At 36.1% G+C, this 144,179-nt stretch overlaps 9 protein-coding genes and 2 non-coding genes across 15 annotated transcripts; 5 read left to right on the forward strand and 6 right to left on the reverse strand.

The window, feature by feature from the left end:
- The first annotated feature begins 6,926 nt into the window (after positions 1–6,926).
- LOC113065590 (interleukin-1 receptor-associated kinase 1-binding protein 1 homolog) lies at positions 6,927–8,416 on the forward strand. Its single transcript, XM_026236960.1, has 4 exons — positions 6,927–7,276; positions 7,354–7,419; positions 7,510–7,640; positions 7,775–8,416. The coding sequence occupies exons 1-4, from the start codon at positions 6,983–6,985 to the stop codon at positions 8,031–8,033; spliced, it is 750 nt and encodes a 249-aa protein (XP_026092745.1). The 5' UTR covers positions 6,927–6,982; the 3' UTR covers positions 8,034–8,416.
- Positions 8,417–9,401: 985 nt separating this feature from the next.
- On the reverse strand, positions 9,402–12,260 carry LOC113065346 (uncharacterized). The gene is made up of 7 exons (XM_026236570.1): positions 12,132–12,260; positions 11,772–11,902; positions 10,933–11,022; positions 10,759–10,853; positions 10,494–10,648; positions 9,773–9,889; positions 9,402–9,655 (listed from the first exon to the last, which is right to left on the reverse strand). Exons 2-7 carry the CDS (start codon positions 11,894–11,896, stop codon positions 9,560–9,562), a joined length of 678 nt encoding a protein of 225 aa, XP_026092355.1. The 5' UTR covers positions 11,897–11,902; positions 12,132–12,260; the 3' UTR covers positions 9,402–9,559.
- A 990-nt stretch (positions 12,261–13,250) lies between these two features.
- Positions 13,251–49,975, reverse strand: LOC113065591 (PH-interacting protein-like). Of its 2 annotated transcripts, none has more exons than XM_026236963.1 (39): positions 49,723–49,975; positions 49,553–49,611; positions 49,439–49,468; positions 49,228–49,287; positions 46,782–46,932; positions 46,107–46,205; positions 45,630–45,790; positions 39,572–39,793; positions 38,390–38,490; positions 38,009–38,079; positions 36,820–36,920; positions 35,764–35,804; positions 34,162–34,260; positions 33,297–33,453; positions 33,077–33,211; positions 32,829–32,957; positions 31,784–32,009; positions 31,514–31,633; positions 30,426–30,609; positions 27,928–28,033; positions 27,559–27,690; positions 26,565–26,656; positions 26,243–26,456; positions 24,738–24,851; positions 24,515–24,622; positions 24,310–24,434; positions 24,147–24,229; positions 23,525–23,636; positions 22,950–23,011; positions 21,046–21,198; positions 20,825–20,945; positions 20,567–20,692; positions 20,006–20,078; positions 19,764–19,820; positions 19,491–19,646; positions 18,533–18,685; positions 18,227–18,414; positions 17,731–18,125; positions 13,251–17,112 (listed from the first exon to the last, which is right to left on the reverse strand). In XM_026236963.1, the coding sequence occupies exons 1-39, from the start codon at positions 49,760–49,762 to the stop codon at positions 16,436–16,438; spliced, it is 5,433 nt and encodes a 1,810-aa protein (XP_026092748.1). In that variant the 5' UTR covers positions 49,763–49,975; the 3' UTR covers positions 13,251–16,435. The 2 variants fall into 2 exon arrangements, with proteins under 2 accessions (XP_026092748.1, XP_026092746.1); XM_026236961.1 differs by having other exon boundaries at positions 21,046–21,201; positions 49,723–49,974.
- A 3,949-nt stretch (positions 49,976–53,924) lies between these two features.
- Positions 53,925–60,930, reverse strand: LOC113065592 (high mobility group nucleosome-binding domain-containing protein 3). Its single transcript, XM_026236964.1, has 7 exons — positions 60,770–60,930; positions 58,767–58,817; positions 58,568–58,597; positions 58,192–58,242; positions 57,833–57,940; positions 56,355–56,454; positions 53,925–54,653 (listed from the first exon to the last, which is right to left on the reverse strand). The coding sequence occupies exons 1-7, from the start codon at positions 60,782–60,784 to the stop codon at positions 54,631–54,633; spliced, it is 378 nt and encodes a 125-aa protein (XP_026092749.1). The 5' UTR covers positions 60,785–60,930; the 3' UTR covers positions 53,925–54,630.
- Positions 60,931–61,257: 327 nt separating this feature from the next.
- Positions 61,258–74,020, reverse strand: LOC113065593 (lebercilin-like). 3 transcript variants are annotated; one of them, XM_026236967.1, is made up of 8 exons: positions 73,664–74,020; positions 70,715–71,062; positions 68,805–69,346; positions 67,775–67,912; positions 67,580–67,676; positions 67,111–67,244; positions 65,157–65,397; positions 61,258–65,059 (listed from the first exon to the last, which is right to left on the reverse strand). In XM_026236967.1, exons 2-8 carry the CDS (start codon positions 71,052–71,054, stop codon positions 64,272–64,274), a joined length of 2,280 nt encoding a protein of 759 aa, XP_026092752.1. In that variant the 5' UTR covers positions 71,055–71,062; positions 73,664–74,020; the 3' UTR covers positions 61,258–64,271. The 3 variants fall into 3 exon arrangements, with proteins under 3 accessions (XP_026092752.1, XP_026092750.1, XP_026092751.1); XM_026236965.1 differs by having other exon boundaries at positions 65,157–65,400; XM_026236966.1 differs by lacking the exon at positions 73,664–74,020 and adding an exon at positions 71,984–72,749 and having other exon boundaries at positions 65,157–65,400.
- An 832-nt stretch (positions 74,021–74,852) lies between these two features.
- On the forward strand, positions 74,853–82,949 carry LOC113065595 (SH3 domain-binding glutamic acid-rich-like protein 2). Of its 2 annotated transcripts, XM_026236969.1 has the most exons (5): positions 74,853–75,133; positions 79,280–79,465; positions 80,551–80,622; positions 80,700–80,743; positions 81,023–82,949. In XM_026236969.1, the coding sequence occupies exons 1-4, from the start codon at positions 75,089–75,091 to the stop codon at positions 80,715–80,717; spliced, it is 321 nt and encodes a 106-aa protein (XP_026092754.1). In that variant the 5' UTR covers positions 74,853–75,088; the 3' UTR covers positions 80,718–80,743; positions 81,023–82,949. The 2 variants fall into 2 exon arrangements, with proteins under 2 accessions (XP_026092754.1, XP_026092755.1); XM_026236970.1 differs by lacking the exon at positions 80,700–80,743 and having other exon boundaries at positions 74,857–75,133.
- Positions 82,950–85,822: 2,873 nt separating this feature from the next.
- On the forward strand, positions 85,823–88,776 carry LOC113065594 (40S ribosomal protein S12). Its single transcript, XM_026236968.1, has 6 exons — positions 85,823–85,970; positions 86,098–86,143; positions 86,797–86,913; positions 87,104–87,206; positions 88,016–88,117; positions 88,684–88,776. The coding sequence occupies exons 2-6, from the start codon at positions 86,130–86,132 to the stop codon at positions 88,744–88,746; spliced, it is 399 nt and encodes a 132-aa protein (XP_026092753.1). The 5' UTR covers positions 85,823–85,970; positions 86,098–86,129; the 3' UTR covers positions 88,747–88,776.
- LOC113065885 (small nucleolar RNA SNORD101) lies at positions 86,649–86,723 on the forward strand. The gene has a single exon (XR_003279088.1). It is a non-coding gene; the product is annotated as a small nucleolar RNA SNORD101 (small nucleolar RNA).
- LOC113065886 (small nucleolar RNA SNORD100) lies at positions 86,954–87,038 on the forward strand. Its single transcript, XR_003279089.1, has one exon. It is a non-coding gene; the product is annotated as a small nucleolar RNA SNORD100 (small nucleolar RNA).
- Positions 88,777–91,369: 2,593 nt separating the features above from the next.
- On the reverse strand, positions 91,370–119,685 carry LOC113065596 (eyes absent homolog 4-like). The gene is given in 21 exon segments (XM_026236974.1): positions 91,370–92,056; positions 93,743–93,843; positions 94,348–94,469; positions 94,565–94,679; positions 95,114–95,274; positions 95,461–95,519; positions 95,648–95,664; positions 95,667–95,736; positions 97,861–97,944; positions 98,084–98,220; positions 99,166–99,346; positions 100,470–100,543; positions 101,521–101,664; positions 101,829–101,971; positions 102,127–102,193; positions 103,278–103,355; positions 103,538–103,606; positions 105,632–105,750; positions 106,925–106,974; positions 115,678–115,749; positions 119,251–119,685. Coding segments are annotated over 20 exon segments (1,905 nt in total). The 5' UTR covers positions 115,711–115,749; positions 119,251–119,685; the 3' UTR covers positions 91,370–91,975.
- A 17,829-nt stretch (positions 119,686–137,514) lies between these two features.
- LOC113065597 (transcription factor 21) lies at positions 137,515–139,190 on the reverse strand. Its single transcript, XM_026236975.1, has 2 exons — positions 138,552–139,190; positions 137,515–137,975 (listed from the first exon to the last, which is right to left on the reverse strand). Exons 1-2 carry the CDS (start codon positions 138,990–138,992, stop codon positions 137,886–137,888), a joined length of 531 nt encoding a protein of 176 aa, XP_026092760.1. The 5' UTR covers positions 138,993–139,190; the 3' UTR covers positions 137,515–137,885.
- Positions 139,191–144,179: the final 4,989 nt, after the last annotated feature.

Genomic DNA, 144,179 nt, shown 5'->3' on the forward strand with positions numbered 1-144,179 from the left:
GCACCAAATGGTGTGGAGAGCTGAGGTCATAGGTCATCCAGGAGAACCTAAAGGGCACAAAGAAACAAATGGCAGCACTATTGGCAGAGTAAGAACTTGCTTAATGAAACCTGCTTTCTCAGATGCTGGATGCGTGTTAAATCAGATGTCTTAAGTTGTTCAGCATAGTTTCTTTTGAAGTATCTGAAGCAGATAACTCTAATGCTCGATAAATGTTAAAACATAATGCAACAAACTTACAGTGACACATAAGATTCAATCGTCTACCTCCCAGAACAACAGACTACATTAGAAAAAAGTCTTATGTAGTCTGCGAGTCAGCCAAGGAAAAATTGACACCCGCTTGACGCATGGGCAGTAGATTTGCACCTCGACCATTTAAAACTCCTGCTTAGCAAAGTTGGCCATGCTCCACGTGCTCGCACACGGTGTGCTTTGGTGAAAACATCCACACTGAGTTCAGGACATTTGAAGACCTGAGAGAACGGCATCAAATAAAAAGGGAATTGGTATAGATGTTGTTCCTTTGGGAAACAGCAGGTTAAAGGATTGTTCTTGGTTCAAAATGGATGCTTTGATAGCAACACAAAGCCACAATGTTTAAAATGTATAGTAAACTCACGCTACAAATGGCTTGCTAAGAGTTGTCTTTCCATATTAAGAATTTTTTTTATTTTAATCCCAAAAATATATTGTACACACTTCATCTTTAAATGACTGTTACAGTAACCATCATATATCATATTTAAGATATTGTTTTTCAACTTCTGTGGCCCCAATTGTTTTTAATTCAGCCCCAGCATCTAACTGTCAATCATTCTGTTGAGGGGATGCTTCCAGGGGTCAGCGGACACTTAATGGTTCAAAGACCAGATGAAGGAGAACTCATGGTTTGGATGGGTACACTACTAGATGTGTATTGGGGGAGAAGGCATTTCTGTCAACAACTGACTAGTCTACTCACAGGAGAATATTCTTACCACACACGTGCTTCACTCTTTTATTCGGAACCAGTTAAATTTTTTTGAATAACATGATGTTTGGTTTCATTAACAGTTTTCGCACTTGCATTCTTCTGCTGCTGCAGACAGTAACCTACACTAAAATACAACAAAAAATCCAGTATTTATTCAATAGAACCACAACACTGCTACTCAATCTACAATGTGAAACAGAGGGCGCAAATGTGAGCCATTCCTTATTAGTGAATCCAAAACACACTGTGAAACCCGTGTAGTCCGACTCCTGAATCCCAAACACGCATATTTAACAAATCAGTCTGATTGTTCATAGGGCTTAGTTTTGTTTGATAGTGATGCTTACTGTATTAACACAAAATACTGCACTAAATAACTGGAAATGTTCCACACCAAAAAATAAGTTTTTCACTTTACCAGAAGACTGAGAAAACAGTCTTTTTCTATGAAAAAGAAAATTTGATTAAGAATTACTAGGTCAAAAAAAGAAACACAGATTAATTGTTCACAAGAAGACAAATATGCATTTAAAAACTATACCATGAATTTTCATTTAATGGCAACTTTCAGTAATAAAAGAACCATTAAACTGAAGCATTAAAATTCTGGAATTGTTAAGAGGAACCTGAATCATTAAATTTTCTGCAATTCCCATTATTAAACACCCAATATAATATTACCACTAACTCTCTCTTTCACATTTACAAACACACATGTAAACAGATACATTTATTCAGCTTTCTTAGGTATATTTTTACCATCCAGAAACAATCTAAAATATGCCACTTATTCCCTGCAACCTCCCCAGTCACAAAGTACAAACACACACAGGCCATTTTTCTGTCTAGTTGGTCTCCAGTGTGTCCTGGATGTGAATAGGTACTTCATTAATTTCATCTGTTCGAAAGCTGAAACCCAGAGAGCCGACTCAATCATTACACCAATAACTCTACACATGAATCTCCCTCCTAGACTCTGTTATTATACACACATTCCCATTCCTCTCCCTTCAATCTGTGGGCAGAAATATCACGGCTCATCCTCTATGTTTCGCCCAGATCCATAACAAAACACTGGACCTGTTTAAATGAGACCCCAGTAGAGGCTCAGTTCTACTGCAGGGGCGCAATCTTGACTCAGGGAGTCTGGGTTAAAGCCTCACCATGTCCCAGAGCAGCACTGTGTTGGCTCGACTCAGCTGTGGAAGTTTCCTGTTGCTCACGCAGGTCTGGGTTTAAGAACAGGCATTTGCTGCCCTGTAGAGCCAGCTCAGTTAGGCTAAACCCAAAGTGTTTAAATGTGAGCGAGATAGGAGGAACTAAATGTTTTTGACTGTGCCAAGGCAAGGGGAGGAAATGCAGTGAAACTTACATTAGCTTGTGAATGAGCACAGAGGGCATCACTTTGGAGGGTTTGGCAATGAATGATCTTTAAAATGTACATTTATAGAGTTTGGAAACACTACCAGTGTTACTCTTTGAAGACACCACATAAAACTCTTACAATAACTTTTATATTATATTATATTATAATTGTAGATGGTTTAGTTTGGATGGCAAGTTACATGGCTGAAAAAAGAATCCTGCAATCTGCCAAAAATGCTGGGGGGAGGGGGTTAAATATTATAAATTAATATTTACAAACAAGACTCTTATTTCTGAATTAAATACTACTACTACTACAAATAAAACATTTAAAGAGTAACAAAAAAGAAATGCAAGTAATAATGCAAAATGTCAAATAATGCAAAAAAACTTTTTAATTACCACAGATAGGAGATATGTATATATATATATAAACAAACAAATTAGTAGGAAAAACATTTATCTATAATAACAATTGATGTAAAAATAATGATACAAATTGTGGGGGAAAAAAACACTTTCAAAAAAAGGGGAAAAAAACTGTAATGACCGAACCAAATCAACAAAGAATAGAGTGATCAAGACCTTGTATCATCCTAAAAGCGTTATTCTGCCGTAACGACCGGCTGATTGCTTATTGTCCTTTATATCACCTGACTGACTTCCAAAAAATAACAAAACATTAAACGAAATATTAAATATTGATTTTAATTTAAATTATTTTCATTGTTCATTCATATCATTCAGATATTGTTTGTCAGGGACAGCAGTCACTATACAAAAACATCTGCACATAGTGCAATGAATCACCAATCCAAGATCAAGTATTTGAGAGACCAGAATGATGTGTGTGCAGTAAATCAATATAACTCCTACTGAATAGCGAAAGTGCAAATGTACCTCTCTCCTTAGTTGGTAAAATAGATTTTGACATTAAAATGGCACAGTCCATAAGAGAAGTCTGGAAGACCATTCCTCTGAGCCCAGATGACCTCACATGTGTATTTTCCCCTCTAACATGTTATTTTTATATTTAATAATAACATAAAAAAGCTTTACAGGGCCGGAGAATCTCAAAAACATCTTCTTTAATTCCATTCCTCACTGAATTGTGGCCAGCCAGATCATATGCTTCTCATCTTATCATCCTCCAGGACCATTGCCAAATAATCACAAGGACCCTTTAAAAGTGTTAACTTGTTTGTTTGTATCATTCTGGAGTTCAGAAGAGCAATAATTCAATCTTGTTATAGATAGGTCCTGGAATAATATACTGTTAAACTATTGGTGAAACTCCTACCACAACACACACAGGATTCTGAACAGCTTCAGATTAGGGACTATAGGGGAAGAGAGAGAAGTCCTGCAAAGATTTTCCATTATCAAAAAGAACTTCAGTCTATCAGTAGGTCAGAAGAGAGACAGAGTCAGATGGAGGACATGGTGAAAGATCTATTTAAAGATTGACGGAAATAAAAAAATTATTAAGATCTATAAAACGGTTCCTTAATCCGCACAATAATGCACATTCAAATATAAGAGCCACAGGCCACAGGGTGGGAGGTGGGGGGTGCAGCTGGCTCTCTCTCATTAGCCGAGTGTTTGGATCAGAGTAACTCTTGTTACAGCAGTAAACTGCAGCTTTGAACTTTTAATAGAGCTCTGAAATCCAAGCAGCCTTTAAAATACACATTTCTGCATAACAGAGCGAGACTGTAAGAATGAGTGAAAGATCGAGGCTGAGAGAGACAGTGAACGCACAACTAAATGTACAAGAGACAGAAAGCTGAGAGCTTACCAAAAGTGATTTCATAGATCTTAAACCACTTTAATTCTCAATATTCAGACATCCTAACAACTCTTAGATTCACATCAGTGGTCTGTGTCAGCAGTGGCCCTCGATAGCAAGCCCTGTGGGTCAGAACCAAAGGTGACGCATTAATAAACCAGTTCTAATGATTGACAGTTTGATTGATTGACGTGATACTGCAAAGATGTGTCTTTCATGTTGCATAATGGCTGGCAAAACAAGTGGGGAAAAAAAATATAATAAAGAAATAATATTTAAGATATTATAAAAAAAAAAAAAGATAATTTCCAAGCTTTACTATGAATTATGTCACTCAAGTTGCTTCACTGTATATTCTACAAGGTGAAAACCTATAAATGAAACTTTTTTTTTTTAATGGGGGGACTCCTTTTTATAATGTGGTGTACAAACTGACAATGTTTTAATAAATTCATGTACCCTTTATGGACCTTTTGCTACAAAATGAACAAATGTTAAAAAGAATCAAATAATTTAGGTCTTTGATCTGAATTTGATATCCTTAAGTTATAAGTCTATCACAAAGTTTTAATGTAAAGTGTCATTCACCATACTGAAGATGTAAACAAGAAATGGAGTAACTGAGTGAAAACTGAGATAAAACTCAGCTAAATGACAGGCTGCACTGAACAGTGCATGAGTTTGTTTATTTGAGCTAATATGTATTCACAGGAAGAAAAAAAACATGAGCTCCAAATGTTGCAAACTGCAGTATTTTTATTAAATTACATTTTTTTAACTTACACGCTGTAAAAAATAAAAAATAATTATCAAAGTGTATGAGTATGACTTACTAGAAAATTTCCAATTCATGAAACTTGCATTTTAAATGCAATTAATAATTAATTTTACTAGCAAATTTCTGATATAACACCAGAAATCTTGAAAATTATTGCACCAAATATTATTCACTGTAAAGTCTAAATTAAAATATCAATTTTGTTTGTTTTTTATTGGTTGAAACTTATCTGCCTAACAAAATGTGCAGAACCTACACAAAATGAGCATCTTACAGCTAACTTTAGTTTAATTTGAAACGGTCCAAACAAGTAGAATTCTAGAGCCTCCCAATGTCACTGACATATCCGATTTAAACTGGAGCACCACAGGGCACACATATGGGAAAAGACATAAATACATATACATTCATGCCCTCAGGCAGACTCAGCACCCCCTCTCCCCTGCTGAAGTCTCTAATCATGTCCAGGAACACGAAAGACAAGTCAAAGAACATTTTCCCAGGGTTAACAGCAAGCAGGCACTTTTGAGACCAACCACTGAAAGCCAACGGGAGAGGTCAGGTGGATAGAGGTGTCACATGACATCACAGACAGGTGGACTACACAGGTGATCTCTGATGTAAATTAAATTATTGAAACTATTTGTTGGTGAATTTATGTAGCTTTGTAGTATTATAAATGAGTATGGTAAATTAATTTAATTTATCAAAATATTAAAGCCCTTGAATAGAACAGATTCACTGCGACTGACAGAGTTAATTTCTTTCTGGGCCACAGAGACAGAGGGATAAAGAGTTAATGTTATTTTTCATTTCCTGGGAATGGGGCTTGTTTCTTTGTTTCCACAGCTCGACTGCTGCGCTTCCGTACGCAACTTATCGGATCACTTATCAACCCGTTTGAAGTGCTCAGTGTCTCCAAACCCCACTCCTGCACTCACAATCCCAGCTTGAACATTAAATATTCCTTCCTTCAACAGAATGGCAGTGGTCCAGAGTCAGGGCCCACACGGCTAAACAAATAAAAGAAGCCATTGCATGGATCTTGGCAAACACACATCATCAGATAAACAGTTTCAAAAAGCTAACACAGAACTATGCACAACCCGAGACAATATCAACAAATACGTCCTGTGCTTTTTCAGAGCTATATTAGACAGAGGGCTTTACGGTTTAATACAAACAGACTGCTTTCAGTGGCCATGCATGAACCTTGTTCTGCCTTTAATTATTTCTAATACATACAATAATAATCAGAGGAGCATAACAATAATAATATTCTATTCTTTTTGATGTAACATCTTTTTGTGCTCAATAATACAAACATTTATTAAATATCGTAAGTTATCAATTGACAAACTATTAAAGGTCTGATTTGGAAATCAGTAAATAAGTTTGGTTATAAAACAAACAAGATTTATAAGCAATTACAATGTTTTAAAATAATATGACACACATGTGTGTATATATATATATATATATATATATATATATATATATATATATATATATACTTGATCCTTAAAGAAAAGGATAATGAAATAAATATGCATTAAGAGATACACTGCCATTTCTGCTATTAATCACTGTTGTTTTTAATACTTATATTATTCATACAATTACTACAATTGTATAGCTTTTTTATAGCGGAATAATAATAGTAATAATGTTTCTGATTTAGGAATTTAGTACTATGTAAGTTTTTTTATGTTTTTTTGTTTTGTTTTTGTTTTTGTTTTGTTTTCCTGGCTTTCGGTCTTCAGCTCTTTCAATCACTTTGTAGATCTCTGCTGCCCTCTCCTGGTCAGTTCTCAAAAATAATTTGCCTTCAAAGTCTATGAGAATAAAATAAAGCACATCTTTGAACGATTCTAAGTATTTGAAGCGTACAGGCTTTAACACGTTCGACTACACAAGAGCTCGTCGCATTTCAGATCACTGATCTGAGATCTCTGTTATAGATCAGTGTTTCAGATACTGCTATTGTGACGTAACGTACAACAACAAAGGAGACGACATTTCCCGCCATGCGCTGGACACGTTGCCATAGCGCCACGTTGGTTTACCAACAAGCATGGCGCACAGTCCGTCTCGTGTCTTTGCTGCAGTTTCACCGAGTGCTGGAGATGTTTACCAAGACGAAAACGAAACGGTGTTTAACCGGGGTCGCAAGCAAACACCTTTACACACTCTAAACAACACACGAGTGGTTCAGATGACTGGCTGTGCGGAGTTATCGTATCCTCCGGACCGAGCCACCGTCACCATCAGCGTCAAAAACAGTAAAGAACATGTAAACGACGTGACCAATAGCGTTACCCGAAGACTGGAATACATACTACAGACCGCGAGACAGCATGACGTCAAGGTGCTAAATAATTAAAATCTGTGTAACGTTATTTATAAAGAAAGTACAAAAAGTTATAATAGTTTATTTCCAAACAGGAAGAAAGTATCACTGTGACAAAGCACTTACAAAGAGAGGAAGAGCTCTTCCACATGCGAGCTGAGGTAAAATGGAAAACATTAGTTGTTGCATGTGTCCTATTTGACCTATTTTATAATATATTTGCTCTTTAATTATCCCTTTTGTCTGTGCAGGTGCTTGTGGTGTTTTCAGACTTTGAGAAGATGCAACAAGCACGCTCAGTTTTGATTGAAAAACTTGACAAAAGCGTGTGCGTGGGTGACCCCTACTACAGTCACAGCGCTGAAAGTCTCAGTTTGTTGAGGTAAACAAAGCTTGAACAATCTCAGTCCTCATATAAACCGCCACTGTTTGCCTGAACACAGCTTTGTAACATGAAATTAATTTAATAAGCCTGTTTGAAAGCATGTCAAAACATTTTTATGGTCTTCTCTGCAGACGCAGAGTATGTTTGGAAGCTGTGGACAATGCCCGGCTAAAAGCCAGTGAGGCATGTTGCATTCTGGGACAAGCTCTGGGACGGCCGCTGCTTGTACGTGAGGAAGAATCACGAGAGTGGACCAGCGGCCAGCATGAAGTGACTGACTCTCCTCTAACACTACATCAGAAGACTGGGGTTACATTAGTCACTGCCTCTTCGCGTGTATTTGTGGCCTTTGAATTGCGACCAAAGGACAGCAACAGGAGGAAATTTTGAAGTTTCTGTTTAGCAATAATAATAGTACATGTTATTTCATTTATTTGCTGTTATAACCTGTAAACACATAGTCTTGTGAAGTGAGCACCATAGATGACCTCAGATACTCACAAAAGGAGCTAGAAATAAAGATACCACTTGTTTCTACTGGTGTCACTTAATTAAGTCTCCAAATTCCAGAATATATTGAATAGCACTGTGTGCAACTCAAAATATACTTGTAAAATATGTTCTAAACATTGACAGAAAACAATGTTAAAGTTTAACAAATGAGTTAGATGTGACTGTGTTTGAATAGGGATTACATGTACTATATATTGTTGCATGACTGTGTCTTGACTTGCACACATAAAGAAACTCTGCAAGCTTGTTATACGTACTGACACCCAAAAATCCAATCAAATTCCCCAATCTTGTAAAACCACTGGCAGTGTTTACAGGTGTTTTACTGTGTTTACTTCTTGTTGACAATGTGTGTTTTGGTAAGGTTTCGAAATTTGCTTGCACAGTTGCACTTGCTATGAACATTTTAATAAGAGTTTGATAACAAAACATGACCATAACGACTACCATACAATTTTCATGATGGATGTGGTCCATCACTCCAAAAAACCTCATGCTTGAAGGAAAAAAAACGCCACATACCTGCATCTGCCGAACACATGATGATGGTGTGCAACAGATCTCATCTTCCTGCGACATGTTCATTCACTTTATAGTTCCCATACTAATTTAATGTGACTAAACATGTCAGGTTTTTTTTTTTTTTATTAAGATGTGTTTTTGGAGGACCAACGTGTACTCACCGGCCCCCAATGCATTATGGGAATGGCACATAGACTGATGGCTTTTAAGAAGTAAAGACACAACTTTTCTAGTAGGCCTATTTTAAATAAATTAAACTTTAATAAGAAATCATGTTTGTATCAATGGCTTACTTTGAACACTGTTTACCACATTCTCAATATTGTTTTAAACAACAAATCCTTCCATTTTTCTCATGTGAATAAATATACTATATGGTATTAACAGAAAGTAATTAATTTTCTGGAACCCATCTGAGTCCAATTAACGTGTATATTGACTTAAGGGCATTTAAAAAACATTTCATTTCATCTTTAATTGACCTTTATCACAGTAGTTTCCTTCATAACTTTACCTATACTATGCAAAGTCTGCAAGTAATTAATCATTTTAAGAATATAAAAAAGCAATACTAAAAATTGCTTTTTGTGGAATATATATATATATATATATATATATATATATATATATATATATATTGCCCTGAGAAAGCCACTTAACATATATTTATATATATTCCACAAGTATAAGTTTAATAACTGAAATTACTCAGTCTATGGGGTAACTAAACAAGATATATCTCGCACATTTTCTTACTTCATTTTGTCTTTGTTTTTCAATTGCTTTAAAAGAATCAATACTGTCAATGAAGGGTAGCAGACATAATGTCTGTGTTCTCAACATTTCAAAGTGTTTTTAAAACCTCACAGGTTTTCACTCCTTCAGTCGTGAGGGTAGATTTCTTGCAACCATTCCTCCAAAACAAACTTTTCCCCATCAAAGTGTGAAAAATAGTGCTGTAGAGTAGGAATGTCTGGCTGTAGCACAAGACAGACACAAACACTGATTAATACGGAATCTAAACAACCTTAAGAAACTACCAAGAAAACACAAACGTTTTAAGAAGTAAATAAAGGTAAAAGATTTCTCTGCACCTGAAAGCCTTGAAATAGCTTGATGTTATTCTGGGGAATGTATCCAATCAGTATTGATGAGGAATCGGGTCCACTGAACATTATTCTGTAATGAGGAGTATCCTTGACTCTCTCCAGCTATACACAAATACATCTTTTAATGGACTACTGTTATATTTCTGTGGTTTCAGGTTCATTGTCAGGTCATCATTTACACTCTTAAAATTAAAGGTTCTTTACTGGCATTGATGGTTCTGTGAAAAACCTTTTAAATCCACCTTTTGAATGCACAAAATAGTGTTGGGGTATAGCCTACTTGGACTTTGGACTTGGACTCAGACTACAGTTATGAATGAACTCGGATGGACTATGACTGACTTGTACTTGGGCATTTTGGACAAAGAATTTATTCAGAGTACAGATGATTCCGAGTCATGTATAATGTGAAAGATTAAAAAAATTAAATTAAAGATTAAATTAAAATTAAGATAACGACATTAATAAATGTGTTTCATTCAAACTCAATTGGTTAAAGACAAGGACTCAGACCAAAGGTGGACTCAAATCACACACTGGCACAAAAGGTTCTTTATAGTGGTTACTGAAAGGTTTTTTGGGGAACCCAAAACTGGTTCTTCTATGGCTTCCTATTACTTTGAAAATCCACGTTTGGAACCTTTATTTGTAAGAGTGTGTGATTTATTTAATTTCAATGAAAATAGTGTTTATGTATCTAACAAACCTCTGAGTATTTCTTTCTCTTGATCCACTCTGGTGGGGCTCGGAGTCCTGCGTCCCATCCTATGATCACCCCCACCATATTATTCTGTGTCATCACAACTTGACCTACACGGTGCAGCACGTATGCCGGCCTGGGGCTTCGCACCTCCTTTGACACTGAACAACAATAATCTGTCATGTTCTGTTGCTTTTAAGGTAATTAAATACAGTAAATATATCCAGTATCTAAATGACCACTTTCATTTGAGATCATTCAGACGAATTACCTGCAAAGTACCCGTGCTCATTATCATGCATCATCAGCTCGATTGCAAGCGCTTCTTCCAGAGTTTGATACTCGTCCTCTTCCTCAGCGAAGGTCCTGTAACATGACATGACATCCCACTTCAGCATCTGAGTGAATTTAAATGAATTAAAAAAGATAATTAGCATAGACTTACGGTAGTTTGGGAATCCAGGTATTTAGCCAGTCAACCCAAGCAGCTGTGTTCAAGTAGGATGTTCTTATGGAGTCCCATGTGTCAAGGATTCTGAATATGAAAGATGTAATGGAATATTTCAAGCAGTGACAAGTTTTATATATATATATATATATATATATATATATATATATATATATATATATATATATATATATATATATTTCAACTTCCTAATTGAGAAGCACAGTACCAGAATGCTAAAGAAGCTGATTAAAAATGCCTAATCACCAAACCTGAAATTGGTGGGGTCAGAAGATTTTTTGGAATGTTTTTGACAGAAGTCTTTATGCTCACCAATGCTGCATTTAAAATACTGTTAAATAGTAATACTGTGAATTAAAATTTAAAATGCTTGGTTTCCATTTGAAAACATTTGAAAATGTAAGTAATTACAGTGGTGCCAAAGCTAAATTTTCAGCAGTCTTTTTCTCCATTTTAGTGTCACAAGATCATTCAGAAATCATTGACGATTTGATACTCAAGAAACATTATCTAACTATTATTTTCAAAGTTTAAACAGTTATGTTTATTAATATTTTGTGTAAACTAGGAAACATTTTTACAGGATTCTTTGATGAACAGAAAGTTTAAAATAAATTAAATTATTGTATACTTTCGACTGACTCATTGCAACCTTGCTGAATAAAAGTATAAATAAATAAATAAACACCGACCCAAATTCTCAGTTGTAGTGATGCAATGCAGTTTTTTTAAAACACCTTCTTACTTTTAAAGTCCCATAGTGTGACACACACACACACACACACACACACACACACACACACACAGGTGTTTACCTCTGAGTGGCGATGTGTCGTTGTGTCGCGGTGCCGCTTGTCCATTTGGAGATGAGATACTGCGCAGGTAGAGCTGACAGCAGGAGCGTCAACTGTATAATCACACCTAACGTGATTTGAGGCATCACTGCCTGTGCATTCAGTATGACAAAAATTTCACATCAGCACTCAGATTCTTAGCCTACTGTTGTATTTTTCAATTTGAAATATAAAATATTTGTACACTAGCCTAAATGTATTCTGCACTGTTTATTGAACAAATTGCATGTATCTTACCTTATGCAAGAACTTAAATGTATAAACACAGAATTCACTATCGTCAGAAAGACTATTTTTAACTTGATAACAGGAAGAACTCACCGACACACTTAGTTTGTAATGCGTTGTGTATGCATTGCCTTGAAAACAATAAAATATTTACATGCGGGTAGTTTCGGTTTGACACCTGCGCGTCTAAGTTCAGCTTTATTAGACAGCGCGCGTCCAATGGCTGCGGCCCACGAGAGGAGGTGTGTACGCGTCTCGCGCCGCCACGTAAGGAACGGATGCCGCGTGCGCATGATTAATTTAGTTCTGTTAGTTTTCTTCCTTAAGTGCTAGACACTTTAACAGTTTTTTAAGCCAAATATCCTGAATCATAACCCAACACCCCGCCAAAAATACTTCTTCTTTTTCACAACAACACACACGGTTTGTAGTTTTACACCATGCGCTCATGCACACATCTTGCAGACTCACGTTCATACTTGTGGTTTGTACAGTTGATTCAGTAATTATTATTCTGTGGTGATAGTTTTGAGAAATGTAACTGAGATAACGTCTTTAATACAATATACATTAATGTATTTAATATAAAACACCAGGAATAGTCATATAAATGTCAAGCATATTATAAAAAATATTTTTGAAATGAAAACAGCTAGTGGGATTAAGCGAGACAAGTGTTATTTTCATGTACTTTATATGCATTCAAATTTGATACCTTATATTTATATTGTTGTATTATACTATTCGTATATATATAAATCGGACTTGTGGTACATTTTCCTACCAATAAAAACAAGTGGATTATTGCATGTGCAATTCCAACTAATGCACAAAAGAGGGCACTGTTCTCCATGAAATGGCTTATTATTAACTGTTTAATGGTTTTAAATCTCATTTTGAATCTCATAAAGTTACATTTAGTGTATTATTATTATGTGTAATAATAAAAAAGATATAAAATAATATCAGTCTGATACATGTTAGGTACCAGTCCTTTAAATTGTAAGAGCAAAATTTACAAAAATTCTTTAGCTATAAAAACAGTGACGAGTTTAGTTAAGTTTTAAATTCACAACAGAAATGCCCTTAACTTTAAAGATTTTATTTCTGTGACTATTTTCATGGCCCAGAAATCACAGTTTTAGTTTTCCCTATTAGTAAAGCAGGTTTCCCATGACTGAAATAAAATAACAAATATGGAAGAACAAGACAGTATGTGGAAACACAAATGTTTTATTTCCTTAAAATATCAGTATGAACTAATGTGACAGCAGTACACCCTACACATACATTCTATTTAACGTCTTTATTTACACTTTTTCCTTTATATAAAAGTATACAAACTAACATAGAAAGGCCTCTCAGTCTGAGGATATAAGACCAGAGAGGGGGAAAAAAAGACCCTGACCCCACAAACATGACTGTACCTTCAGATTTAAAAGCCCGGAGAATATACTAACATGCATCCATCTTTGATCTTCACTCTAAAACCTGTCAATCAGTTCGTGAGATGTCACTTCCTGTGCAGTATGGTGGCAATAGAGGGGTCGTGAGTCAGATATAATACAGTTTTCATGTAGCAACAGATTATAAACACCAGCTCAATAAAACACGGGGCTTGTACATAAACACACACACAGAAATGGCCATCACATACACTCGAGAGTCTCAGACATGCATCATCTGCATATAAAACAGCCACATACATTCCCATCCAACAGTCTCATACATACACTTACACAACCACACACTCATTCAAAGGCTTTGGTTCATCAAACCAGTTTTAAAGCTATGGGCTGGATTAGCTCTGTTGTAATGGGTGACCCAGACCACAACTGCTGAAAAGTAAGCAAGAACCGACAAAATCACGTCCAGCTCTTATAAAAGAGACTATGCTGCATATGTGAGTCCAGACTTCAAGGTGGGATACAATACCTTAATTCTTCAGTTTTACAACACAGACACGTACTTACAAACAAAAAGTCAAGGCACATTCAAAACACAGAACACAACATGCACACTGCCTCTTGTGTGATTCGCTGCCCTGCAGTTTCTACTCAAGCCGAGTCGATGCATCAGAACGGGAAATATCAAACACAGTGTTTCAATGTGATTGGGCAAAAACAAAGTCCTCTCTGCTAATGAAATGAGCAGTTCCACAGAAACTGAACGAGTTTAGCTAATACAGAGAAAGAGTCCTGCTCACCGAGCTACATGAATCAACAGGTACAGTGCTGAGACAGTGAGGCAGTGAACTTGACTACACAAACACACAATCACTGTCGAAAGTGGTTTGAAGGAGCATCAAACAGTGGCATCAAAAGTAATTGAATACATGAGAAAAATGCCTTAAAATATGAATGTCATTGCATTAAATATCAAAATATCAAACTAAGAGGCACTTTAGAAGAAAGCAACCGTAAAAGCAAAATACTTCACAGAAATTGGTTGGATACATTATTTGCGAGGTGTTTAATGCGATTAATTACTGTGGTTGCTCTGTTAGGACACCTGCATAAACTTATGGAGAATATCCCCCAAAAAATTAAAATAACTTAAAGAATAATCACCTTTTGACCACTTGATTAAAAGTTAAACAAAATGTTTTTAATAAATTAATCAAAGTAGTTACAATCAATTGTATACTATCTTTCAAATGTTATATTTAAAATAATATATTTTTCAAGACACTAATACTTCTGTTCAGTAAATGGATCAGAAGTGAAAGCAAAGAAATTTAGTTACATTAGATTTCTATTTCAAGTAAATGCTGTTTATTTTAAATTTCTATTCATCAAACAATCCCGAAATTTTAAAACTGTATCACAGCTTCCACAAAAATAGTAAGCAGCACAACAGTTATCAATGATTAATAATAATAAGAAGAAATGTTTCTTGAACACAAATCACCCAATTTAAGGATAACTGAATTAATAGTTGCTGTAATTCACCTTTGCCATCACAGGAATAAATGTGTTTTTAAATATATATTCAAATCGAAAACAGTTATTAATTTTTTTTTTTTTTTACATTTCAAAATATTTCTGTTTTTACTGTATTTTTAATCATAAAAACAGCCTTGGTAAGAAGAAAAAGACCCAAATGAAAATGCTGCTTGTTTGACGACAGTCATGTTAAAATCAGTTCAAATGTTTTGCATTCACTTGCATACATTTTTAGATTAAAAAAAAAAAAAAACATGAATAATAATTTGAAATGACTAATTATTCATCATTAATATAATGTCACATAATTTCCAAATGTATATATATATTTTCAGCCATATATATAAAAAAAAGCTATTTCTGAGAAAATCTCTACCATCATTTGTTTGCAAAAATAAAAAACATTTGTTATTCTCTAGTCTAATGCAATGACATTCACACATTTTAACTGGTTTAAGCGTCCAAACACTTTTTTTGTGGCCACTGTTTATAAGTCATGGTTCTAGTTGGGGATCACAGTGCATTGGGATCATAGGGAGCCAGATAAAACAGGCATGGAGTGATGATGTCACTATCACACCTCAACAACTGCATGAACTCAACACACACGCGAGTGCACACACACACACACACACGCACACACACACACAAACACACAGTGGTCATGGCTAGATATGCTGCTCACTAACCTCTATCCCAGCAACAGATCAATAACACACATTTGTACTGGATAAATCAATGCAATAAAGCATCGAACACACTCTCTCTCATAACTTGGGGAGTACAAAGGAACCAGAATGTACTGAATGTATGAAAAGGCACAAGGTATTGCTAATTATATAAAAACATACGTGAATTACCACTGCCACTGATGTTGACTTGCAGAGAAAGACGTTAAAAAGACAACACGTGATTTATGAGGTCCTTTTCTGCACTCCACTACTGCTTTACTGCCACTTCCACAATGATCTGTTAAAAATAGATTTTCTTTTCTGAACAAGTGTTTGATTTGTTGCCCTTAGCAACAGCCGTGTAAAAACAATGCATAAAATTAACACTTTAAAGAAACAAGACAGAGTAAAAGCTTAAGTTATTTCACACTCGCACACACTCAAACAAGTGCTTTCTTGAGAGATGAAATCAGGTATTTGGATTCATAAGACTGTATAAGTACCTTTTTTCACTGGCATTGAAATAGTGCATATGAAAATCAGTATTTAACTGCATCTGTGATTTTTCAGTGGAAGAAAATGTATCAGGGGATTTTATCAAGGGGCTGTGACTCTTGAAGTCACCAAAAGAGTCAAAGATTCAAACCGTAAGAATCTATTTAGAGAGTCCGAAAGAAAGATTCAGATAATCATGAATCTGATAGCAGCAGGAATGGTTTCCCCTCTCCAGTGGGGCGAGGATAAGGGGTTGTGTCGCATAGGACATGCAAAGTTGGCATTGTTACCAGCCAATAAGGTTGGCTTTGGCCTTCTCTGTGAGCTTGCGGACTCTCCCTTTGCTGGACGTGCCGAATGTAATCGAGGCATCCTCAAACAAAAGCTGTCTTTGCTCTTCCTCAGAGTCTTCTTCGTTATAGAAAGCTGTCCTTCGACCCTGGTTACGCGTTCTCATCTGTCCTTTTGAGCTCTTATCCTCTCCCATATAAATGTCAGGCTCCTCCCTTAGGGCGGGGCCTGGTGTCGGGGGTGTGGTTTCTTCGTTGCCACGCCGACTGCTCCTTCTGAGTGCTTTGGGGCTTGAAGGAGCTGGGGTATCTGGCGTCCTGATGACTCGTGGTCTACCTCGTGGTTTCGAACACTCTGGAGTCACTATGCCAGAATCTGAAAGACTACTGTCCTGGGCTGTAGAAGAAGCCCCACCCTCATCACCGGTAGACAGAAGAATCTCCTCCTCGTGGGAGGAGCTTCTTCGTAGGGACTCCAGCTCTTTCTTGCTTTTCCTCCCTCTCTTTTTTCCAGAGGCCTGGGACAGTGGGGGCGGCGGTACCACTACTGGCGTTTGTATTTGTGCATCTAATCTGGGTCTGCCCCGACCTCTTCGTACCACTCCCAGAGTCACTTGACTATGGCCATTCAAATGCAAACTATTTTGAGGAGAAGAGTTGGGATTGACTGGACCTAAGAGAGATTAAGAATATAGGTAGACATCAAACATTCGTACATTCAGGCAACAGATGACTATTTTTCAACATGGCTAACAATACATTGCATTTTCATTCATTTCATGTACATTTCCTGGTAATTAAACACATGACACATGGAAAGATTCATGGATTTCCACTTCACACGGCTGTCATTCACAACATTCTACACATCACATCATGTTTATTAAATATATATATTTTATATTTTTTTTTATATATAATATATTTTTATATAATATATATTTTTATATAACTTTAAATATAAAAATACACACAAAGAAAATAGAAAAAAAGAAGGAAGAAAAAAGTTACAATCATTAAAAACATTTAAATCTGCAGAGGTAAATTTCAGTGGAAAAAAAGTTCAAAATCACTGCAGAAAATTAAAAAGAAAAAGTTTCAGGAAAAAAAATGACATTTGCAGAAGTATTCTAAGCATTTCAACAATATTTACTGCTGAAATCAGCAGTATTACACAGTTTTCCTACAAAATCAGTGCAAAAGAAAGTTTTAAATCCAATAAGGATAACATTTTAATGAGCAGAAAAAAGGTGATTGATATCAACTAATGCTTAAATCATCTGTTACCGACCTAGTGTGAGTTTTACAGGTGTCCGAAGTTTCCTGCGAGACTCTCTGGCCCCGCCCTCGTTTGTGTGGGGAACTGCAGAGCTCTTGGTTTCTCTGGAGACACCGATGGAGTGAGAGTTTTGGGTGCGTAGGACTCTAGAGGAGGGCTCTGCTGTCTTACTGTGGCTGGGTGGAGTGGGAGGAGCTGACTGTGTAGAAGCTGCATCTGCAGGCTGGGTTCCAAAGCGGGCCGAGCTACGTGTCCGACCTGGGACAACAGGAGGCTCAGCCTTGCCATTGATTTGTGGATGTGTTTGCCTTAAAGAAGGAGCCCGGGAAGGTCCAGCAGGAGTGGGCGGAGCTGCACTGTTAGATCGAGGAGGAGCGCGAGACGAAACCCGTCGCTTCCTCTCTGGACTGCAAATCAGGAAAGTAGATAATGTGTATGCAACATTTAGAAACAGTGATCAATTCTAGAACATAATATTCAGCAATGACCAATCAGATGCTGTGTGTACCTAGAGGCGGAGCTTGAAGGTGAAGAGCTCTTCCTCCTCTTCACAGACTGTCTGGTCAAACGCTCAGTGTGCAGCCGCTGACGGGTGAATCGCTCACTGTGCAGACTTTGAGCAGCTTTAAATTCGGTCAGAATCGAACTGATATGCTCTTCAAACAGAGCGGACAATCGCAGGCTCATGCTATAGATCTGCATACACAAAAACACTCATGTGTTAAAATAAACTAGATGAACTGGTTTGGCTATAACATTGCAACATGTCAGTTTTGAAAATCAAAGATTAATAATTTGCTTGTTGATCTCATACCCTGGACTTTTTGCTGGGTGTATAGGCTTTGGAGTTACTGAAGATGAGACGTACATCTTTACAAAGATCCATGGGAGTGTCATACTCTCCTTCTAGCAGGCGGTTCAAGACAGTCCCAAAGTCCATAGGAGTGTCCACAATGTCCAAGTAGTCCTGAGAGAGGTATTTTTGATGAACAGGGCATACAAGTAGACAGTGCACTGCAAAAAATTATTTTCTTTATCAGTATTTTGGTTTTGTTTTCCAGTACAAATTACCTAAACATCCTTCAAACAAGATGTATTCATTTTACACTACTGGTAGAAAATGTTGGGGTCTCTTTTGCTCACCAAGGTTGCATTTATTTGGCAAAAATAAGTGATATTGTGTAAAAGTATTACAATTTAAAATAACTGCTTTCCATTTTTGAAATATTTTAAATTTAATTTCTTCCTGTGATGACAAAGCTACATTTTCAGCATCATTACTCCAGTCTTCAGTGTCACATGATCCTTCAGAAATCATTCTAATATGCTGATTTGGTGCTCAAGAAACATCACAGCAAGAAGAACAGACAGCAAGAGCAGCTTTTATTTGAAATAGAAATCTTTTGAAACACTATAAATGTCTTTCCTGTCACTTTTGATCAATTTAATATATCCTTTTATAATATATAATTTGCCAATCATCTTTTTTATTCATTTACCTTGCTTCAAGCAAGTTTAGGTATTTTTACTGGAAAACAAGCAAAGGTACTATTTTAAAATATTTCTGCAGTGTGTTTGTAAATACGCTGTGTATATGTGTAGATGGAAAAGAGTTTTTGAATTTTTGCTTGTCCAAATATTATAAAAATTTATAATATTAACAAACAGCAAGTGGTCTGAGGCTGAGACTATGGCACCCCTCATAATTCCCACAAGTAGCTATAGGTATGAACTAGAGTTTTGTGTGTTTTCTACATGTGTCAGTGTGTTACCGGATACTCCTCCAGATCCACAGGCTGTCTAAAAGGCTCTGAATCTTCACACTGAAAGATAAGCTCCAGCAGCTCTCTGCAGCGCCCCTTCCAGCTCTGAGGGTCTGATGATGGTTTACTGCGCAGACTCCTCAGGATTGGCTGCTGCTGCCGCCTCTGAAACAGAAACACAATCTCAATTAGTCAGGATTACCAGGTGTAAACAATCTCCATGTATAATCAACTCTTATCTCTCTGGTCCTGTTAAGATTGTATAATATCAGTTAAAGTTACCTTCTTATTGCGGCTAGATGTACAAGGTGCTTCTTGTTCTTCATCCTCATCTTCATCCTAAATTGGAAAAAAGGTATAAATCAAGTCATGTTAGGCACTGACATAAAATACGCACATTTACATTTCATGAATTCCAAGTGCTTGTAAGGCAGCAAAAGAACAGTGTTAAAGGCACAGTAGTAATGTATTAAATCTCTTTCACATATGAGTGGTTTACGCGTGTGTGTTTTAATGGCACTTACATCGCTTGAATCTGAGAAAGTGTTTTTCTTCATACTGTTATACAGTGGAATAATATCTGTACAGCTTTGGTCCCTAAAGAACACAGACGTAGAGACAGCAGTCAAAAAGCAGCCCCATGCATGGGTAAAAGCACTGGCAATAATCAATTTCATGTTTTTCCATTAACTAATATATGGATGATATTAAAATGTATACTATTTTGTCTAAATTAATTAAAAACAAAACACTATAATAAAAAAAAAACTAACATCTGAATCTTTTTTTTTCTTCAACTATTTAATTTAATTTAAATGGTAAAAGTGAATTTATGCATCACAGCATTATAACAATGTATGTAAATAATGGAAATTAATTTTGAGATTTGCTAAATATTAATTTAAGAGTGTTAAATCATTAGTGTTTTTTAAATATTAACTTTAAGTGTGTAGTAGATGATTGCAAAAGCAATATAAAAGTAAAAGTACAGAGAATTAGCATGCGTAACTGAATATACAACGTTGGACAATACGAATAAAATAAAACTTTTAGTTGTCATTTTTTTATATTTGTGACTGACTTACTTGATAAATTGTAGCATGAGGTCAGATACGAATTTGGCAGTTTTAACAATGAATGCGCCTGGTTCATTGAAGGTTTGAGCGTTGTGTTCGATGTAGCGAACCTCCCACATCAACGATGACATTCGCCTGACGAAGGCAAGCAAATAACAGATGCGAATATAATTTGATATAATCTACTTTAGAAGTACACACTAATTTTTGGCATATATCATATACGTAGGTATTTGATTGTCATGTCCATTCAGAGATTGTGCTGACCTATAGAAACGGTTCTGTAGTCTTTGTCGGATGGTGCTCAGATCTGTGACGTAAGCAACTACGGTGCAATATGTTGGATATGCCTGCAAGTCCACTGGCAGTTCAAATGGTACGGCCACATCTGGAGGAGAGAAAGAACTACTGTTATATTCCATCCGTTTTGGACATAATCATAGTAATAAAAATGAGCTATTGTATAATGCTAAATGAAAACGTCATACCCAAAGTGCAAAGCTGGTCGATGCCCCTGATGATGCGTTCACACTCTTGGTCACGTGTGCGTGAGCCCCACTCTCCTTCTAGGGGCTTGTACAATAAGGCCTTCTGCTCCTCCTCAGTCAGAGGCACACTCAGACCTAACTCGTCAGGAAAAGCTGCTGCAGACAGACAGAGAAAATGAGATGGAGGAAAACAAGAGACAGACAATCACAACTCAGTTCGGATTGGATATATACCTAAAGTCACCACAAGGACAGTGACATCATGAAATCAGTAACATTTTGAGCGCCTGGCAACAGTTCCCAATAGGAAAAGTTTGCTCAATAAACATGCTCAAACATGTTTTAATGGAAATTTAAAACATAAAATACCAAAAAATAAAGGTCACAAAGCTTGTCACCTAAGGAACGGCACTCAAGGTCTTTTATCAGAGCTGGAAATATTTTATTTTATGGGAGTGTGGTACCCTCTATGAAATCAGAGCAGTGTTATATTTCTCAACATGTGCTTATGTGCTGTGAAAATGAATGTGCTATGAGATTAATTAAATAAGTTTAGCAGCATTCAATTAACCACAGTTAATGCATTTATCTAATGTGATCTTACAACAGTTTAATTGTGTTTTGAGAGATTACTGCAGACTAGTTGTATCAGCACAGGTGGTTCAATACACAACCAAAACAATCTTAGATGTGACCCAGGACCACAAAACCAGTCTTAAGTCACTGGGGTATATTTTCAGCAATACAGGAAAAAATGATCCATTTTTCTTTTATGCCAAAAAACATTAGGATATTAAGTAACGATCATGTTCCATGAAGATATTTTGTAAATATCCTTCCTGTAAACGTAATTTTTGATGAGTAATATGCATTCCTAAAAATTCATTTGGACAACTTTAAAGGTGATTTTCTCAGAATTTCAGGTTTTTTTGCACCCTCAGATTCCAAATCTTCAAATAGCTGTATCTCAGCCAAATATTGTCCGATCCTAATAAACCATACATCAGTGGAAAGCATAATTATACAGCTTTCAGATGATGTATCAATTAATATTGAAGAATTAACACTTAAGGCTGTTTTTGTGGTACAGGGGCACATATCTAAAAAATAATGGGGGGGGGGGGCTTTTAATTAAATTTTTTAATTTAATGCATTCTTGTATTAAAAGTAAAATATTACATTATTTAGAAAACATTTAATTTTTTTTATATTAAATGTAATATTTTTTTGTTATTTAAAGAGTGCTACATAAATATAAAAATGTAATGATGGATAGTCATTGCATGAATTAAAATTAAGCTACCTATCTGCAATTCAGCCTATTACTACTTATAATGATGAATGAAATTGGCGAATTAATTGAACAACCGTGCCAATACACACACATATATATTAACTGACTCGACGCGCGGAGCTTTGGTGGATTCCTGCTTGTCCCGTAGATGATTTGCTCAAGCACAAACAGATCGGTTTCTTCGCTTGAGAAGCGTTTAGCTTTTCCAACTACAAATTCCACCATGTAAATAGCGATCCGCTCTGGCACGAGTGCATCTCGCTCTTAAAGGGAATAGGAGATGACACTCTGATTGGTTTATTGAACGTTATGCCCATTAAGAGAATAGGGACAACCCATTCCAAAAATGTGTAATTTTTCTATCTTTAAAATAGCAAAAGTGGATTTGGACACGCCTTGAGTGCACCTGCGCTGTGCGCTTTACACTTTGCATTTAGATCGTCAAATAGGGCCCATAATCTCTAGAGGTTTATTTCTAGTCAAATTAATCCAAGTTTAAATTAACTGTGCTCAAAGCAAAAAATATTATAATTAGATATTAATTAATTGGTCAAATCAAAGTTATTTTATTCTAATGAAAGCTTTAGTGATTGCGAAGGACACGTCATACCTTCATTGGGAATCTCCTCCATGTCCCATGGGCTCATCTTTTCTGTATCTCCATTATCCCAGCTGCATCACACAATAACACAAAGCTGTCAATATTGTCATTTACTATTACACACACACACACACACAAAAAAGTGTGCAACACCACACTTAGCTCACTATAGATTCATTTCTAAGCCTCCACATAAACCATGTCTAGTCATAAATTTAAGAGTCAAATAGGGGGTGAAGTTATGAAACAATTAGCCGTATCTTAATTCTTGTCTTTCCATCCCCAAATTCAAGACCTTTTGAAATCATAATTAAGACTTTCTTGTTCCATTTAAGACTTTTATGGCCTTAAATTTGCTAAATTTAAGACTTTATATATATAAAAGGAAGCAAACAATATTACCAACAGGGCACAACAATATGTATCAATATACTGTATATATGGCAATATATATGTTGACCATTATTAGGCCACAATGATTATGGTGGCCTCATGGATTCACGCCTGGTTAGGAAACAATGTAACAACAATTGAACTACTATATAACACATGTAAAGATGTGTAGATGGACACAGAGAACTGACCAGACATTGTAGCACTGGAACAGAGAGTCTGGATATTCGGCCTGGTAAGGCTCCTGACTCTCAATCGTACCAAACCACCAGGCATCGTCTATCACTGCCCGGAAACGATCACCTGACAAAATAAACCCATCTCAAATAAGACACAATTACACATGCACATCAACTCTGTATCAGGAACAAGCAATCATTAACTGAAAGCAACAAAGTAAAAAAAAAAAAGTGTTACAAATACAATACTACAGTGCCCGGGAGGTGACATGTTCAGTTCACTTAGTTAGTGCCCATGACATAATAACTTATGGGGACGTGATAATATGACATGGCCACGAGATCATTTTGTCGAGGTAACGACATCCTTATGTCTTGGCCTCAAGATGCTCTGTTGAGGGAACGACATTAATTTCTCGTCGCCGCGACATCTTATGTTGAAGGAACTACATATGTTTCTGGTGGCCACAAGTTTTTTGTGTAAACAAACCTGTGTGACCATAGCATTTTGAACTAGACTGGATTTTTGTTTTATCTTTTTCACCATCTCGAACATCCCTGTGTCTCACTGACCCATTTAATCCTGTAAAAATTAACATCTGTAAAAAAAACGTACTCATTTTCCCACACTAACCTATCATCCAGTTCCTCTGTCTTGCATTATCAAACTGCTGCCGAAGTACCAGGAAGTCGATGACATCAGGCATGTCGTGGTATCTAAGACAACAATAGAAATGCAAGTCACAGGTTAAAGGTCACTCACTGAAGATCACTGTGAATAAGTCACTGTGACTCACTTCATGGAGAACGAGCCGCCTGTCAGTTTGCCAGTGTCTGGGTCCAGGAAGGCCAGCTTCAGACAGCACAGAGTCGGCAAACCCACCTCGTACTTAATGCCCACGATCTTCAACAGCTCCTGCTCCTGTAGGCACACAGTCACAAACCATTTTCATTCCTATAAAAATACTGTCAGGTTAAAAGGTCGTTTTATTGAAGACTTACCCTGAGCTCTAACTTCTGCCAGGGCTGTTTTTTAGGATTTATACTGAAGATCTTGTTTTTTTTGGCCATCTCCACATAAGCTTCATGGCCTTGGCGAAAATAATATACCTGTTTTACATACGTAACAAGCAGCTTAATGTTACAAGCATGTCTCCACATACCATATAAATAATGGTATTTCACATTTGAATTGTTATGTTGTACTGAGGAATGTGGTTTTTACCTCATCACCCATCTGTGGGGTGAAGGGGCATCTCCGTGGCATGGTGTCAGTGATCCAGGCAGAAGGCAGCCATTCCTCTAATGTCAAACCCTTGTTCTGCAGTTCAGGCATTCTCTGAACATATAAATACACACACACACACACACACACACACACACACACATATATATGATAAGTTCTGATTACACAGAGCATGACTTTCATGCAAATCTGAAAGTTCACTGAAACAGTGTCAATGGAATTTAAACAGAGCTATCTTAATGTCCCAGGAGTTATTCTGTTGTAATTAAATTACAAAACCGATTTCAACATCAATTAATTAATTGTCTGTGGATTTTCTCGTCTCAGATGTAGATTTTTAGAACCATGATGACCTCATCAAGAAGTAAAATAAACAAAATATTTGAACTTTTATTACATAAAACTTTTTACTCAAATAAATGCTGATGACTCCGCTATGGTGTCATTTTTAACACAACCAAATATTTCCCATTAATAAAGTTATTTAAAAAGTTTGGTTACCAATGGGACAAGTGTTACTGTAGAACTTGAGATGAAACATGAGACTTGATACGTGAATAATTCAAACAGAGAGAGAGAAAAGAAAAATCTTTTAAAAAGTTTAAAAACTAATATTATTCATATATATTATTGAACTATTATCCATTTGTGTGTATTTAGGATACTTAAAATGCTAGCTATGAAATTAGCCTTATTAAGAGAAAAGAATCTGTTATTTTATTCCAATGTCATTTTCATCTTAAAAATTAATGGTGATATGGTGGAAATGACATCTGTTCATAACGATTTATGGAAAATAAAAATAAAAACATAAAAACAGAAGTCTCCTTAATACCCATAATTACAGTACTGAACATTGTCAAATGGACAAATTAAATAAAAAGTGAGCTTGATCAGCATGGTTTAAAGGGGGGTGAAATGCTCGTTTTCACTCAATATCATGTTAATCTTGAGTACCTATATAGTAGTACTGAATCCTTCATAACTCCAAAAAGTCTTTAGTTTTATTATATACATAAGAGAAAGATAGCCTGTACCGATTTTTCCCGGAAAAACACGACCGGCTGGAGGCGTGACATGTGGGCGGAGCTAAAGAATCACGAGCGCCAGTAGGCTTTTGCGTTGAGAGCGTTTGGAAGCTGTGACATTACCCAGAGCCTTTGAAAAACATATTTAACGGCTCTGACATTACCTTGAGGAAAAAACCATCATCCAAAATAAACCATGGCTCACAGTCAGATTCAGCCGTTTATTTATGATCCAGAATCAGATCCCGAGGCTGAAACTGAACGAGAGCAGCAGCAGCAGCAACGAACAGAAATACTCCTTCAAACGTACAACTTAATTTTTGAAACTTTGTCCATGTTTAGCATGGGAATCCAACTCTTTAACAGTGTAAAAAACTTAGTATGCATGAAATAGCATTTCACCCCCCCTTTAAGGAAGGTGTCCATTGCTGAATTAACACACAAAGGACCACTGACCTTCCGTTTCTCCTTTGGCTTCTTCTTCTTTGGTAGTGCTCCATCTTTGTCTTGCTTTTCTTTTCTCCTCTCCTTCTTGGAGTCTTTTTTCTTCTCTCCATCTTCTTCTGAGCTGCTGGCATTCTTCTTCTTTTTCTTCATGCTGGTCTTCTTGGGCGGTTCGAGGTTTATTCCAGCATCTGCTGTCCAGTCTGAGTAATCGCTGGAGTAATCGCTGTAATTATAAACAGACCCAGCATATATGTGTAGCTCTGGCTGAAGTATGTGTATGTCAGATATATGGCAGTGTGGCTTATGAAGTCTGAGGGTAATTAATATTCACCTGGAGCTGCTGTTATCATCAGGCCAGGGTTCTTTTTCCTCTCTCTCCTCATCTGATGATTCTCTGCTCGGAGGTCTTGCTTCGGTTTCACCCTAAAAACAACAACAACAGATACATAGAGAATGCAGATTATCACTCTTTTTATGCCATTTTCAAAACACACCATTGGTTTCAACATAAGATTTCAATATATTTCAAATTGGATATTTGGTTTTCAAGTCAATACATCAAGTCTGATATCACTACTCCAGAAAATTAATTTTATAATTCTGCATTTTTGTCTTGATATATTTATTGGTTAAGAAAAAAAGCCTGTTAAAAAAAGTGAATTGGTTATTATTGGTTTTATAAATTGAGAAACTTGCTAAGGATGCAACACTGACACAATGAATGGACCACTCACACTTCTAAACAGAGATTTTAACACTACAGATGGAAAAACACCACAACAAATCAAACCATTTCAGTTTTCCAAGCCAACATGAATTGAAATCTGACCCTATGTGCTTCCGTAATACACATTCCTATATAGTTAATGATTAATCTATGACAGTCTTTTAACAAAAGCTAATAACATGCCACGCCACTGAAATGAAACTTGTCTTTTTGATTGGTGCCACCAGGAACCTTTTACATTTCAACCATCTGTCATAAAGAAACATTTTTTCCAGATTCAATCAATTCCTGATGAAAGTTCCATATTTCCTCTTAAATCATCCTCATGTGCACTACCTGTAAAAGTCTGCAAGGATGCATTAAATATATAAAAAATGACAGTGAAGCCTTTCATATTGTTACAAAAGATTTATATTTCAAATAAATGCTTCATATTCGTCAGCTTTGCCCAAACAGGAATCAACTACATTTGAAAATATATTCAAATAGAAAAGAGTTATTGTAAACTGTATTGTAAAGTGGTAGTGTAAGACCATTACATGAGCAGTTACATTGACTTTACTATTCCACAAAGGGACACTGCGTCTTTTGACAGTACCTCAGAGGCACTGTGCTCTTCCTCGTTGGGTTCACTCTGACGACTCGTTTCCTCCACGGCCAATCGTGTATGGTAGTTATGCTGGTTACCCTGGTAACGACGCCCCTCCTCTACAGAATTTTCTATAGCATGCTGATATGAGAAATACACACTTCAGTAAATATACTGCATTTAATTTGCATGTTGATCAGCAACAATTCCTTTAGCAATATGTTATTAAGATACATTCAGTTAGATATAAAAGTTTGGTTGCGTACAAAGCTGATGACGCAAACAGTACATTTCCTCCAATCAAATAGTGAGGCAGACTTGTTTATCTAGATTTTTTTGTATATATTTTCAAATTGATGATCAGATGTGATAATTCACCCGGTTTTCTCTGTGGTACTGGCTGTGTATGCTGCGTCTCCTCCTTTCTGATCTGTAGATGCTGATTTCCTCCTCTCCTTTAGCTGTACGCCAGATCTCCTGCTTACTGCATTCACAAACAGACACACAACAGCATCAGCAACGCTGTCTAACTGGAGCAAACTGCATTACACTGTAAAAAAACAAGAGAACATTAAGACAAGGGAAGGTCTTGTTTGAGTAGCAAGTGCCTGTGAAAATATTATGTATAATATTTTTTAACATTTGCTATGTAATGCTGGTACGGCAGTATTAGTGTGAAGGCGAAGACTGCATTGGGGAAAACATTTAACACAAGCAGTAAGATTTTATGAGTTCAGCAGAGCTACCCTACTGTACTTTATACGGTAATCACCAGGTAGTAAAAAAAAAAACCCAATCTATATTAATGGTTACTTCCCATCCTCTCTATTCTGAGTTTCAGTTTTTACCCTCAGGATCTAGGTTTAGATTTCCTTCTGTTAGGAGTAACAGGTACAAACATTAATTTATTCCTAAATTCTAAATTCAGGCATGTGGGGACAGGTAGTTGTTTGGTCTTTTGATGTCATGTTTTTTATGTAATTTTTTATCTATAGACGGTTTCATCGGGCGCACGCGCCTGGATCTAAGTTAACTTCCGGTCTGTGTTGTGTACATCGGTCTGGCTGCAGTGCCTTCTACAAACGCAGTTAAAGTCAAGGTGCTGAGTAGACTGAAGTTGGGCTCAGGTGGTTGTGCTGCGGGATGTGTTTCCCATACATTTATTTATTTTTGGAGACTCGCCACAATTTTACAACTGATCGATTTTCAAAAAGGCTTCGTTAAATAAACATGAGTAACGTAATGTTACGTACTGCACGTTTACTAATAATAATTCCTTACATTTATGTTTAAATATCAAAGCGAGGCACAGGTGTTTTTATATCGCTGTATTTCTGAAGTAGGACTTGCATGTTATATGCCTGATAGCAGCGTATGAGCGTACCAGCTCTGCTTTGTTTACAGCTGTTACTGGGGAAACCGCTATTTCTCGCGCTTTATTTCTATGCTTTAAAACATCTCCTGTTGGCAAATAATGAATTTGCATTTTCATTAAGTCCGCCTGATCCACGCAGCAAAAATATTTAGTTTGTTATCAAAAAATATCTACTCTAGAAGGACTTGGCTGTTGTTATTGATTCTATTTAGAGTCTACCGGAAGTTAAGTTAGGTCCACAAAAGCGTGCACGCGCAGTAACGTTTGTTTATGTTGATGCCGTTGAAACAGTCTATAGTAAATGGTCTTTTTTGTATGCTGGCCTTGCTGTAAAACCAATTGCCCTAGGGGACATAAATAAACGAAGAAAGAAAATAGAAAGAAAAGAACATTTTTTCAACTTCATTCCACATCTAAGGTTTGTTTGTTTTGCATTTTTCAAATCATTTCTATGCTAGGTTTAACATAGCATTTGAAAGCCTAAATTTCATTTTGGAAAATGGGTGGGGGGATTCCCCCTTTAGGTGGCTCTTTTGGGAGGGGGGTTTAATTTAAGGGGGAGTTAGAGTATTTTTTACAATCATCCAACCTAAATGTTTTGTCAGCCAGTGTATTTGTTTAATTTAATTTATAATGTTGTTGATTCATATTTATATTGTGAGGAGGATTCTTAAAAAGAACTTTAATTTCAAACTTTGAATTGAATTCATTTTAACTCAAAAAAAAAAAAAAAAAGTAAACAGTCAGTAATAAAATAAGAATATATAAATGACAAGCAATGGCACAAACAAATAGAATAACAAGAAACACCTAAAATTAACTGTTAATTACTTTTTCAAGGAGGTATAACAATAATATTCATGTACAGAAACACCACAGAAACTGAATAATCTATTTAACTTTAAAATAACACTGGTTTGTCTTCAATGTATAAATAAACAGACAGCAGCAGGTTAATTTAGGTTGCTATCGCTTTAAGACCTCATGCACGGATCTAATTTTACACATAAGTTTTGTTTCTCAACTACTAACATTTATTTAATAGACTATATACCAACCATTTTTATTATAAATCGACTGTTCAGATGAATACTCATCAAGATGGCCATTTTGACATAATTTTGTATGTATTTTGCCGTTTACGTACAATGAGATGCAGTTCTATGTGTGCAGGCTTTGGGTGTGAGCTCACAGAAAGTGGTCTCACAGAGAGTGAGCAAGTTCTGAATCGAGTATTAAATTAATTGTAAGACTCAAAAGCACGTGCAAATGATACATTCTGTACCGAGCTTCTTTTACACTGAAATATTTGCATTACAAGCACGAAAACTGCAAGAATCAGTAGAATTATGTATAATACCAATTCCGAGCATGGGTTACCATACTTGGCAAATGTCAGGACGTTCATTTTTACTTTCAATCTTGAGCGATATTTGAGCCCTGAGATTAGCAGTGCAGTCTCACACTTTTGGTGTCAACTCTATTTCTGTGTGTGTTTTACCATGCTTCAGCTGGTGATAGTTCAGGAACAAGAACCCGTCGACTCCAGGCTACCAGGTCTCTCTCAGTGGCGATCTCACTGCGTGGAGCATTACTGTGCATCTGGCGAACACCTTCGATCTGTCCACTGCGTCTCAGACCCACATTGGGTGGAGAAGTGACTTCTGTGGGAGAACTGACAGATCCTACACACACAAACCAGACATGCAATCAGCATAAACACTACTGTCAACAGTATTACAATCACCCCTCACTGGTTAATAGAGGTCATCTGATGACATTTTTATACATAAAGTCGCTTTGAATTTTTTTTTAAAATGCATTCTTTTTTTAAATGAGATGTTTGTTGTTTTATTGTGTTTGTTTTGTTTTTATAATATTCTGCAACAGTTTTTTGTTTACATTTGATTACTCTTGGTATTTTTTAATTTACTTGAATAATTGATATGGCTGAAAAACATCAAGTGCTGTTTGCTATTTTAATTAGTCTTATTCAGTGTTATTGTTGACTTATACTAAAATATATTACAAAAGAGAAATTGACATAAAACTTTAAATGAAATATTAATATCAGATGAAAAACAAAAATAGCATATATAAATAATCCTATTATCATTTAAAAAATTATTGTTTTATTATAAATATATATATATTGTATAAAATACTTTTAACTATGTAAGTTATTTAATAAATGTGGAAAATAAATTGGCATCAAGAAACATGAAATTTCACCGTTATTGATTTGATATCCAACATTTTAGGATTGTATCACTACACTACTTTACAAAAATATTTTGCAAGATATTTTGCACATTTAAAACATAATTTGCAAAAATAATTTAATAACTAAATCTATTAAATAAACATAAAATTAATAATGCTTCAAGAGTCAGTGATTCCCAACTCAATTAATTCCCAATATATAATGTTTAATAGTAATAGCATTTTCTTTTAATTACCTGTAGTCAAAAAAAAAAAAAAAAAAAATATATATATATATATATATATATATATATATATATATATATATATATATATATATATATATATATATATATATATATACACACACACACACAAATATTTTACCTCTGTTTGCTCTGCTGTCAGAACCCAGCCTCTGGTCCTGCTCTTGCTGTAGTCTCTGGATCATACTATCAAGAGGACTAGAGCCTTCTGGAGCCTGCTGACTAACCACCTGATTCAGCCCTGGGTGAGGATATAAGACATTTGAACACTTTATTAGTGTTCAGTGACAGAATGCAGGTGTATATTTGTATACACAAATAGCCAATAATTACTCAAGTAAAAAAAACACAGAAAGGGAACAAAGAGACACTGTCTGTTTGTGTTTCTTACCTGATGATGTGAGCCCCATCTGGGGTATGAGCTGTTCCTCTCTACAGTTCTCTCTGCCTGGAACCAGTCTCTGGTAGCGTGGAGGGTGAGGATTCCCATCCACATCCACCAGGAAAGGCGGTGGCATTAGGTGAGGTGCCTGCTGGGTCTGTTCGTCCAGCACGAAGTTATGGGCGTCACGAATAAGCGGCCGATAATCAGTGTGGAAGAACATCTGATCTGCTATCTAAAGAACAGAACAATGGATGCATTCACATCAAATACACATATACTAACTGAATAAGACAAACAGAGAGAGGCAGTACTGAACACAGAACCATGTTATTCTTATAACTTCTTCTACAGATGCACTACATATTAGTTATATTAACAGTTATTGACTGGTTTTTAAAAATACTGTTTCCCATTTCTGTCACTTACCACTCAATAATTTATTAACACTGTTAAATACAATCTTTAGCAAATATCACACTGAACATCCATTTTCATAATGTACATTATAACATTGTGATGCCTAAACTTACATGCAACATTTAAAAAAAATAATTTGAGCTTTTAGTTGTTTTTTTTTTTTTTATGTATTCCGATACAGGATACCAACACTGTCAAGTAATCAGGACCATTTTGGGGAGTTATTGGCTTATTTGTTGTTATTGTTAACTAAAATGAAAACTATTAAATGTCCTTTTTAGTATTTGAAATAAAGTTAAAAAAATAAAACATATTCTATGAAAAAACGGTTGCCTTGAAAACTAATTCAAATATAAACGGTTAAGTTGAAGTATTACAATTTCTACAATTAAAACTGAATTAAAGCTAAACAGAAATATTAAATAGTACATAAAAAAAAACATGACAAAATTGCTAAAACTTAAACTAGATTTAAAATGAAACCACGGACTGAATTAAACATGCAATGTGATTAGGTCATGTGACAACAACGTGACAATATATTATTCAAATCAGAGTGAGCAAAATGCAGCAAATAGTATGCTAATATTTCATTCTGAAAATAGGATCTGAGACAGATATAAACATTCATTACTTTGTCGTATCTGCTGCTAGAGCCGAAACCAAAGATGAGCAGGTGACCGTGGGAGTCTGTGCAAGCGAAATGCTGCCCATCTGGGGAGCACTTACAGTCAAAGACCGCACCGTGGCCCTGACCCTCGATCTATACACAAACACACATGTAGAGAACGAATGTTGGGAGACACAGTAATCACCAATAAATCAAAAGATTTGCATAGATTTGTGATGCAAACTGAAATGAAGTGTTGCCAGTTAGTTTACCATGTTAAAGTATGAGCGTATTTTGACTCCTCTTGCCAGATCCCAGACGATTGCGTTCCCATCATGCCCAGCAGAGAAAAGCACTCTAGAGTCAAACGGATGTGGCTCCAACACAAACACCTCATCCTCATGGCCCTGTGGGTGAAGGGCCATAACGACAACATCATTCATCACATATTGCCTCCTTTCAGTCATTCTGGAGAGATCTTTACACTCTTACCATCAACACATGAATAAGGTTCCCTGTGTAAGAGTTCCACACTTTCAATGTCAAGTTGTTCGCAGCGGTAATGACTGTGCTGTCACTGCAGTCCCAGGCCACCATAGTCACCTTCAGTTTGGTAACTTTGTCCTCTAAAGGTGGAGGGTTGTACTTGCTAAAAAGACAGAAAATAAAAAAAATTGCTTTTTTTTCAAAATAGTGTGCCATTTCTAACGTTGCTCTACAGTTGGTCTACTTTTGAAAAGAAAGAGCAATGAGAGACAAACCAGCATAGAGAAAGACACATAAACAATGCATTAAATGCAATTATATTAGCAGATTAACAATTTTGAATAAAAATTTTACATGAATTACTAGAATGTCTAAAAATCTTTACAGTAATAATTTTTCTTTTTTATGTCATAAGGTTTATTTGTTTAAAAGCTTATATTTTACTACTTATTTTTTTTGAATTCCAGACTTTCACATTTCAGTGTGACTCCCCCACGGTGGAGGTTAACATGTGAACATGCAGATAACTGAATGTTTATGTTTCTACAGACTGATGGGAACTGTATCAGTAAATGAGAAAAGTGTACCTGAAGATTAATTTATCACAAAAAAACAAAAACTAATAATAATAAATCAAACCCAAATGGGATTTGTTTGCTTATAGTTTTACATTGTTTTATTTGGTTAAGATGATCCATTGTTGGAGTTGCATGGCGAATCTGTTCTGATCTGTGCGGTCAGAATCAATTGCCCTCAGGAGACTTCAAAGTAATTATGTTGCTAATGGTCATTTGTTTAGCAAACAAAATGTCACTTTAATGCACAATTAATTGAGCCATACTTTAGAAACAGTGATTAACATTTTTCATACCCAGGTAGTTTAGTGGCCATGTCCAGGAGAATGCTTCGCCAGTCCTGTTGCTGCAGCTGCCATACCCGCGCTGTGCCGTCTCTACTGCCACTCACAAACCTACACACGCGGAGGTTTATACTCAAAAATGTCATCTATACCAATATTCATGAAAAGGAATGAGGCACACTGATAAACATTTAATCCACTAAAATGTAAAACTTCATTGCTGCCCTAAAATGTTTAGTAAAATGTGGTATAACAATAATAAATTCCACTTCTAATATTTTGAATTAACTTGCAGAAGAAGGGAAATTAGCTGAAACTAATTTTATCAGCTTCCTTGAGATAAAATACAATTACTCAGTGTTTGATTTTGCACTAAAACCATTCATAATTTAGTTATTACAATATTTTCTTCTTTCTGACCCTTAAAATTGTATGGTCGGTTTTTGCTACTGTACCTTTAAGACCTCCGCTGGCATAGTATTAATGTGCTTACATTTGCTTAAATTGTGTATGTGCACCACTCTATAAAACAGTGATGAACGCAGTATGTGAACAGCAAAAACAGTAATGGATTGTCTTCCAGTAACAATATCTAAACAATGGGAAGTAAAATTACATAATTTCATTTTCAGAGAATGCATACTGAATTTACCCCCCCCCCCCCCCAAAAAAAAACCAAACAAACAAACAAATAAATGAATGTCTTAGTCTGTTTGATTTATTAATTTTTTGTTTGTTTTTAACCGTTTTATCTTCACAAAATTCGGTTAAGACATTTTTTTTTTAATCTTAACATCTTAACCAATCGTCCTTCTCAAGTAAATTTACTTGGGGCTGTTTAGATATTTGTACAAAAAAAAGTCAAAAACACTGATTAAGAAAATCATTTTGCAGTCTATAAAGCGGTGACATACAATTTTACTCTATACACTGCAAGGTAGTGACGTTGTGACTCAATGTAATTTTCCAAGAGCTGATAAGTTTGTAAGAACGTAGGAGTGTATTACTCTGAGGTAGCGTGGATCTATAAATGAGTCAGACCGTATTACTCCGCTAAATAAGATGTGCATTGTCTGTTACTGTGTGCAATCTACTCATCTTCTTTTTGACAGTGCACTCTGCAGTTCTATTGATTGGTGAGATTTCTTCCCTTACATATGTAACACTGGATGCTGTGTCCTTGGGTGCAAAAAATCTGTTCATGTGAACATCCATCTTTTTAATTCCTTTGGGACCTGTTACTCTCCTTCTCTCTCTTACTCTCCCTCTTCTCCTCTGTCACACTCTCTATTTCCACCCTCCCCAATGCAAAAACACTTGCTCATTAAAGTAGTGCGAGTGAGGAACATAAAAGAGGGGCAACTCACATGCCTGTTGTTTAAGTAGAAAGACCTTTCATGCACCTAAATTCTTGTATGATGTGTATCTAAAATGCATGTTTGTGTGTTAGGAACAAGGCTGTTTTTTTTCTGCTGACAACATCAGCTTGTAATAATAAGAAGAACCTCCAGGTTCCATTAATCCAACAAACCTGACATATAAACACACACACACACACACACATTCTCTCACAATCGCTCATGTACACAGTTAAATGGAGCCAGTGTTGCTCACCGATCACCACCATGGGAGAACTGGATGCTGTCGACTTTATCCTGAGGAAAAAAGATGAAGTCATTAAAAAACATGAGGGGAACCTCAAAATAATAATGAATTCCTGCAACATTGAATCCAGTAAAGAATGAAATTAGGTGCTTTAAAACAATACGTTGATACACAATTTTAAAATAACTTTTTTTTTTTAGATTGAAGCTATTATATACCTTAGTGCTTTCGATCAATCAAAGACAATAATTTATGTTACAATTAACTAACTGCACATTGTTCTATAATTAAACATCATTTCAAACTTTGTAATCACAAATATATCTTCACACTAAATTGCCAAATGAGAGTTGAAACAACATAAAAAAGGTATAAATTAAATATTTGTTTAATGGTATCTTTTTTTTTACTAAGTACTGTGAATGAAGGCAAGCATCACATATACCACAACTAATACTGATACTGATGCCTCTGTTAAATGCATTTATTTTCATTTATTTATGGGAATAAAATGACTAAATATAGGCAATGAACAAGAAAAATCTGTTCCATAATTTTTTTACTAATATTACAGCTTTTATTTGAAGTGAACTATAAACGATCTTCACATGAAACCCTAATAATTAATTTTATTTGTGCATTGATTTTACAATAAATAAGAAAATTACCAGGTAAAACATTTGGCATCAATATTTTTATGTGAGTACGGATCCTCGCAATGCCACAAATAATTACACTAATTTCCAAAATTATACCTGCATGCTTTTATCATTGATGACAGGAACAAACACAGGCAGCAAGAAAATACTGAATATACAAAATATACATAAACATGCTGAATGTGGGAAAAATATTAATTAGCATAGCTACTTCAGGAAAGGAAAAAATGAATGTTATATTAATTATTTTTAATGTGATATTAAAAATATTAATTGAAGAAATATGCAATTTTTTTTATATTACTGTTATATATGTAACATTTTTATAGTATTACTAACTAATATTATTGAAGTGTAAACAGCCTCAAACACACACACACACACACACACAAAAAGCATTACGTACAGTGTGTGACTCCAGCTCAGATATCTTCTCTGGTTGTCCATCTCCAAAGTAATAAACTCTAATGATGTGATCAGTGCTGCCTGTCGCCAGGAACATGCCACCTGAAATATCATCAAATATCACTTAACATTACATTAATTACATCATCATCATTAAATAACACAACACTAATGAGCATATAAACCAGAAAAATCTTTCATTAACAAACATATTGTCAATTTTCAAGTATCGGCAATAAACAATATATTGCATTCATGAACAAGAAACTCAAATAGCTCAAATGAATTCAGAACGTGTATATCCAAAGACATACACATAGAAACTAGAATCTGTTTCTATCTTTGTGTAATCTGGGTAAAAGCCAGTTGAGTGTTTCCTTTCTTCAGTAATGTGTATTTGAAGAGCTCCTGCAGTGCTGAACACTCTCTTTTGAAAAAGTCTGTCATATCTGTCTGACAACAGGATATTTATAGCCTCACTTGCAGAAAAATGTAAGCCAAAACGATCCGCAGCCACTCTATAATCTGCTATCAGCTTTCAGAACAATCAAAACATGGGAATGAATAATCACTTAATATCATGTTTCTATGGGACCACATGCATTTATATAATCATGGGCATGAGTCTTAAATATCACGGCTGATAGCCGATTACAATTTGAAGCTGAATTACAAAATTTGTAATATAAATATTAGATTAGAACAGCCCCAAAATTAAGGTAATGTGGCAAACTAAATCATTGACAAAGTGAGATAGAGTCTATATTGTTTGTTTTATTTCCATACAATTTAATTTTATCCTATCACTGATCTACAGTCCACAGCAATCCATTTAATTAAATTTGTCAATCTGTTCACACAGAACTGTGCATTACGTTGACAGCTCTAATAAATATAGATTCCTCACACGTTTTATTCCATTTGCTATCTCATATGATTTATAAGATCACAACTGAATCATGTGTTATATTTTAAGCAGTTATACAAACTGGCAGATACCACTGATCAGTGTCTCAAAACTACAAAAAGACTCTGTCCCATTTCTGAACACACCAGGCTTTACTACAAGCTCAGTGTTACAGCAGCATTTTATCACATGGGTTCCTGTGACAGGGTGTGAATGATTAAATATTACTGATAAAATGAGAACAGGTAGAGGTTAGAAAAGAGCTTTGACACTTCTGGCCTACCGGCACTAAAAGAGGAACAGATCATCTGCACGCCTGGTCTGGGCCGCTCGATGAATTTGCTGGGTCGCTGCCTGCACACACATGTACAACACACAGAAACATGATGAGTGCCAAAATATAGTCTCTTAGTAGTCTTTTTATGACTATTATTAAAGCTGAAAGGTTTAATATCTGCACTAAAATGGAACTGCAAAAATAATAAATGAAAAATGAAAACACTGAAACATATATTTTAGTTTGGTTCAAAAAAACTGCATGCTATAATTCATCGTTTCTCCTTTGCATTAATTCAACTGATCAAAAAGAGCTTTAAATACTTGCTCTGAATGGCAAAGAAAACTAAAAAACCCGCAGATGTGTGTAAAAATAAAGGAAACTCACCCGAATTTGAGCGTGCGTGCGTCCCACTGCCAGAAACAGATGGTGCCATCAGCTCCAGTGGAGGACAGGAACCTCCTATTACCACTGCACAGAGGAGAAAACTACACACACACACACACACACCGTTCGTCAAATAATCCTGACGAAACATTGTTTCCACAAATATATTAAGCAGCACAGCAGCTTTATTTAGCATATTAGAATGATTTCTATCATTTCATAATATTACTGTTTTTACTGTTAAAATAAAGGCTGTCTCGGTGAGCATAAGAGACTCAGAAAAAAAAAAAACATTAAAATATCTTGCAGACCCAAAAACCTTTGGAACAGTAGTGTATATTGGTGAATGTATTGGTGTAGATCACAACTATATATAGATATTAGTGTATATCTGGCTACTGAAGTTTACGGTCATTTTAACAGTAGTTCTGCAGTTTATTATAATTAACTCTCTATTTTGACTTCACAGTCAATAGAATCAGGAAGTGACTAATGTAGCAGCGTTGTGCTGAACACACAATAATTAGATGTGTCTGCATTACAATAATCTCTGTATACTGTGCCATGCTGGCACTTAGGTTCCTAGCATGCACTGCAAATTGCATTAAGTTATGCTGTTGACTTGTTTTAGTACTACTTTTTATTTTATTACTAATTGCAACGACTGAAACAAGCATTTTCTGTAATGCTGCTTTGAAGCAACAAGTATTATGATAAGCACAAATAAAATAAACTTGAATTGCTAGCCTGGTTTACAATGCATAATAAAAGTTAGCCTTCTTACAGCAGCACTATTTCAACCAGGGTACAATTAAGGTTAATTGTTTATAAAAAGAGTATATTTTTGTATTATAACATAAAACAATCAATCACAACGCTTAGTATATATTTTTTTCATGCACAAACAATTGAGTTCTGTAACACTGGCTGGCAGAAAATCCATTAAAAGGTCCAAGTTCCCAGCCAAATGGAACATTAATCACCATTAATCACTACAATATTATCTTACAATGATGTGCAATGTGGCCATCTTTTGCAGTAATTTATTTTACTTATTTATTTCACTAAAAAAAAAAAAACCTAAAAAACACTTTTATTGTAAGAAAGAATTTCTAATGCATGTCTCACAACATTGTGTCTGTTAGAAGTGATAAAATGTGACTGTAAACGTGTGTCGCACACCTGTAATGATGTGATGGATGCCGCGTGGCCCTCCAGTACTGCCAGCGGGGCGCAGGTCTGCAGGCACCACACTCTGATCATTTTATCACAGCTGCCGGCTGCCAGCAGGGTGTTCTCATAATTCACAGCCATGTCCGAAATCTCTGCCGCATGACCTCTCAGTGTCGCCAGCAAACGCCCATTATCCGTCGCCCAGATCTTCACCAAACAGTCGTCCGAACCCTGAGGATACACACCACACACGGTAACCCCTCAGATCCTGCCAGTGTGTACGTCAGAATGATTTTCAGACCCCTTCCTTCAGAAGTTCTCTTTAGAAAGTTTGGTCTCCGTGCAGCCAAATAAAATCCACTAGAATTTAGTCAAGTGTTTTGCAAATTAATTAACTCAAGCAGAGATATAAGCCAAACATCTAAAGTTGAAATTATCCTCCCAGGTCCTCTAAAGATGAGCATATTAAGTCATTTAAATTTACTTAATACAATTACATAGCTTCAGATAAAAAGTTTGGTCTGTGCCAAGAGAAACACATTACATAAGTGAGTGGCAATAACCAAAAACGAAAATAATTTCACCCTAAAACAACCTTATTGTTTTATGTATCCAAAACCACTTTGGAACTTTAACTTGCTCATAAAGTCAGCATGAAATCTAAATGCACTCAAGTTACTTAATTGCTTTACTTCAAATTGCTTTACTCCTGGTCTTATTGTAACAACTTATCCATGCATGTTAAACCAAAGGAAAAAAAAAACTTCCCTTTTCCTCTGAAATAACTTTCCTTTTTTACTTTAGATCTTTTAGAATTCTACTAGTGCCCAACCGATATGTTATTTTTTTTTTTTTTGCTACTGATACCGATATATTGGGTGTTATTCTTTGTGTAGGGTATGTTTAAAAAAAAAAAGTCCAGTACAGTATATTCAAAAGTTTGGACACACTTCCCATTCATTTGTCCAAACTTTTGACTGGTACTGTGTATAGAATACAGTATATAGCCTACATAAACAGTATATATAAATAAATATAAATATAAATATCACTGACAGCACGTGCTATTTGTTTAGACACGTGATGGTGCACGCTGAAGTGGTTGCAAGTTCTGTTGAATGGAACTTACAACCATAGTAAGCTAACAGTGCTTTTGGGAAATGCACCCCAAAGCAGGAAACTACAGATGCAGATTTAAATTCAGCCGACCGAAAATCCTGCCACACTATTCACATAGTTTTCCATTAAATTACATTATATTTGTCGTTGTTAATCGTTGATGATGAAATGTTAATCGTTGTTAATGTACATAATGAATTGTGTATTGTGCATTTTCAGCTAAATTTTGTCTTTCTGTGGCTCTAATAAAGTCTGTATGCTTCATGTATAGAGCTATAATATAGATTGCGCTTTCTCTTTCTGTTTGCTCCATTTTTTAAACACCGAACTTCAAACTCTTCTATGCCTCATTGTTCATTCTTAAAGTAATCCTTTGTCCGTTTGGTGATTGCTCGAGTTGGTGATTGCTTCCAGAGTGTAATATTTCATGTTCATTTCTTGTTTATTTTTCTTTTGTTTATTGTTTATACAGATTTGACAGTAAGGCACTAAGCTTGAGTTAAGATGCATACAAAATTAACTTTTATTAACAACAGAAACAGGTGCAAAATCTACTTTTTATATAGAGAAAATGTATATCTTCCACTGTTATTAAATGTAACATTATTTTTTAGCATATGGAACTGACCAATTTCAGTGATTATGTGTGATTTACTGGCAAATTGAAGAAAAGTTTGTGACTTTTATTACTTCAAACACACAAAAAAAACAACTGTAAAGTTCTGAAAAAATCAGATTTCTTGATGACTTGATATTTTATAATAGAGATTTTATAATTTGGGGCGGGTAAAGAAATTTTACTTTATTTGCTGTGTGGGCTGGGGTGGGCCAAGTAATTTCATAAAAACGGGACCAGCTGGTTGGAAAAAAATCTGACCCGTGCATCACTAATCTGCATTAAATGTTCATATGGGCGGCATATCTGGCTCATATCGGCCGTTAATATCAGCTATACGATATATAGGTTGGCTTCTAATTTCTAATTACAAAGGGCAATTGGATGATACTTATCAATATACAAATAGCTATTCAGGAACTGTTTTCATTTGTTAAGTCTTACTTAAAATCTATCTTACATGCAATTTTACTAATAAATATCTAACACTATTTATGTTTTTTGTTAAGTTTAAAATGAAAAATATATTGATTATTATTTCAAAATGAATGTTTTTATGCATCATCCTAAACAGTAATTGCAGTAATTGCAAAATATGTCGCGGGACAAATGTAACAGTATCATTCTGATCTCAGTAAGATCTGTTTTTTTTTTTTTAGCATTTTTTTTTTTCAACAAGTCTACATTAAATATATAAAAATTACAGTAAAAACATTTACAATGTAGCAAATAAAATTTAAATAAATTCAGCTTTTCAAAATTCCTGTTTATCCAAGAATCCTCAAAAAATTAACAAAATTATGATTAGTAGAACTGTTTCTTGATGTCACCAAATCAGCAGTAATGACTGCTGAAAATTCAGGTTTGCAGGAATAAATGGCATTACCATATAAATTATATATATATTATTTCTGACCCAAACTTGTATATAATCTCTTTGTTTTCTGCATAAACTTTATGTCTTCCAACACAAATGTTACTATTTGTTACTAATACTACATTTAGGGAGTCTAATGTGAATTTACTGCAAGGAGAATCAAAAATGCTTTTCTTAAAAATTCAGCACTGTGGCATTGCATTTCCATGACAACAGGCAGAGAACCATAAAAAAGCAAGCTCTACCTACAACTTGAACCCCATATATCATTCACAGCTTTATTGAAAGATGCTTTTTTTCCCTTAGATAATCAGCTTGCCATTGCCTCATTTCATTAACATGATTTTAACAACATGAAAATATCACTGTTCTTTCCAGACACACTGGAATTAACTGTGATAATAACATTGATTTTAGCAGGCCATGCATGCACATCGAATTGAGCAAAGAAAAATGATCCCCAAGCCACACACTGAGATGAACATTCCCGAAGATCTGTTAAACACAGACGGAATGCCAATGACACACTGGCTAATGGCTCAGGAATATGAAAGAGATGATTTTATTCGTGGCTCGCAGCCAATTCCATAAAAGAAACACTTTTTTCAACATGCGTGAACAGACACTCCCCCTACGCTGGGAGAAGAGGAAAAAAGAGGAGGAGAGCGAAGGAGAAAACAGAGGGACCAAGATCGAAAGAGGAAAAGACAAAGAGAACAAGAGTAGGAGAGAGAAATAGAGGGAAAAGGGAGGGAGAGCCAGAAAGAGGGGGAGTAATCCTTGCTGTTCAGCCATTTTTGAAGCATTAAAAACTTGCAGAGTAAAATGGAACCCAAGATTGCCCACTCAAAAACACACATCAGCAAAACACAAGCACAATCCTACAGAGCTCTGACAAATGTTAACTACAGCTCACGCCAAAGGCTGACGGTCAGATAATGTCAGAAAAATGCCTGAATCAAAACACTTGCACATGTGCACACACACACACACACAATCTTTGAGAAGTTTGTGGACAAGATGATGTCACTGAGCAACAGTATGCTTACCCAGACGGAACATATAAATGACCTTTGACCTCTATACTTATCCCAGAGTCAAAGCATTATCTGTCCCTGTGAGATCAGAAGGCTCATTGTCTAAAAATACCCTTTTAGTCACTAGGAAATTAAGACAGAGTTTCCAGTGTAGCACAACATTGAATGAAGGAAAATAACTACTCAGTGAAAATCCAACAAAAGCCCATAGACTCTGATTTACTAAGGACACGCACTACGGTTCAAATTCGGGGTCAGTAAGATTTTATTTATTTTTGAAAGAAGTGTCTTATGCTCAAAGTAAAAATAAAATACTGTGAAATACTATTAGAATTTAAACTTTTAAACTTTGTTAAACCTTTCTATTTTTAATATTAAAATTGTATTCTTGTGATGGCAATGCTTATTTTTTTAGCAGCTATTACTCCAGTCCTCAGAAATCATTCTAATATGCTGATTTGGTGCTAAAGAAACATTTATTATTATCAATGCTTAAAAAAAAAACGTATAATTTATAACAGTCCGATATTTATAGCAGCAATATTTTTGCGGAAACATTATACATTTTATCAGCATTCTTTTTTTTTTTTATAACATCAAGTCTGTCCTGTCACTTTCGATCAGTTTAATGCATCTTTGCTTAACAAAATCTTACTGACTCCAAACTTTTGAATGGTAGTGTACAGTCTTTAAAATGTCCAATTGTTGTTGTTTTTTATTCAAACCTGTAAATAGGTTTCAAGATTTTGAAAATGTAAAACAATGTAAAATGTACATTAAATATTAAAATTTCTTCACTATTCCTAGGTCACTAATCAAATAAATACATTTCTGACACTGATCATGTGTACTACAGACACTTTCAGATGTTCTTGTTGACACCGAAGCACAATACGCTCTCAGGAAGTTGGGATCATCATCAAATCATGCAAGAGAACATGATCATCAGGTTTTACACAAACTTATGGAGTTTGCAGCTCAAGTACTGCTTTCACTGATGTAAAAAGAGGACAAACAGAATACTAAGAGACTCATACTGTTACGCTTATAATTTAAGCTGTAATTAACAACTGTTTTCAACTAGAAAAACCTTTTTACTAGTGGTCACAAACTTCTGAATCAAAATGCAAGCAGCACTTCCTGTACATGATGAATGACTCAGACATAACAAAACAGGCCAGAAATCGATACTGTGACACTTCAAAATATCATAAGAGCAATCCACATTCACAAGAATTTATTTATGCTTTTAGCCAAATCATCTTGCCGTGTAAAATAAACACAAGCTAAGTCAATGGCTGTGTTAATGGTACTCCATGATAAACTATGGAACAGCACTTCTGAACCACAGTAACTACATACAGTGTGAACATATAACTCAGAACCACAGCTGCTTTCAGAAGCCTTGAAATCCCAAACCTAGTCAGACATCTGGACCAAACAGAGACCAGATTCCTCAATTCAATAGGCCATTTGAGACCATTTTGTTCATTGGGGCTTTTTCAATGTTTTAGCCCTTGACCAGAAGTGCTTTATTATTATGACAAATTAACAGCACCCTAAAAATTGTGTCATCCCTTTAAATTCCATAATGTATAGACATACAGTTGTATGTATACAGTTTAATGAGGCATACAGACTAATTAAAGCCACACTGTCTTCAACACAAAGCTACTTAAATCTGCTACTTTTGTGCTTATTCAGTACATTTATGTGAAACACATAGATTATCTAGAATATATCTAAATATTAAATATACTGGATATTATATATTAAATGTGTTCCTGTAGCTCAATTGATAGAGCATTGTGCTATCAAGCACAAGGTTGGGGGGGGGGGGGGGGGGATTCGATCAAAGTCAATCAAATCCAGGCCTGGAAATCCAAAATGTGAAATTCCCTGATTTTTCACTTGTCCTTAAGCCCGTATACATAAAAACAGCACTTAATATTCCAAAGTGTTAAAATGTTCTCTGAATGTTTTATTATTTAAATAAATAGTATATAGACTTTTTTGAAATCTCTTTTGAAAAACCAACTCTTCAATCCATCCTAACACCTCAATGTACAAAACATTTTCACCCTGTGTTCAAGCGATTCAAATAAGTTCCCAGATACTCATGCAAGCACATACATACAAAAACTAAATCAATGACAGCACAAGAACCGACAAACAAATTACAATACCATAACCTGATGTAATACTGCACTCCAGAATACTGTACTCAAAAAGGAAGCAAAGGGAGGGCTCACAATTCAACTACTAATAATAACATTTCAGAAACATACCGTTTTAAAAACCTGTACAATTCCGTTCATACACAGTACTTTACATTTTGTCCATATCCTCAATTTCAGAAAAAAAAGGAAAGCACATTAAAAAAAAATTCCCAGTCTGTCATAAAACCAGATGTCTTACTGTGAAGATGCGGCGACCGGTGCGGTCGAAGGTGACACAGTACACAGATGACAGGTGTCCCAGAATTCTCTTGTGCATCTTCATATGTTGGTAAACAGCTGTAGGTACCAGCTGACCCAACCGATATGAGCCATTCAGTCTCCGACTGTATACTGTTTCCACTATAGCACACAAGACCAAACAAAATGAGAGCAAATACACTTGAATCTTCAGCTTCCTAAGTAAATTCTAAATATAACCATTTAATTTACAACAAACAAAAAAAAACAATATTAATGTTTGGTCCACACTTTTTACAAAATTTTTTTTAAACATATAAAGCAAAATATTCTACTTTCTTTATTTTAAAATGTACTGTATATTCTATTTCAATAATCAAATGAATAAATAATTTTTTTTTTTAAAGGTGTAAGGATGTGGAGGAATGTTTCTTCCACTGGAATACACCCACACAACAACCAATAAGAGGTGACTTACCAATATTGGGCGGGCTTCCATAGATGACTGGCGGCTCGGGTGGCCTGCCACAGTGCAGGGCTGCGAGGGCGGACCCCTTCCATACCACGTGCTTACAACCTGGCAACAAACACGTGGGTCTGTAACTAAATATACATGATATGATGGATTCCCTAGACACACTTACACAAACTGGTATTGACACACACATCCACTGCAAGGCAATATGTAAATATATGATTTTGTGTTATTTCTATGAAGGCCAAGTACAGTATTTTTGATAATGTTTACAGAAATGCAAACATTTTAATTGCTATGAAATTTGTTTTAACCTGAAGGCAGCATTATAATAAATTCCATCACAACTGATAAATTATAATTCTTCTTTCCTTTGCATGCTTCCTTAGATATCAGACTCAGTGGAGAAATGCCATTTGTAAATGTTAAAAAGATTAATTAAGTTAAATCCTTTAATGAATTTTCCACATGTGAAGGTTTTTCCTTATCTTCTATTTTATACATCAACATGCAGTGGCACTCCAAATACACATCTGATGTATCCATTATTAAATCATTTTACAGCAGTTACAGTGTTAATACATTAAAAACATATCTTTTGCTTAACCTGGCTGCAAACTGGTTAATTTGCTTGTTATAAAATGGATGATGAATATTTAATCTGCAATAGAAACTCACTCTTGTTCGTGCGTAGCGCTGACTGGCGTCCAGCTCCCAGCAGTGAATTGACTCCAGGTACGCTGGCTGGCACTTCTCTCTCTAAAAGAGGACTCACTCGCTCACACACCTGCAACAGGTGATCTGGAGAAATGTGCCTGTATAATTTGACCTATACACAATCACAAACACGTATTAGGGCAAACTGATGCATTTTATATTACTATTTGTAATTAAATATATGTGTACATTTGTAAATCACTTATTTAATATAATATTCAATATGTTCGATTATTGTTTTGTAATAAGGCATGCATAGAAATTAGATATTTAAATGCCAGAGCAGTATAATGCAAACATTTTGCAACCTTGCAGTTCATTTACAATCTTAACACTAAATACATAAATATCTACTTAGATAACTTTTTTAAATATAATTACAATTGTATAACACAATAATTACATTTTCTACTATTACATTCAAATTAAATCAAATCGTGTATTGCGAATGCTTTCATTACAAATGACCAGTATCACCATTAAAATATTTTATTGAACGTGTTTTTAAAAAAATAATTAGATAACAAAATAAAGGTATCGGCATTTACCAGACATTGACAATGCACACATTAATACCGTTCGCATAATGGCAATCTTATAGAGGATTCTATTCGAGACTTCGTTTAAAAATAATACGGTGTTACTGCTGTATTGCAAAGCTCTTTGAATCTTTCCATATTTTTCCTAGATTAATCTAATCTACAGTGTAAAATGTTCCCCCCATCCTGCGCAACGCGTCAGTCCGGGCGTCTTTTATCTAGCCTGTTCAGCAGATCCAGCTTCCAGCGGCAGACCAGTAATTAATGTGGTTTTAATTGCATTTAGCGTCATCCTATTGGTCTCCACGCGCGCGCGCACACGCACTCTACATCTATCCACATATATAGACAAATACGCGCGCACAACGCTTAGTTAATGACTAGGCTATTTGAGTAAAACGATGTTTAACACTGAGTGAATCATGGTATCTGAACTGAAATTAAATATAGGCTAACTATATCTAAATATACACGTAGGAATCATCCCTAATTATACTATACTGTTTTGCTTTTAATGTATTACATATTAATTATTTTGCTGACAATATAATTATTTTAAAATGCGTATATTTTAAAAACCTGAAAATGTTTTTTTTTATATAATTACAGCTTTAAAGCCATATTGTTATCATCATTAATTAATCTTATGGAAAAAAAGATAATTAATGCAGATTGCATAGCTCATTAACATATTAATCGAGGGAATCTAGACTGGACAAAAAATAATAATTGACAGCGCCAACATCAGGCGGTGAAGTCTCGTGCGCGTTATTCCTACCCACCGTCTGCAGACACGGGCTTTAACATATTCACACACGGCTGGGAAATCATCCACGAACGGTCACATTCGAACACGAACACACACACACACACAAACAAACACACACGCATTCACTCGGTATAACATACCGAGATATAGCGGCGCGCAAGATCAGCCGCGAGACAATCGTGAATACAAAATAACAGATTATCGCTACAATGTGTGTGAATTTCACCGTGCAGAAGAGACAACGGAGATACAGCAGGAACAGCGTGTGATTAACAGACAGTTACAGAGTCTATTAGTTACGCAACTGATTGGGGGCTGGCCGTAACAGGGGCTGGATCAAAACACACTAAGTTTTAAAATCAAGATATTCGGGTATCTTTCACTTCGAAAGCGAAATCAAACGTTCTCCCCCGAGTGATATTCCTACGTGGAACAGCGAGCTACTGAAAAATGCAAATAATCCGATTAATCATTTATTTAGCTTTCTAAATATCGTAATTAATAAATTAATCAATACGTACTCATTCCGATGTAACTCTCATTTGTGTTTTCTGCCTCAAGACTCTCAGCACTGTCGGTTCAAAATAATTTCCTCCAAAGAAAAAAATATTATCAGGGCCACTTAAAATAATCCCGATACTAATGCTAAAATCCTCTACGTCTCCGGCTTTGTTGTCTCCCGCTCCAAAATCTTAGATTAAGTGTGATAAACTAAGGTAAAAGGAGTGTTTTACCCTGACTATGGTTGTATTACATGGAGCAGAGCGCCTTCATCCCGCCCCGCTTTCAGTCTCTGGCGCACTGGTCCCTCCTCCCTCCGCTCCCTTCCCCTTATAGCACCACATTCATGACGTCTCTTTATTTCTACATCAATTTTAACATCTATTTACACCTTGTGGACGGGACCGTGACCAAACTCACATCCCCGAGGTCAGGCCAGGCTCTGGGTTCACCCGTTGACGGTCCTGTCTAACCCCGAGGTTGGTGTTTCCCCGTGTGCTCGGGTTGAGTTTTTTTTCCCTGATTTAAAAATTGCGGGAAATTCAATTTCTTATTTTGCTCTCTAAAAAGTTTTCTCTCGGTTATAGGGATCCCTTACCAAATTTTCGTAACTCCCTGGGTGTTCTTTGCCAGTCCAGTCAACCCTTTTAGGTAACAGCTGTAATTGAAAAACAGTGTTAAATAGGTTTAGGTTAATTCTAGGTGGTCAATTTTCTGTTTTTAAACCATAAATACGAAATCTGCGTGAAATTAGCAGCCTAAAGTGCAGCGCAGTGAGATGCGACGCTAGTAGAGCTCGCGCTGCTTACCTCCTTCTCCTGAACCTCCCGTATCAAGGTCTGAAAAAAGCACAAAAATGGCAAATTACGGCTCAAGCTTCTCCAGAAATGTCGTTTACAGTCCTAAATTACAAAATCACCCACCTCTGCCGCGTCCTGACAAGGTCCAGCTTCTAAAAACCGGGCTATTAGGAAGTACAGTTCTGCGAGATGGGGGAGAATGAGCTACATTAGCTTTCAAGAAGGACGTGGTGGGAAAGGCAGATGTATATAATAATATTCCAACGTCACCTTTCTGAATCCCTTTTACTCACCGGATTTCAACTGCGCGATGTGTTTACGCTCAGCAGCCATGTTTAGGGTTGTTTTGGGGGTGAAGGAGAAGGAGTGTGTGGCCGTTCTGGGAAGCGGGTATCGCTAGGCTGCCCTACAGTTGTTAGCGTTTGTTCACCAGGAAGAGCTGCGCCTCCATTCACCCAACACACACGGAAAGCAGATCCGGCACATCGCGCGAGGCTTCCGCGCTCTCGCAAAATAGTCCCCTCTTAGGCACAACGTGCCACGAGTCGATGCAGACAAACGTCCCGAGCACCCGGGCGTTTGGGGTTGACAAGAAACGATGTTTCTAAAACATGCAGTCTAATGCCCCTTAAGGTGTTCGTGAATATTTTGGGTTTCAGTTTACGCTCCGCACCCCTCCTCCCTCCAAAAAGCACAATCCCTCTGCGCAGGAATACACGAGTAGAGTCTAGTACGTACACGCAGGACTGTGCTGTCAGGCAGGCTGCGATGCTAACGCTGAAGGGAAAAAACAAGGCAATGATGGCTCGTTTTATGCAATGATTTAACTATTTATTCAGGCAAATGTTGTTTGTCTGCTAAGTCCCAGACCCTGAGCTATAATGGCGCCTTGTTTCTTGGTCTATCGACCTTGTAGGCAGCGGAGCTCGGATATCGCACCACCATGTTTCTCTCACAACTGCATTTTGACGCTTAGCCTACTATTAGACGCCTGAATACAACACCCGTTATAGTGTGGTTGTAAAGTGCCTAAAAGTCCATTTATTTTAACCTTAAACCAGACTCATTCCAAGGAACCCACCCCCTCTCACGGTTGTGACTTGGATTGGGAAGTCCTCCATTTCTTTCCCAAAAGCGAGCGGGCAGTAAAATGGGGGAAGGGTTGTAAACAGGGAGAATGTCATGAATTAACTAAACCTTGTAATTTACAGGAATCCAGTGACTAATGGGAAATAGTAGATGATCCTTTTTATATATTTATGTCACACAGTCTTATCTATTTTAAAGAAATGACATACAGAATGTGTACATTATATCTAGTTAAAGGTTGTGTAAAACAGTTAGGCTATATAAATTGGACAAAGTATTTTAATACTTCTGTCTACAACACCATATTCATTACATATAATAATTTTTTTTCTTATCTAAATAATAAGCAAACAAAGACAAAAGCAGTGAGACTGTTTGCTTTAACTAGTTGAAGTGGTGCCTTATGTAGTCTCATCCTACGGCCTCAAATGAAGTAAACTCTTTTTATGTGTCAGTCATGCAACATTAAAAAGGCCTGTTGAGTTTTAACCATCTGCAACAATAGTGCTGGAGTACAGTAGTTGTGTAGTTTATGGTCTAACCCAGGGGTCTCCAAACTCAGTCCTGGAGGGCCGGTGACCTGCAGAGTTTAACTCCGACCCTAATTAAACACACCTGAACCAACTAATTAAGGTCTTAGGAATACTAGAAACCTCCATCCAGATGTATTGAGGCAAGTTGGAGCTAACCTCTAAAGAACACCGGCCCTCCAGGACCGAGTTTGGAGACCCCTGGTCTAACTAATCTAATTCCTATGTTCCATAATTAGTTATCCATGTTAAATAAACACCACCAGCTGTTTTATAGTCTATGCTTGTTAAGTTCAAGGCTAAACCTACTTTTTACTTAGACTGTATTTCGCAAGTGATGCTAATTAGAGTTAAATATGAGGCTTAATAACCCAGCAGCCATTAAAGAATATAATAACAGTTTTATAGACTGTTTTTAAATAGATTTAGTGTATTTTAAACACATTTGTATGTGCATATAATGCACATTTTTATAGTGTTACATTTGTGTTTGTACCAATATAATCCCTGAAATGGAGTTAAATCTTAAAAAAACTTTCTTTAAGGATATTCAGGATGGCCCTATCTGAAAAAAGAAAATGTAGGGTTAGTTCGCTTTACTAATTATCTAAGTAAACTTATTTATGTATGGCTGCACAGATTGACATTACCATTGCAATCACAAATTCAGGTAGACTCTTGTTTTAAGCCATTAGACAAAGAAAGTGTTTGGATTTTCCTTTGCTTTTTTTTTTCTCTGAGCTAAAAGGGTGACTTTGATACAATTGGTGTCTTTTTGTTTTCCCTTGCTAGGAAAATCCTTGGTTCAATAGTTAGTTTTAACTGCATTTGGTGATGTAACACTTGTTAAACTACTGACACAAAGTATATGTGAAGGAGAAAAGCAGTCATATACTTAAGAACTATATGAATATAGCAGCTTTGGACTCGAGGCTACTTAAGCAAGTTACTGATGCAACTTATCACACTTTTGAGTAACGGTGGTGATGTGGTGAAGAGGCTGAGTAGGCATTAAACTTCATAAGTAGGTTCGGACAGGAGCAAAAACCCACTCAAAGTGTGACTCATTTTAATTCAGAATAATAAAAATAGAAACCATAAACACCTTCTTAAAATATATTGGATTAAAGATTCTAAAATGGAAGAATGTTGTGTCATTTTGTGATCAGTGGCATGCAGTGAGTTTTCTTGCCACTGGAGGTCAGGACATTCATTTCAGATGATGAGTTCAGGGGCCAAAGATGGGTCAAAGGTTATAAGGGTAAATAAATCAGGTTGGAGGTTTTTGTCTCCTTGGATCTTCTCAAGATCCACCAGAGCATTGTTATAGTTTCGTAAAATAATAGTTATTAATGAAAGCTTGTTCATTAAAAATCATTTCACAAAGAGTAACCTCTGACAATGACCTTATAAAATACTTAAAGGGAGGGATACAACTCTTGAATAATGGGAAAATGTACACATCAACAGCACCAATTCTGTATCAGAATCTAATCAGTACCGCTACATAAATCTGGCCTAAATTCAATAGTTCAATGTATAATACATATCTCTATTTTGTTGATGCATTATTATTTGGTTAAATACAAATGACGGTTTTCATGGTAAGTTTATTTAAATGTAAGCAATGTGGATAATTATTCTAATGTTAATAAAGTGTCCTGTTCTATTTTGTTTAGATTTATTTTATTGTTAATTATTTTAAATGAAATTCAGTAGGTCTACTTTCTAAAGGCATCCTTCACAAACAAGCAACAGTAACACTATAAAATGCAGATCCTCTAACCATATCATTTTAAAAAAGCACTTTCATTTCTGCACTTCAGAAATATTTTGTTTGTGTGTGATCATGAACACACCGGTTATTACTTTATGGGGCTTTCGGTCTATTGGCTGGGCCCACAGAAAGACAGCAGTCCAGACCAACGAGTGTTGTCAGTCCATTCATTTCTTCTTCTCTGTTCCTGCCTCTCCATGGCATTGCTGATGCATTGCTTTCACTTTCTGACATCAGCAGTTGTATTTAGTGAGTGTGTGCATGTGTGTTTAGGGTCACATGTGTCTGTGTATAAAGAACTACACTGAAAGGCCTTTGTAGCTTTAGACCCTCAACACCCTGGACCCTCAAGAGTTTTCCACAAAATGAACTCTCTGTAGTACAATGTTGCCATTATTTTCCTTCACTTTCTCCTTGTTCAGTTTGAATTAAAAGTCTTTTAAAATAACCAATTATATGCTGTTTTAAATAACTTGACTTTTGATAATCCGAGGAAGAATGGCTTTAACTTTCTTTTGCATCTAAATTTGTGATGCATCATTGGAAAGTTAAATACCTGTTTTCATTCAAATGTGTTTATCTAACATAATTTTACAATAAATTGATAAAATATTAACCATGGCAGAAAAATATTCATGTTTTTGTGTGTGTGTGTGAATTTCCTCATTTGCTGTTATAGTGCAAATGTTTATAGTAATAAAGTAATTATATAGTCATGTTATTATAAAGAATACGCGTATGATTTATATTTAATGTTCTAAAAAAAAAAAAAGTAATATGCAGAAAAGCCAACTAAGAGTGAGCTAGGCCTTTAAGAATATAATACTAAAGGATTAATTTTAAAGTTAATAATACATATATACATTCATGAAAGTTTGAAAGAATTCTTGTTCCTATATTTTATTTTATTACATACTTTATTTATTAGACCAAACCCCACCCCCTTTTTGGCCAAAAAATAAAAATAAAGAAAGGGAAATAATATTTGTATTTTTCTAAAATGATAACCAGTTTTTCTAAATTTAGTTAAAAATACTAGATCGACATTAAGGCAGTCTTTGAACTTTTGTTTCTGTGAGCATAAACACACACTAGAGACTATTAACTGTTTATTCATCTTTTATTTGAAAACATATTACAGAGTATTTCAAACCAGTTCTGTGGACTTGTACATCTATCTGTGATTCAGTTCTTGTAGAGTTTTCCTAACCTTTTAGCACAAAGCACCACTTGTTTATTGCTATGGATATCTGCCACTGTTAAGGGTCATGTTTAATTCAGCAATTTTAAAAGAACACGCTTGAATCTCAAAATGCTACAAAGGAGATAAAAAAGCAAAGGGTTACTATTTAAATCTCTCATCCCCATTTTCTCCCTTCTTTCTGTATTCTTTGTTCTACTTTATGATATTTGACCAATTAAATAACAAGACTCAAAGAAAATATGCACCAAAGACTTACACCTTATATGAAGCTAAGGCTATGCACTCTGATGTCAAAAGTTGAACCGGTTGCTTTTAATATGTAGGGTGTGACATGTTCCAAGTGGTTGCATTTGGCAGGCGAGCTGCTGGTGAAATATTCAAGAACAACTGTTGCTTCTCCTTGAAAAAATGTATCTATTTTTCTGTCAGATGAAAGAGCAGGAGATAGGTATGGTGCTTCAGCGGGGAGTGTGAGTTTACTTTTAGCTACGGAAATCTAGTACAGTAAGTCTAAAAAAAGTTTGCATTTTTACAAAATACTTAATGGGAATAAAAAATGTTCTTTGTTATTCCAGAAAACAACTTCAATCACTCTTTCGCCTCAGTCTTGGGTGTCTCGGTTTCCTATACAGAGAAAAAGAAAAAAAACAAACCGAAGAAAAAGTTTATGATTTTCTAATGCACAGGACATTTTGATAGGATTTTAGTTTTTCTAAAACTCTTAGATTACCGGATGTGAAGTCAGACAGACAGAACCAATGCCACTCGGTTAGTATGAGTAAACCCACAAACAAAAGATGAACTCAACTTACCTCATATTGGAAATCATCATTTATCGAAGGAAAAGTTCACCCAAAAATGAAAAGTTCTGAAAATGTACTACCGTATTTTCTGGACTATAAGTTGCACTTTTTTTTCATAGTTTGGCTGGTCCTGCGACTTACAGTCAAGTGCGACTTGTTATCAAAATTAATTTGACGTGAACCAAGAGAAATGAACTAAGACAAATGAACCAAGAGAAAACATTACCGTCTACAGCCACGAGAGGGCGCTCTATACTGCTCAGTGCTCCTGTAGCCTACACTGAAAACATAAGAGCGCCCTCTCGCAGCTGTAGACGGTAATGTTTTCTCTTGGTTCTTGGTTCTAAATAAATGCGACTTACCGTCCAGTGTGACTTATATATGTTTTTTCCTCATCATGACGTATTTTTGGACTGATGCGACTTACACTCAGCTGCGACTTATAGTCTGATTTAATTTAATGTAGATTAGTTTGTTTCTTCATTGGGACAGATTTAGAAAATTTTAGCATTATATCACTTGCTCACCTCTGCAGTGACTGGGTGCCATCAGAATGAGCATTCAAACATCTGATAAAAACATCACAATAATCCACATGACTCCAGTCTATCAAATAATTGCTTGTGAAGTGAAAAGCTGCATGATTGTAGCATTAAGGCTTCAATCACTTGTAAATGGTGCTTGATCTCTGCATATTTCTCTCCTGATTCAGACGAGAGGACTTTTTCAATAGAGAAAACAGTATTATATTACGGATAGAAAACTCTCAATGGTTTGACATTTAAAATGTCTAGATGATGGATGTGTTTCTTACAAACATGCAGCTTTTCACTTCGGAAGATGCTAATTGACAGACAAGTCATGTGGAATATTGTGATGTTTTTATCAGCTGTTTGGACTCTCATTCTGACTGCACCCATTCACTGCTGAAGATCCACTGGTGAGCAGGCAATGTAATGCTATATTTCTTTAAATCTGTTGTGATGAAGAAACAAATCTACATCTTGGATGGCCTGAGGGATACATTTTTATTTTTGGCTGAAAAATTCCTTTAAACGTGACAACGTCCTTTAGAATAAATGTCAGGAACAGATACAAGAGTGCATTTATATCCTCACATTTATGTCTCAAAGGAAATCAATTTAATTTCATTTGTAATGAATTAATTTAGAGGTAAACTGTGTATTAAAAAAACTAAACTTTCTTCTATCCACACTTTGTGGATAAACTGACCAATGTGTTTATTTGATCCGTGAATGTTCAGGAAACCTGTTTGAAAACAGTGATTATTTTTGCAATTGGCTACAGTCATGAAGCACACTAAAAAAATCTTTTAGCTGTGATCCATAATATCAAAATCATGTCATATGCACTGAACATTCTGGTAAACTTTGTTCCCAGCCACTCACAATATTCACAACTTTTGTTTTTATATAGTCCCACATAAAGAGATGGATGAATAAATCTAGATCTGAAGACGACGAGCACACAAGCACACACTGCACTCTTCAAACTCTCGTACCCTTTACTCTAACACTCTCACTCTGCCCTCGGATGGACAGGAAGGAGGGGGCGGAAGTTCTCCATGATGACACACTGACAGATGAGCGTGAAACACAGATCTGTGCATGTGTGCGAGTGAGGGTTTAGGCACATGCAGGTGTTTAAGAAGCAAGCATAGGATATATGAAAAGATGATTAGATACTAGTCAGTATATTGCTATTCATGTTACAGAGTGCTGAACAATCTCGATTTGTAATGTTTCCTTATTCAATATGTCACACAAAAATGAGAAAAGCATGGAGAAAAAAAGACAAATGATATTACCGTGGAATTACCCTGATTGTGACTATTCAACACAATCTACCATTATCTAAAGGTCAAAGATTCATGATTACATGCTGGTTTACAGTAGTTAATTTGACGCAACAATACATTTAATACAAAAGAACAAGGAATATTATCCTTTAAGTTGCATTCTTTTTCAAGCAATATTATACCCTCAAAATCAAACACTTTCAGCCCATCTGAACTTTACATGAATACCACCAATTCCCACCCAGTCATTTTAGTACAAACCTTCCAGAATACACTTTACCACTACATGCAAATGTCATTCTTTCCCACCTCACAAGTCTGCGCTTTAATTCTTGTTCACACAACAAATGTTCTATGAAAATAATCCTGGAGGACGATTTAAATAACCATTTTGAGAAAAGGGAAACAATTAATGTAAAAAGTACATTTTCAGTTTAGCAACTTGATCTGCAATACTAAATAACCAATGCTGAACTCAAGTAGACATGGACTTTGTTCAAAATTTGGGGTCAATAAGATTTATCTTCTATTTTTTGAAAGAAATTAACACTTTTAATTGGTAAGAATGCATTAAATTGATCAAATATAACATTAAATGACTTTTAAAAAGTTACAAAAGATTTCTATTTCAAATAAATGCAATTAAAAAAACAATTCTGGAAAAAAGTATTACGGTTACCAAAGAAACATTTCAATACTGATGATAAGACATTTTTCTTGAGCACCAAATCAGCATATTATAATAATTTCTGAAGGATCATGTGACAGTGAAGACTGAAAAAATGGCTGCTGAATATTTTACTTTACCATCGCAGCAATATATATGTTTTTTATATATTAAAATTAAAACCATTATTTTAAATTGTAACATATCACAATATTAATGTTTTTACCGTATTTTTGATCAAATTAATGCAGCCTTGGTAAGCACTTTCAAAAACATCAAAACATGTTGCCATCCCCAACCTTCTGAATGGTAATGTAATGCATATACAAAGACTTTTAGAATTAAAATACCATTAGAGTCATACTTAATTTGTGCTCTTCATGAGTCATTTCACCCTTTTTCTCTATTAAGGCCACATAAACATTCCCTCTATATTCTCGAATGGCCAAACATTCATATGGTCTTACTACAAATGCAACACAATTGTTTTAGCAACCAAAAAGCATTAACACACCTCCTCTGGCTTGGTCTCTCCATTTGCAGTAGGCGCAGATTCTTTCTCTTCTTTCTTTCCTTTGGCTCCACCCTTCTTCTCCTTTATCGCTTTGTCATTGGATGGCTTCTGTGCAGATAACACAAATGGGACAACGTGTTGAATCATTCTGTAATAATTGCTCCAAAATATTGTGCTAGCTCTCTCTAACTGCAAAAAAGCTACTAAACTGGCTACTAAAAAGTTAATACGGTCCATACAATACACAAACACCATCACGTGCAACATGCTTTCATATATTCAAGAAACAACTTACCTACAATGCAAAGCACATGCAAAAACATGCTATATATATATGAAAAAGAAAAGAGAGTTGTTACCTTGGCAGCTGTTTTTTTGGCTTTTGGTTCCGGTTTAGGAGGACCTGGTTTCTATGGGTTGAAAGAAGACAACAGAAAGAATGAAGATTAAAACAGTGTATGGATGTCAATACAGATAATGCAAAGGCCAGTGGTAAATTAATGTATGACACATTAATAAAATAGTTATTTACAAGTTTAATTTAAAACGAATGCATCTAAATTGTATAACTGAATAATACATAGACACTATCAATGTGTTTCTAGTTTAGGATACCTACATTTGTCACATTTATGACAAACCCATTTAAATAACTGGTTTCCACCACTTTTTAACCCTTCTAGGGAATATGCAATTGACATCTGGTCATATGGAAAGAAAGAAAAGGACACTTACTGAGGAAAGACGCTCTGACCTCCGAGTGGGCTAAGAGAAGAAACATTGAAAGCGTGCAGAAAGTTGATCATTTTTTACTTATTTTAATGCTATCAGGAATGCCAATCAAACAAAAATGTACATAAAATTATATTTACAAGGGTTTAACTGCACTGTAGTTCTACATTTGAAAAAGAAATGATTGTGAATAGTAGTTTACCTCCTTCTTTGTAACTTTGGTGGCGTCTTTGGCCTCCGCTCCTTCAGGTGACTGTACAGGCGAAACCAACATACATAATTTGTACATACAGACATTTCTTCACACAAATAATTTTTTGTTTTATTTTCATGTGACAGGTACAGATTAAATAAGAGTCTGAAAAGACTCCTGAGACAAAGTACTAATATCACCCTTTAGATGCTAACAGGTTATAACAATAAATTCATCTCAGTTCATAGACAATGTTCAGTAGCTTGTTTAATTTAATATGCAACATCTACACTTTCAAATAAACTGGTTGCCAATTTAAATCCGTATTTATTACTTTTCATAATATACTCAGGGTATGTAAACAAGAGAGAATTAGATACACAAATCTCATGTTTTCTTGTTGTGAGAAGTATAGATACGTCATGAGCCATTATTTAATAAAGTAACTTTACCTCAAATGTCTATAACTTCCCAATTATATCCAACCATTAAAGTGATAGAACAATGTTGTTTTGACAATCTGTTGATAGTCAGGTCATTGTGGTGAAATAATTGATGAGCTTATTTTAATGACCAAAACATACTTATTTGTGTTCCACATTTTAGCCGCAATACTGCTACACACAACCATACAAAAACACTAATATTTACACCATGGAAGAAAAACAATTTAACTAATATCTTTAGAAATTATTAATAATAAAAAAGATTCATTTATGGGAAATATGGAAGTTTATCATATCATATAATTATGCTATATTTTGTTCCAAACTAGCTAGGGAACTGATTAATTTATGCCTGTTATTTTATTTCAATACATTTTGACTTATTATATTTTATTGAATGTTTATAAATGATGGTGGGGGACTACATTTCAAAACAATACTGTAAGCTGAATAGAAAACAGAACCCCTCATATAATTTGACTATCAATGGTTGAACTTTTTATGAATACTAAGCAGCTCATTTTAAAAACTGCTGAAAAAGAAACAAATTCAATTTTTTATTATTAAAATTTGTACAAGTTTTTCTTTTTTTATGAGGAGGGGGGGGCATATTCTTGGAAAGCGTCCATTATTTGTTTAGCCTCACTAATAGAAGATACACTGGAGAAACCCACGTTTCAGTGCCTCTATCAACATCTGGCTGATAAAACAGAGCAGTGCAATCTCACCGGATTTTTAATTAACGTTACAGAGAAGAAAAAAAGGCCTCAGCTCCCCACAATAGGCATTATTCGACGCCCCCGCGGCGCTGATGTTGGATGGTGAAGCTCGGTGGGCGGTGAATCATCATCAATAAAGCATCATTTGACTATTTTTTTTCAATGAAATGTACTGTTATATTAGTATTATTATTTGCTAGTCTTTTTTTCTCTATGAAGTCCACAGTTCAACATTGTGTTTTGTTTTGTCTAACCGTCACAATCGCCTCTCTATGCGAGAAAGAGTTGAGTGTGACTGTCTGAGCGCTTAGTTACATACGGGTCTGTCGCTCCGCAATGGGGGTGGAGGAATAGCCTATCGGTTCAAACATGGCTATACAAAAATAATGAGGACCTCTATCGATGGACTAAAATGAGCTGAATAAAAAACGAACATCTTAAAATTGAGGTTAGTGAGTGTCGGGCGCATTCAGAGAGTAGAGCGCACGGTTTTAATTCTAACCGAGAACAACTGAAGCATCACCGCAAAGTGACATTCAGCACAAGTGCGCACAATGTGGCCGCTTCACTGCGAAAGAGGCATCGGGTTATTAAAGCGCCAACTATCATGGAGGAAATCAGCAAGTGTGACGAAGATCGAATGCAAAGAAGACCGAACGTTCCATTGCTTCCGCAGGATTCCAAAATCCAAACCGCGGATAACGATAGAACGCTTTTAAAAACTTGATCCTCGTTTTACCTGCTCGACGTTGCTTACGTTCTCGTCGTTGAAACGCGAGCTGCTATTTCTTAAAAAAGGGGGGGAAATCAAGGCTATGTGAGAATAATAAAGTATAAACTCACTTACCTTCCTCTTGGGCATTTTTGCAAAATTTCCCGTTACTTGTTTTATTGATTTAGAAAAGCAGGTATAAACCTGTGAGTAAAACTACCACCGAATCCCGGATCAATATCTAAAACACCTCTGGTAATAACATGTTAATATTATGCAGACCTCAGACTCCACCCCCCGTCTTTGTCCATTGGTCAGTTTGGTCCAAACTTAACCGCCATTCTTCAAAGCAATTGGTCTGTGCGGCAAATATGTTAATATAACGTACTCAGACATTGGTTAGAATTTAGGAAAGCAGTTCAGCATGTCGCCCTCATTGGTTACCTGATCTCTGTACGCAAATGAGAGCGCTTTGTATTGGTTGGGTTTTAAAGGTCCGCGTGAGGGGGACAAGTGACGGCAAACCAATCCAGGCTTGACAACACAAGCTCGGCTGCATGGGAAACGTTTGCGCGGTCCTTAAAACAAATACAAGCATACACTGAAAACGAGAAAAGGTTTCTATTAATGTGCTTAGTAACTTTACAACATATCAAATAAAAGCATAACATTAACTTACAGCTTTTAACATTTCAATGCAAAAATAGATAAAAAAAATGTTAAAACAAAAATATAATCTATTACTGAATATATGCTACAATGGCATGTTTTCTCCCAATAGTTTTCCTTGTATGTAATGACATAGCAGGATATTTCACAGTTTATCATGGCCAACTTTGGCCCACGGGCCCTGGTTTGGGCATATATGGCAAAACATCATTGTGGGTGAAATGTGTCATACAGAAATGTGACAATTTTCTTGACATGTTTCATGAGATTCACACTATAGACCTATAACTGACTTATCATTGATATGATTCACACATGACAGTCATGTGATTTCAAGGTTAAACGCATAGAACCATTTGCCCACACACAATAGCATCCCTCCACAATGACCTCACAATGGCCACATCTCTGCCACGACCTTACAATGGATGGCATTCTATAATAACTTGACAATGGATAACATTCTACCATGCTTCACAACACACATGTACCTCTGGAAGCTTGCTGCTTCTCCACAGAAGACAATCAGAGATTTGCTGTAAATGACATAGGATGTTCATGTAGCAAACCTACATTTCTAGGTCACAGACATCTATGGATCTGATTCTGGAGATCACTCCATATACAATTTCAATTGCTGACTAATGGTTATGCATATTCCAGTGTGTATGACGTTGATGACATCTCTCTTTCAAAAGATGTGGAAAGATGTAACGAACACGGATAAAAAAAAATTGTATTTGAATAATCATTAAGGATCACTATTTCAAATTCTAACATACAATACAGTCAGATAAACAAAAAACACAAAAAGAATCAACCTCAAGCCATTGTAATACCATTAAATAATATAAATTGCTTTCACAATGAACCATTTTAGTGCTTCAGTAACATGTTGCAGTGCTTTGGAAAACTGATGGATGGACAAGAATTAAAAGCAGATGTTAATTCACAGATCTCGGTCAATATCCAGTGAGAATTTGTACATAACAATAAACTTGGACAGAACAATAAACCAACATTTTAAATGCACAGTGAATACTAGACTAGTGCCAGATGTTCTTTTAAAAAGGTTGAGTAATATTGGCCATGGGTTTGAAAATTCTGGGAGTTTTTTTTTTAATATATAAAACATTGTTAAGTATTTGTTTCATGTTTATACTTCATATGTAAATCTGTCTTTGATTCAAGTCAAATAATAAATTGTGACATCCCTCATTAAAAAGTCACAATAAGCATATTTCATAACAGATTTCTCAGTATTTGAGATTGAAATAAACCCTGAAATGCTTTAATAAATAACAAATTACTACAGTTTATATGGAGTAAACATATCTTTTAGTTACACACACAAAAAATAAATAAATAAAAAATAACACAACCACTTGACAAATTCTAAATTAACCCTGTATTTATAAAAAAGAAAACTCATATGTAAGCAGGCAAACGAAGACACTGTATTAGCTGGAAATTAAAAGGGAAGTCGAATTATTTAAGAGTTCTCTGGTCACTAAATGGTTATTGTAAAAAGGTTCATATTGTGCACAAACAAAAACATATACAGTGGCCCCCAAAATATTTGTACACTTGTACCACACACAGAATCACTTTATTAAATATTAAAATAACAAACCAAGAGACATTCATCTGCTCAAGTTCACTTTTCAAGCAAACATTTTAGAAAAATAAGCTTTAAAAGCTTTAAAAAACAAATCTCAAATTGGGACCAGTTTGTTAAGAAAATGTCACTTGGCTAGTTGTTTTGCTATCTAATGCAAAGAAAATACACATTTGTAACTGTCCATATTTTTGGGGTGTCCTGTATAGATCTAATTTGAGTACTTTGCTCGTTTTTAGTGTATAAACTACAAAAATATGAACCAGACTCTCTCCTTTGTCAAATAATTGCCATTGAAATGTATCTACAATGAAAGAAGGGGGGAGAGATTAAAAGTGCTGTGTGGGAGGACTCGCTCAGACCTAAGTCAGCCAAGCTCTCTGAGAGGGCAAAGCTCTCACTCATATCAAAATCACACTCATATCAGTACTGAAAGTGCAGAGCATTAAATGGTAGCATTAAATGAGAAATGCTCCACAAGCTGTGAAAAAAACAAAACAAGTACCTAAACCCCTTGGTAAACTTCAGAATTTTCCACTGAGGTAGAAGTTGTTTTGAGAATGTGAAAATCACAATAGATGTTTCCCCTGTTTGACGGGTCTTATGCTCTTGATATGAGTCACTCTTATTGATTACATCAGCAAGGATTAGATTATCAATCTTACATTTTGACTTAAACCATCTAATGCACTGTGGTTCCTTAAAAGTTACTGGCCAACAGGTGAGCTTTTATGACATTCAGGGCCAGATTTGTTAACAGCTTGCTTTTTGGTAAAAAAATAAACTATATGCATTTGTAGGAGTTTCCCTTTCAGATGCAAAATTTATAGGAGGGGAGTATTTAAATGTATCATACAATGTGATTTATTAAGGTTTGTGGTAGTCAGTTTACCATTATTTGCCATTATTGGCCCACCAAAAAAAATATGTCTTAACCCATTTTGCGTTTGACATGGCTTTGATAGTTGCAAATTGGCGCAGCTCTTGGTAGATCACGTTGGTCATTATGGATCTGGATACGTCCGTGTTCTTTAATTTGCGCACATCAGTAGATCATCCACAGAACTTTCCAATCCCTTCAGTGCTTTTATGGCCTTAAGAGTGCAGTGAGTGTTAATTTTGGACCCTTTGTAAACCCAACTATGAAAATAGAATCACCGAAAAAGTCTTTCTTCAAGATTTTGCCGGAAAAGTAAAAAAAAAAAAGAGGTATATTAGCAAACTAAGCATTGTTTAATCAGTGCTTACTTCATAATAACGGAGCTCAAAACAAAATATCAGAGGTTTTTGTATTCTTTCTGTGTTTTAAAAAAACGTTCTCCTTTCATACTGGCTATAAAAGCACCCCATTCAGAGTGTGACTTCTTCTATGTCATCATCAAATGATGTAATGGCCCTGACCATGGGTCGGCTCTCAGACACATGCAGAGTGCTCCTATTGTTGGGCAGAGAACTGATATTTAGTCCATCTGGTGTGTCGGTGTCCCTCCTGTGTCCACCAACTGAACCTGATGTGAATTGGCTTGTTAGAGGGGTGCTTAGGATCTGCATCCTACTATCTAAAGGAGGTGGTGTGGCAGATGCCCCAAAAAGCTGCTGCATGAGCTTTGACTTCCTTTCCTTAACCAGGCCACCCAGATTAATCTCTTCATCCAGTTCTCGGGGTGACTGATTTGCATTGCGTGCACCTAAACCAGCAAGTGGGGCAGATTTACCAAAAGAAGGGGTGTAGCTACCAAAAGCAAGGTCAAGACCCTCACTTGGTCCATGTGCTTGGAGAACACCCGCTTTTCTCCCACTCGCAAATGTGTTTGTGTTTTCTTCTGGCTCTGTAAATTTGAAAATACCGTTGTGGTTCCGTTGCTCAGACAACCGCGGAGGAGAGCGGATACTTCCTGTGTCGTCAGAAAAGAAGTCTGAGTCCTGACCTTGAGTCTGCATGTCGATCTCACGCATCTTAGCCAGTAGCCGCTCTTTGCGCTGATGTTCCTCTTCAGCACTCTCTTGATTACGAGCCTGGATGTCTACATTTCTTGCTTTAGGTTGTTCTTCTTCCTGTTCGCACTGCCTCCTGCTCTCTTCCTCCCTTTGAGATATAGACCGGCCAATCCTCCAATCTTCTTCCTCTCTGTCCAGGCCTATTTTAAAACAAAATCACTGCAGATGTGAACATGCATTTCAACAAGTATGGTTAGGATGGTAAGAAATGACATCTATGACCAGTTACTTTCTTACCTTTGTATCCCTTTGAGTTCTTCTCATTTGAGCTGTGCTGTTGATTAAGTCTTTGCCTCTCCTTGTCTTTCAGCAGCTCAATGCCTCTTTCTCTGTCATGCAGCATCTCTTTTTCTCTCTCTTTCTCCCTTGTCTGTTCCATCCCAGATTCCATGTCTCTTTCTTTCTCCCTTTCCCTCCAAAACTCTCGTTTCTTCCATTGTTTTGCTTCTCTAGATCTCTGTTCCCTGCCTTGCTGTTCCTGCTGATATATGAAGAAGAAAATGAAGATGAAGAAGATGACAAACAAAGGACAGGGATTGAGGAAAACACAAAGTTTATCATCTAAGCAAGGCTTGCTCAATGAAATATTACTTAAAGCTGCAGTTGGTAACTTTTGACGCTCTAGCGGTTAATAAACAGAACTGCTTGCGTCTTGCGGATGAACATCGTAGCCGGAACTACTTCTCTCGGTTTATGTCTATGAAGAATCACAAAGGTACTGGGTTACTCCGCCGCGGTATCCCCGAAGCAATCTAAAATATTCTGAATATAAACACTTATTATAGATGTACCCTCGTGATTCAGGACAAGCTAAAAACACGGTTTGGAAAATGGATTCATGGTGTACTCGCTTATTATATACATTTTCTACATTTTGAACACAAACAAAGTTACGGACCGCAGCTCTGATTGGTTGTTTTCTTACCGGGAGCGATCTGTAACTGAAAATGGCAATAGGACCACTGGGAGGAGCCAGAGGAGCTTGATTTTTTCACAGATTATCTGTCTCTTATTCTACTGTCAGGACATAATGACAGGTTTAACAAATATGTAAAAAATATATTTTTACAAAAGTTACCTACTCCAGCTTTAAGTATGCATGTAAAGTGACAATCTGCACAAAAATGAAAATTGACAGCATTTTTTCACCATCATGATGTTTTTAATTTGGCAGGTCGAACCAATGACATTTGGCATCACTGATGTCAAAACCGATGCAACATATTTATATATACATCAAACATAGCTGTTGCAGAGAATATTAATAAGGCTTTATGGTTTAATTTGTTTGTCATTTTTGGAGCTTGACCATCCCTTGTTACTGAATTTATATGGGAAAATAACATCATAAATATTCTGTGCAACTGCTCTTATTCCAAGAACTGTTCTTAAAAAACCTAACTTGGGATCATTCTTAAATCAGAATTATTATTACATATCACAAACGCTCATGCTGTAAAACTAATCAGCCTGGTTACTAGTGCTCTTCTGTTGAAACTATCTGGCAGAGGTTAAGAGGTTAGCACTTCATGCAGCAATGCAATGCTGAATTAAAGATGTGAACATTTGCTTTGGGAGCCAGAATATGAACTACATTCTATTCTGTTGTGTGGTGCATGCTGGGATACAGGAGGACAGATATTCAAAGGCAATCTTTTTTCACCCTGTGATTCACAGCAGGCTTTTGAACATGAAAGTCAATAATTAAAAAATTACTCAAGAGATTAATTAACAAGGAAATTCATGGTATGTGAGCTATCTGAAAGGATCGCTAGGTGATAAAACAGAATGAGAAAGAGGGAAAGGAATTTGCTAATTATTTATTTATATCTTTATTATTATTATTATTTAGCAATCAATCAATAAAAAAAAATAGTTAATGAATAATAATAGTAAATGAAAATGTATTACTTTACCTGATGTATTTTCTGATGTATTTTCATTCTTATTAGAATATCACACTATTCAATAGCTACTGAAATCTCCTAAATGGAGTTATATTTGCGAGTTGTTGTCTAAGACAAAGCTATATTAAACATTAGGTTAATTACAGTAATGGCATCACAAACTGAAGCTAATCACAATTTCATGAATTTCATGAGTTCTCTTACGTTTAATATATAAGATTCAGAAAATACAATTTAAAAGGACATATCATTTATAAGATCTTTATTGAGCAGATTATACATGCCTTCAGCGAGAAGTAATTATGAGTCTGGTCGTCAAGTGGGAGTTCGCTGGTAAGAGTTGGAGGTGGTGATGGGAAGTCCAGTGAGGACGTCCTGTCCTCTGTCTGTACTGCCTTAGTGCTGGTTGTACTGGAGCCTTCAACACATATACAAACACAAACATGTGACAAAATGCATAGATTACAGGCACACACATTATACATTGATAATGAACTACTGTATCTTTTAGAGCCCATACAACATCTCTTCAAACATATCTAATCTCATATATTTAATCCATATAACCACCGTAATTAATGCTGTGAATCTCATGGGAATATAATCAGCACAGAAAGATGTTTGTTATGGAGTACCTGTCTGCTATTAATAATTTTGAATTGAATTTTGAAGTGTGTAAGAAGGCCCTGTGAGGAAGATGCATACAGTCGTGTAATGGCACTTAGATGAACCTATCAACAAATGCTCGTCTACCTTTTTGTTTGCTGCCATTCTCTGCTTCTTTTCTGGAAGAAGCTTTTAGCATCCTGTTCGCGTAGATATTCCGAGCATCCAGCTCTTTTTCTTTCTCCTGACATAAAATGCAAAAAATTAGGTTTGTGATTAAATGAATCAAAATCTAACTTTGCATACATGTATGTGGTTTGTGGGAGTTTGGAACCTTAGAACCTTTAGTTTAGTGCAAAGTCTCTCCACTTCCTCCTGTAGTGCTTTAACTTCCTGTTGTGCATTGTGAGTTCTCCTCCTCTCATTAGCTAGCTGCCTCTGAAAGCTCCCACTGCTCAGCTCCATGTTCTTCTCCAATTCCTGATGACACATTACCCACATTATACACACAGTCATAAAAAGACAAACTCATATTGAAAGCATGATGATGGATGAAGTCATTATAATCAACCATAGCCCCTTAAAGAAAGTTCATTTCCTCTGGTAAAAGCTTGTATTTCGATTTTAAAAGTTAAATGTATAATTTAATATTTAATGTATTCTTAAATAATTGGTAATAATTATTTAAATAAAATATAATTAAATTATAATTAAATAAAAATTAGAATTTATTTTTAATTTCAGACATAAAATTTGATGAGAACATTTTTAATTAGTTTTTTAATTTAGTTTTAATTTAGTTTCCTTTAAAAAATAAATAATATATGTACATTATAATGGAGCGGCACTTAATATACAGAGCCGTAGTTCACTGATAAGCTATGCAATAGCGCATTCATAATCACAGATGGTTATGATCTACAGCTCTGTATATTAAGTGCCGCTCCATTTGAAAGCAGGTGATGGATATTTAGGACTGATCAGAACCAGCTTTACTGCATGACAATCACATGCAAAAAGTTCAGCCCTAATTAGAATTATACCAGAAACCATAAATTCATTAACACTTTTACAGGGAACTATGACACATGATCAAACATCACTCATCGCTTTGAACTTTCAACCCATTCTTACTAATATAATAATATTCTCCCTAATAATAATAATACACAAGCCATTCTTACAATTTTAACATTATCTGCTTTCTTAGCCAGTAGATAATTTGACCTTGGTGACATGTTTGACAACCAAATAATTAAGTTTGTACGGCACAAATGCATAGACATGTCGCCCTGGGACAGCTGGGCATTCCTTATTGCTAAGCAGTGCAGTGTGTGCTTGATTGTAATTTTTAACTTTTTTTTTAATTTACCTTCACTCTGCGTTCACTTTCTTGCAGTTTGCCTTGAGTGTATGTTAGTTTTCGTGAGAGTTCCTCCCTCTCTCCAAGATTCTGTTCATCTGCGAGCTGCTGCAGTTTCTGTAGATGACTTCGACAGTGCTGGAGCTGGGCATCTGTTTCCCTGAGGCTGCGCTCTGCTGTGCGCTGGTTCTCTTGACTGCGTCTCAGCCTCGCATGCAGTACATGAGTCTCATTGTTGTGACGAGACAACAGCTGCGAGATCTCACTCTCTGTGTCATTGTAGCGATGCAGAGCTTTCTCTTGCCGCAGCTGCATTTGTCGCAGTAAACGGTTCTCACGCTGCAGCTCGTCTGCATGCAGCCTCAGCTCAGACAATGCGTTCTTCAACTCGTTGATCTTTAGCAGACGTGCAGACAGCATGTGTTTGGTGACTGGGTCCACTTCTTTAGATGGAGAATCTTTACTCAAAGTTTGGGATCGGAGGCCTCCTGACCACTGCTGAGGATGATGGGAGCGGGGTGGGAGACGGTGTGACACACCTTTATGTACACCTGAAAAAAACAACCATAATTAATTGCATAATTGTACTTGCATATGTATTTTTTTTATGGCAAAGCTGAAATTTCAGTCTTCGGTCACCTGATCCTTCAAAAATCATTCGAATAATTATTCTAATTATTAATAATGTTGAAAATGGTTGTAATGCCTAATATTTTTTTTGACTAATACTTTTTTAAGATTGTCTGTTGAATATAAAGTTAAAAAGAACATTCATTTGAAATAGATTTTTTTTGGGGGGGTGGGGTACAATATAAAAGTCTTTAATGCCACTTTTGGTCAATTTAATGCAAGATGAATAAATGTATTTCTTTCTAAAAAAAACAAAAAAAAAAAACAAAACACAGGCATTAATATGACACTTGATGCCAAATGTGTCTAGTGCATTCTGCTGGTCATTACTGGTACTGCAGAACACAACAGTTATTCTCTAATTCTCTAAATGCTTCGGTCTATTTAAGAGCTTAAAAAATGCTACGTGTCATGTTCGAGTCTCTATTGCTATATGTCAACTATATAAACTAAATACACGTGCCATTTTTGACTGCACTGATTGAACAAGATCATTTTTTTTATTTGTCCTCTTTCATGGACAAGTACTTTCTTCAGTGTAGATGTGTTTATATTCTTTATATTCGTAAATCTCTTAACCCTTAGCAAAAGAGTTTTCGATCTCGCTGGCTCTTTTGCGAGAAGCGAATCACATTTTCTCTGTGTTGCAAAGCATGTGATTGGCTGTTTGCCATTGATGTCACATTTATGTGCATGCACTCCACAAACTCAGGATCAAAGCCTGAGTTGACAAAGAAAGCTCATGAACAGCATCATGGTACCAAAAAAGTTTCGTCAAATTGAAACTAATCCTGTAACTCTGAATTTGTTCAACTACCATTATGGTACAGCTCATGTCCTTGACAGGTTTCAAGAGATTTATCCACAAAGAGCTCATTAATATGACTGCACAACTGAGTATCTTTTGAGTAAGAAAATCCAATTGCTGCCCATTACTCAGATCTTGGGTTGAACAGCAATCAAAGTGTCTCAAGAAACATGATTGGACACAAACAAAACCAAAACTGGCCATGCATTCACAACAGAATTCAGTTGCTGATGGCCTCGACCATCATGTTAAGTATGTCATACCTGTAATTGGTGAACCAGAGGAGACATCTGACTAATTTCATGTGCTTCAGTAGGTGTACACAAATGATTTATCCTTCTTAATTTCATGTGATTTTGAGTTTTTTTGCTTAGTTTTTTTAATCCTAAAAAGTCAATCTATAGGTTTGAATGAGATATTTCTGCCTAGATTTTCAATGTGATTTCAGACTTGTGTGCTTGCCTATAACGTGTATGCATACCTGCTCGATGCAAAGGGCTGCTGGACACCCTCCTAGACCTCCCTCTTCTTTGTGGAGACAGAGAGGTTGACCTGAGAGACCGATCCGAGTGAGAGACATTTTCATAATCATCAGAGTAGAAAGAGGCACTGCTACGCTCTCCATCCGAACACCGATCAGGGTCTTGATCTCCGGCCGGCTCTCGCTTTCTGGTTCGCACATGATCACCAGCCAAGCTCTTGATGTTTTTTTTGTGTTTCTCCTGTTTCTCAGATTGAAAAGGAGAATCTGAGATCTTCCCATCACTGTGGTGAGACAATCGGCTGTGCTCTGATTCATGATTGTCTTCATGCAAATCCATGTCTCTCCCTGCAATTCAGTTCAAAATGATCGAGGCAGATCAGACTGAGACTGTACTGAATATATGCTCCACTCACAATTAATAAGCAGCGCACACACACATCCAAACACACAAATCAGAAAAGGCATGATTGCTACGGCACTGTATGGTTTGCAATTTAGATTGTGTGTGAGCTTTCTGTGAATTGTGACATAAAACCACCAGATGCTTAACACTCAATATGTCTGAGACGCTTCATCAAGACTGCATCAAGTTACCATCATGTTTGTTGCTCATTAACAACAGCAGTGTATTTTTAATTCTCATCTAGTAATGTGGCAGGGGATACGGTCTAGCCACTAACACATATCATGTATTCAGCCAAAACATTAAAAACATCACTCTTTGGCATTACTGAGCAAATCTTGAACACTTAGGCATTAAAATAAATAGCTTGGTTTGTGCAAATTAAACTTGTATTATGTATTATTGCATTATGTTCTAACTAGACACTTTCTTATCAAATGAGGGTATTTATTGTGTTTGTGAAGTGTAATCGTTGAAGATCATAAGTTGAGTACGAATAAGAAATCACAAAGTGTCACTAAGAACAACGAACCAATAGAGCTGGATTAAAGACAAAATGAGCTACAGCAGATCTGTTGTGTCTTCATAATGTAAGATTTATGACCCTTTTATAAGGCTACTGGCAAGTCATCCTCTTTCTCTCCCTGAACCTGCAGAATCCTGATATCCTTTCTGGTCACCATCACTATGGGAATTGTGCCTGCTCTTTGTAAGCGGCCAATAGTATAATTCACTCTTTAATGGCATACTAAACATTCATTACTGCCTCACCTTTCACCTCCCTTTAAAATATGTATTATGACACCCATTAAGAGTAGAGATCGACCAATATATTGGTTTTCCACAATATTTAAGCATTTTACCATAATCGGATATCGGTTTTGTAATATCGGAACGATCACAGGATCGCCATTGCAGCGCGTCTGAGGGGAGACAAGAACAACGGCGTGCAGGTACTTGATTTGCTGTAGTTAGTCAACTTAATTTAACATAACAGCCAGTTATGCACAAATTGGATGCATTACATAAATGCCTGATATGCAGTTTACGCAGCTTGGCTCTAAGAAATAGTGACTAACTCACGAAGTCATGTTAAATAAACCATCAAGGCCTCTCCCAATAAAGATGTAACTTTGCATGAATCAATTAATACAGTCATGAATGAGCGCATGTTGTAAATAAAAGCGCTGAATTTAATTCTCTCTCTGTTGTAAATTTGCTCCATCATTAGTCTCGTGAAGCCGCTTTCATATTGCTGTTCGTGTTCACTCAGCGGGTTGATGTGGTTGATGCTAAGGAAATGCTCCAGCACGGCCACTGCATGTAACTTTTAACAAGATTAATTGTTTAAAACACCCTAAATTGTATTAACATTTACTATATAACCATTATTTTGCTAATAAACATCTAAATAAATACAGCTCTATGGAAATTAATTATTTATTATTGACCTGAGCGATCACAGTTTGAGTATAGTTCTGAGTAACTGCATAGATAAACCGTGCTGTCAGCAGGCATTTAATAATCTAGAAGGACAAAACTTTATTAATAATTTTGATATAACATCCATTTAAGAAATGCAATAAAATACAATGTTTTGTTTGTTATATTCCAGGGAATATTATTCAGTGAATTAACATCATCCAGTGAATTATTCTTGACTCTGTATCTATTAAACATCTTATAAACCTACTAAAACGGTATTTTAAAAAAAATAGAATTTGATAACATTAGACATTCAACATTTATTTGACTTATTGTTAATATTAGTGTTGTTGCTGTTGATGCTTTTAAGAAATAAAATGTTTTTTATTGTTGTAATATAAAGATTAAATTTAACATGAAAGACTCATTTTCAACACTTAAAAAAATGATGACTTAAAAGAAGAAAAATCAAAGTATGTTCTGTCTTCACTCAGTCATTTATTTACTTTATAACAGTTAATAAATATCGGTTTTGCATATCGGTTATCTGGGAATGTAAACATGCAAATAATTGGTATCGCTAATAAACAATTTAAATAAAAAATCAATATCGGTCAATCAATAATTATTAATAATTATTAATTATTTTTGCAATAAGAATCCAATTCTTTGAAACTAGTATTAAATAAGTTATATATTAAGTAATAATAATAAGTTAATATCAAAATATATGCATAAAGGAAATCTTGAGTTTTATAAGGCATTCACCAAACAGATATATGCACTATTTGCTACCTGCAGCCTAAAATACTACAACAACGACTACTACCAATAATAATGAACAAATCCTAATCAGTTAGATCTGAATGAATAAGTAATTGAAATTTTTTTTTTTCTGCCAAGAAACCTGTCTTGGCTTTAGACAAGGAATCCTATGAAAATGTAAAACTAATAAAATATAGCGTTAGTTAAGAATGTTTTTACGCGTTATTTCATTTAGTCTAATGACACAACTGACATCAAGCACTAAAACCATCTGTCTTTGTCAGGCCAATTTGACCATAACAACACATGTCAGTTTGCAACAACGCACGTGAAATCATTTTAAAAGTACTTACCAGTTTCTTGCCCTTCTAAGTATCCATATCTATATGGTCAGTTCTTTCATAATTTGACTCGATTAACGGCTCGCAAACTCGCTAGCCAGCTACATGATGAGCTAGCTAGCTGGGATTACTGTATATCGTGCAACTACGACAACACACAACACTCTCTACCGTAGTGACGACGCCAAACAATTAGCAAAACGTTATCCGAGACGTTAAAGAGAGGGCGAATGCGGTTGTTTGGTCGTCTGTCCTTTAATCAAGCGTCGTCTGGCGGAAATTGTAGCTTTTGAAGAGGAAAAATGTGCTTTACTGAAGGAGTTCGTGAAAACTCTGAATCCACGCCTCGCCTTCTGCTGCTGGTGTCATAATGACGCTTCGCCATGGCAACGCGCGCGCCCCCTGCGTCGGTAATACTATAAAAGTAACAAAAATCTGTCAGAAAGATTAAAAAAGGCAGTTTAGAATCAGAATGGTATTACTATTATAGCTCTTGGTGATGATAACTCTCACATGATAGATACAATATGCGTTAGATGATAAAAATATTTTTATTATAGTTAAAATATAAATGTCCAGCAGAAACGATGCTAATGAAATTATAATTTGTATCTAAATAATAAAACTTGTGTCCCATTGATTTATAATATTTTGGATTAAATAAAGGGATAAAAAATATTAATAATATTTAATAATTTTATTTGGGTAAAAGCGCCTGCTAAATGCATAAATGTAAAATATATTTCATGTCATCACAGTTAGAACGAACATGTTAATGCCCAATTAAATACTATCAAAATACAATATTAAATAAAATATAAAACATATAAAACTGACACTTATCAAAATAGAGCCACATCCTAGTCTACCGTTGATTTAAAAACATTTTATATTATATAGGCCTACAAAAATATTTCCACAATTTTGAAATGACAAAATAATAATATCTAAATAAAATATAAATATCAGTAATCCACTGTCATATCAATAATTTAGCATGTTGGTGGTCCTATCGTTCCTGGTAATATTTATAATTTTTAATGTTTCAACGTTTTTGTTTGCATTTGTAACGCTGTGAGAGCGAGATTTGCATAGCTTTTCAGGTATCTTACATATGATAATCGTATAAATAATAACACGAATATCCTTAGTCTTTTGTAGGAGATGTAAACTACATTTCCCATGATTAACGTTTTGATCTGGAGCCAGAGGATAAGCGCTGTGAGTCTGTCGCGCTCTATACAGTCCATAGTTGCGTTCCCGAGTGAAGTGCACTGATGGAGTGCGAGCGGCTTTATTACAGAACACCGGGCGCGCGCACTCACTTTAATTTCAAAGGGTGAAGGTGACGTCACCGCAGGTCCAACGAAGTCTAGAAAGGAGAGCGCAACATTTCCCAGTCTTCATTCTTCCGCGAGAGGTCAAGTGTGGATTAGGATGGTCATCAGAGTGTACATCGCCTCCTCGTCCGGGTCTGTCGCGGTGAGTAACGTTTACACCGAGTCGCGTGTTGTAAAACTGGAGAATGACATCAAACGACAGCTAATTTTTATTCTGTGATCTGCAATTTTATAATCTATTCCATGTAATAGTTATTTAAATAACACAATACTTAGATCAAGTAAGACTGTCATAGATTAGCTATAGATTTATATGAATAACCTCACTTCATGATACATTTATGGCACTCAGTAGCCTAAGGTGTGCACGCGAGTAATATACGAATAAGAATTTATTGCGTTATGTTCAAGTAACCCGGCCACTTAATGAACTTAACCATCTTGGAAAACACACCCTCTCTTGCAGGCAATACCATGGTACAGTGATTTAATCAAATGGCAATTTCAACATAAACCATAGATCTGATTATCCATGTTCATGATAACAGCCACCCCACCCACCCCAAAAATGAAAGGATACCATAAGGGTATAACTGTGGCACATTTTTGTATTTTACATTTAAATGACATTTTGCTGCCAAAGTGCACACCTAAAACTGGGTCTGTTTTCAAGCCACACAGTGCAGAACATTCTGGAATAGATATGACTTATTGTGACTCTAAAATGTATTACATAACCACTGCCAAACTCAGTTCTGATCTATGTATTCAGCAATGGTTTCTAACAAATGCTTTTCAGTGGTTATTAAATGTGGTTTATGCTGTATTTAAGATAATCCAAAGCTGTTGTCCACCTCGGCGCACTGCTAACAGCCATAAAGCTTAAAGGTTGGACAAAGTGCATGTTTACAGAAAAAGCCAACCCACTTCCAACTCCAATGCCACAATCACTGGCGTGCAGATCAGCTCAGTTTTAATCGCTCTGTTACACAGCCTGCAGGGAAAGCACAAGAAATGTCTTGATTTATTCAGAGCTGGGATTATATTTCCGCCTTTTAGCAGGCTGGTCCAGTGACATTAATTTTTTGTCATTTAAATGAGGGATTGGGATTGGGAGAAAGGAAGGGCAACTACTCATATTTTCCTGTAATGTCATTCACTTGGTGTTTGATGGTTTTTAGATGATGTTTGTATAGTGACTTGGTGTGTATTTGACAGCTTTGATATGGAGATGAAGCCTGTGTTTTTGGATGTTAGGAGATAGAGAGGCAAGTACAGTTCAGCACTGTAACCTAATAGTACCAGAATGAGGTAATAGCCTAAATGAGTTATGCACCGATTTCCGCTATCTCCTTATTTCTACAAGACCCGGATTGTTTAAAAAGAGCTATTTTTAAGTCTCAATCGTCTCAGCACACACTGCTCTCATATAAGCGATGTCTTTTATGCTCACATTCTTCTATGCATGGCAAACAAGATGATAAATGGAAAGGAAAAAGGAAATGTTTCGATCAATAACTGGCACGTGATGGGTGGACAGACTAACTGTGTGTGTGTTCACTCAGTTTACATGTGTTTGTTATATGACTTGTTTTGTCATGTTGATGTGAAGCAAGTGATGGCTGAATAAACCAATCTCTGCTTAAAGACTGTACTACAGATTTTAGGATCATGTGAGTGAGGGTTATTATTTTTACTTACAGCTACATAAACACTCTGATTCACATAGTTCCCATAAGCTTTTGTCAGAGGGGGGTTATAAAGGTCATACCCTGGCTAACCTTTTCCACTTGTTACACTCATCCACCTCCAACCGTTGCACTTTACACATGCATGCGAAGGACTGTGACTGAGAGCACTCACTGAGTGATTTTCAGTCAGCTGAACTTATTGGAGAGACAGGTTCTACAGTGATACAGGGCCTGTAAGTGTGTTAAGAACGTCTGAGTGGTAAGAGTGCATTCAGCGCATTGATTCAGAACAGGATGGCACACCCTCATGGGATTTGTTTTTCTTTTAAAGAGCACTTCGTCTTTTTACTATAAATTAAAAAGTTTTACAAATGCAAAACTTCTGTGTACTTAAAAATTTTCAAATGATGTACATTCAGATCCAAGTCATATCAGTAGCCTAATAAAAGTACTTTTATTCGGAACGAATCAGCGTTATTAAACGAATCAGTTGAATGAAGAAACGAGACACTCAAAAGACCTACTGGTGGAATTATGTAACTTAATGATAGCCAGTTTTTACAGGAAACACAATCTTAGCTGAATCATATAGACAGAGAATGTGTATGTATTTTGTTTTGAGGATAAAACAATAGCTGCATTGTGTGGCTGCGCGGGTTCGACACAAGGCTAGATCTGCTTGTCCTGCTTTCGGTTTATCAGGGCAGGAATTTTATAGAGCTTTTGAAAAGCACAGACAGAGCTTAATGTTTAACGGAGAGCTGCTCTACCTTTACTAAGTCAAACATGCACATAGGCCTATGTGTGTGAGAGATATGTGATTCACTCATCAACACATCACTGGGTATGAATCTTTATTCAGTTGTGCTCTCTGTGTGCACACAAGTGTGTGTGTTTAGTGACAGAATTTATCTGAACAGCTCTGCATGCAGTGTCCGCCCAGCAGCTTGCTCTGCAAAGTCAGCAGAGAGATAGAGAGAAACAAAGATTGGCAAGGCGAGGTGAACTAAGGCAGGGGACTTTTTGTGCTCTGTCTGCCCTCCTCCACAATGTGGATATGTTCAAAAACACTCTCTCTGGACAACACACTTGTAATACTGCCAGACTAGGGTGTGTAGGTGTGTGTGTGTTTTGTAAGTCACACCCTCTCAAACAGCTGTTGAAACCAGGCCTCATACTGTAGTTAGATGCGCAGACTGAAGAAGTGTCATCTGCCCCGGAGTCTGTTGAGGCATAATGCATGTATATCATCAGCTAAAGGTATACATACTGTAGAGCTAATGCATCAGATTAGTGTGTGTTTATGTGTGTGTGGTGTTTAAATAATAGTTTAAAGATTTAAGGTTGCATGCACAAATTTTTATCTTAAAGGGAAAGTTCAACCATAAATGAACATTCTGCCATCAACAAACTATTTTAGTACCATTGATAAAATGTAGACAAATAATTCAATGTTTCTGTTTTATTATAAGATGTCTGTATAGTTTTTATTAGGTTTTTTAATATTTCATTTTATTCACTATAATATTTATTTTATTTCAAGTAAGGACTTTTTTTTAATAGTCTTAGTTAACGAAAACCTCACAATGTTCCAAATCTGTATTCTTTTTTCTGTGAAACACAATAAAAAAAAATTATTTATCTATTTATTTGGAAATATAAAAGGTTTTGGAGTTTTGTTGGCTCTTAATAGTCTACATGGTTCATACCTGTTTTTTTTTTAGCTAAAATGTGTTACATTTTTATTGTTAAAACTGAAGCATCAGTTAAGTCTACTGTATTAAATCTCTGTGTGCCACTTCTTAATGCATTCATTAACTACATGCTGGGAATTTAAAGAAAGACATATTTATGCTTTGGAAAATCTGCTTCGCCTGGCATTGTTGCAATGGAATTGAACTATTGTGTTTTTAAACCGCTCAACAGAGAGCTGAGTGCAGAGGGTGACAGACAGGTGGGTAAGATAAGGACAAAATGTTTATTCATTGTTAATATGGGGAAGGTTTCAGAATCACAGGATGCCAGAATAAATTAGCAGATGTTAAATAACCTTTTTGACCACAAAAATGGACACTCCAAAGCAACATACACGCACAGTCTTTCATCGTTCTCTGTGTTAAATTTGATGTGTTTTAAATGCATAGTCATATTCTATTCTTCTTTTAGGGAGGTTTTTTTTAGGTGTGTCTGAAGTCCCAACAGTACATTTTACATTTGGTTTTTAAATAAATCCCTTTTTGTCGATCAGTACTCTCCTCCTACATCTGACTAATGGGAATTTCACTGAATGATTTCCATCTGTGTGTTTTCAGAATGAATACACAGACACTAATGCACACAAGAACGTATACATTCACAACCCTTTTTTTTTGTCAGCACTTATTAAGTGTGCATTAAATTAAAAATGTTTCAAGACTGAAAATTACAAGGTTGATCAGTACAAAAATGGTTCATAACACTTTTAACTAGTACCAGTACACCTTGTCCATATTATACACTCATAAATACTCAGTCACATTTGAGAGTAAACTTTAATAATCTTAATAAAACAGATCATTCAATACCTATCACAGATCATTCATTGTGTGATTCCTCAGCTGAAGAAACATCAGCAGGCCATCGTGGGCTTTCTGGAGGCCAACCGGATCAGTTTTGAGGAGGTTGACATCACCATGCTGGAGGATCAGAGGCTCTGGATGTACCGGAACATTCCTGAAGAGAAACGACCTGAAAAAGGCAATCCTCTCCCCCCTCAGATCTTCAATGGAGAAGACTACTGCGGCGTGAGTCTTTTAATTAGAAACTAATTCTTATGCTTGCTTCATCAAACACTGGACAGGTGATGGACCTTCTCCTATAAAACATTCTCACTTAACTTGTACAAAGATTAACCAATAATCTTCTATCAGAAGCTAATTTATAGTTATAGATACTCACACATTGGTTATATCTTCATCAGTTTACCACAAAACACAATTCATTCGTATTAATTGGTTCTGTAAAATGTCTTCTGCTGAAGTAATACACTGTTTCTCTCAGACACTTAAATCAATGATCAGCTAAAAGCTCCCTGTCTGACCAAAGAGTCGATATTGGGTTGGTTTAAGAGGATGTTTATTAAAAATCAATATATGTAAACAAAGCTCCATGGTGTAAGATGTGTGGCACTGTTCTCTTTTCCAGCCTACATTCTAGTGTGGTATTTATTATGTTTTGTCTCTCCAATCACTTTAAAGCATGAGATGTCTTATATAAGGTAGTTAAAAACAGGAAGGCATTTGCATGCCTCTGATTCTTCCTAAAACAAAAGAGGAAAAACAAACCCTATTACTCATATTCACACCTACACACACACTTATTTTCTTAATTAGAGTTGTAGTGTAATATGCTACTATGATTCTCTTGCCATAAATGGCTGAAGAATCACAAAGACATTTATGAGCATGAATCTTAATTTAGAAATGATTCATCACTTAACACTTGAGTTATGGTAAGGTTTGTATATTTTGTGAATGATTCATGGAAGTGGCTGGATTTTGAGTGTCCAACTGAACTAATCTCACAATAATCCTGATTACTCTTAGACCCTGCCCCCAACATCTCTCGTAGCCAATCAGAACAGCAGATCTGTTTCCTTAACATGTCACAGTGATTAACTATTCAACACTATTGGAGGGCAAGACACATCCTTGTGTATTTTTACCAAGATGCTTTAGTTTAATATGAATGTATGTATATTATATTATATAGATAAAATATCTATATATATATAGATAAAAATGTCATTATTATATCCAATATCCAAGACAAACAGCACAAAAACACTGTGTTATAGTTGCTAAAAATTCTCATTTTTTTAATTCTGCAGGATTATGAAGATTTCTTCCAGTCTAAAGAGATGAACACAGTGTTCTCATTCCTCCGTCTGTCCCCTGTAAAGGTACAAACACACTCCTGCTTGCCTTTTAATAAATGTTTTATGTTTAAAAAGTTCTTAAAACTATTTTATTTCAAAAGCTAATTTATATTAGATGATAAAACCTGTTTTCAGAAAATATATTGTGAGTATATTTGATATATTTCTCCTATTGGCAATTTATTTTCTTGTTTTTTTTATGCATTAAGTTTGTTATATTTATGCTTAAAAACACTATTTGCCAGTGGAATAAGAAAAATAAAGTGTATTCAAAATATATTCTATGAAACACATTATGTAATTCTCATAGTGGATGTCTTTTTTGTCATATTTTGTTACTGGCTCTACACTTGTTTAATGTGATATTATTATGGATTATATTATAGGATTAACATCTAAGTGAATTCAGTTCTGTTCTCTGCAGGACTCTGAATCGTAGATCGTGCTGTTGACATTGATGTAACTCTCGTCCTCTACTCTGAAGCCCTCACTGCCAGCAATGCTTTCTGCCAAACACAGGCTGCCCTCCGGCCCAGCTTTTCCGAAGAAACATCTTCTCATTCAAACACACACGTACACAGGGTGATTACATATGTTTTCTATGGCTAATTAATTATTTATGTGCATTGCTGTTTTGTTTCATTTGTTGTACACGTGTTGCATGAAAAGCCTATTCTGCTTTTTTAAACATGATACAGGGATAGAAAGTGAACTTATACCTGTGTGTGTGTTTTGTGTGCATAAGACTTACATTGTTAATCTACACAAAGAGAATAATAAGTATGCAAGTCTCTTGTAAGTCGTTCTTTGTTAAGGAGCTCAGACGGACGGCCAAAAGGAACTGTTGGGAAACAGCAGAAGAATTTGGTATAATGTTGTCCTGTCCGCAGGCTTTGATCTATTTGTAAAAAGAAGTTCACACCAAAAACAGCCTCAAAACAGGAAATAGAATCCTGACCTGAATTAATATCTCAGCATAACAGAGCTGATCTAAGCTTAGTGTTTCCACGACACATAATGGCTCTTCAAAGCTTTTCAGAGTGTTAAACTGGTCCTGAATCAGTTTTCGAACACCTTATGCTTTATTAGTAGAATTTCAGATCTCACTCCTACATCCTTTTCTCATTCCTTCTGCTGGAAAACATGCTAAAGAACTCATATCTTGTTTTTTTCTCTTTATTTTTCTGTTAAAATGTGTTTTTCTTCTCAGGGGTATGGTAGCATGTAGCATGTATCACACTGTGATGCCTTGACTCCCAGCTCACCCATTTATGTAGCTCATATAGTGACTTATACAAAGCAGGGGAGAATAGTTGGTTTACTCACAGTGTCGGTTGTGTGGAACATGTTTTATATTAACACAGTCTACTCTCTTTTTTCTTATGACAATCTACTGCCATTCTCCCCCAAAACCACCTTAAACAAAACAGACTCACTCCCAAACATACTTTCATTACATTTTCCATTTACTATTCATTTAGATTGCATCACTCCTCCCATTCCACATGAATAAGCACTAAATGTATGTTTATGCACACATACACACACACCATTCTCAGGACACAATCATGTTTATGTCACACACACATATAGTCACACATATGTATACTTCCTCTCTATATTGATGTTTGTATGAAGTTACTGTTGTTTACTCTAAATGAATAATTTAAAAATCTAATTTTTAATAAAGTATATATATATATAAAAAACTTCTTTAATGGTGTTTTCTTGTGTTTCTCCAGAGTCTTGTTTTAGGCAAATATTGCACATAAAACAAAAGTGGCATTCTATAATTGAAACAAATGATTTGTCTTTAATATATATAACATACTGTATATCGTTTTGCTTAACTTGCTGTGCTGTATTAATTTTCTAAACACAGTATAATGTGTGTGTACAGCATAATGTAACTTTTGAAAAAGCCCAGTGGAACAGTCCAGATATCCCAGCATGCCTTTGCAAGTGGCAGTTTTGCATTAGCTAGCATAAGAGGCTGACGTAGAGAGTGTGAGAAAATGTTGTTCGTCTATAAATAGATACAGATGTTTGCTAACCATGAGCTGAATACTAAAAATGGATGGATACAGTATTCAAATAACATTTTGACACACAGGACAAAATTCCTTATAAGAGAGTCCATGATGTCTAGAGGGTCTGCCAATTATTATTTGATTTCAAACTAATTTTGTATAAATAAATAAAAAATTCATGGATACTGATCTTAGTCACATTGTTTCACTTTAATTTAAATCTATCAAATAGTTTATTTTCAATAAACTGTTCATCTGAATCTCTGTTATAGTTCAATGTTTGCATTTGCTGCCATTACCTTTTAATAGGTCAATCAGAATTAAAAAATATATATATATATAATTATACCTACATTTTGCTTTTGTTATTTAAATGTGAATACTAATGATAGTGAATACTAATTACAATATTACAATTTAATTGAAATCAAATTTAGATAATGACATCAGTTATGATTTTTAAAGATAAGGCATGGCAATGAAGGCCAAATACAACACTTCCTGTAAACTAAAATTAATAAGCTATTAAGCCACTGTGATGGGTTTTGAACTTTTAAGTGTAATCACACTGCTCAAAAACGCATCAGGTGGATTAAATGCATCAACGGTGATGACATTTGAGGTATTTGAGACATTACTGCACCCTAGTGGTCAAATAGGGAAGGTGCTAAAAATATAGATTGTACCGTAGATACAAAATGTAACCGAGATGAGTTTGAATTAAAATCCTTTTGCATTTAATGATGTAAAATATGTAGCTTCCTAACATATGTCATCTTAAAATTACAAGGATTAGTTCATTGTGCCTATAGTAGCTCAGAGTTTGAAGAAAGCCTCTGGTTTCCCATCCTCCACTGCATCAAAAAACTTCTGATAGTCCTATGAACACAAAGACAGGTGATAACAGCTTTATATGGTCTTTACAAATAAAAAATGAGTATGGAAGAATAAGATTTGAAAACTTCAAGTGATCATTTTTAAAGCATTTACATAGGGGTTACTGATAAAGTACATCCAGACACAAGGCATGTGTGTTAATTTGCAAACAGTGTGTGTTCACACACTATCACAAGAAACCACTGGTGCATTCCAAGCAGTGGAAACATCTATAGATGATGGGAGTGTTTGAAAGGGTGTGTTTTAATTTACAAGAAACTGAACGAGCCTAACAGGTTTACTGTGCATATATGAACATTTTGTTTCAAGTGTAGTTTGCACAACAAAATTATTAGCATTGATATACACTACAAACACTTACGCCCTCTCAGTGACTGACTCAGTGGTTTAACACGCTTGTTACAAAACCCAAGGAGCTACTGACAGATACACATTGTTTCTTTAGAAGATTTCCACATTCATATCATAGTCTGAACTTTATGTGTTTTTCTTAATAACTGCAAAATACTTATTCCCAGGTTTCATTTGTAAATCATGACATAATACTCACAATTAACAGAAAAACGAATGGATCTGAACTTATGGGGGGGGGGTGCAAAATCAACGCACCATTCCTGACTTGATTTTGATTTTGATGCAGGTAAAATAGATGCACTATTTCTTTCTTGATCTACAGACCAGTGTCAAAACTAGGCTACAAGATGAGACTCACCCCACAGTATTTGTTTCCATTAAAGACCTGAGGGGGCATGGCTGAGGGGTTTCCCACTTTCTTCCTCATCTCCTCCTTCACTTCAGTGCTTACTGCAATGTCCACAGCAAAGTACTTGATCTTTTTGGAATCCAGGAACTGGAAAATCTCAGACTGATGTTGCTTTACCTGAAGAAACAGAGATCAAATGAAACCTCTGACAACACACATTGAAACTCCTCTTCCTTTTTTAAAACATACGACAAGAACAAGTAGTTATTCACTTCAGTTATCTTAAAATAATGTTTTTCACCTTCTAAAAGTTTTTTTTTATCCTTCTGCAGAAACAAATATATACACAAAGATCTATTGAGTTATTTTCACTGATCTAATTTGACATAAGATGACTGTCTAGTTAGCATGTTAACACAAAAAAAATCTATACACTTAAGAATATAAATTTATAATTTAAAAAATAAAAAAATAAAAAATAAAAAAATAAAAATAAAACAACTGCCAGATAAGTCCAGAGAAATAAAGAGATACATACCTCTCTAGAGCCACTCACACTGCTGAAATAGATTGTAAGGGACATCTTCAAACGTGCTATAAGTTTTGTTGAGAATAAAAGTGGCTGCTGAAGTAGACTGGTATTCTGGTATTTCAGTAAACTGTTTGAACCTTTAAACAAACGTAAACTCAAGGACCAGGAAAAGCTCGTTTTGACAGTAGCTACACCTGACAGCCCCACCTACCATAAGCAGCACACACACACACACACACACACACACACACACACACACAAACACACAAACACAACTGTTGCATTCTGCCTTAAACTTGCATGGGGGCATTTTAAACTGAGTTTGCACAACAAAATGTATTATAATCAACCTGACAAAAGCTGGTTGCAAATATGGCTCATAAAGTTCTCATTTTAAGATAAACATTAATATAATTTGGTAGCAGTTTTATATATATATATATATATATATATATATATAGTTATATATAGTATATATATAACTATATATATATATATATATATATATATATATATATAGTTATACAATTTCTTAATTTATAATTTTTAAGTGTAAATGTCAACATACTTTCTGGTGACACTGGCTAGCTGCGTCCCAAGTGACTCACATACACTAGGCACTCATACTCTATGTACTTATGCACTATGTACTCAACCATGTAGTGTATGAATTTCAGTTATTTTGGTTAATTTAGTTATTAGAGTTATTCTGTCATCCATAATCAGAGTCTGATAACCTGATAGCGTTGAGTGCATGAAGTGTCCATCATTCCTCATTTCGTTTATTTAACATCCGGGTGTTTAAAGTGCACTTTTTCTTTGTGAACCTGATTTTATACAGTCTATGGTGTGAACGCACTACACAAACTATTTATACTACAAAACGTTGTAGAATAGTGCATAATGGAACGCACCTTAGCAAATGCTGATGAGCCACAAAAGCACCACCTTGTGGGGGAGTGAGGGGCTTGCGCCATCGCAGTAGATTAAGCAGACATTTTAGACGGAAGTGTTACAATTTTGTCGAGCAATATATTTTCTAAATAATAATAAAAACAATAACACACAGTAAGTAAATTCTATACACCGTGTGTACAAGTTCCTCGTGGCTCTCCATGCAGGCAGTGAAATGGACACCATCAGGGCCCTTCGCGCTTAAAACAATGCTGTCGGCGATATGACGTCCTCTTTACCCGCAGTCAGAGAGAAGGTAGGGCGAGTTTCTGTGATCTGACAGAATCGGTCTTAAATATCCACCATCCTGCCTTTAAAGTACTCTAAGATGTATCCTAAGGAATGGATCCTAATATATCGATTATATAATGTCTCTATTTCAGATTTTTATCCTCTCATCCATCGCTAATCTACAATGGCCGAGGAAGGGTGAGTGACTGTTCTCATATTCACACTTCAGTGCAATCACTGCACAACTTAATACAGAACATGTGTCTAGTGACTAGAGCTTGTTTTACTCCCCTTAATATTTAGAAATCTAATGACTTAGCCCATAGTGTAATAAAAAAAATAACAACGTCTGAACTCCAGTTTTCTGTGCAGAGAAAGTAAACCGTGATCTAAAGTGGTCTCCAAAAAGAGGCAAAACACTCAATAGTAGTCCACATGATTATTAAACTTAATCTGAAGACATGTTATCGTTTTGTGACTGGATTGGCATAATTTAAGTTTGCATGTAATATCTTGACCGATTCCTCTTCGATGTATCAAAGAGAACATATTGAATGTTGTATTTATTGATGTATATGTATAACACATTGATACTCCTGTGCCACAAAGTCATACAGGTGTTGAATATTTCTCTTGATTTCTGTCCTTGTGTGACACTTTATAGCATTTTAAGGTTTATATTAGTGAGTCTTCGGTGACCTCGGCTGTGATGAATTTTGAGTCTTTAGTCGGATACCCCTTCACTCTAATCTTGAGTGAGACGTCCAATCTGAAAAGCCGCAGGTTGTTAAATGCGTGTGTGCACGCCTGACTCTTTACACCCCAATAACATCCTCTTGTACAACTGACAGCATCGCTGCCGGAGGTGTGATGGATGTCAACACGGCTCTGCCTGAAGTGCTGAAGACCGCACTCATCCACGACGGTCTGGCCCGCGGTATCCGTGAGGCCGCCAAGGCCCTGGACAAGTAAGAAGTTACCATTTTTAAATGCTATGAGATGTTGCTGTGTGTCTATGATGATAATTTGGCTCCCTCTTCTGAAGTCTGTGAGGATAACTGCCATTCGTTACCCAATTTCTGTCTGAGATGCTGTTGAAGTGATCGGTTCTACCTGTTGGAGGAGGTTGAAGGCTCATGATCTTTCTGTGTTTGACAGGCGCCAGGCTCATCTTTGCGTCCTGGCAGCAAACTGTGATGAGCCCATGTACGTCAAGCTGGTGGAGGCTCTCTGTGCCGAGCATCAGATCAACCTTATCAAGGTGAGGAAGCTATGAGAATTATCATTATCAGGATTTATGGAAGCTTTTTCAACCACAGAACAAAACTGTGCCTCCAATAGTTTGAGCTTTCTCAAACTTAATTGCAACTCAGAATTATGAGAAACTCTGAATTCTGCATCACATATCCGCCACAATTTTTTTTTTGGCATCTTCATCTCACAATTCAGACTTTCAAAATCAATATTGCAAGATATAAATTTAAAATTGTGAAACTTGCAATTGCAAAAAAATCTGAATTGTGGGACTTTGCAATGACCTTTTTATTCTGTGGCAGAAATCTTCCATTGGACTTAAATTGTAACCTGTTACCTGGAATTTGACTTAAAAATTCTGGTCCTGGAGACCCATGGCACTGATTATTTTGTCTATTTTCCTTATTTATTGCAACTGAATTGAGTATTTTACAGAAGAGGGGCATGCAAAATATGCAGTGCTCTGGGTCTCCATGACCAGGATTTAAAAACACCTGTCCTGGTTGATAAATTGTTGTTGATGGTGGTAACCAAGCCAAATCTGGAGACCTGGTGGTGGGCTCTTGATTTGGACCACCCAGAACATCTGAACCACCACAATTAGCTAAAAACTATTCTTGTGGCCAGCAACACCCATGTTTGCTTCAGAAAAGTTCTAGTTCCTTTTTATTAGCTATTAAATTCTATGAAAACCCTAAATGCAAAGTGTTCTCTTGAATATTGCCAAGAACTTTTTATTTGGGAACCATAACTCTGATTTGAACTGCTTAAAGGTGTGGAGTCATAAAATATAATGGTCTCTGTGCTCTCCTGTAGGTTGATGACAATAAGAAGCTTGGTGAGTGGGTTGGTCTGTGCAAGATCGACAGAGAGGGCAAACCCCGCAAGGTGGTGGGCTGCAGCTGTGTAGTCATTAAGGTGGGTGTCTGACTGTAGTCCTGTTCACACCCCGAGTCTGTTTTGAATTGTTACTTTAATCTAGAACCTTATTGGAGAAGAGATGCCTCAAATTTTACGATTAGTGTTTATTAAAAGAATATTTGAGCTTCAGATTTAGATTTAGGTTGTTTGAGCCAGCTCGAGTCCAGATGCTGGCTGTCCATGCCATGTGTTTGGTTTTTGTATGTCTTGGCTAGATTGAGTGCCTGAACACGAGCCTCTTGTTCCTGTTTTGATTCTTGAGGTCCCTAGAAGGGCTACAAACTTAATGTACTGAATAACTGGACGATATATATATATATATATATATATATATATATATATATATATATATATATATATATATATATATATATATATATATATATATATATATATATATATATATATATATATATATATATATATATATATATATATATATATATATATTTAGTTTTCTCTTGTAATTACAGGAAGAATTCAGTCAGGACCGTTTTTTTTAAACTGAAAAAAGTCTAAAAGAGTTTAATATGCATCTAATGTATTCATGTCTCCATCTGCAGGACTATGGCAAAGAGTCGCAGGCTAAGGACGTCATTGAGGAGTACTTCAAATCTAAGAAATAAGGCGCCAAATAAAAGATCTTTTGGAAATTATGTAACTTGTTTTTTGTTTTTGAAAGGAGTATGGAAGTCATAGCAGTTCATGCAAGTTCTGAGTTTAATTCCAAAATTGAGGTTTTGTCTGTCTTAAACAATTGGTACAGAGTGAACTCTTGTCCAGCTTTTAAGGTGGACTTTGTGGCTTGTTAGGTTGAGTTTACATTTAGAGTTTGATTTTAAATATAACCAGTTCTGGTGTGGTTCATTTAAATAAGCATGAACGCTGCCATCTGAACCTTGGTGCACAAATGGGTGCAGACAGCTCTAGTGTGGTTCAACTGAGATACAGGTGCATCTAAAAAAAAAAAAAAAAATAGAATATCGTGGAAAAGGTCTTATTTTATAATATTTTAACTTAAAAAAAATGCAAACTTATATGCTATACTCATTGCACACACATTTCAAGTGTTTTTTTTTGGGGGGGGGGGGGGGATTCTGATGGTTAAGACTTGCAGCTTAGGGAAATTAACAATTCTGTACCTCCAAAAATATATTACATTTTTAGCTGGTTTTGTTTGATTTTGATTATAAATGCTGGGTTCCTCCTGGGCTAGTTTAGAATATGCAACCACAATTATGGGAAAGACTACTGACTTGACAGTCCAGAATACAATCATCAACGCCTTCCACAAGGAGGGTAAGCCACAGAAGGTCATTGCTGAAAGGGCTGTCTGTTTACAGAGTGCTATATCAAAATATATTCATAGAAATTTGACAAAGGACAATATGTGGCAGGAAAAGCTGCACAAGCAACAGGCATGACCACAGTCTTGGGAAGATTGTCAGAAGCATTTCACCTGGAGTAAGGAGAAAAAAAAAGAAAGAACTGGACTGTTGCTCAGTGGTCCAAAGTCCTCTTTCCGTAAATTTAGCATTTCATTTGGAAAGCAAGTCTGGAGGAAGACTGGAGAAGCACAGAATCCAAAGTCCAGAGTGAAGTTTCTGAAGTCAAGAGATGATTTGGGTGCCGGGACATTGCTAGTGTTGGTCCACTGTGTTTAATCAAGTCCTAAGTCAATGCAGCCATCAACCAGGACATTTTGGAGCACTTTATGCTTCCATCTGATGACAAGCTTTATGGAGATGCTGATTCCATTTTCCAGCAGGACTTTAGCACTTGTCCACAGTGCCAAAAACACTTCCAAGTGGTTTGCTGACCATTTTACTACTGTGCTTGATTGGCCAGCAAACTCACCTGACCTGAACCTCACATAGTATCTATGGGGTATTGTGAAGAGGAAGATAAGTAACATCTGACAAACAATACTGAGGAGCTGAAGGTCGCTATCAAAGCAACCTGGGCTTCAATAACACCTCAGCAGTGCTACAGACTGATCACCTCCATGCCACACCGCACTGAAGCAGTAATTCATGCAAAGGGAGCACCAACCATTGAGTACATAATTAAACCTGCTTTGGAGATCTTGAACATTTCTGTTTTGATATATATATATATATATATATATATATATATATATATATATTTTTTTTTTTTTATTATTATTTTTTTTTTTGATTGATCTTTCGATTTTTTTACTGAATTTTTTTTTCATAGGCTATAAATCATATCAGAAAAAAAAAGCTTTCAGTTTGTGTGCAATGAATCAGGAATATTAGAAAGTTTGCTTTTTTGAGTTAAATTACAAAAAAAAGAACTTTTCCATGATCAGCATTTTTTTTTAAAGTTTCACCTGTAAATGCAGCATGAACCAAAGACATCCAAATTAACCAAAAGCAGATGTGCCGTGTTAAGATGTGACTTTAAAAATGATAAAGGCTCCAGCATACCTGGTTTTTCTCCTCGTAGATCCATGTTGACAGTTCAGTCCAGGCCTCGGAATCGCCGTCTATTTACAGCAGATCTCTGTACATGTGCGCAACGGAGGAATTCCTGGCACCTTTTTGACTCCACGCATTTAATACGCTCTTAAACCATCGTAAATTCACAACAAGCTCATTAACCAAAGTCATGGCATTTTGGATGTTTGGAAGTTCATAAAATATACCTCCTAAAATTTGTCCAACGAGTGTGTAACCTCCTTGTCTTTAGGTTCTGGGTTAAAAATGGCAGTGTGAAAGCTAAATGAAACAGGATTAAAATGTAACTTTTTTTTTTTAATTGGTACACACACACACACACACACAAAAGACGTGAGTACGTTAAGTTAAAGTAAGCCCAGAGTCTTGTGTTTATGACGTGACTTTACCTATAATATCTATACTCATTTTCCATAAATGTTTGTCAATAAGTTAAAGTTTAAAATTAACGCAACTTTAAATTTTTTTGAGAAAGACAGGTGCATTCCCTTAATAAAATATAAGAATAAGCACTACGCTTACGGTTTTGTTAGTGGTCAGTCAGGATGAAACTACAGCTTTATTAACGTTTTTCTTTTCTTTTTTTCTGAGGATGGACTTTTATTTCGCTGTTCTTTCCAACTTCAACCAAAGTACAAACGAATGTTTCCTCACAAAAAAAGAAAGAAAAAAAATAAAAGTTAAAATCTTTGGTTTTCTACAGACGCACCAGTATTGACAGCATACATATAATTCTTAAACATTAGAAAATAGAGAACTCAAGAAAATCTCAAATGTTTACATTTTTTATCTACATACATTCTCAAAAATAAAAACTGACACACAAAACATCTTATAAGGCACAACAAATTATACAGACTCTTTGTTTTTTTTTGCCAAAACCTTACAAAAAACACAAAATCAAAACAATACCATGTGAAAACACACAGCGTCCTTTAGTGTTTAATCTAGTTACTGTAAAATAATTTACATGTTATGTGTCTATTCTAAATGATCCTTGATTAGAATACAGTGCTTGAGTTGTTTAAGTGGAAATGAATTCTACTGTATAGACGGAGATAATCAAATTCCTGTAGATGAGTGAGGATATATGTGGGTTCAGGATGAAGATGAGGGTCATTCAGACATGAAATGCAGTGTGTGTGACGTAAGACCTTAGTAAGCTCTTTACAAGCCTGGTTTGTCCATTATAATCCCATTTTCCCTTGTTCCAGTCTGTCCTAGTCTTCTTAAGACAGTGCAGAAATATCTTAAAAGCCAGAGTTTTCTTTAAAAATAATCAAAAAACAACAACAACAACATAAAAAGAGATTGCAGTGTACTTTTGTTCTTAAATAGTTGTACAAAAAAAGGCCTATGATACAGGTGTCGAGTGTTACAGGTACTCGAATTCCAGTGCTTGATGGAGGGCAAGCAGGTCAGAGTGGCTGGATATCCTCCAGAAGGGCATGTTGTGCTGTGGGGAGAAACACACTGTGAGTGTGTGTTTGAAAATAGATGTACAGAAAATAACTTTGGCTTCAGTGCTTAACAGCATTATCCATGCAGGCAAGTCAAGTCACTGCACTAAGTTTTGTCTAATATTATTGTTATAGCTCAACAGTTCTCTTTATTTCCGTAAATGAGGTGAAAAGATCAAACAACCAGATAACAATAACCACTGATTACTCATATTATAGTTCAAAATAAGCTACAAAGGGTTTATAAAGAGTTTAGTAAAGCATTTACAAACTTTTATTTTCAGATAAAGTAACACTTTACAAAAAAGGTTACATTAGTTAACATAATTATACTTTTTTTTTTTTTACAGCATTTATTAATCTAGGTAAATATTGATGTTGTTTTAATTATGTATAAATGTAGATTCTATTGCATTAATTAATGTTAACAAATGATGTTTCTTGTAAAGTGCTATAAGTAAATCTAAATATTATGTATACATTTATATATTAAAGTTAATTACTAATTTTATATATTGAACGTTATTTACTTTTTGGACTATTAACTAAAATGATTTAGAATTTTCAAATAAACCCTTTACAAATCCTTCAGCTTAGCATTAACATTTTGTGAAATAAAAAATATTCAAAATATGTTTTTGTTTTTTGGTCTGTTCAAAAGTTTGGGGTCTTTAAAGTTTTTGAATAAAGTCTCTTACGCTCACCAAGGTTGGATTCATTTGATCAAAAATACAGTCAAACAGTAATTCTGGGAAATCCCTATTTAAGGTATTTAAGATATTTTAAAATGTAATTTATTTCTGCATTTGCAAAGCTGAATTTTCAGCATCATTACTCAAGTGTCAGACGATCCTTCAGAAATCAGAATATGCTGATTTGCTGCTCAAGAAACATTTCTTGTTATTATTAATATTGAAAACAGTTGTGTTGCTTTTTATAAACTGTATATATTTAGGGAAACCGCAACATAAGGATTCTTTGATAAATAGAAAGTTAAAAAACTGCATTGATTTGAAACGGATATCTTTTTTCTTTACTGTAACCTTTGATCAATTTAATGCATCCTTGCTGAATAAAAATTCACTGAACCCAAACATTTGAACAGTAGTGTACACAAAGACTTATTCCACAAACTCTTAGAAATGCTGCAGAGTGGTTTCCTAGAACAAAAGTATTCAACTGGGTCTTTAGGTTCAGCATCTCAGCAGATCATCTACAGGAGGTTAACATGACCAATCTCAGACCACAGGAAGCTACAGCACGTGATTAGATGCCTGAGACCTTGGAGAACCTCTGTTGAATAGCTCTGTTCTAGATGGCTTGGGATCTGAGAAAGAAAAGCTGGTCTCAGATGATCAGAGGGAAAAAGCAATCGCTACAGACGTCCACATTTAAACTACAGATGAGGAAATAAATGAAGCACACAAGCTGCCGATCAGTTTCATCTAAAGCTCTACAGCACACACAGGCAGGAAGTCCAATCTGAGAAGCACACACTGCTTCCGGTTCACCTGCAGGTCGTTACCTTAGCAGCGGCCTGCTCCTCTTCTACACCATCCCCAATTACAACATACACTACCTTCCTGCCAAACCTCTGCATTACGCGCTCAAAGCAACTCTCTTTGCCTGCAACATAAATAAGGTGACAGGTCAGAGGCTTGGGGTCAGAGGTCAGATTTTACCTGGCTGGCTGCATGCTCCTCATCGCGCCCATCGCCAATCACAACATACGTTATGTTAGTGCCAAACCTGGATACTATACGTTCAAAACAGCTCTCTTTACCTGCAAAAACAAGGCATAGACAAAAACCTTAACAAGCTCAGAACACATTGGCTTTACTCATGGGATGAACAAGCAGCATGATTATTGTGTGCATGGTTGAGTATGATTATTTGAGAGCAGGAAGAAAAAGAGACACTCTTTTTTTCCACATATCAGCTCAAATAGGGTGTTTCAGAATCGAGAGTGGAATAAACCCACTGTGAATGAAACCGGCTGTTTATAAAGAAGTGTAACGAAAGAATAATTTATCCCTGGAAGATGATGAGAGATCAGCCATCACAATCAATTCCACACGATCAGACGGAGAGTGAATGTGAACTTTATGGCCAGGTCATCCTGATGTGTTTTGATTTAATGCAATAATGTGAGCCAAAGCATGCACCACACAGACTGAACTCTACACTTGAATGCCAAAATGAAATGTAATGGAAATAAAAAGTTCAACACAATTTACATGATGAATTAAAGGCAAAGTCTGCTTTATGGAGCTGTATCTGAACTCACCTATTTTTGTTGCGCTGTAAATGTTTTCGATAGGAAACACTGAGCCCAGGCTATACAACAGCACCTTAGCCAGCGCAGGTATTAACTGCGTCGTTGTCACCAAGACATTAACACAGTTACTCCTGTTTGAGAAAGACACAGATCGTGATTTTTTTGCTGTGTAAGATATTGCTATAGTCCTCAATGACAAAGGTTGATGATGCATGAAGAGCCGGACCTTGAGCTGATGATTGACAGGGACTTGAGCGCACTGGTCAGCCATGAGTCTGTGAGAGCCTCAACTTCTGCCCTCAGCTGGAGCCACGCCTCCCTCTTAGCCGGTCCCAGCAACCCTGAAATAGATCAAAAACAAAATGCCACATTCATAAATAGAGTATATATTACGGCATGAAACTGGGGATATTAATTGGCACAATCTGGGCACAAAAAAAAAAAAAAAACAGATCACACTGAGTACCCATAAGCCCTAATGCTGTACAGTCATTCCATTAAGTTAAATTGTGCTATTCATTATACCTATGGAATAGCGTTGTTATTTTATTGTATTAACTAAATTAACTGTATTTTATTAACTAAAATAAAGTAAGTTCAAGCTGAATTACTAAAACTGAAATAATGAATGAAATATAAAATTAAAAAAAATAAAATAAAAGCTGATATTAAATATCAATAAATACTATGATACTGTGTATAAGTAATACTAAATAAAACTGCTGTGGAGAATTAAAATCCTGTAAAAATATTTCAGCTTGTGATCAGATCTTACCTCCCACGTTGTTTTTGTAAGAACAGTACATCTCTTTGACTCTTCTGTATCGGAAAGCTAACTTCCTCATCCAGTCGACTCCGCCCCTAACACCTGTTGCTAGGCAGAGACTTGCGCTTGTTGCAGCTGCATGGAAGCCATCAGTGGCAAAACTGTAAGTACTGTTGATAATAACAATAACAATCTTGTTTTACATACAAGTAAAATACATAGTCATATTCTAGGACGTAGTTTTAGGCTTTGTTTTTGTTACAGCTGCATGAATAATGGGTGTCTTAAAAATTTTTTTTTGAAATCAAAGTTTAAATACAGCTAAATTAATCAAATCATCCAGATGATAAACTCACCTGAGGTCCTGCCCGTTATCATCAGAAGAGGCGTCATCAATGTGCACCTGGTCACACTCCTGTGAAACATCGTGGGGTTACTACTGTTAACCAGCAGGGGGCCACACAGTCACATAAACACACTCTGATTGGAAAAATAACTGAGGAAACAAGTAAGGCAGGAAGATGAGGAGAGCAGTTTGCTTACCTCTAAATCATTAAAAATAGATGTGTATCAGCAAGATTAAAGATCATCTCCTCCATTCTTAAACCAAGAGTCACAGCCAAAGGAGGGTCCTGAGAATTCAAATGTTCATTATTAGGATTTTATTACTTTACAACTATCATTGTCATCACCAATAACAAACCTATCATACTTGAAATTTTAGGCGAGTTTGAAATGGAGATGCTTTGCTGTTGTTAGGACACTCTATGTTTTTTTTATTTATTTTTTATTTTACAACATTTTAAGGCATCATAGACACTCCTGATGCAAAGTTATTCCAAAATTATGGTAAATCCATTACGTTTGGCCAAATTTTAAGACAACTTTGATTGTACTGCAGAGAAGGCAATCCCAGAATGCACTGCAACAAGCTCAACTCAGTACAACGTTTTATCTAGATGGCAAATGGAACCATAGTCTGTGTAAAGGCGACTATAACAGTAAATGATTAAATATATGCAAAGAACAAGTTAAGACTGATTATAACCTTAATATGCAAATAGAACGAACCAGTATGCAAAAATGAAGATGACATCATTGCAGAGAGTTTCATGAAAGCTGAAAATTCACTCAATGAAAGAACTAATAACATAAGAACTTTAATTTTAACCCTCATAATGCATTCAGATTTAAATACACATTAAAAGTAATAATAAAATAAATAATAATTATAGATTTTAGTATAGCAACCAGACTCTGAATGTGCCAAGACTTAATCAAAAAGATCAAAATTCGAACAAACCCTAACCAGAATGTTTTTATGAATATCAATAAAATCAGTGATCATTACATGTGCAGGTTGGATTGTGTTTAATTCTGCAGTTTTGGCTCGATATGAATACGGTATTTCAAATGCACATTTTGCTCAGTAAATAAAATGTTCCATGTTTCCATCAAATGATGACAGATACTACACTTAGTCTCAGATCATCAGATGCTCTCACCCTTCAAACTACACACCACACACACACACACCACACACAGAGAGAGTGAAAGAACGAGGGAGGGGAGGGCACCCAGCTGTAAAAATCATCATAAGTGATGGAGTTTGTTGGCTCAGAGGTGATTGGCTAAGACAGTGAACGAGAATAGAAAAGCACACACACACACACACAAAGTTAATGGCAAAACTGACAGAGATTGGAAATGATGATTCAACTGTTTGAAAATGTTTAAACTTAATCTAAGCATAAGTTAAAAAAAAATAATTGAGGCAATCTTTTTTTTCAATGAAAATAAACAATTCAAGACATACTGGCATAAAGCTGCTTTTCCCACTTTAGAACTCTGATGTTTAATAATTTCACAATCTTTGCAGTTATTAATCTATAGATCGGTGTGTGCTGGCGCTTGGGCTTGACAGCATGTGCAATGTCTCTGACGAGAGTGCTTAAGAACGAAGGGTTTTCATCGTCACAGAGCCTGCAGAAATAGCCCCAGAGCCGTGAATAGCCGCAGCTGTCTCTATGTCTCTCACCAACTGTACAAGAAATGAGGGAAGGTGTCAGAAGAAGACTGACGCTTCACACTCCTTGAGTTCGGCCGTCACAGTGCTGAATCTAACAACTCTGTTCTCATGCACTCTGCCTATGACAGAAGCGCACAGTTGTGGGAGTCATAATATTGGGGCAAGATTCAAAATTTACTATCGCATTCCGGAGATATACACACAAAAAAAATATTTTTTAAAGTTGTCAGCAAAACAAAGATTATTGGATTCCGTTTAACAAAAAAAAACGCTACTTCAAAATTATTGATTCAATGTTTAACTTTGAAGTCATTTCTTTGTAATTGTTTGTGAAATTTACTAGGAATTTCTAATGGAAAACTGTACATAGTAAAACGTACACATTATATACCGGGTAAGAAAAAAACCTCTGTGCATTTACATGCACACTAAATGTTGCTAATTTGCAGAATTGAGCTCATTATAAAAACCAAATGATATAATAAAACAGAACTGACATGACACTTAAAATTGAGGTTTTTATGTCAAACTAAATCAACATCCAACACTGATTAGGCCACCAGAACAGTGGTTAACATTACAAATAGTTTTGCTTAAACTATTTATGATATTTAATGTCAGATAAAACTATTTAAAGGTCATTTACATGACCTTACATGTTGCTCACTGTCACCACAGTTGAAGAAAGTGTTTAATATGTGTGCACAGTAGGTGTGTTTGCTCTCACCTTGCCGTACTTCTGTGCATAGGAGCCTGTGAGGAGTGAGTGAAACACAATAATCGTCTCATCCAGATCCCAAACAAACACTCTCTGTAAAAACATGCAGACCCATGTTTGATCTCAGTAAACCAACAGTGATGACACAGGGATTAGGTAGTGAAGAGTATGATTACATTAGATGAAGTGAGCATCTGCTTCAACTGTGAGCTTTGCATATATCTGTACATACCTCAAGGTCACTGTCAGGTGCTGGGGAGGGGTTGTTCTTTCTGCCCCGCCCTCTCGCCTTAGGCCCACCCCCTCGGCACGCCCGGTCCTCCATCTCCTTGATGGGCGTGGATGGGCTCTGCCCCGCTTCAAACTCACCTGTTTATGGGAAACGAGAAACATTTATGACACACATCAATGTTTTACCTTTCAGCTGAGCTGCAAAAATTCAACCTGATAATTCATATGTCCTGTAAATCAAAGAAATAAAGATAATGCTTTGCTGTTACAGTATTTCTTTTTAATCAGGGATTGTATATGTGGATCAAAAACGGCAATGTTTATGTTTGTACATTCTCATATCTGTTTTTTACTGGAAAAACAACAACAACATGTTTTATACAAGTACTGAAAGTGGGAAATGATGTTTGTGTGTCTATGCGTGTGAGCAAATTTACTGTAATGAGCTTTGCCGTACTGCAGCCAAGATAAATCACTGAGAAACGCAGCTTTAGGACCCCACTAAATTTTGGGCCTGCTGGACAAAGCCCCCAATCACCATCACTCTACTAACATAATCAACAAGTACAGTAAATTATACCTCCATGCCAAAGGCCATGAAAAGAACATTCTAACATCCATTCTAACTTTCAGCTGCATCATTTGTTGCTTTATTGGAATGATTAAGTTTAAACTACAATGGCAATTATCCAATTTTTGATGACATGCATGGTTTATTTGAAGTGAAAAGGTAAAATATAAATAAAAATGATTACAACAGATGTGAAGGGGGAGGAGAATTTATACGTGCGTCACGTTAAGTCGATAAAAGACTTCCGCATAGGATACACCTGTGTATCCTCGCTCATCACTCCTCATGAAGCCTCCTCCCTCCTCGATCCTCACCTCCTCGTGGTGTAATTAGATAATTGATATGTCCTTCAAGATGGCTGTGCTCGATCGGTTTCCGGGTCATAGGATGAAGGACGGAGGAGCGAGGAGACGAGGAGGGATATTGAGAAGCACCCTAGGTATTTTGGGGAGGTTTTAGCTCATTGTTATGCAGTTGTTAGGATGGTCCGGGTGGCTGCTGATAGTGCTTACCTGGATTCAGGTCAGCCGGTTGTCCTGTCATGATGGGGGTGGAGTCTTGCAGCTGATAGGTGGAGACTGAACTTGTGCCATCCAATGAGCTGTTAGAGGTCATGTAGGAACCGTAGGAGGAGGTGGAGTAATACTGAGCATACTGATTCTGCCCAAAAGTTGTATAGGTGGGATATTCTTGCTAGAAACAAATAAAATTAAAATAATAAATATTTATTTATTCATTCACTGATTACAAATCTGAGTCCAACCCAAACCAAAAACTATCCTTATAGTGGACAGGGTATTTTTTATTGAGATTGATGCAAGTTGTTATGTGTTAAAAATGTATGTGATGCAATAACATTAAATTTTTTGTTGAATAAAACAATGGTTTGATATCACCTTTTACATGTTTGCCTGTTGTGTTATAATATTTAAATGTTGCTGAAAAGCCTTAAATAGGCTGTTTAATGGCAAGTCTCATTGTGACAACTTACCCCATATTGGTGTGATGAGTTTGAAGCCTGCTATTTGGGCATGTTGTCACAAAAGGTTTATGTATATTCAATGAACTCTTTTTTTTTTTTTCTTGATCAGTAATGGTGGAAATAATCAACAGCTTCTTTTTGTAGCCAATTTACAGTAAATCTGCCCTAAGAAACAAACATTGGAGTGTGACAACTAGCCCCGCTTCCCTCTATAATTCAGGTGAAATCTGGAAAGAATATAGATTTAATGCTCTTAAATGGATGAATAAAAAATAGAGAGGGAGTTTATCAGGGGAGTAATAAAGAGAAAAAAAAGATAAATGGGACTGGAGCGTACAGATTTCTGGCCCATCCACACAGAGCTTTTTATCACTCCCTGACTTCTCTTGTATCTTTGAGAGAGTTTTACATGCGCGGAGACAGACGGATCTTTTACAGGAGATGACTCTAAAACTGTCATTGACTCACTCGCTCAAGAACATGAGCGCTGCAGAAAAATGCACTCGGCGAGAAAGCTCCACTACTGCTTTCACTCTCTCATTTCATCCTAATTCCGCTTACTCCTTCATTTCAACCATCACCAGAACCTCACTTTGTTTACACAGCTAAACTCATCAGTGGGAGTCTAAGTGTAGTTGGGTTCTTTTCTTTGGCAGCACTTTTAATCATAAAAGTTTAAGGAAACATTAAGTCCTAAAAGCATAAATGCTCTTAGATGAAGGATGGTGATCTGTTCTCTGAGGCTTGGGTTGTTTTAAAAAGACTGTCAGTCCTTTTCTGAGTTCTGACGTTATTGGTGCATGTGTGTGTTCATCTGTGCACGCGTGACTGTACCTGTTGTGTGGTGAAGTTGCCTGGATTGGAGTTGTTGGATGTGTAGAGACCAGGAGAGGTTGTGAAACCTGACCCTGCTGATGGAGAGAAAAGCCAGTGTTTGCCAACGAAAATACTAGGCTTGATTACCATCATAATGTTCAAAACCTGTACGCTGTTATTATTTTTAGTTTTTTAGTTTTTCATAAAAAGTCTTCAGAAGTTTTAGTTTTGTGTAAGAAACAGGCAGAAATATAAGACATTTTTCACCGGTAATTCTTTTATTATTATTTATACTCTATTTTAGTTGTTCTTAATATTCTGAATTAGCTTTTGTTATATGGTGTTGTTATTTTTATAATTTTTTGTTCTTTTTAAATTGTATTATTTGGGCGTAATTTATTTTTATTTCAGTTTGAATTTTTATCTAATTCCAGTTAATAATTTAAGTGCTGCAATTTAAACTTATTTAGTTTATATAGTTTAAAAGGCAAAATTCCACATTTTTATTAAGTTTAAGTTCTCTAATATTTTTTTAAAGCTTTATTTCTATTAACAAAATGTTTAAATAGTTTTAGTCAGCGATAATCTCATCCAGAATTCAAAATAATGTTGCATTTAGTCACATTTGTTAGAGCCAATCAAACGGCATCAAATCTGAACTAGATTTAATCATATCTTTTCAAAAGATGTTGAATATAGTGCTTATGTCAAATGGACTACTATGGCGTTTTTTCAGATCCTGGTCACTATGAAGGGTCATTTTATGGAAGAGCTGCATAACAACTCTCCAAAACATTTACATTTATGTGCCTTAAGTTAATAATTAATGTATATGTATTATATTGACAATATTTTTAAATGTGTAGGTGAACTGCTCCTTTAACTACATCATTTTCAGTAATAGTCAGATCTCACAAGTGATTGTTATTTTTGTTGCATAACAGCATCTTCTACTGTGTCCTGATTTCACTTTATTTACCATTTTATAAAACTCAATCAGCATTTGAAGCCACGCAGTATAATTAACATAGTTAAAGACTCTTATACTTGGTTGCATGAACATACTCACCTGGCATCTGATAGGGTGAGTAGGCTGTCTGTCCGGGCTGAGGGGTGGTAAATCCAGGGCTATAGCTGAGCCCTGATTGGAGGGTTGATTGGGTTTGTGTCAGCCCTCCTTCCGTCTTTATGCCTGGCAACATCACCCCCAAATCTGTAGCTCAAGATCAAGAGAATGGACATGTCAATCAAATTGGACTAATACTAAAAGGATCTTTCACATGAATCGTATATCCTATTATAAATAATAGATTCCATTATCATCATCACACGTAAATATGTCATCCATAAGCATGTGAACAAAAGTAAAGAACCTACCATAGGTGGAGAGACCGTAGGGTGGAGTAGTTTGAGAGTACGGCGTGTAAACTGTCGACTGCTGCATGCTAGTGAACTGTGATTGGCCTGTGTAGGCCGACATGGGAGGAGCCACGGGGGTAGTCAGGATATGGGGGTAAGGCCTACCAATCAAAAACAAAATCAAAACATTCAGCTTTCATTTGATTAGATCAAGGGTCAGCAGCCTTTTTGACAACAAGTGCCATTGCTAATTTGTCTGGTTCATCACGGTGTTGACCCCAGTGAAGATGGTTAGATGTTTTTGCATGTGTCTTACTTTGAGGGATAGAGAGGAGGTGAATACTGGTGAGCCGGCCGAGGGCTGAATCCACTGCTGCTTATAACTACACAAATAACAAAAGAAGAAAAATTAAGAAATCAGCTAGACCGACTGTATTTTTATGGCCAATGGTTCGTGCAAGCTCACACACACACACACACACACACACTTTACTGGGATGTATCAGCAGTCAGTACTGCATGTCAGTTGTCATTGGACTGAATGTGTAATTTATTACATATCACAACCATAAAATAAAATGTGTGCTGGACTTCTTCCATTAGAATAAATTTTTCCAAGAGCCTACAATTTATATCCACACACACACACGCAGCTCACAGTTTTGATTGACAGCTCACAGTCTTTCTCACCAGCTGGATTCAATTTAAGAAATCACAGAAAAAAAAACCCAACAGGAACTTTTCTCTCAAAAATCCTTCCTTCTACATCAAAGAATGTCCTCGTTTCCTCCTCCTGCCTTCCCTCTCTTCCTCTTCTCCTTGAGATGCAAAATCAAAAACAAATTTTGGCATTTGCTTGTCATAATTCCCTTCCTGAGCTGAAACATTTCCCAGTCCAACTCATTTCTTAATCAGTATTTCTCTCTTATTCTTCAATAACATTTCTAAAATAAATGTATATACATACGTAGTCTCTGAAAACAAGCCTTTATAGACAAAAGATTATCTATCTATCTATCTATCTATCTATCTATATATATATATATATATATATATATATATATGTGTGTGTGTGTGTGTGTGTGTGTGTGTGTGTGTTCAGCTCTGACATACCTAATTAATCTTGCTTAATGATACCTTTTTTACTGGAAAATAAGGCAAGGATACAAGTTTTTGCAGTGCATATAAAAGAACATTCTGTTGTCTTGTCTATAGAGACATCACACTGTCCGCTCAAGCAAGAGCCTCAACCTTCTCTGCAGGGGAGCTAAAGGGACAGAGGGTTTCTCAGTCTCTGAGTGTGTGTGAGCACATTGATCTAAATAAAGAGTTTGTGGCTCTGATGACGTTCGCTCAAGGGCAGTACAGAGATTTAGGGCTCAGAGCTTTCAGCAAGTTCCCAAGCGGGATTGCAACAGGCATACTGAATGCAGCGCATGTGAGTGTGTGTGTATGTGGATGTCTTACCTGACCCAGTGTAAGTGTCCAACCCAGTGTCTCCCGCCGAGCTCACAGCTTCACTGCTGTTCAGAGGCTCAGACTTAACTTAAAGAGAGAGACCAAGAAATATATAAGGCACCCTGTCAGCTGTCAATCTCCTCTCAAACCTCTCAAAATCAAACAAACTCTGAAGCAAAAACGCCAAATCACTGCACCCAAACACTCACACATGTGCTATCTTATATGTCACTCCACAAACACATGCAGTATACCATCATTCTTCATACTTGGGGCAGTGGGCGGGGTACTGCAGCCCAGCAGCCAATCAGCCGTGTTTAGAATTGTCATGTTCTCTCCTGGGGGCGGAGTCAGATGTATAGTGGACTGTATTACCCATTCATTCTTTAATATTATGAATTTAGCACATACAGCTAAACCCAAAACTATATGGACACTTACATCACACTCAAAAACACAAAATGTCACTAGATTGCATTTATTGCATTGACTTTTTATATTAAAATAAATACATATAATACATAAATAGTTCAAATTTAAAATAATATAAGTTATATTTATATCACATTACTATAAAATAATTGTGAATAAATATTTAAAATATTTTCCAAACTTTTCAAGCAAAGCTATGTGGCATTTGTTTGTTTGTTTTATCATTTAAAACCTATGATAGCTAAAGTGTACAAAATGAAAACAAAAATAACTTTTTGAAGAAAAAAAAAAAGTTGGTTAACCTGATGACCCACACCTTTGGTTACTCTGTTGGGAAACCTATCTAGTGATTTCTTACATGTACTAAAAATGAGAAGTTGATTAAAACGAATTGCAGATGAAATGGTTCCCGAAGAAGACGTTAGTTCTGAGAAAACAGCATGAAAGGTTTACAAATCTCAGATGATATTTTGTTATCTAATGCATGTAAATATATATATTTAAGTGTGACTAAAGTGTCCAGACAATCCATTTTGTGGCCACTGTAAAATAGAAAAATTCCCCATTCCATATTTTAAAGAAAGCTATTGGATAGTAACTGATAACATTTTATAAATAGTAAAGAATATAATAATTAGTGAAAAGTTGATAAATTCCTATAGAATTCCATTCTAATTAAATTTGCTTTCATTAAAACAAACATTTATTAATAGTACAGCCATCGTTCTATAATAAAAAATGACATCATATAAATCATATTAGGTTTCTAAAACCATATTCTGCCATGCTGATTTTATGATAGCTCTTTCAAAGAAAGAAAAAAACATTGTGAATCAGTGTGTGTGTTTGTAAGGGAAAGAATGAAAGTCCTCTAAAGTAAGATGAATGAGGCTTCATTGGCAGTGGGATTCATGTTGGGATATATGTGTGTGTGTGTGTGTGTGTGTGGGTGGCTGTGTGGGCGGCTAGCATGTGTGTGAGTGTGTGTGTGTGCATGGAGGGATTCAGTCTAGGCTGTGAGCTGATGAGGTAGACAGAGGAGAATGTTGAATATGTCGTTGTTTTGGCAGAAGCACAATCCCAGTGTGTGTGTGAATATGTGTGTGTATGTCAAGCTGTTAAAATCATTAGCTGAGCTCTAATCTAAATGATTTACTGAGTTCTGCTCCTTTTACTCTCCCAGTCTTTTGCTATTGTTTTATTCCGGCTATATGTCAAAAACAGATGAGCTCACACACAACACACACACACTCTCTCCAGGGTCCCTAAACTTTACCTCTCTTGTGTACCACACAGACATAGCCATACATCAAACACTCACTTTCTAGAGTGTTGAGAGTCTATTTAGCCATGTGTATGTTTGCCTAATGTTCTCTCTTAAAACGTTTGTTCAGCGTTTTCCTCAAGGAGAGAAAAGCGAGCGAGCGCGTGTTGACATCAGAGAGAAAATGAGAGTTTAAACGCAGGAAATAGCTTTCTGTGGACCAGGCTCTTGCTGAAACATGCACGGAGAAGTGCTGGGAAATGTTTCAGCACAAAGACGCTTGTATACATACACGCTTTCTTCTGTTTAAATTAGGCCTGTTTGCAGCATCTGACCTTTGAGGTTAGTGTGAACTCAGAGCATCTCGGCACACGACATTGCCACTAATCCACCAAACCCGCTCTGGATGGTACCAAAACCACCAGAACAAGAGACACTTTATCCTTGCAATCTGAACATCACACAACAGGACTGAACCCTGCTTTCAATTACATCAAGAAAATCCAGAGCGAAGATCATGGAGTGTTCATTGCTAAAGCTGATTTCCTATACTCAAGGCAATGCTTTGGATGAAAGGGACTATTTGTCAGCTAATATGTTGCTCGCTCACTCATTTGCACTTGTAATTGCTAGCTTGCTTGCTCTTTGATTTGTCATTCTCTCATACCTCCGGTTCCATTGGTTGTGATGTTGTTGCTGAGGATGTTTTTGTCCAGTTTGGACGTGCTGTCACTGCCACTGTTAACAGAGTGCTGGGGGTCTGTTAGATCCTGCATCTCCAAAGCCCTGTGATGACAAATATAACTGTTTAATACATTTACACTACCATTCAAAAGTTAGGGGTTGGTAAAAAATTCTTGATGTTTGAAAACAGTCTCTTATGCTCATCAATGCTGCATTTATTTGATCACAAACAAAATAAGTAATATAGTGAAATATTTCTACAATTTAAAAATAGCTGTTTTTTTCTTTTAATATATTTTAAAATGTACTTTATTTATTTAATGGCAAAGCTGAATCTTTAATGCATCCTTTCTAAATACAATATTAATTTATAAAAAAACATAATAATCATACTGACCCCAAAATGACTAATGGCTGATAATATGATAATGTCTCACACCATATGCTAAAGAAAACGTCCCAACTTGTGCATCTTTTAAGAGTTTTTACCTCAAAATGCTGGAAAGCAGTTTATCTAGGTCATGTTTACTTAGAATCTAGTTTTCTTTTCCTCAATTCTACAGACTAAGCCCTCCACATGAAAATATGAGGAACAAAATCACAAAGTATCTTCATGTTATTACGTTAAACAGCCTGCATTGTGTAACATTAATATGAATCAAAAACTGCCTAATATTCTCAGCATGCAGTAAGAATTATAATTATTTTTATTTTTTTACATGTAATGTTAATTAAATATTTTTTATATGCATTATTGTTATATGAAGTAAATATATTTTGTTTCAATTCATACAAATATGGCAAATAATGAGTTTTTATCCAACAGGATTTTAGGTCAAAAGTGTGCATATGGTTTCTTTAAATTCACTTAATTAGTCCCTGAAGTGTGTTAAATTATTATTTTCAAGTACAAATATTCCATGCAAAATTACACTTTTATCCAAAGGACAAATGCATAAAGACAGCTCTTATAATAATGTAATGCCAAATGGGAACAGAATTGCTCCTTGTTGCTCTCTGTTTATAGCATGAACATCTGCATGAGATTTCTGAATGCATCTCAAAGTACACAGTGCTTTAACACATGTTTTATCCAGGTGAAGCTGTCTGCTTTACACCCACTCACTCACACACAATGACTTTAACATCCCTCTTTCTTTATCTCTCCCCTGTCTTTATGTGTACAATATTACATACTCCCACCGTCCACTGTCTTTGGCACTCATAAGTAATACCCTAAATGTATTCCCGGGGAGAATATGTGCGTTCACTTTACCTGTTGTCTACTGGGTCTGGAGCATGGGAATCAGTGGTAGATTTCTTCACCTGTATAAAAGACCAGAAGAGACAGTTGATGTATTAGTTTCTCATTCAGTGCATGAAGAAAACATTGCGCTGCCAGTCTGGAGGGAATTTCCAGCTACTTGACTCAATGTGATGACCTCACTGTCCATGACTGATGACTGTTTTTAACACTGATGCACTAAATCAGCATATTAAAATTATTTCTGAAAAATCATAGTTGAACTGAAGACTGTAATAGCTGCTGAAAAGCTTTACCAACGAAGGAAAAAAATACATTTTAAAATACATATATGAAAAGATGATGAAAGCCTCAACTACTAATATATATTGTTGTTAATCCGAATCGCTATGCGAATGTACCTTATTCAGCACATTATTTTAAGTTACATAAATCTCTCTCTCTCTCTCTCTCTCTCTAATACACACACAATACATTCTTTCCCATTCTACCAGTTTATCTTGGTTCTTACTCTCTGTCATGCTCAATATTACTCAATACTGAGTTGTTAAAACCATGACTGCCACTTTCCTCTTTGAAATGTCCTTATGATCAACTCTCTTCAAATCTACTCAGTTTCTTTCTATCTTTCTTTCTTACTGTCAAGGTCACCAGTCAAAACAGTGCATTATTCCTTAATACAGAAACTTAAATTCACTAATATTTCTCCTGTTTTACACTTGAATATGTATATGAATATTTAAACATAATGTACCGTAAAACAAAAGGAAGGATCAAAGAGTGCTACAAGTCTATAAATTTCTCGCAATCAATTGACATGGTTCACCCCTCCCAAAGCTGCTCACAGTCATCTGGGTCTTAATTGAAAACACACATGCAGACCTGTGAGCACACATGCACATATACATGTGTGTGTCAGATGTAGCGTGTGCTTTTGGGGAGAATGTTTGGAGTGTGCAACCAGCCACACATGTTCACACACACACATACACTGCCATTGATAAGTCTGAGGTCAATAAGACGTTTCGAAGTTTCTGAAAGAAGTCTCTGCTGCATTTCAAGACTGCATTTATTTGATCAAAAATACATTAAAACAGTAATACTGTGGAATATCATTATTTTAAAATGACTTCAAATTCTATTTGAATATTTTAAAATGAAATTTATTCATGTGATGGTGATGACTCCAGTCTGCAGTGTCACATGATCATAGACAAATCATTTTAATATAGGATTTGCTGCTCAAGAAACAATTTTTTTATTATCAATGTTGAAAACAGTTTGGTGGAACCATTAATGCTGTTTTTCAGTATTGATTTTCATGATGAAATATTGTCACTTTTGATCAATTTAATGCATCCTTGCTGTATAAAAGTAAACTTTCTTAAAAAAACAAAAAACAAAAAATCATATTGCTTAGCGTATACGCCGTACAAATGAGATTCAACAGATGCCCATGCAGGTTCCTCTCAGAAAAGTACCTGCAGTTTAGGCTCATCTTTTTGGTTTTGTGTTTTGATTTGTGCTGAGTACAAATCCACCCATTATAGTCTCCTCAAATTAGCCTGACGCATCCAGGGACAGAAGGTGATCGGTCGATCATACGGTGCTCTAAGCCTACTGTGAATCTCTCTCTGACTGTAACTACTTCCTTGTCCAGCTGCATCTGTGCTCTTAGAGCAGTTAATAGCACGTTTGAGAGAAGCCCAGCAGGATCCAGCTCTCAATGAGGCCTGCTGGTGAACACTCATCTAAGACTGTTTAACTGTACACCGTTTATAGATTTATGAAGTGAAATTAGTAATTCTTTGGCAGGCGGTTCAAAAAGCAACTACCAAAAGGTCACCCTGCTGAAAAAAGCACGCCTAAGCTGGTTTAATGGTCTTGACTGGTTTAAGCTGGTCTCATAGGACTCAAAGATAAAGATTTCTTTTCTCTTGACCAGCTCATTTTTATTTGATACTGAAAAGAGTTTCAATGGCCTTACCACAAAAGAATGAGACAGACAGACAGACAGACAGACAGATATAGATAGATAGAGATTACATTTTTTTATTTACAAAAAAAAAAAAAAAAATGCAATTGAAATTATACAGGTATAACAATTATTCATATACACATCTTTTGCCAGAAATTATGGTATACGTTGCAAAACATTACTGTGTTGAGCTGGTTGAAGATGGTCTCCCATCCTAACCAGGTGAAATGTTGCCAAGATTCCTCTAAAACAGACCAGCATGACTAGGCTGAGAGACCACCTAAGACAAGGTGCTTACATGTAAACTTTGTAATTAATTGTGAAATTAAGCAATTTCTGAGTGAAAATCGTTTCCACACTTTTCCACAATTCATAAATGTATCCAAAAGATTGAATAAACAATCATGCAAGGGTGTTTCTGCTTAATTCTATTCTATATGCAGATTCCAGACCTGCTTACAGGCACAGAGGCTTCACACACATACACACACCAACACACAGAAAACAATCTCCCTTTTCTTGTGTTTTTTTGTGCTTTCAGTATTATGGTTATCAGCGCTGTAACTTAATACTCTTCCTTTCATGTAAAATACATTGTTACCTGTGCCCCCCCCCCCCCCCCCCCCCCCCCGCCCGTCCACCCACCAATACACACGCACATTTCAGCATATGCCCCTGGGAGGTGTAAGATTATCTGATGTGTCCCCTCCCTGAAACGCTCTTCTCTAAAGGTAGGGGAAGGCAACAAAGAGAGGAAGAGAGAAGAAGAAAAAGGAAATAAAAAAGGACAGAGTGTGTGACAGGGCAAAGAGCTGTACTGTGTGTAATATGCACACAAACACGACATGCATGTTTTTAAGGGTATTCCAATCAGAAGTAGTTGTGCTGTAATATGCTGTTATATTTCCTGAAAACATTCAAACTCCCTACGGACACTGAAAATAAGAAATAGAAACTAACATTAGAACAAGCGCACACATCTGTTCCTCTGGACCAGTCCATTCAACATCCTTGTTCTCAATCAGAAACTAATAAATTCATGCCAACAAGATTTTAAATAATTTATGTAAATACTGACAAAATGTAATATGGTAGTGCATGCAATAAAATGTCCACTCTCTATATAATTTATATATAGCATGTGCACATACAGTATATTTATTTGGTACAATCCATCCACAAGAATTGCTGATTCTCTTACACATTATTTTTATATCTTAGCAATGGTTCCCTTAGTAATGGTTATTATTTAAAATAATAATATACAATATGCATACAAAATAAGATATAATAATATAACATATTTCAAATAAGATATTCCAAGATATACCATCAGTAAAATAGCTTTTCATTGTAAAAAAAAATCAAATAAATAAATATATAATATTAATTTAAATTGTAAACAAAAAACATGTTGACATGACCAGCCAAATACTACTAGCTTTATGTCAGCGACCTCCTGTTAGTTAATATTTTCAGTTAACATATTAAAGTGAATAAAAAACGACTTAATACAAACAAAGCATTTCTGCAATGTCATTAGTAAATGCACATTTTTTACATGATGCTACTAACATGATTGCCTCCATTAGATGCTAGTATCGGTTTAAAACGGTCAATTCAGGAAGCAAAATATAAAACACAGTCATAGTCAGTCATACAGCAGCGTTCTGGAACAAATATGTTTTTGATCAGTCAGATCCACTAAAATGACCAGTTAAAGCAGCAGCCCATATGTTGGACTGCTTCGGTTGCATGTCAACCTGGTGTATGAGATTTAAATGGTATATATCGCCAGGGGAAGGGGGTCAGAGGGAAACTGGACACCAGGCCAAGCCCTATAGATAGACACACCTTCGCAGCTTTGAATGAGTGTATATGTGTGTGTGTATGATCTAGTGTGTAACTACGTGAGAGACGCTGTCTTTCTCTTCAACTGTCTCACTGATTCATGTATCTTAGTACAGCAACCAGAGTGTTTACACACACATACAAGTTTCTCTAGGTGCGCACTGGAGTGTGTGTGTATCATCTTAAGAAAAGATCTGAAACTTATAAATATATAAAAAAGCACTCTTGCATCAAAGTGCTCCCTTCCCCTCTGATTGCAGCAGAAAAAAAATGCTGCTTAATTATTCATGAGTTCTTGTGCTTGTGTCAGCTTTTCGTTAATTATTTAAATTAATCTCATTAACGAAAGGCCAGGTTTCAGGAGCATTTAATTAAATGATGAATTGCTTCCCAGATGTCGATGTGCTTGTTAAATAATGTGCTCAGGCTGGACCCGAAGCTGTCAGATAGACTCAACCCAAAACTGCACACAAGAACCATCATAGTGCACATTAGTGCCATTGTACTCCCCAACTTAATGCAGATTTTAAGATCACCAGGAGAACCGTCAGATAATCTCTGTTTATTAATCAATGACTCCGCATGACTGTAAAAACATTGTCTACACCCAGCTTTAGGAATGAATACAGTCTGCTCGAACCTGCAGCTTGTTTTGACAGCTTGTACTGATTCAAACGTGACTGGATACAATTTAGTCTCATCAAACTCAACGTCAGTACTTAAATACCTAACATTTGTATTAAACACAAGATCTAGAAGGATCTTAAAGAAAATTTGACACTTATGCACTTACATTTGAAGTATATAACTTCCAACGAATGTCCTATAGACTTTGAATGTATGCTGTCAACACATTTGTTTTCTTATTTGAATATTTTAAAATCTAATTTATTCCTGTGATGGCAATGCAGAATTTTCAGCATCCATTACTACAGTCTTCAGTGTCACATGATCCATCAGAAATCATTCAAATATGCTCATTTTGTGCTCGAGAAACATATTATAGTATTATCAGTTGTGCTGCTCAATATTTTAGTGGATACCATAATACATTTTTTTTTCAGGAAAAAAATTTCACTTATTTTGTGACATTATAAGTCTTCAGTGTTACTTGTAATCAACTAAGTGGTTGTTTGTAGGGATGCTCCGATGCGCCTTTTTCACCTCCGATACCGATTCCAATACCAAGGGTTCAGTATTGGCCGATACCGATCCGATACCAGTGAAGGTTTTTTATTTTTATTTAAATAAATGTAGAATTTATATATCTCTGAGTATGGAACTGATATTCATTCTTTCACGATCTACTAAATACAGACTACTTCATAATAATGTAAAATAAACAATAAATATGAAATATGTATATTTATAATATATGACAAAAATATATGCTAAACTAGTTTATCAGATAATTCAGCAGCAAAAGTTATTCTAGAAAAATCAGTGAACAATAATTTTAGAAATCAAAACATTTATTGAAAAAAATATATTTTGTGGGGAACAAATAAAAGTGTTGCAATAAATATGTTAAAATGTTACCCATGCTATTTGTATTATAAAATCAATTAATGAAAAACATTCATGAATGTATTTATATATAAGTATATACTATCAAATTAAAATACATTTCTTTAGCATATTGTTTAATAACGCAACAACATATGATAGATTCGATAGGGCAAAACAAATACAGTGCATGAAGCGTTTACAATATGCGCATCTGGTGTGCAGAATGATGGGCTTGAAGCAACACGGAGTCACAGCACACAACGCTTTGCATTAAAAAGTGCAAAGCACAAAGGGGAGAGAAACTGATGCGTATTGTACTATATCTGTGAAACAGTTATTGAGCCTTTTCTTATAACGGTTTTAAATTTCAGTTACTGTGTGCATTAAAAACAATTTATAGTCTTTTCTACACCTTTGTGTTGTTCTCATCGACACCCGGTAGCAAATAACAAAACAACATTAAACTCCAGCAAGAAGATAAAGTCATTTTTGCAAAATCATAGACATTTATTTCAAATTCAATTATGATAATGGCAATACAGAATGATCTTGGAGAGAGCTCTAGCGAGCTGACTGTCGTAAACGAATGCGACCGGGTTTAAAGAATGAATGAATGACTGACAGCCACAGCGGAGAAATGCTGAACCACTGATGGACTATTCTGATGATGTCTTTCATATTTTCCAGACTTTGAAAATGTAATTTACTTGGCAGTTAATGGGACGGTCACAAGCCTCCCGGTTTTCTTCTAAAATATCTTAAATTATGTTCTGAAGACAAACTAAGCTTTTACGGGTTTGGAACAACATGGGGCTAATTGATTAATGACAAAAATGTAACCCCTTAAACTATCGTATGGCTTAAGAAGTAACAGAATAATGTGCACAATCTTGGATAGCAGCTGAGTGCAAGCTAGATTAAATTAATACGTTTTAAATATGGTCATTTTTCTTACAAAAACTCATCGATTCGCTACAGGAGGCCTTTGTTCACCACCCGGAGCCATGTGAGACACATTTTTTTTTAATGGAAGGGGGATTTTTATTTCACGTCTTTTGGACTGATGCATGGCAGCACCCACTGATCGCCATGAAACAGCTCGAAAGATCAAAGACAATTTTTTATATAACTCCGACTGGATTCGTCTGAAATAAAAAAGTCATATACACCTAGGATGACTTGTGAGAAGGGTGAGAAATTTATGGGCTAATTTTCATTTTTGGTTGAACTCACTTTAAGGCTGCTAACTCAAGTGATTTACAGTGCAAAAGACAAGCAACAGGTGTAAATAACCAATAACCATCAGGATGATAACAAGTTTACAGGAAAAAATCTATAACAAGCCTTTTTTACGTCAGGGAGACACCAAATTTCAGTTCATATATGTATTTTAGCTGCTACTTCTTCCAGTTTGTTTTGACGTTAAACACAGGGTACTTGTTTTGCTATAAAGCAAGTCCTACTTCTTTTCACAGTACATAAGATTCATAAATATTACTGCATCAGTTCAGCAGCCTTCAACAGACTCACGACCTGTACTCTTCATTATTTGTGGTCATTTGCTGATTAGACTTAAATTGGGGGGTGTAAATATGTGAACGTGAAGTGGTGCTCTCTGTTCTCCTCTCCCTGCCTCGTCCCCTCTTCCTCCCTCTCTGTAGGTGTGTGTGTGAGTGTGTGTAACCTGAGTCCTCTCTCTCTGTCTGTGGTCTCTGCTCTGGGGCTCTGGGGCACAGACTGCACCAGAGGAAAAGGCTGTAGCTACACCCCCTTTTCATTTTACTCCTCTGCTATTTTCTTCCAGAACCAAAAGCATTGATCCCTTGAGTCACAAAATACCCCCCTCCACCCACACCTCAATCTCCCTCTTCCTCTCCTTCCATTACCCCAAACACCCCCAGATCGTTGGATTATGGATGCCTGTCTGTCTTTTACAGAGCGCTCATGTACGCATATGAAAAGCACAAACAAGAGATATTGTAACACATATTCAAGCCTGTTTTCCACAAAAGAAAATGATCAGAGTGTCTCCCAAGAACACAAATGCACTGAAAACGTGTGTTTTACTGTCAGTGTGCATGCGTATGTGACACTGCTCAGTCTCGTAGTGGCCATATGGCTACTGTGCTCGACACTTCAGCTCACATCTGTTGTGTATTAAAGACCTAGCACTACTCAGTACACACCTGGGTGGGCTTTCCACACACACACTCATTCATGCACACAAACATGCTCACACTTCAAACCGCACGATCAAACTTTACAATTATCACATAGTATAGACCAGCATTTCCCACACATTTTTGCCTTAGATACTGGGATACAGCAACACTAAACCAGACATGTGTTCCTCAACTGATACTTTACTGGAAATCATTCAGCATTATCATTCATTTTACTTTTTTGTGGGGCAACATTGAAGAAACTTTCTCAAGAAACAAATTCAATGCCAGTACTTGAATACCTAACATCTGTATTGAAACAAAAGAAACATACAAACATCCTAAAGATATGTATATACACACATACAACAACTGCCCCTGTCAATTTGTAAAAGGGACACGTCATGTTTAAAGTTTGGTGTAAAAACAGAGTAAAAACAGTAATATTGTGAAATATTTTTACAGTTAAGGAAACTGTTTCAGTCTTCAGTGTCACGTGATATTTCAGAAAGCATTCAAATATGCTGCTCAAGAAACATTTTTATTATTATCCATGATGAAAATCATGATGGATCCTTTGATGAATAGAAAGATTCTTGACAAACACCAAACAGTTCATGTATTGAGGAATTATATCCAATCAAGTAATTTACAATATAAAATAATCAGTAAAATCAAATAAATGATACTATGAAGTTAGTTCTCTTTCTTGAAATTGATTGACCAAGGAACATTCAAAGAGTTCTTGATACAGTAAATATTATAATACTATCTTATTTTTCATTGTGGAAGTAAGCTATTTCCTGCGAATGAAAAAGACTTTCGATTCATTAACTATAATTAAATAACTAGAAGAATAACATTGCAATAAATGGTAAAACTATTTGCGCTACAAATCATTGTGTTTATCAGTAGAAGCCTTGCATATTCAAGTTACAAATGGTAATGCTTGCTCTTTCATAAATAATAAGGATAGGTTTAACAAAGTAAAGCCAGTATCTTCCTAAGAACCTCCTGGGATACACACAAATGTGGTTGAGAAGCACTGGTACAGAGAATCAGTCGGATCGTATTTTATCTACACATTTCCAAATATACAACACATATAGAGTCTTTAAAGGATACCGCGCAATACACTGGCCTGTTCTGAATTAGTGGAGTGATAAATTCAATACACAGAAGAAAAAAGAAGATAATCTTCTAAGACAGATAAAGCCATAATGTTGTAAAACACATCTGAAAAGTGTGAGTTGTATGTCACTTACACTCTGTTCATTCAGCCCCTGTGTATTCTCCATCAGATGAACTTCCAGTCCCCTTGACTACAGTCCAGACACCTGCAAATAAAGGATGCTTTAAAATCGCCATAAACACAATACAACGGTAGGCATCCCCCTCTCTCTCTCTCTTTGTGCCTGTGGGTATATGTGTGTAGGAGGGGAAGGAAGAAGTCTGGTAACTTCACCGTATCATAGCCAGCTAGGCTGAAGTAAATATAATTTACAGAAGTAAACATTAAACAATGGATTGAGAGAAATGTAATCAATGTAACACACACACAAATGCACTCAGTACACACAAAAATCCAAGCTGTCACGGTGGTCACGGTGATGCTAGCATGGCAGTAGTCACTAAAAACACCTTACCATGATTTTGAGTCCCCCAGTGAAGCCCCTTCCATCCCATCCCACCCTCCTCTTTCTCTCTTCTCATCCTTCCCCTGTCATCTAAAAGCTTGATACTTCTGTAAACTACTTTGAAACCTCCTGAGGCCTCAGTAATGAAAAGCATTTTTATTCAAAAACTCCTTGAAAGCTCCGGGATAAGGAGAATGGGTTAATTTTCTGTCCTGTTTGCGATCTGCTGTATTTTTAACATTAAACTTTTGTTTGGGTGTGAGAGAACAGGTTTAGCCAACCTATTGGAAATTCAATTTGTTTACATATATCCAGAACAACAAACAGTCAAAAAAATAACAAAAAATGAAAAAATGTTGTATGGAAAAGAGCAGCTCCTAATTTTATTTTAAGTTTTGGGGAACAAAGTGGACCACGAGTATGCAATGAATTTTCATTTTAAAGTAAATTAATTGAAAAAAGGAGCAACTCAACAATTTTAATATTTCTGTCAAATCAATTTAGACAAACACCTGTTTCTATCTTCAGTGAAACAATTTTTGACTTTGCTCAAAAAATTGAAGGGTCCATTTGAATGGTCATGATGCTTCTGTTTGGGAATATGTTTTAGTTTATGGTAGTCTATATTGATTACAAGGACCTGTACTAAGAACAATGCATGTAAATGGGAAGTCCCCACAAGCACATGCTCTTCCTTGGGTGTGTGTGTGTGTGTGAGAGAGAGTAGAAGGGAGAGAAAGAGAGTTGAAGGGCACAGTTTGAAGAGCAGATCATTTGAATTTTTCATTTGCTTGGTGAAGCTGTGTTCTGAAATTCTAGCCTTTAATGCTCAGGCGGGGAATGAGCTGAGCAGCATTGATTTTTACTGTTATCACTCAGTGCCCTCTGAGCCTACTGTCCTCACACACTCTCTCTTTCTCTCACACACACACACAATGAACAGACGGACAGCAGAAGACACATTAGGCTACACTAACCATGTAATGGGTAGGAGCTGAAATTGATGTCCCTTCTGTCAACACACGCGTTTTCAAATCAAAAGCCACTGATATGCAACAACTGTCCCTGACCCAAAAATTTGATTAAGTCACAGAAGGAAAACAATATATAAGGAAACATTCTGGGGATTGTAAATTAGAGAAGATCACTACTTCTCAAAAAAAGCATAGCGCGCTTTAACGTTATTGTAAAGCAAGCGCGCGCGATTCGACACAGCCGCGGCACGAGCGCAACGCACATGAAAGCCGAATGCGCCAAAGCTTTCATTTTCCTCCCTTTAAATCATCAGCGCTCACTCCATTGTCAAAACACCCCGTCTATTAATAAATAAACAAGCTGGACCGGTAACAAAGATTTTGCCTAAGGGAATATTTTGTTTTATTAATGTATGACGTGTAGATTTGTTATATTTCATTATTACAACCGATTTCACTATTTAATTTATATAGACAGGCCTTAATGTTTAATATCATAGACTAAAAGTTTTCTCCTCCACTATGCGAGAAATTTTTAACTTCCAAAAGGTTCCAGTTTTAATTCTTCTGAAACCATCCAGTCTGTGTGTAATTCCAAAGAAGCACAGCTCAACTCAAGAACTGAAACATGTTATTGATACTTCAGATGCCACAAGAAACCATTTAAGAACCTTATTTTTCAACAGTGTAGCCTACTTACTGGCAAACGTATTCACTGTTACTTCTTTTAGCCTACTGTTTACTAGCTTTAATAAAGAGTTGTTGTTGTCGTAAACCGCTGTGAAATATAAAATGGCATCCAAGTGCAAAGATCTTAAAAACACATTTTTAACCATTCAGGGTTTGATGTTACATCCAAATCACCATGGGTGGTTATTTGACCCTTACCCAATATGGCTGGCGAAAGCAGTAATCCACCAAGACACATTTACAGATGTGCAACTATTAAAATAATTCTTGTTTTAAACTTAGAAACACTTTTTTAGCGATTTAATAATTAATCTAATAAAAAAGAAACGTGTATGTGATCAAAACAAATGCTATTATTAGATTTCATCAAGAGACTCGACAAAACACTACAAAAAAGGTAGTAGGTAAAATGATGCCCTATCTTTTAAATCCTAAACTGTACCTTGTAAATCCGTCAATCAAAGTGTCCTGTAATTTTTTTAAATAGATGTAAAACAGTCTCGAGTTTTTCCCCAAAGCCTGAGGCCTGGATATGGCCAAATAGGAGGTCACTGGTGTTTCTTATGTAATTGTTGGCCAGTAGCCTACACTCCATCTTATTACCAGCCACCAGAGCGACCTGTTTGTTTTGAATTATTTCGTGTTAAATGTGTAATCTAATCCGGGCTCCTTCTCCGGTATCGGCTCGAGCTGCTATCGACAGCGCGAGAAAGCTACCAATGGCCAACGCGCAGTGAATCGGGTTCAGTGTCGGGATGATATTCCCAGCTTCCTCCTATCAAATACAAACACAAACTCCACGTGCATTCAAAAATGAACGAGGTACGCGCGATTCAACGGACACGGTAATCACCTGACAAACTCAGAACCACTGCTCAATAGGCTTTCAATGAAAAATAAAATAAAATAAAAAACAGTAAATAAACAAATCACTCTACTGTTAAAAAACACTTGAATATTTGTGAATATAATCATGCATTAAGTAAGAGCAAATAAGAAAAAATAAAACCAAAAATTATGCTTCATGTTTATGTTGTCGAAATAACTCCATTTGAATCTAAATCCTTGTAATCGAGTGCCCTAAAAATTTTCCATCCAAATAATACTCGAGTTTTCAAAAAAATTAAATCTATTTTCTTGGGGTAAAAAAAGTTTACAAAAAATACAATGAAAAGTGGTCACTTTTGAACCACTTTACATTAATTTTCAGGCAGCAGTTAGACTTTGCTTTTTTTTGTGCTGATATTTTAATGTGATAACTGGTAAAAAAAAAAAAAAAAAAAAAAAAAAAGAAGATGAAAAATATTTTACTTCCATGGGTAAGTAAATAGGTATTCTGATTATATAACTTGCAATTCAGTTCTCCGTTTATGAGCTCCAATTTTCTCAGACGTTTCAATCACGTGAAAGTATCAGGAGTGAGCAGGTGCTCCAACAAACTGCTCTCACACGTTGTTATTGTCACCTAAATATTCCGCAAAACTTTAAAAGTTTCCTAAAGCAACATATGTTATGGCTATTCAAAATGGGTACTTACTCTTAAGAGTTGTGCGTTGCTACAATTTCCAAACTCTCCAGTAGGTCCGTTCGCATTCACTCTGTTGACATGCTCAAACAAAAATATTCAAGTGGTCGAGCTGCGTGAAGCGCGAGGAACAGCTCGCGCCAGTCAGTGCACGCGCTGTCAGTGAAGCTCGCGGGAAAGTCCTCCCTAAGTTCATGAGAGCTGCACTGGCCGGACTGGAGCAAAACGATAGAACCGACAGATCGCCACTATAACCCAAACTCCGAGGAGCGCTGTCTTGCACTAGCCGTGTTTTCCGCTTTAATTTACTCTCCTAAAGTTAACGTGAGCACACGCGCACTCCGTGGTCTACTTCATTATTAAAGTTCTCTTGCAGCGGCGAAGCAAGAGCGATCATTGATGCGCATGCGCGCAGCTGCCATGTGGGGTGCTGCTGCTGGCTCTCACCCAAGCCAGTAATGGGGCACAACACAAGGGCCAGGATGAGGCTCTTATTAATAGTTTCGTCCGAGTGATCAGCACAGATTTATTTATCACCACACAACAACAACCAAGTCAAACCCTTGTCCTGGGATCAGATTCACTCTCATACTGGGCTTCCACTTCCGCAAGAAAAAAGATCTCCTCTAATTAACATTTATCAACACTTAGAGCAGCCAAACCACTAAAATAGCTTCATTTTTTTGGTCAAATATTTAAAACATGTTCTAACATGAGGTCGGAAAAAGTAATGCTGAAATACAGCCAGCAGTGAGAAAGACACAGGAAAACGTCACAAGTTGCATGGAAGTTTTTGATGCTTGTATGGTTGCAGATCACATGAGAGATGGTACGGGCAAAGCCATCATAATTTTTAAACAATGAAAAAACTGGCAAAGTAGCTTATGCATTGCAGGGGCTCACATTTCCCTATTTTGAGAACCACAAATGCCCAACCTGAGCCACAAACTGGCCTGGGAAAAATCATTTAAATAATGGCCAGGTATCTCTGCAAATGTTGTGCAGAAAAAATTGGCAAAAAAAATACTGAGTGTATCTAAGTATTGGTTTAAGAGCAATACACATCAGACAGAGAGTGAACAGACTGTGGCTGAGTAAAAGCTTTTTTAGATTTGACCTCTAAAACCTGTATTTTGCAAAGAAACGCAATGAGTGAGGAAGGAATACTAAAAGCGAGCAACAAAAAGCAAAGCTCCACTATAAAGTAATTCACTGCTTGAATGTGCTCAGTGATTACTGCTATATTAGCCAGACTCCTCCTCGAGCACTGAAAAATGATGCTCCTGAGGGCCAAGTTGGGCCGCGTTTGACTGACACACTGTTACAGAAAGAAAACAAGAATTTCATGCTGTTGAGTGGAATGTAACTAGCAGGGGGCTGCTGTTGATCTGCAGGCTTAACTCCACATGCTGCATGAGAATTTGGCTCCATAAACATCAGGAAAGAAACAACATTTAAAACACGAGGGAGATGAGCACACACCTCTCCTCATGTCATTTTGTACTTTGTATTTAAGTTCAATTTATTGGAATAACATTTCAATGTTCAACGGAACTGGGTTATCAAAGGCTACTAATTAAAAGAAAGAAATCAAATCAGTACAAATGTCTTTAAGCAAGTGCAGGCAGGCCTTACTTTTTTGGGTGGGGGTGGGGGGGCTAGCATGCGCTTAGCGGGGTCTTATTTATAGACTTGTGCAAAACTTTTGGCTGCACACTGCACTGTGCTGACGCGGTAGAACCAGAAGATGCCTGTCAAACAAAGAATAAAAATACACCAAGAGGGGCGCGAATGGGGTTGCATCTGGCTCGCTGGCGTGAAGACGCACAGTTTATGCCCCCTCCCCCACAGCACACATAGCCCCATGTTGCCCAGATATTGTGCAATAAGTGGATGAAAAACGAGTGCTGCTCAAAATCTTCATCTGTGGTCTCAGATATGTATTTATATAGCGATAAGTGTCCATTTAAGAAATAGTGCACTCAAAAATGAAAATTCTGTCATTATTTACTCACCCGCATGTCGTGCAAACTCTTATGGCTTTGTCGTTTGTGGATCGAAAAAGATGTTTTGAACAACGTTTCAGCTGTTCTTCAAAGGAAATGAATCCATACTACTCAATTGGTATATATCAAAAAGCCTGTTCACATCAAAGATGATAAACAACTTTCTTAACATCCCCCCCCCCAAGTCATTAACAATAAAAACATTGATAGCCAATCATGACAGTGGAGAACAAAACAACTTTTTTCAATCAACGTTTTTTGTGTTCCACAGAAGAATCTCTGTGGTGCCTGATTAACTTCTATAACTGTATAATTAAATATAAAAATATGACTATCATCTCTAAATACTAAAAGGAGTCTGAGTCTCATTTGTAGTGTCTGTTATTCGAGTGTATCTGATGTACTGTGGCTTGACCGTGAAGTATAACATGCAGTAGCTCTCTGCAGTTTTAAAAGTGATTCATGCATCACTGGCAGACTGTAATGAAAAGACATTATTTAATAGATTTCATTAATAGTTCAAGTGCTGTAACCATACTCTTGATATCTGTAGAGAAGGGAGGCATGGGAGGACTGTGGTCACTGAGCCCCAGAGACAGGCTCTTTAAGCAGGTTAATGAACTCGGCCTGGCCGTGTGGGCTCTGATGGTTCCTGCAGCTGCCTGCACGGGGAACAAAGGAAATATTTAACACCTCATAAATACTGCTAATACATGAAGAAAGGAGCCCAGAAAATATGCTCACGATCCGAAGCACTTACAGAGTGAATTCAGTGAGTAAGAAACAATCAACAGAGGCAGAGAACGAAGAGGAGAGTGTGACAGAAATACTTCTGACATGTTTGTTTGTTTAGATTTGTCGCTGATGTAGACGTCTTGCTAGGTTCCATATAGCATGTAAGGCAGATACTGAAGTTGCCTCTGGAAATGATGTCATTTCCTCCTACAGTAGAATGCTTCCATTTGACTCATTTATTATAAGTGGCAGTTTGAAAACAAGCCGACATGTCTATGTACATGTGGGAGAGTGTGTATTTATGTGTTTGTGTACACACTGACTTCTGTTTTTTGCACTAAGACTGGACACTCTGGGTCCAATCATAAATATTTGGAATTAACAGAGTAGAGTTTTATTTGCCAGGCTTTAAATCCCATTGAGGCAAGACATCTTTTATTAATAAGGTACTACAGGCAGATAAAACAAATAACGCATAGGCAAACTAATTTAGGTCACACATTAGTTTGGGTAACAATTCTTGTATATTACTAACTATTAACTATGACTTTTGCTTCAATAAACTCATAATTTACTGCTTATTAAAAGTTAGTAAGGTAGTTGTTAAGTAGCTATGTGGAAAGTTTAAGGGATTTAAAGTATGGTTATGCAGAATATTTAATCAAATTTCTTAACATCAACTAAAAGGGCAAAGGTCAAATCACTTAAAGACTTCTACCATCCTGCCTAAACTAACAGTAATGTAAAAAATAAAGTCTGTGCCAGCGATTAAACACATTTTTATGTGAGGCATGTCTATGTGCCGTCTGGAGGTCACAGCCGTGTTGCATGATCTACAGTTGCACATGAATTTAGAGGGTACATCATATCCGAATAGCTAGACAGAGAGAGAGAGACAGGGGAAGGAGAGTGACAGAGAGGAATTGTGTCTGTGTGTCTGTGTCTGTGTGTGTGTGTGTGTGTGTCCTGTCCAGCACCATTGTTATTTCATTAGGGTGTAGGATTACTTCCATTAACTCAGCATGTCGGCAGGACCTAAAGAACCTCTCTCTCTCTCTCTCTCTCTCTCTCTCATGGACACATGGACTTCCCATTAAAGTATCACAAGGCAAGCTTAGTGCTAAATGATGCAGCAGGGCTACAGGCAAAAACAAAACAAAAACCACAAAAATTTTTAATAAATAAATAAATAGGGAGCCAATGGCTTCTAAAATAAAACAATAACAAGCCAACTGATTTTAGTAAAGAAGTTTTCATTCTGAAGTTGGTTTTTCAGAATATGGTTCCAACATGACAATCACCTTACAGTCTTATTCCTAAACAAAGGTTCCCCTACAGGTCAAAAGGTTCGTAATAATATATATATTTTTTCGTTTATATTTTCTGAAGACATATATTATGCTCACCAAGGCTACATTTATTTGATAAAAATACAAAAAGACAATTTTGTGAAATATTATTACAATTTAAAATACACTTTCTTATTTTAATTACTGCTTCTGCTGCATTTTTTGATCAAATAAATGCAGCCTCAGTGATCATAAGATAATTCTTTCAACAACATTTAAAAATGTATAATTATTTTAAACCTTTGACTGGTTGTATATTGCTTGTTTGAAAAAAGGACGTCACAGCTTGCATTGTGTTCGTTGCGGCATATATTTAACACTGGCATGCACTTGATATCTGACGAAACCACACACACAAATATTGCCAAACTGACTAGATTTTAGTCTAGATCTTAAATCTAGTGGTCTATTGGTTTTTCCTTTTTTATGTCACTTTTGCGACCATTTTAGTTAGTGTGGAACCAGTGTGGTCTTTTCAAAAGGAAATTTTCTTGGTTTTTAGTCAAATTGTGACTCACTGAGTAGTCAATAAAGTACTGTACCACAAAGTGAATTAGTAACATACCTCCATGGCTTAGCAGCACTCCAGATCATTACTTCATGCCAGACTGGATCCTGACTGGTCATATGCGATTGGAAGAAACCCTCTGCCACTGGAATTACACTGTCAATTTATATGTCTCTTGAAAGGTAGCTGAAAGGTTATATACCAGAGAATGATGTCTTTGTAATGCATTAGTATGTTTGTGTAGGTGAACAAGAAATGATCTGACATGACCAACATCTGTATAGTGCCATTTTATCGAATATGAATGCTTTCCACTTGATTAGTCTGGTGAACTAAACAAAACCACATCTTTGGCTGCCAACAGAATCCCACGAGTTTGTGTCTGACTACTGAGCTATTCTCTGGTGACTGAAGTCAGCATGTGCGTGTCCTCAGAGTATATACAAATTAGTGGGCTACCACAATTTAAAGTTTACGAGCAGTCATGGCAAAGAGCTAAAAAACTAAAAGTGAATTAGATGGTTTGTTAACCAATGAGTCATGATCAGACAGTGAACCCATCTTACCCATAGCTCCCAAAATGACGTGGGTACAGTGGAATGCATGCAACTCCCAGCATGCTTTGAGACTACGGACCTGGCTTCGATGTCCTGGCAATAATGGCCATCTCCAAGGATAATATGTGAGTTGCTGGTCTCAAACTCTGGCTCTTTCTGGAATCCCTGATCCTCTTCTGTCCAAGATCTGCAAGTAAAAATGTGCACAAAGTTTTCTAATGAGCGCATGAGGGGAAATAAACATTAAGGGTTATATTAATAGAGAGATGATCAGAAAATAACTGCATGAAAGAGTGAGAAAACAGAGCAGTTCACTTTTCTATTTTCCGTTAGAGGCACATTCCTTCAACATGCTTTAATAATCCAACTCATTAGCCTTTCGAGCTTTAATTATAAACTTCCAGCGTGAATATCAACAGAAATGTTTTCATTTTGATTCTAGGTGTAGTATATCTTCACTGCTAATGACCTCATGTTTGAAAGGTCCCCAATTACTCTCAACTTCAGAGTTCAGTGCTGGCAGTGACAGAGAGCAGGTCTGCCCGACTGGCTCAGAAAAAACACATTTCACACCAATGACCTGCACCTGCAAATATGACCATAAAAAATAGTTAAATGTCACTGTGAAAGTAAATTGACAATTACAGGCCTGGTGAGTCTTGAGACACCAAACTGAGAAGAAGCCAGAGCCCTCAATTAATCATTCTGACTGAAATGTACAAGGACTCTGATTGCACAAATTTTTGAATCAGCTTTATATCATGATCAGCTTTTGTATGCCTTACTGGCTTTTTTGCTGTACAAAGATGGAAACTGTGAATCATGATTATATATAACATTAAGTATAAACAGCATTAAATAGTGCTCTGATTAATCAACACAGCAAAACAATTTTTATTTGATCAAAACTTTAAAAAGACTTCTCCAGATGTTTTGTTAACTCTTGACAAGGGGTTAATACAAACTCACCTTTCTTTTTTTTTACACATTTTTTACAAGGCAGGTCATACTTGTCCAAAATGAAAGTAACTTGGCTCTTCTTCAGAATTACCCTGATAGCCTAGAGGGACATTGTGCAAGTAAAAAAGGGGTTGGCGTTTGTCACTTTATTTATTCTGAGAGGCAGTACAGAGATTATTGATAATTATAGGATGACAGTCAAATTGGGATTTACTCCCGATCCTAGAACTTGGATCTGACTTTGGCAAGATCTTTAAGGCACTTTAAAATGTATCAGATTATGCACATTTATTGAGCATGCATTGAAAATGCCTCTCAAATATCACTTTCTAATTATACCTCCTCAACTCGGGCCAGTTTAATACAGTCACTGTAATGCCCTCAAAATAATGTTAATGGATCCTAATGTCCTAAATCTGGGATAAGAACATAAGCTCCTTTTATATATTTTGGGTAGTTTTACTATGCATGAACATACATCATTACACACATCATATTTGCATCTGTTGTGCAGGAATCATGGCAAGGACCACTGATGTGCACAAAGCTGTATTGTTGGACACATTGTAATTAGGATCACTGTTTATCTGTCTTTGAAGATTGGTTCTGTTAGTCAGTATCCTTTATTAAACAGAGATCTGTAACTCTCTTTGACGGACCAAATGTTTAACTAGTCACGGTCTACCAACCAACCCTGCTGGGCTCTGACACCTGAATTAATTTCCTATGTTTCTCATGTGTGGGTGTGTAAGACAAAAGAAAAAGATTTATGATGACATTAAGATTTCAACAAAGGGAAGGTTTTTCCGGGAGGGTTGGAATCTGCTAATTTACCATTTTAAATACAAAAACCCATACTGCCCTCTGCCTGACTAGCACACGTATATCTAAACACACATACATACACAAAACCAGCATTGGCGACAGCATTGACACACAAACCAGAGAGGAAGTTACTCTGTCAGCACTTTTGTGGTACATGTACTGATTTTATTGATAACCTTAACTACAAACTAGTGATGTCTGATTTTTTCTTTCAAAACAGATCTTTTTATTAATGATTTAGTTCAAGTTTTATGTCACTGTACTGTAAGGAAACTTTCGGATAAATAACTTTAGATGGAAACTAATAAAAAATGGTCATACAAGCAGTATTTAACTCAAATGTATTTTACCACCAAAAAAAGCCATGTTATGCAGCATGACCCATGCCAAAAATGCAACATGAAACCATATTTTCCTTTAAAATACCATAGTTTATACAGTTATTGTTATTCATAAAAATGGGGTAACTTTGTCATCAAAAAAAGAAATAAAATGACGAAGACTTATAAAACTTTTGAAAGCTTTTGTAAGAGATACTGACTATTATTCTTTTGGTTTTACAGTAAAAGTAAGAACTTTAGTAACTTTTGTTTTGTATGTTGGTGGAAACTATGGCTTCCATGGACATTGGAAGACTCCAGAGAACAGAATGAGTGTTGATGCAATAAATTAGTGATTTTGTTAACCAGTTGAGATCACAGAAACAAACTGAACAAACCAATTCATATTAGAATGCATTTGACTTCTGCTAAAACAAATGTATTCTCAATTATTGCCAAACGCCTGTAATAACTTTACAACATTGTGGTAGATGAGGGAGTGCAAATTCTGTTTGAAAACCATCATTATTTTTGTGATTTAGTTTGGTCCCTTTATGTTCATATGGTAACAAAACAGATTCCTTAAAAATGATTACTTGAGAACCGTGTACAAATAGTTTTACTATTAGCCCATCAGTTACTTAACATCAGACAAACAATATGAAAATGTCCACTATTCAAGCCATTTAAGCTTTAAAAAAAAAAAAGATATTTACATTTGGAAAAAATCCAATTGTTCTCCAAAGGCCACTGTGATGGTCAAGTGTGCTAATAATTAGAGAGTTGGCTATTTTAACCCCAGTGAGGCAGTCGTTGCACAGGCTCATATTTCAAATAATGCTCTAACTTCTTTAACTGGGCTGCATCTGAACAAGTGTGACCTGAACCTGGCTGACAAGGACCAATCCATATCCTTGATTCAGGGGGTCAAAGCTTATGTTATCAAGGGAGTGCTAATGATTTTTTTCATTAGCTAATAGAAGCTCCGGTTTCTTTTATGCTTTAAGACTGAGAGAGAAAGTAAAAAGACTGAGTAAATTTTATTTTTATTACATTTTATGAATATTATTGTCATGCAGTAAGTGAAATGTATAAGACTTAAAGGGTAATTTCACCCAAACATGAACTTTTATTACCCTTCATGCCCTTAAAAACCTGCATGATGTCCTTTCTTATCTGGAACACAAAAAGAAGATATTTTGAAAAACACAAAATATCCCAGAGACCACAGAGGACAGAACTACACAAGGGTGAGTAGATGATAACAGAATTTTTTTTTGTGTGTGAATTATCCCTTTAATAATTCAGATTTTTATTTTCAGAACAAATTCCTCTTAGATTACAGTATAAATAAGAGACAGCAACAATCCTTAAGCCACATATATCTCATACATATTCACACTGCATGTTTTAATCTGAAGCTATAATGTTTATGTGCATCTTTTTATTATGTGCTTCTAACAGCTCAGAATGTGCCAAAAGAAATGTTACACCTGACGCACTGTGTCTTCAAACACGCCCCAAAAGCATGGGCTCCCAGGCACAAACAATGTACTCTCACACACAAATCATTCAGTCATTCATACAGCAGTTCAAAATGATTAACTTGTTTTACCTCTTTTTGCCCTCTTGGAATTACCTCTCTCTCTTTCTCTCTCTCTCTCGGTCTCTGTTAATGCATTCTTTTATGTCATCTCGAGTTTCCTGGATTCTGCCATCGCCGTGGTAACCCCTCCCTCCTCTGGTCCCTCAGGTCCAGCCGGATGGGATGCTTTTGTGTAGCTGCCACATTTTTGGGGTAAAATGATCCCGTCCCCTTCACCCACACACACATAGACGCTCACACAGTCTGAGTATTTGTACTTGGCATCACTTCAAAATTCAGGATTGAAAAAAGCATAGAGAGAGATAACCTCTCACTCATTAATACTTTAGGCTTCTGACCAAATGCATACGTCTAAATATAATAAATCATTACTTATATTTATTCAACCAAGCTTACACCATCTGTGGTGCAGGACATCCCGGCCCTGACTACCTCAACAGCTGCTAAGCACGCTCACAGGTACGGACAGGGACACCAGGTGTGTGAGAGACAATATGTATGCCGCTTTTAATAAGGGATGTATGTCTGTTGTTTCTCTCTCCACTTCAGATGATATCGCCATAATCTCAGAAACCTCATTGTTATAAATATTGTGTTTCAGCACATTTATTCCTGATTGCACAAATTTGTTATCGTGCCCGTTTAAGAATGTCGGTGTGTGTTTGTGTGCACATTGTGAGCATCCCTGGGGGGTCATACCGTAATCCTCTGGTGTGTCTCTTGCAAACGTAGGTCCCTGAACGTCTCTAGTTTCTCTTAGAAAATGATCTGATTAAAAAAACTCCTTTCAGCCTGGCCCGTCCTAAAAACAGACAGAGAACTTCAGAGAAAAGAAAAGAACAGAAACAAAAGGGAAAGAGTGAGTGAAACGAAGACTTGGAAATGGGACAGAATAAGCCATTCCAACGCCTGAAGCTAGAAACCTCCAGACAATGGAAATATGGCTGCAAATAGCGAACCCCCACACAGTGATGTTTTATTTTAAGTAAACAGGTAGTTAACGAAGAGTTAAGAAATAAAATAATATATGGATCAATATTTTGGCTAATATATACTGTACATCATTTATTTTATTTCAATATAGTTTTATTTTATTATATTTTCATGTTGGATACTCACATTTACAGTTCTGTAGAAGATTTAATTTCCATTTGAACCTTACGAATGTTCAAATCTTAAGAGAGTGTGAATACTGATGGTCATTTGAATACTAGATTAGATAAAATAGGTTATACACTCTTAAAAGTAAAGGTGCTTTACGATTCCATAGAACATTTTTTTTTGTCTAAATGGTTCCATAAAGAACCTTTAATATCTGATTAACCTTTCTGTTCATCAAAAGGTTTTACAATTATATATATATATATATATATATATATATATATATATATATATATATATATATATATTTTTTTTTTTTTTTTTTTTTTTTTGTGGTGAAAGAAGGTTCTTCAGATTATAAAAGGCAAGAAAGAGATGGTTCTTTAAAGAACCTTTGACTGAATTGTTCTTTGTGAAACCCAAAAATGGTTCTTCTATGGCATCGCTGTGAAGAAACTTTTAAACACTTTTTTTAAAGAGTGTACATCAGAACAAATCATTGTAAAGAGATACTTTCCAAATATGTATTTTTCTCATAACATTTGATTTGGTGACATATTTTAGTTTTGTGCCAATCTAGGCTGCATCTGATATGGCACTTAATGAATTACTGTTCCCTGCCAATAACTCTCAGTATTGATTTGTAATAGGAGACTTGCCTGAGTTGTGACCTTTTGTGTCTCTCAGGGCATCATGGGAAATGGAGTTTAACTGACTCGTGGGGAAATGTGTGGAAAACATCATCAGTTAAATCAAGATAATAAAAATACCGTTTCTAATGTGTACGTACTACTGTAGCCTAATTAAAGAACTGCTCATCAGTGACTGCTGAAAATTTTTGAACTAAAGAATAAGAATAAATTTAGATGAAATAGAAAAACCTCACCATTCACCAATTAACTAGTTGGTTGGAAAGTAAAGACACGTTTTACCTCTATCTATCTTCATTTATTATTTATGTAAAATATAACACATCGTCCATCCTGACTTATAAAGACAATTTATGTCAGCTGCCAATTTTTAACACGGACAATTTACCTCTCACAGATTTCTCTACACGTCTCCAATGTCAATGAACAGGCAAGGGGCAATAAGTAGACCTAATTTAATCTTTATGAATTAGACGAAAAGTCTCCATAATCCTGAATTAATGAAACTGTCGCGTCATCGTGCTCATTTTAACGCTTTGATAGGTTTTGGCTTCAAGAGCGTGCATTGGCGAGGATTATGTGCGCTGTGCCAGAACGCAGTAGGGGCACGAGGCTCGTTCCCGCGTCCAACCATTGGCTGTGATGACCGGCTGCTCGACGCGTGTAACTCGAGCCCGAGGCCGCCCGTCAGTCAGAAATAAAAAATCATTTGTCCGCAGTTGGGCGCGCTGCTTGATTAAATATTAATAGCGGGAGGGAGGGAGACTGTTATCCGGTGTCGCGTGAAAAGTGATCCTTGGCCGCTCCGGAAGGGCATCGTGGCCTCATGGGTGGACAAACGGAGACGCAGTGAAAGGACCAAGTACTTGAAGCACTCGAAGAACTAACAATGATAATTTAGTTTGTACAAAGTCATGTCGCATCATTTACAATGTATACAAACATCAATACTAAATATTATACCAAACCAACGTTTAAATCTTTGGCTACAATAAAATATCATGTAAACATCAATATTAAATATTATACCAAGCCAACGTTTAAATCTTTGGCTACAATAAAATATGTAAAAAAAAAGATAATAAATAAATAAATAAATATATATATATATATATATATATATATTCATATATATATATATGAAAAAAACGCTATATATATATATATATATATATATATATATAGGCCTATATATTATAAAAATGTATTATAAATATAAACTTTCCCATCTCTCAAAGAATCAGAAAGTCCAGAGTTTATTTTTCACACTGCTTTGGAAAGGATATCTAATTATCTCATTCATTTTCTTTTTCCCTTATTACCTCACCTCACTTCTCCTCTACCTCGCTCTTCTTCGATCTGTCTCTCTGTTGTCCTCCTCCCTCTCTGTCTCTCTCACTCCGTCTGTCTCTGGCTCTTTCTCCCTCACTCACTCCTGTCACTGTTTCCTCGATTTGACCTTCACCATCTGTTTTGAATGAGAGCACTGTTCACTTTTGTTTTAAAGGAACGCTAAAATCAGACATTCTCCCTGTCTCAGCCCAAACACAGTCTTATTACAGCGTTCATTGCTGATGACTGGGAACCTCACCCGCTCTCAATTATCTTCAGAATTCCCCTCACACACATGTTTGCATGCTTATGCAGAAGTACTTTGAAACACATGCAGACTTGACGCTTCTATGCACACGTACAAACACAGAGCACATGGTTGGGGACACCCTGGAATATCACAGAGGTGGAGACATGAATGATTCCAGTCTTTAGGTTGGGAATTCCAGCTATAATTGGATCCGTGTGGCTATCAGGAAGGTGTGTGCTTGTGCAGAGAGCAGCACACACCATAACATATGCACACACACAGCTGAGCTTCAGTTAAAGAAAGTGGGTGCAGAAACAGCAGTGGTTGTTAAAGTGCTGGATGAAGACATTTTTACAAACATTGTAGGCAGGCAGACTGGACAAAGAGAAATTAAAAAGACAAACAAACATTCAGGGGTTAAAGGATATATTATATAATTTAGTTCTAAATTTAATGGAACAGCAGAATCCATAGCACAGCGATAAAAATAATTGCACAGAGGCATGGTATCATTGTAATCACTGACAAAATTATTATTTAAAAAGCATGTATTAGGAAGTATTCTGTCATCATTCAGAGTAGTGTCCATAATATACAGATGTATAATAATGCATATATGTGGTTTGTAAACATAACGCATTCAGTTAATGGAGAGCCTGAGGTAGAAACAGGAAAGCAAAGCCTGAAGAATTAGCCTTGCTGTTTTTCAGAGCATTTCTGGCAATATGATCATGTACATTTGGTGCATTTTATTGAACATAAATGTAGTAGGTTTTTTGAGAAGCATTATGTGAATGCTTGGCTAAAATTATGTGTCTTTAATCAAGATTTAAACCAAAAGTGTTTACGTGAACATAACGTGAATAATACAGAGAAAACTTGATGTAAGCAATTTTATAAAACTATAAGAATTACATTTCTACTTTTAAATCCTCTTAAATTTGCCCCCATTCACTTTCATTTTCATATTCCTCACTGTAAACTCTAATATTTTGTATTTTTAAAGACAATGAGGTACAAGACCAATCAATTTTTTAATCTAAAACACCTGCTTATTCTCAAAGGACAGGATCTGCAGTGACTTGCTCTTCTACCACACCACTCAGTAATCACCCCCACCTGGACAAACATTTCACACCCTGTACACGCGCGTGCTCATGGTCGTGTTGCTGTAACATTGACCCCGTATGATACTTTGAGCCATTTATTCGCTACACTTTCATCATGGCAGAGTTTACAAGACTATGATCAACCCCTGGCTGCACACTTATCCAAATGAGTCAAAAATACACACATACACACACTCACACACTTCAATTTAAATGACACTTCTAATAAAACTCTTATGAGATGAAGGACAGTCTTTGTGCGTTTTTGATGTGCAGTGGACTTCTGGGTTGAATTTAAAGCTCTTTAGTCTTTGCGTATGGTGGCGAGGGCAGTTGAGAAGCTGGTCAATTTCACTTAAATAGAAGTAGTTTAGCCTTGAATAACCAGACACAGTCCCACACAAATGCATTACCAACACACTACTTATACAGACACAGCTGTGGGGAATGCTGTGGAGGGTGGTTTATCTACAAACATGTCATTCAGATTCTCTTATGTTTTTTTGGAGTGTGACTTTACGGCTAGTTTGAATGTGTTTTTCTATTTTTGAAATGATTAATTTCATAACGGGTATGTAGATACATATATGTGCACGATTATCTTGGAAAGCCCGGCTAAAAGAAGTAAGAGATACTTTAGTTGCCTGTCTGCAGTTTTGCTGCCACCCAATGGACATTTTCCTTGAACTCATGTGTTGGCACAGTTTTGATCTAATATGAACAACTGTATTATAGCGCCCTCTGTAGGATATTGTCGCTATATTGCAAGTAGGGCTATACTGAGGACCTTCAGTCATCCAAATACCCACACTTGCTTTCTTGGCCACTTGACTACTTCTATGACGTATTTCCTGTATTTGGTCCAAGTGTTCAAGTAAGGATGAAGTGTGTGTGTCAAACCTTTGCAAGTGTTTAAATAGCTTTATTTTACTATTATTTTAAATAATTTGCATTTTAAAATCAACTTCTAAATGTCTGTTCAGTAATCCATATAACATAACAATTTTAATTTGTGGTGCTTTTAATTAAGTGATAAAAAGCAGTTCCAAATGTTGTACAAAATAAATATACTAATAAAACGTGTAGTACTTTGTTTTACTACCAAATTATATGTAATATCAAATTATTAATAATATCTAACTTATGGGAAAGGTTACCGTACCGATCTTGGCAAAATGTCTGGCGATTTATTTCCACAACATGATGGGATACACTGAGCCTTGAATGCCGATCTGGAGCGTTATTCGAGAGAGTGTGGATTTAGTGTGTGATTAAGATCTGGGATCTGTCTTGCACACTTACTTCCTGTCGCGCGCATGCGCTCTTAAGTGGCCAAGAACAAAAGTGTGGGTATTTGGACAAGGCACTCGAATATTCAAAGTGTATCCAATCTTGCATCTTATTTTGGAAATAAATTGTAAACTTTTTGCCGAGATCTCGCAATAGGTCAAGGAAACCTTTCTAATGTAAGTTGAATATTAATATAGTAATTAGATATTACATATAATTTGGTAGATAAACAGTGTTTTTACGTTTTATTGGTGCAAAGATGAGTAGTGGTGATATTTATTTTGTACAATATTTGCAGCAGCTTTTTATCACTTAATTAGAAGCACCACAGATTTTAATGATGTCATGTTATTGGGACTACTGAACATCCTATTTAGAAGTTGATTTTAAAATGCAAAGTATTTAAAATATAAATTAAAATAAAGCAATGTAAACATTTGTGTTTTTATAACACTATAAGTGTGTCCCATCAGGTAATGAAAAGTTCTACACACACTTGCAGTATTCATGCTTACTTGAACACTTGGGCCAAATAGGCCTACAGGAAATACGTCATATAAGTAGTCAATTGATCAAGTGCAAAGACCGCAAGTGTGGGTATTTGGACAAGGCATATTTCTGCATCAAAGGGGGTCCAGCACTGAATTTTCCACTACGCAATGCAGTGAGGATTTTTATTTAAAAATGTAAAAAAAATAAATAAATAAAAAAACCACACACAAGTTAAGAACTGAAAATAAATGACTAAAATTTCTGGGAAAAAAAAATGTTACATAGGCCTAGGCCTAATGTAAAGTAATAATAATAATAATAAAAAGTGTAGGATTTACTTTGAAACAATTTTGACAAAGAAGCGGCAAGTATACATTTAAAAAAATTTGAAGCAGAAATATTGTGAATTTCTTGTAAAACGTACTCCATTTATGTTTGTATTATTCACAACTAAATTAAAAATAGAATAAAATAAATAAACAGTGTAATAATACAGAATCTGCACAAAATATAATCGCAATTATGTAAAAAAACCTGAAACGATTGATAATAGTGATTAGTAATTTTTCAAACACCACTATTAGAGATAAGAATGGTATAATATAAGGATTCATAATTTTTGTTTCGGTTAAATTTATAAATGGATGGATAATAATGTATACGATTTTATGAGTTTCAGAGTTTCGAATTGTATTAATAGTAATTAAATGTAATTAATCAGTAACCTAATTCAAAGTGGTCCAAAAAGCGCAAATCAACTGCAGGTTGTCAGTTTGGATTTATTAGAACGTTTAGAACGTTTTCTTTTAAAGAAAACTAAGTTGGGTGAATATGAATTAATTAATTTATTTTTAATATAGGATATTGGCTTCTCTTGCACTAGCATACATGAAACAAACTCCTACATTTGCAAGTATTTGTACCTTCTGGTGCACTAATCCAGTCTGTAAAATGAATGCATATTGCTGCAGTGTTGGGTTTGACGTGTAAACTAGTGAGACTGACTGAGCTCTTCAGTCGCTGTTCAGTGTCTAGGTGCTGAAACATATTGTGTCAAGATTGATGCAGTTTCTCCCACTTACAAAAGAACATTAAAAGTTCGTTTGTTAAAGTTGTTAAGCCACTGGAAAATCTATTAAAGGAACGATGTTTTGAGTGAAGGGCAACAAAACCAGCTCATTATCCGTTTTAAACCAACTTTGCTAATTATAAACTTTAGCTGACACACGCGCACTCTTATATGGTAGTTTTTAGTTATCTGCATCTAGACTACATTCCAATGTTCCCTCTCAAGAGACTTTATGACTATAAAAGAGAGCTTTGGGCAGCAGTCCAACAAAACAATTAGCCATATTCTCGCAACACATGGGAATCCTGGGTCCACTTTATCTTTCTAATGACCGAGCCTCCCTGCCTCCTCCTCCTCCTCCTCCCGCTGCCGGGCAGAGCGCAGCTGACCCGGACACTGTTCAGTGTTCTCTGCGGTGGTCTTGCGGTGATGGACCGCCTTGATTTATCCATGCTGATTTATATAGATGAACGTGAGCTTCGTACAGGAAATAAGGGAAACTCCTTTAAAAAGAAAATACTTTCTTTTGATTTTCAGATGATGACAGAAAAAGACGACGGAAGCAGGGGAGAATGAAAATATATTTCGGTCGTATTCTAGTAGGGGATGTTTGGGGAGCTTTCTCAGCGTCCCGTGAGAAAAAAATGTCCCATAAAACTTATTAGGATATTTTACATCCTTTTGAAAGCCTAAAGAAATTTTACTTTCACTGTCTCAGCGGACTGATACAATTTTATAAAAACTACGTTCAAAAAGATAGGCTTATGAGAATCTTTATAAACAATATAGGCCTATATATATATATATATATATATATAGATTGTCACAGAGATCTTCAAGTTACTGCTCCAATTGTTGCTTAAATAATAGGCTACATAACTACACCCGAATTTGGCAATGCCAATTTGCCAATTTTGCCGATATTATGCTGAACGATTATACCCAAAGATTTTAAAAACTTTTCTTGCTCACTGTAAATTAGTCACTTCAAATCCAAAAGCATAATACGGGTTACAAATAACCACAACTTGGTTACTTTTCTTAACCAATTGAATGTTTTTGCGTTTGATATGTAAGGTGATTTAAATGAAATGTATAAAAGTATCGCATTAATCATAAGCCACAATGCTGAAAACCCAAAGGACATTTCTAAGGGAACCAAATTAGCCTTGAGGACAGCACAGGCCTACAAACTGGTGTCTCTATTTTTATAATAAATGAAAAGTAGATTCCTACAGTCATATCTCATTTTAAGACTTATCAGAAGATTTCACAATGTTTTAGAGCTGGTTTATTGTCCAAGCATGCGGCTCTTGCGTGCGCGCGCGTGTGTGCTTAAGCCTCCCTCGCTCTCACTCGCACAGATCACCCCTCAGCCTCTCCTTACAATAACAGCGCGTGATTGATGACGGCGGCGGGCTTGTTATTGTCTTGAGCCATCAAACCGTTTTGTCTCACCGCGCGGATTTCTGTAATTCTGCTATAGAGCAGTGATGACTGGTTTAATGTGGAATACGCGCGGGAGCAGTGTTTTTCTAAGTTGTAATGCCGCGGCGTGGCTGTGACATCGGGCGTCCCATCATCGGTAACTCCGGGTAACTCGTGCTCTCGCGCCCCTCAGAGGAGTGATGCATAAATATCTGTCCGCGCGCTATAAACATAACGGTCACAACCCCGAGCGAAATTAAACAACGGCTGCACGGTGAGATTAAGAGCCGCGCGATTCACTGGTCTAAAAACAACTGACCTTAAACACGGACCACGTCAGCCCACAGTTTTCTCTGGCCTGTCTTCTTAAAAGTCGGAGGAATTCTAAGAGTTTTTGGAGAAGTTTCTCGATCTCTATTGGAAGCGCTCGCTTTGATTTCCAAAACGGTTAAGGCCATGCTTATCTGATGACAGATATATCATGATAAAGAGAAGGCTTACGTTTCTTCCGATTAAGGGAATTAATCACGTTATCTCTCGCAGGCAGGGTGACAGGGTGACATGTCCTCTCGCCAGAGATCTTGAGAGAAAAAGGTGGGGCGAAATGATAACAAGGTTCACACAGGTCAAAGCAAAGTGAATAAACATGAACTCTCTGTCCATGGTCGATCAAAGAAAACTTGCATCACTTGAAACTTTAACATTTTTATTTACAATTATTCTAATGCAAACAGCAAAGGCGCGTGATATTATGACACTTCGCGTCACCAAAGCCCTATATGCATAATGATTTCTCGTGTTTTTGATAAAAAAAAAAAAAGTGATGACAGAATCTTTATAAAAACAGCTGCATAAAATCACACATTGTTGCCTTGAACCAGCAAGGCCCACGTGTGAGTATTTAAATAGGCTAGATATCAGTTTCTCTTTACAGGAATGCGAGTGAGGATGTTGTCCCCATTATTCCCACTCGTGTGTTTAGATAGGAGATGACGTGTTATTCTTATTTTTTTAATTCAAATATTTCAAATAGGTCCATGTTTTAAGTCCATCTGGTGTATCAGGAAGCTGTAGTCCCACATAAACGTGTAGAATTCAGCATTTCTTTAAGTTCATTTTCTGGTTTGCCCGCCACTATAAACGGCCACGTCTGTGGGAAAGAAGTATGAATGAAAGTTCAATTAAAATCGGTAAACACACCAAATAACTGATAATTAATAACCTTTTTATTATTATTACACATGGTAAACATAACCTAGGTTACATAACTGAGGATATTCCATATTATTTTTCCATATTATTTCTGAAGGAATAGTAATTTTCAGAAAATGCTTATTTTACCATTTATACACTAAACTAAAATGTTATTCCTGCCTCCATTTTTTTTTTTTTTTTTTTTTGTAAAAAGTTTCATTTCTGCCTCTATTTTTTAGCCCAAGTAAAATCAAAGTAAAGTGTTACCAAAGTCAATATTTGGAACAATTAATAAAATCGAACTTAAATTCTGAAAATTCATAAAAACAGATAGAAATTACAGAAATTGTTAACTGGTTGGAAGTAAAGATGTTGTTAAAATAAGGAAAACGTGTTACATTATCATAGCATAAACGTATCTTGCTTATTGAGATTCTTTCTTTCTTTCTTTCTTTCTTTCTTTATTAGTATTATTATTTCTTTGTTTTATTTTATTTTATTTTTTGCAAAAAGTTTTTCAAAAGTCTCTCACCAGGTTGACTGGATGTATGTAGCCATTCTCGTATTTGTCATTGGCGAGTATCTGTCGCAGGTGCGCGATGTAGCTGGAGGCCAGCCGCAGTGTGTCCAGCTTGGAGAGTTTGGTGTCTGGCGGAACCCACGGTAACGTCGTCTTCAACCGAGAGAACGCTTTGCTCAGCACGCGCATCCTCGCCCTCTCGCGCGCGTTCGCCGCGTTCCTCTGGACCTGCTTGCCCTCTTGGGCTACACCATTCGGAGCCGGTTTACGCATAGCGGCTGATTTGCGCCTTTTCCCCGTACATTCTGTAACCGAGGCTCCTTCGCAGTTGGAGCTGTCCTCCGTGCTCTCGTTTGATGTCCCCGGATCTTTACCGGATCCGAATTTCAAAAGACTATCCAGCAGCTCAGACTCGTGAAATTCATCCACATCGCTGATGGAGCCGGTGGACATGTTGAGCTGACGAGGATGTGGTGGAGAAAAGTAAGTCTGAGCGAGTTTGTGCTTCTCTAAAGGGACATGGAGATAACGCGACTGCCTTCGGAGCAGAAACGTGTCATGCGCGAGCTGAGGATGAGCGTAACGTAACTTGTAACTCACGAGCTAAAGGATCTTACCATTTATCTCTCGCGCTCAGGGGCGTAACCCCCGCACGCGGCAAGATTCTCATGGTGGAAGCAAACACTAAACCTGCTCAGATAATCAGTTGTTTGTGCACCATTTTTTGCAGTGATATTGCAATGTCATTCAACACGCATGCATACAGAAACAGAAAAAGCTATGATACAAATTGTAAGTTTTAATTCACAGTGCATTTTCTAAGTTAATCTGAATAATAATTGTATTAGTTCATATTATATTGTAGTATAAGCTTTATTAAAAAATTATTATAGGCTATACGTGTATTACAGTCAATGACAATAATTGTAAATGTTTAAAATAAAAAGATCAAATGAATGTTTTTCAAAGCACAGTTCAAATTCTTTCTTCGTCGGTATTTATTAGTAGGCTAAAACATTTTGCCCCCTCTTCATTTCAAATAAGAAAAGTAATTTCAATTACTAATGCAACTATAGAATTTCTTTCCTAAACGTTTTTCCAAAACAACGACAGTAATATTATTAATTATTATTAAAGTGTTACATAAAAAATTAATTACACATTTTTAAACGTACTGCATTCAGTATTATGGAAACAGTTAAACAGCTATACATTTATAGTAGCCTATTTTATGAAGGCCGACAAACGTTTTTTACGCTTAGCATCATCTGGACGGTGCTCTCTGAATTCCTCGGAGTTTGTCCAACTGAGTTGTCAGGTGGCATATTACTGATGAAAATAACAGTTGTGCGTGCATTGGAACATGGGATTCATAAAACGGTACAGTGGTGACCCCACGCGTAATCGCGCATTGATCATGGGAGAGTCCTTACGGCTTTCAGCACCGATGCCCTCTAATAGGATCCCACGAGAAATGTCTCAAATGGCCCACTGGCGCCTCCGGAGGGGCACGTGAAATGGATACTCCGCGTCCCAAAACCCTATGTTTTGCTTTTTTAATGGTACCCCACACCGGTCTCTAATACAACCAACTAATTCAAGCCAAAACATCCCGATCTGTGGGAGCTCTAAGTGGCTCGGCTGAAGGTGACTCAAGAGTGGTTTTAAATCAGGTGATGATTGCTACAACACACGAGGGGCACCTGCTGCTTCCTCCTCAGCATGCTAGTTAATGACCATCATCTTTAGATGCCCTTACTTATAGTGACGCACAGATTAAACAAATTGTAAACTTCGAGATTACCGAAGAAGGAGAGAGAGATTCTCCAGAGATCTGCCCTCTGACACCTCAGAGTTCCGGTGTCTCACAAACAGCATCCCTTACCACAGCAAATTACCAGAGTTATTTTAACCTTGCCATAGTTCTTAACCTGACTGATGAATGGACAGATCTTGTTTCTTGCCGTGGCATATCAGGTTTAACTGAGTTTACAGGTGTAATAAATCAAAGAGAGTTGTTTTCAATTATTTTAAACTGAAGTAACGGAAAGAACCTTTACAGATGCTCAGTGCAGGTATATAAAAAGTAGGAGGACATGGTAATCGGGCCATACAGTCTTTCTGACTTTGAGTCTCTTTCTTTCTTCTTTCCTGGTAGGTGGGCTGGTCAAAAGAAAATAAAAGCGGGATTTAAGATTAATTGTCCTGCCCTGCTACAGCATTATGTGAAGACTTCATAGCCACTGTTTTCCACAGTCACTCTCAGACTGAGCTCTCTCGTCTTCCCTGACACTAGCACCCAGAAAGACAGCTTAATACAGAACAGTCCCATTAATGTATTCCATAACGTTATAAAAGGAACTCAGGCATGACCTGCAGAAACCATATTTACATTTTTCATTTTTATATATTAGTCACATTTGGAGCATTCAAAATTAAATAGTGGATCAAAAAATGCGTAAAATTAGAAAAAGTATGACCCATCAAATGCTGTAATTACTGATAATATTTTTATAATTAGTATTTAAAAAATAAACAGAGAGACTGTATGGTCATACCTATATCCTCTTTTTTTACACACACACACACACACACACACACACACACACACACACACACACACACACACACACACACACACACACACACACACACACACACACATATATATTCAATGAGCAATTAACTATAAAAATATCTGGAAATATATATATATATATATATATATATATATATATATATATATATATATATATATATATATATATATATATATATATATAATTCTGTAATTAAAAATAAAAGCATAAAATAAAAGAATAAAAATGTCAGCAGAGGCTTTAACAAAATTGACATTTTGCATGCATTTTATTCATTACATAAAATATGGAAATATTGACCATGCATGATATCTATTTCAAAAATCTTTTGTGATCACTAACTGCATTTCATTTGTCTTTCAGTTCCTCTGGTATAACGGTGACAGACAGCAACAGGTGAACAGCAGTGTTTGTAAATGAAAAATGGTTGAACAAATGCCACAGAATGTGCTTTTCTTAGTGGTCTTAGTGGGGATATCACTAATTAGCTCTATAGGGTCAAAGGTCACTGGAAACTGGACACTCACATGTCCACATCCAACTTAGAACTCAAGCACACATACACACTCTAATTCTGAGATACACACACACACACACACACACACACAAACAAACAATAATGAGAGGTGGTCACCTAACTCGCAAGATGACTGATAACAGCAACTGCACACACACTTAATCTTACATGTACTTCAATGACACACACGCTGCAACGTGGCAGCTAACAAATGGCGGTTCCAGGCCAGAACTAAACTCTAGGATGGGGAAAAAATTTAAGTGTCAACCCCTTTAGAGATTAATTAGAATAACAAAACAAGACAAAAAAAAATGATTTATTGGCTTGAATACAAATTATCCAGTTAGGCAGCTCTTGGGTCAAACATTGTGGTGTCACTTAATAAAAACATAACACCTCATGAAAGAGTTTATAACTGACAAACTGTTTAATATAGACAGATGGCGTGGTTTTAAATGCTGCTTAAGGACTCTGTTTTTAAAAGAGGAAGCCTGACACATGTCGTACATTGGAATGTATGAGACAAATCTGTTGGTTAGTGAAGATGTAGGTTTCTGTTTAGATAATCATATACAGTTATGTTTGTACATCTGACCTGTAGGATGGTTAGTGTGTCACAAAAGGACACGGACGCAAGCGAGAAGAGAGACAAGAGCATGGAGTGCAGTCTGGGATGAATACTGACCTGGAACGGATCGGCTGTCAGATATTATCAAGATGTTTTGCAGCTGTGTATGTTCTGTATTTGTTGGATGTGTGTGTGTGGCTTGTGTTTATGTTTTTGTGTTTCGGGGTAAGGAGGCTGGGAGAGGCGGTGTTACTCCTCTGCATTGGAGCTGTTAACTGCCAAGGTCAATGTCCATAGTTGGAATGCACAAGTGTTTTGCCTTGTCACAAAGTTTTAGGGAGGACACAACAACGCCGGACATGAATACTTAGAAAGAAAAATCACTTTAAACAATTCAAGAGAGATTCTGTCTTGCTGGGTGTCTTTGGCAGGTGTTGCTACAAACAGAGTCAAACACTTACAGCGTTTGTCTGTGGTCAGCAAAGCAGTCTTTGTAAGTCACTGCATGAAGATGGAAACAATAATTCATCTTTGGGGTGTATCTATTGTTATAAATCTGTGATGTACAATCTTAGAACAGTGAATGTGGAACCAAACATAAACATTAAAAATAATGTTCTAATGAACACATTCTACATTCAGGTGTAGGTGCATGAAGGCGTGGACACACACACACACACACACACACATATTTCGTGTGCATATATTGTCGAGAATATTTCTTGTTTTTCTGTAGGTAAATGATTTAAAATGCATGTCAGAATAGTATAATGTGCAATGTGGCTGGAATCATGATTTTCCAGTTTTAAAGTATAATAGTTCCAATAACTTTTTAATATCCCTGTATCCCTACCTGTTTTTCTTATCCATACCATACCTTCAATCACAGAGACAGTTAGGCCAAAATATTTGAGGGTCTTTCTTTTATTCATTTTATTCTTATAAAATATGGTTTAAACATATATATAAAAAAATGTAAATGTAAATATATATAAAAAATATTTGTATTTTTATTTTGTTTATTTGTTTTATATTTAAATCCTTTTAAATACTTAAAATTAAATTACATGATTCTTTGTACCATTAAAAAAAAACATTTTAGAGAAATTATTTACATGCCATTTTGTCTGACCTTCAGTACTGTTGTGTGAAAATGTTGCCGTTTTATCCAGTAAGAAAATAGGAGAACAGTTCAATATGTAATAATTCTCACCAGGCAGTTATTTTAAAGATATGTTTATATAAAAGGCAGGCAGGCTTTCTTGCACTCACACACTATGGGTTCATCTTAAAGTTGTGCATGTGGGGACAGACAGATGTGGGGTCACCCCAAAGCTGTGTTTATGGGAGATTGAGCCGAAGGTCTGATAAATTGATCGTGTGAGGCTGAGGTTATTTACATTATATCTCTCACATGGCCAGATAAACGACCCTCTCCTCTATATGAGCTTCATCACACTCAACCTACTGCTCCTCTTCTCATCGCTTATTGTCTATGTGCACACACTCAAATGCACCAGGTGCATGAAACCTAATACTGTGTGAATATGTGTAACTATGATGGAGATGGAGCGGGACAGAAAGGAAGAAAGAGACTGAGATGGAAGGATGCAATCTTTGTGCATGTGAGTACTGTGGGAGGAAGTCACATGGAACAGATTTTCAAATGAGCAGAGCCAGCACAATCTAAACTTAAAACTAAAGGTTTCTGTGTCCACAGAGAGCGTGTTATCATCAGGATGAGAGTACAGACCAGTGAAGACAGCTCAGACAGCTAACAACCCCCAAACTTCCCAGCAAAACTCCACTATCAAACCTCCTGTGTCCAAAAGATTGGAGATATCCTATTTGTGTCACTCTCTTCAAATCTCTTCAACTTCATGTCTTCCCTATTAGGCTTTGGAAGAACTTTTTTTGTTCAGATATATCTAGTCATGGAGTGTAATGCAGACTAA

This window comes from Carassius auratus, chromosome 48 (assembly GCF_003368295.1).
Source record: "Carassius auratus strain Wakin chromosome 48, ASM336829v1, whole genome shotgun sequence".
Classification (NCBI taxonomy): domain Eukaryota; kingdom Metazoa; phylum Chordata; class Actinopteri; order Cypriniformes; family Cyprinidae; genus Carassius; species Carassius auratus.

Coding starts and splice junctions, on each gene's coding strand:
- LOC113065590 (XM_026236960.1), top strand. CDS start 6,983: ATGGCGCACAGTCCGTCTCGTGTCTTTGCTGCAGTTTCACCGAGTGCT. Junction 7,277..7,353: donor CGAGACAGCATGACGTCAAG/GTGCTAAATAAT, acceptor ATTTCCAAACAG/GAAGAAAGTATCACTGTGAC. Junction 7,641..7,774: donor GAAAGTCTCAGTTTGTTGAG/GTAAACAAAGCT, acceptor TCTTCTCTGCAG/ACGCAGAGTATGTTTGGAAG.
- LOC113065346 (XM_026236570.1), bottom strand. CDS start 11,896: ATGCCTCAAATCACGTTAGGTGTGATTATACAGTTGACGCTCCTGCTG. Junction 10,649..10,758: donor TGAGCACGGGTACTTTGCAG/GTAATTCGTCTG, acceptor ATTGTTGTTCAG/TGTCAAAGGAGGTGCGAAGC. Junction 9,890..10,493: donor AGAGAAAGAAATACTCAGAG/GTTTGTTAGATA, acceptor ATTTGTGTATAG/CTGGAGAGAGTCAAGGATAC.
- LOC113065591 (XM_026236961.1), bottom strand. CDS start 49,762: ATGGCTGCTGAGCGTAAACACATCGCGCAGTTGAAATCCG. Junction 36,921..38,008: donor CTGTTCCTCTTTTAGTGCCG/GTAGGCCAGAAG, acceptor ATGATATTTCAG/GTGGCATGTTCCTGGCGACA. Junction 17,113..17,730: donor ACCTGTAAAACTCACACTAG/GTCGGTAACAGA, acceptor AATCTCTCTTAG/GTCCAGTCAATCCCAACTCT.
- LOC113065592 (XM_026236964.1), bottom strand. Junction 58,598..58,766: donor CCAAAGTTACAAAGAAGGAG/GTAAACTACTAT, acceptor TTCTTCTCTTAG/CCCACTCGGAGGTCAGAGCG. Junction 57,941..58,191: donor CCAAAAAAACAGCTGCCAAG/GTAACAACTCTC, acceptor TTATCTGCACAG/AAGCCATCCAATGACAAAGC.
- LOC113065593 (XM_026236965.1), bottom strand. CDS start 71,054: ATGGATTTGCATGAAGACAATCATGAATCAGAGCACAGCCGATTGTCT. Junction 69,347..70,714: donor CAGCCCTTTGCATCGAGCAG/GTATGCATACAC, acceptor TGTTTTTTTCAG/GTGTACATAAAGGTGTGTCA. Junction 67,245..67,579: donor GAATGGCAGCAAACAAAAAG/GTAGACGAGCAT, acceptor TATGTGTTGAAG/GCTCCAGTACAACCAGCACT.
- LOC113065595 (XM_026236969.1), top strand. CDS start 75,089: ATGGTCATCAGAGTGTACATCGCCTCCTCGTCCGGGTCTGTCGCG. Junction 75,134..79,279: donor CCTCGTCCGGGTCTGTCGCG/GTGAGTAACGTT, acceptor GTGATTCCTCAG/CTGAAGAAACATCAGCAGGC. Junction 79,466..80,550: donor ATGGAGAAGACTACTGCGGC/GTGAGTCTTTTA, acceptor TTAATTCTGCAG/GATTATGAAGATTTCTTCCA.
- LOC113065594 (XM_026236968.1), top strand. Junction 86,914..87,103: donor GCCGCCAAGGCCCTGGACAA/GTAAGAAGTTAC, acceptor TGTGTTTGACAG/GCGCCAGGCTCATCTTTGCG. Junction 87,207..88,015: donor ATCAGATCAACCTTATCAAG/GTGAGGAAGCTA, acceptor GCTCTCCTGTAG/GTTGATGACAATAAGAAGCT.
- LOC113065597 (XM_026236975.1), bottom strand. CDS start 138,992: ATGTCCACCGGCTCCATCAGCGATGTGGATGAATTTCACGAGTCTGAG. Junction 137,976..138,551: donor ACATACATCCAGTCAACCTG/GTGAGAGACTTT, acceptor TCTTTCCCACAG/ACGTGGCCGTTTATAGTGGC.